The sequence below is a fragment of the Lissotriton vulgaris genome, chromosome 5, assembly GCF_964263255.1.
Source record: "Lissotriton vulgaris chromosome 5, aLisVul1.2, whole genome shotgun sequence".
NCBI lineage: Eukaryota > Metazoa > Chordata > Amphibia > Caudata > Salamandridae > Lissotriton > Lissotriton vulgaris.
The window spans coordinates 1,812,401,151-1,812,545,329 of record NC_141693.1 but is presented as its reverse complement, the minus strand read 5'-3'; the positions used below and the strand labels follow the sequence as shown (position 1 = coordinate 1,812,545,329).

The following is a 144,179-nucleotide window of genomic DNA, read 5'->3' as shown; positions in this document are numbered from 1 at the left end:
GTTGTTGCTGTTGCTTACCCTGTTTCTGTTTTTTAGGCCAATTTTGTTTTTTATTGGAATTGGGTTGAACCGCCGCTGCCGAAGTCTGTCCCTGGGGCTGCTTTTTCTCTTTATCAGAAAAAGGCTTAAGACCCTTTGCATTGCGGCCAACCGTTTTATAAGCCGCCACAATTATCCTTGCTAACTGTCGGGGTTTCTCAGGATCGGGAATCGCCTTTAACGCGTTAGCCACCTGAAAGTTCACTGCATCTCCCTTGACATTTGCAAGGATCAGATCGCAAACCACATCAAAAGTGCCACACAGCCGCATACCCAATTCAACCGCAGACTCCGGTCCGTGATCATCTTGAACACGTTTAAGGACCGTAGACAGATTGGACATAGACGGGGTGCCATACCACCTCGAATAGACCGCTGCAAAAGTCTTACCCCAGGACTCACAGTCAACAAGCTCAGGGGCCAAATCCTTCGGCAAGCTAAGCGTTAGAATCCGGTGTTTTTCACCAGGAGTCGTATTCGGAAATACCGCTTCCAGCTGGTCAAATTTCTCGGCAAGCCAGAAAGGAGAATCATCCTTATCCTGGGGCTTTTTGCCCATTACGGAATTCACCATGACAGGACTGATTTTCAAACCAGCCTGCCCTGCCGGAAGGGCTGCACCTCTAGGGGCTGCCCCATGAACATTACGACTCGTGTAATGCACAAGGGCTCTAATCACGGCAATAGCGACTACATGAAGTCGCCTAAGCTCACCTAAATTACAATTGCCGTGATTAGGGTGAGGAGTAAATCCAGCCAAAGCAGGCCAATTTGCGCCCGGAATGGACAAAGGACCTAATCTCGGAGCGGTCAAAGAGTGGGGTAGGGCGCCACCAAACCAAACTCCATGCTGCCAAACATCAATAGGTACTTCCTGTGCTCTGTACGGAGCATATTCAGCAGGTACAGGTGACGCTGTGTACGAGTGGAACACACCAGAATTTGCGTCCACCGCCGGAAATGTCACCCACGAATAAAACAGTTCGTATGGGTAAGCATGTTCTGCACTCACCACCAGAACCACAGCCAAGCCTTCCACAGGAACATCATAAGCCCGCAAATGATCACGCACCGCAATGTGACTATGCAGCGGGATGTCCACGGCTTGTGTCCTGACTGCACAGGAAAGTGAAAAAACAAAGAGTACTTTGTAGCACAACTGGGTAGTAATTCAAGGAACCCGTTTTAGATAGATTCAAGCTTGAAAAGACCTATTTCAAAAATAGGTAGGTTTTTCCGACACCACCGTTTTCCGGAAACAGGAATGAAGGGGTTAAGGTTTGAATGATATACTACTCGAGTGTCATGATATAAGGCCAACAACGTATGGGCGCCTTGTAGCAGGGATTCCGTTCTCTTACAGAACTGTGCATAGAGATCAGGAACCTCAGTGAATTAGGGTGGCCCAAAACTCACCTCAGTATCCAAAATCCCCTTACCGAGCTAGCTACAGTGTCTCATTGGTCATAACAAACTCCCAATGACTTAGACAAACCAGAACATGAAATTAGGGTACCTCAGGTATCGTGGAACACATGAACACTCTTTCGCTCTATAATCATTTCAAACCAGAACGTGGAGTAGAAGAGGACACGTGCAATTTTGAAATATTTATTATTCAATGCAAGGTTCTCAAACGCAGTATCTTATATAATACAAGAAGACATATTATAAAAATCAGAGTTATCAGCATAGTCACTAATCCATAATAAGCAAACGGTGATAGCATATTATAATGCAAAAATCAATAGAAATTTGTATCACCTATTTTTCGCGCTCCCTATTTAGCATACTATATTATATCTAAGAAGGTCTCATTTGGGTTTTAGCAGGGCGGGCCCATACCTCTAAATGTCAGGAGGAGAGGATCACATCATCAGCTACCAGCTCTCTGCATGCGAAGCACCATCAAGTGTGTTTTTGCATTCTCAGTAACTCCATCTTAAACCCGCTTAGAGCCCAATGTTGGCAGCAACTGTATTTGTGTTATGTCTAGTGGTGCGAGGATCAGAGCTCCCAGCAACCTTGTGTTAGGTTATTCTTAGAGGGTTCAGCACTCACTGTTCAGACAGTGTACCAAGCACGACTGATATCAGAGCAATAACATAATATTCTCAAATAAATCACATCTTTCGTCTAGGTTGAAAGCTACAATAACAATTATGTGTTGTGTGCAAACTGAAGCCAAAGGAAAATATGTTGTTTAAACACTTAATAAACTCATGCTAACTTAACACAGTATATAGAAAAGCAGCATCTATATGACAGTAGGTGGCAGATGAGAACTAGAGCTAGAAAGTGATGTGGTGTATTGAACGTGCATAGCAGGCAAATGGGGGGACAGAGGCGTGAGACAGAGGGGAGGCGAGAAGGGGGTGGGGCAGCAGGCGGCGAGGCGGGGACAGGTAGAGAGTCACTCGGGTTGAAGGAGTGAAGAGGATGGAACAATGGGGGCAGAGAGCCAGGGTGAGGGCGGAGAAGGAGAAAAAGAGAAAACTCCCGCTTGGATATCAGTTAAAAGGAGAGGAATGAGCGGGAGAGAGTGAGCTAAGGGGGCGGAAGAAACGTCTGCAGAGGAACAGAGACAGGAGAGAGATGAACAGAGACAAAGGGGATGAGAGGAAAGGGCGAACGGGAGAGGCAGAATCGGACGTGGAAAGAGAAGCAACAGAGAGCGGGGGACATGGGTGGGACATCGAAAGCAGCAAAGAAGGCGGGTAGCAGGCAAATGGTGGTGCGCGATGTGCAGGCGGGGGAGCGTCAGCCTTTGAAGTCTGATGCCGAGGCACAGACAAATGGTGATGCACGATGTGCACACTGGGGTGGGGGAGCGGCAGTCTTTGAAGTCTGATGCGAGGCACAGACAAATGGTGGTGTGACGTGGCTGGCGATGGCGTGCACGCGCATAGCTCACATGAACTGTGCGTGATCCGCACGTTTGGTAGAGTTTTGAAGTGCTTACTATAATTCTTGCCTATCTATCCCTGCGGGATAGAATAGTCGAGACCTAAAAAACGGAGGATGGGGGTGAGAGTTTAGGATTAAATGAGTTTATGCTGGTTGCCATTTTTAAAAACAGCAGTCCTGGCACCGAGGCCAAAAATTGTATGGGTAGGGGCTTCAAATAACTGATTTAGTCGTAGGCAGAAAGGGTACTGTGGTGCACTGGTATTCAGATGGTTTGTGATTCGTGGTGAGCATGCTGGGCACGGAGGGTGACAGGATTGCAGGTGCACTTCCTGGGGCTGGAGGATGGGTGTTGTGGCGCTTTGTGACGGGCTTGGAGCGTGGTTGGGCATGCTATGTTGGTTCTAGAGGGTAGGTGCCGGCGGGTAGCCGTGAAGTGGTGGGGGCTGCTGCGGGAGCATCAGCTTGGTAGTAATGCATTTGGTGGTTGAATGCAGGAGCGGAGGGGCCCTGTGTTCAAAACTGCCGTCGTTGGAGCGGGGGAATAATGTTTAGATCTTGACGTTGCTCAACAACATCCGGTGATCCTGGGTAGAGTATTATGAGCCACAGTTTAGAAAAAAGTGTGAGCTATTGGTATTGTGAATGAATGAATGAATGAATAAAATTTATAACGCACAAACAATAACCCGAAGGTATCAAGGCGCCTAACAAAACAGATCAAAAATAGGATTCGCTACAGGTACGCTTGCGCAAAAAGATGAGTTTTTAAAGCCCTTTTGAATGTCTGAAAGGTGGGCAGTGATCTTATTTCCAGAGGAAGAGCATTCCACCACTTAGGGGCCAGGGTGAAGAAGGCCCTGCCACCCCATTTCGCTCTTCTGAAACGGGGGGTCGATAACAGGAGTCTGCTCGAGGACCGTAGATTTCTAGTGGGGGAATAGCGAGACAGGATAGATCCTAGACCAGTGGGGCTATTTCTGGCCAGAGCCTTGTATGTCAAGCATACGGTCTTAAAGTGGATCCGCGCCTCGACAGGGAGCCAATGTAGCAGCTTTCTAGCCGCTGTGGCTGAGGTGCGCCTGGGAAGATCCAGGACAAACCTGGCAGCGGCATTCTGGACTACCTGCAAGCGCTGCAGTAGGCTCTTTTTCAAGCCCGCATACAGCGCATTGCAGTAGTCCATTCTAGAGCCGATAAGGGCAACAGCTAGCTGTTTCCTCGCCTGGAGGGAAAGGTAGTTCCTAATCCTTTTCAGGATATGGATAATGCCCCAGCAGGTAGAGATGGTTCGACTGACCTGCTTGCTCATGTCAAGGGCAGGGTCTATCATAACCCCTAGAATTTTTGAGGAGGAAGTAGGGGTGGGACAGGCTCCTAGTGAGTCTGGCCACCAGCTGGAAGACCATATTTCCTCTTTCCCTCCGAACACCATCACCTCTGTCTTCTCTCCATTTAATTTGAGCGAGTTTGTGATCATCCATTTACCGACAGCCTCCATGCAAGATCTAAAGTTAGAGGCAGTCGGGTCGCTGGCGTGGGAGAGAGAGACTAGGATCTGGGTGTCGTCTGCATAGGAAACTATCTCCATCCCATAAGATCTAATAAGCCTGGCAAGTGGGGTCACGTAGATGTTAAATAGGGTCGGACTAAGAGCCGACCCCTGAGGGACCCCACATTGCACAGGGAGGGATGGAGATAGGTACTCCCCCAGCTTCACTCTTTGTACTCGATGGGTGAGAAAAGAAGTGCGAAGATCCAGGGCTACTCCACGCACCCCAATCTCCCTCAGCCGAGTTGTTAATACTGGGGGAGAGAGGGTATCGAATGCCGCAGTCAGATCTAGGAGGATCAGGAGGGTGGTCTGGCCCTCATCAACCCGTGTGCGTATGTTATCCAACACTATGGTGAGGGCTGACTCGGTGCTGTGATCCCTCCTGAAACCATGTTGGGAGAAGTCGAGGCATTCCGAGTTCTCGATGAAAGCGGCAAGGTGCGAGTTAAGGTGTGCCTCTAGCATTTTTGTTGGGGCAGGGAGTAGGGAAATGGGACGGAAATTTTTTAAGACCGACGGATCCAGGGAGGGCTTTTTCAGGAGAGGTTTTACAACCGCTCTTTTCCATTGAATGGGAAAGACCCTATCTCTCATGGCTCTGTTCATGATGTCTACCAAAGGAGGCAGGAGGGTTTCCCTGCATTGTTTAAGAATCCTTAGGGGACATACATCCAGAGGAGAGCCTGATTTGGTTTTGTTGAGTAGGCAGTCAAGCGTGTCCACGGAGAGAGGGGGAAAGGAGTCTAGGGTTCCCAGGAGGGTTAATTCTACCGGGGCGGGGTCCATAGGCCCTAAAGTGGGGGGCCCACTCATGAGCGATTTTTGTAGCTCCAGGGCTGAGTATATATCAGATATTTTTTGTCTGAAAGAAAGAGGCGATGTTGTTGAAGAGCTCTTGGGACGCCACTACAGGATCAGGGGATTGAAGGGTTATGAGAGAATCTACAACCCTAAAGAGCTCTTTAGGAGAAGACTTTGAAGTGGTCAGAGTCGTGAAGTGCTCTTGTTTGGCTTTAGTAATTTCGGCCTTGTATTTTCTAAGCAAGATCTTATGTGCTTCCTTATCTTTTAGGTTCCATCCTGTATGCCAGAGGCGCTCCTGTCTCCTGACCTCCTGTCTCAGGAGTCTCAGGTGTTCCGAGAACCACGGGGCTGAGGGCCTTTTCCTGGTACGTCGGCAGAGTTGTAGGGGGGGCTAATTCATCTAGAGCTTCCGTCATGGTTCTGTTAAACTGCATTGCGGCTATGGGGGCACTTTCTTCCTGAGAGGGGCACCATTTAGATGCCCAGCTGGAGAGGGAACTATTTGAGATGGCTTTATAGTTCCTACGAAGTTCCTGTTTGCTAGGAGCGTTTGGGGGCATAGGTGTACTGAGATAACTGAGAAGGAAAGGGACGGCCATATGGTCAGACCATGACAGATGAATGGATTCCTCAATCGATATCCTCTCATCGTTGGTAAAAATGCCGTCGAGCGTATGCCCAGCTCGGTGAGTGGCCCCTTTAACCAACTGGTTAAAGCCGCAGGCTGACATAGTGTCCAACAGAGAGATGGTATCTTTATTGTCGGACCTATCTAAATGGAAATTAAAGTCTCCTAATATAGTGAAGTCTTTTCGGCCGAAGAAGGGTTCAAGAACTTGGAACAGCTGTTGTCCAAAATTGGTACGAGGGCCTTGGGGGCGGTATACCAAGATACCGTTTAGGAGGGTTCTGTGGCCACTTTTTATGGCAAAGGAAAGGGCCTGAAAACTGTCTTCAGGGTCCGTAATGGCGACCGTGTGACAGTGAAGATGGTCTCTATATAGGATGGCGAGTCCTCCACCCACCCGACCAGGTCTATCATGGCGGGACAGGCAGTAACCTTCTGGAATTGCTTCGGTAAGATCCGGTCCAGAGGATTCCTTGGCCCAAGTTTCGGTAATGAAGACCATAGAGGGCTTTCTGAGAGAGACGAATTCCCTGAATATGACATTATTTTTGATAAGTGAGCGGGCATTCAGAAGGACACCCCTTTCTATTTCAGACGAGTTTGCCGGATTGGTGTTTAATGCTTTGGGTCGGAGCCTAGGTAGAGAAGGGGTGGGGCTTGTAAATGCCAATTTTTTTTAATAGGTGTTGGCTTTGAAAATATATAAATTAATAGCATTGTTATTCACAAAGGCAATAGCTTACACTTTCCTAATGCGAGTCCTATTGGCTATGGCAATGCTAGTTGGTAGCAAGCAAGGACAGTGCTGTTGTGGTGCTGAGTGATGCTGTTGTGGTGCTGAGGGATGCTGTTGTGGTTGGGCTGAGTGATGTGGTGGTGTATTAGAGTGATGTGGTGGTGTCCCAGAGTGATGTGGTGGTGTACCAGAGTGATGTGGTGGTGTTCCTGAGTGATGTGGTGGTGTTTCTGAGTGATGTGTTGGTGTCTGAGTGATGTGGTGGTGTCTGCGAGTGATGTGATGGTGTCCCTGAGTGATGTGGTGGTGCTCCTGAGTGATGCCCCAGAGTTATGTAGAGGTGTTCCGTGAGTGCTGTGGTGGTGTTCCGTGAGTTATGTGGTGGTGTTCCGTGAGTGATGTGGTGGTGTCCCTGAGTTTTGTGGTAGTGCCCCTGAGTGATGGCCCTGAGTGATGTGGTGGTGCCCCTGAGTGATGTGGTGGTGTCCCAGAGTGATGTGGTGGTGTCCCAGAGTGATGTGGTGGTGTCCCAGAGTGATGTGGTGGTGTCCCTGAGTGATGTGGTGGTGCCCCTGAGTGATGTGGTGGTGCCCCTGAGTGATGTGGTGTTGTCCCAGAGTGATGTGGTGGTGTCCCAGAGTGATGTGGTGGTGTCCCAGAGTGATGTGGTGTCCCAGAGTGATGTGGTGGTGTCCCAGAGTGATGTGGTGGTGTCCCAGAGTGATGTGGTAGTGTCCCAGAGTGATGTGTTGGTGTCCCAGAGTGATGTGGTGGTGTCCTAGAGTAATATGGTGGTGTCCTAGAGTGATATGGTGGTGTCCTAGAGTGATATGGTGGTGTCCCTGAGTGATGTGGTGGTGGTGTGAGGCGTGCAGCAGTGTGAGGCATGCAGCAGTGTGAGGCGTGCAGCAGTGTGAGGCATGCAGCGTGCAGCAGTGTGAGGCATGCAGCAGTGTGTGGCGTGCAGCAGTGTGTTTCGTGCAGCAGTGTGAGGCGTGCAGCGGGGTGAGGCGTGCAGTGGTGTGTGGCGTGCAGCGGTGTGTGGCGTGCAGCAGTGTGAGGCGTGCAGCAGTGTGTGGCGTGCAGCAGTGTGAGGTGTGCAGCAGTGTGTGGTGTGCAGCAGTGTGAGGTGTGCAGCAGTGTGTGGCGTGCAGCAGTGTGTGGCGTGCAGCAGTGTTAGGCGTGTAGCAGTGTGAGGCGTGCAGCAGTGTGTGGCGTGCATCAGTGTGAGGCGTGCGTGCAGCAGTGTGGCGTGCGGCAGTGCGAGGTGTGCAGCAGTGTGTGGCGTGCAGCAGTGTGAGGCATGCAGCAGTGCGTGGCGTGCAGCAGTGCGTGGCGTGCAGCAGTGAGAGGCATGAAGCAGTGTGAGGCATGCAGCAGTGTGAGTTGTGCAGCAGTGTGAGGCGTGCAGCAGTGTGTGACGTGCAGCAGTGTGAAGCGTGCAGCAGTGTGAGGCGTGCAGCAGTGTGAGGCGTGCAGCAGTGTGAGGCGTGAAGAATAATGCAGGCTAACAAATGCGGGGAAGCTAGACTAAAACAAAACACAAAACATCGCCTCACGCCGAAAGCAAATCTGTTACAGGGGGGGAGGGGGGGGAGCTGTAGCTGAAACTAAATAAAGGTGACTTCGTACATTATGGGAATGCTTCCATGTTGATTAATGACCAGGCCATGGTTGAAGAAGCAGCACAGACGTGCTACGTTTATAGGAGGAGTGGTTCTGCCTTTTGTTGCCGACACCGTGCAGTGGCCACAGTTAATGTGTAGTACAGAGTGGCAGCACGTCGTGGAGCATCAGAGCAGAGTCAGCTCTCGCAAATAGAAATTCCTCTGTTGTCTCTGTGTGTATTTCGGTTGTAATGCAAGGAAAACCAAGTTTAAGATGGAAGGACTAGTGCATTGTCGCATGTACCTATGTGGGCGCTAATCAGGAAATACGATAAAAAATGGATGTGGTCTAGTGTGAAAGATGAAGTGGGTGGCCGTGAAGAGGCACTGCGCTGATTAAGGGAAAGGAAACACCAACACTTGCATGCAGAGCTTATAATGGGAGAAGTTTGTATGCCACAAGTAATCATGGTGATCAGTGGGGGTGAACAAAAAACAACAAGCTCTTGGCATTGCTGTGGCGGGGGAGCGCATTCCTTTGAAGTCTGATGCGGGGAAGCGGATCATTTGAAGTGTGATGGGGGAGAGGATCCTTTGGAGTCTGATGGAGGCCCAGACAAATGGTGGTGTGACGTGGTGGTGTGACGTGGCTGGTTTGTGCACGCGCATAGCTCACATGAACTGTGCGTGATCCGCCGTTGGTAGACTGTTCTTTTGCCCTCACTATAATCTCCGCCAGCAATGCGCAAGCGCATTGGCAGACCGAGACCTAAAAAAAAGGCACGCTTGTCTCGGATTAGAGTGGTGAGGCTAAGCCCAGGTTTCATGTTGTGTTTATTAACAGGACGCTTCAGGCATTTTTCATACCGTTGGCAATTAAGCTAAATAAAGATTTGTCGGATGTTCAAGTGTCCAAGTAAGTCGGAAGAACATGTATTCAGAACCGTTTCATTTCCAGCATATCCCAGACCCGGTTGAGATACAGACTGTCTTGGTATTTGTTTTTTCTTTCTTTCCTCTCCATTAGAGTCACTTCACTACAACCCAGAATCTTAAATCAGTTTGACCTTTCTGGCGACTGTTTAAATAGGTAAGAGATAGCGATGGCGTCTATATGGTGCAAGTGCAATGATGATCAAACTAGGCAACAGTTAAACTTCTTTTCTTTCTTTTTGTTGTTTCAGTGGTGTTTGGTCCTGATGAGAACCCCATGAACAAGGGTGTTCAAAACGCGTAGACCACGTAGTATTGATGCCAAACAGAATTTTTGCTAATTTGACTTGCTTGTCTTATGTCTAATGATGTAAATGTTGTAAATTTGTGTAAATTGTTGTGAATATTGTATATGGTGCAATTAAAATTTTGTAGGTAGACTTTGTTATAGTTTGGCATTTGAGGGTGAGTTGAGGAGCTATAGGTTGTTGCCTCCCCTCCCCTAGGACTAGCAGTGTATTATGTATGGTGTTTCTGGCGAATAGATGGGTGGGTATGGAAGTGTTTGAATGCAAGTAAAAGTGTTTTCCCTTTTCTTTTGTGTTTTGATTTGGATTTTTGATAATTCATTTAGGCCCATCACATTTACTAGAGTGTCTTCTTTAAGATAAATAAATCGTGAATAATTGCTGTTTTCGGAATAAAAGCTACTAATGAGCTTAAGGGTGTACTGCTTTATGCTTCTTGCACCTTTTTTTGAAATGGTTGAAATTATTAATCAGTATTGGCCTTTCTTGTGTTGTCTATACTTAATGAAGCATGGCAGGGGATTGATTGGGATACGCAGCACAACCACATTAGCTATATTTTAGTGCATATCCAGTCCTATTCTGTGTACCATCTCCAGCCCGAAAATGTTCCATCTGTCAAAAGTCTCCATACATTTGATGTAAAATAGTTATATTGGTATTCTTGTTACTCAGGATAGGGAATATACGTGTGGGGGTGCCTTATGGTGAATGAGTGTTAGATGTATATTTCCAGTTCATTAGTAGACTTGCATAATGAAACACTCTTAATCAGATTGGTATCACATGCTCTTTTCTACTGCTTGGATATCATATTTTAATAGCAATACAAACTAAAATCTGAAACCCCCACTGGGCTCTGAATGCCTTAAGAAAAATATTTTCATAATGTGTATAGAAGAAACTTATCACATATAATTTTAGAGTTTTATGCTCCATCATGGAAAATTTACAGAAAATCTGCAGGAATGACAAGGGAAATAAAGAAATTGGAACACTTTTTTAAATTATTTGTGAAACTTCATAATATTTAGTTTTTTGATTGTGGAAGTCATTTGATCAAATTATTGCATTGGAGAAATATGCTTGTCATTCCTGTGGCTCGTATTAAGTTGTTTTTTTCAAGAGCTAGATCTGCATTGTTAAAAACAATGTTTCCTTCCTAATTTTAACTGCTTACCACATGTTCCATGCAAGTGTTTTTAATCCTCATTTTTAGGTCTCGACTATTCTAACCCGTTAGGAATTGAATAGGTGAGATTATAGTAAGCAGTCCGAAAAGTCTACCTAGCCTGCGGATCGCGTACAGTTCATTTGAGGCAGACGTGCATCCATTTCGCGGGGAAGCCGTGTTTTGTTCGGCCTTCTCTGCACCTTTCACGTTTTTTTTTCTGGACGAAAGTGAAAACCTACCGTGCTTGTTTACAGTAGCCTTGCTCCTCAAATGCTGTTGCTGTGTTGCCATCTCTCTAGGGACACTCAGCTTGAAAACACTCGACTTGCTAGCTGCAATGCTACATACGCTATGCTTTGCCTCTAGACACGTTGATCCCTCGCAGACTGTGCTGACCCTCACACCACCTCACCCTCACACACCCTCACCCACCCTCACACCCTCACCCACCCTCACTGACCCTCACCCTCACAACCCTCTCACCCTCACTCACCCTCTCACCCTCACTCCCCCTCACACCTCCACACACCCTCACCCTCACACCTCCTCACTCACACCCCTCACCCTCACACCCCCTGTTGGACAGGCCTCGTGGCAGGCCCGACCCCTCCCCGCATGGCGGGTCTCGGACTACTACTACCCCTGTTCCCCGGACGAGAACGACACCTGCAGCCCGCCGGATCAACCCCCAGCTCTTCCCCGACGGAACCCAGACTCGTAACCACAACATTCTCGGCTGGCCCGGGTCCCTTCCCGAACCACCGTCCCCGGCCCAGCCGCCATCTTGGACCCTCCACGACCAGGCCTCATGGCCGCGGGTCGACCTCAGCCTCAGGCCCAGCCAGGCCCCGACATCGAGGCACCACCATCCACCCAGGGGGTAACGAGACCACTTGGCGAGTCAATGGGAGAAGGAGTATCGATGGCTCCCCTCCGCCCGGTTTCGATCGCCCCCGGCCTCCCTGGGTGCTGGCTCCACCCCCCTGCTGGGTGTCTGGACTCCCTCATCCTGGACCCCCCGACCTCCAAGTGCGAGGGTCCGGACATCAAAGGGCGCCAGACCTATAACTGGGGTAGCTCCAGAGCAGGAAGGCAGTTGTATCCTGGAGTCGAAAGACACCGAGACGAACTCATCCTTGGAGGCCTGCTGGCGCTGCCGCGGCTCCTCTTCGTGAACCATCTTTGAAGGCCTGCTGGCGCTGCCGCGGCTCATCCTCGTGAACCCTCTTTGAAGGCCTGCTGGCGCTGCCGCGGCCCATCCTCCTGAACCATCTTTGAAGGCCTGCTGGCGCTGCCGCGGCCCATCCTCGTGAACCATCTTTGAAGGCCTGCTGGCGCTGGCGTTGCCGCAGCCCATCCTCGTGAACCATCTTTGAAGGCCTGCTGGCGCTGCCGCAGCCCATCCTCGTGAACGATCTTTGTAGGCCTGCTGGCGCTGCCGCGGCTCCTCTTCGTAAACCATCCTTGGAGGCCTGCTGGCGCTGCCGCGGCCCCTCCTTGCGAACCCTCCAGCTCGAGGATTGAGAGCTATACTCCAGCTACCCCTGTACCGGACCAGTACTGAGACTGTCCCGCTACCCCCTTTTCCCAGAGACTAGAATTGAAGGGATCATCGTATCCTGGTCCTGCTGTAACGTCACGCTTAACCTGCCTAAGAATACCGATAAAAGTGTACAGAACCTATCTTTGTGTGGCGTCCATCTGTGGGGGGTGGTTACTTGTCCGTACGATCTAATAAGAGGGCCCTCGCCGGGAGGCCTCTCCCCCTTGCTCGGCCGACCCTCCGGGTTCCTGTCTAACACCCCCTCATCTTCACCCTCACACACCCTCATCTTCACCCTCACACACCCTCACACAAACACCCTCACCATCACTCACCCTCACCCCCCACACACCCTCACACCTCCTCACTCTCACACCCCCTCACCCTCACACCCCCTCATCTTCACCCTCACATACCCTCATCTTCACCCTCACCCTCACACAAACACCCTCACCCCCCACACACCCTCATACTCACACCCCCTCACCCTCACATCCCTGCACCCACCCTCACCCTCTCACCCTCACTCCCCCTCACACCCCCACACACCCTCACCCTCACACCTCCTCACTCTCACACCCCCTCACCCTCACACCCCCTCATCTTCACCCTCACGCACCCTCATCTTCACCCTCACCCTCACAAACCCTCACACAAACACCCTCACCATCACTCACCCCCCCACACACCCTCGCACTCACACACCCTCACCCTCACATCCCCACACTCTCCCTCACATCCTCACCCTCACCCACCCTTACACACACACTCACTCACCCTCTCAGTCACCCTCACCCACCACCTCAACCTCACATCCCCTCACCCTCCCTCACACCATTTCACCCTCACACACCCTTTCACCCTCACACACCCTCTCACCCTCTCACCCACCCTTACCCTCACACCCCCTCACGCTCACCCACCCTCACCCACCCTCACCCTCACACCCCCTCACCCTCATACCCTCACACACCCCCTCACTCTCACCCCCCCTCACCCTTACCCTCAAACCCCCTCGCCCTCACACCCCCTCACCCTCACAACCCTCTCACCCTCACACACCACCTCACCCTCACACCCCCTCACCCTCACACCCCCTCACCCTCACACTCCCCTCACAACCTCACCCTCATCCTCACCCCCCTCAGCCCCTTACCCTCACACCCCCTCACCCTCACATCCCCTCACCCTCACACACTCCCTCACACACCCTCCCCCCTCACATACCCTCTCACCCTCACACACCCTCACACCCCCTCACACTCACACCCCTCACACACCCTCTCACCCTCACACATCCTCTCACCCTCACACACCCTCTCACCCTCACAACCCCTCACCCCCACCCCCTCACCCTCACACCCCCCTCACAACCTCACCCTCACCCCCTCACCCCCTTACCCTCACACCCCCTCACCCTCACATCCCCTCACCCCCTCACCCTCACACACCCTCACCCCCCTCACACACCCTCTCACCCTCACACCCCCTCACACTCACACCCCTCACACACCCTCTCACCCTCACCCTCACACACCCTCTCCCTCATACCCCTCACCCTCACACACCCTCTCACCCTCACACTCACACCCCCTCCCTCACACCCCCCTCACACACCATCTCACCCTCACACCTCCTCACTGTCACACCCCCTCACCCTCACACACCCTCACCCCTACACACCATCACACAAACACCCTCACCCTCACTCACCCTCACCCCCCCACACACCTTCACCCTCACACCCACTCACCCTCACATCCCCTCACCCTCCTTCACACCCTCACACCCCCTCACTCACCCTCTCAGCCACCCTTACCCACCCTCTCACCTTCACCCACCCCCTCACATCCGCTCACCCTCCCTCACACCCCCACCCACCCTCTCACCCTCACCCACCCGCTCACCCACCCTCAGCCTTCACCCACCCCTCACCCTCACACACCCTCCCCCTCCTCACAACCCCAAACACCCTCACACCCCCAAACACCCTCACACCCCCAGACCCCTCACCCTCACTCTCACCCCCCCTCACGCTTACCCTCACACCCCCTTACACACCCTCACTCTCACACACCCTCTCACCCTCACACACCCTCTCACTCACACACCCTCTCACCCTCACACACCCTCTCACCCCCTCACCCTCACACCCCCTCACCCTCACACACCCTCTCCCTCACACCCCTCACCCTCACATCCCCTCACCCCCTCACCCCCTCTCACCCTCACACACCCTCACACCCCCTCATCCTCACACTCCCTCACCCTCACACCCCCTCACCCTCACACCCCCTCTCTCCCTCACACACCCTCTCACCCTCACACCCCCTCACCCTCACACACTCACACCCCCTCCCTCACACACCCTCTCAGCCTCACACCCCCTCACTGTCACACCCCTCACCCTCACACCCCCTCACCCTCACAACCCCTCACCCTCACACCACCCACACCCTAACCCCCCTCACCCTCACACACCCTCATACACCCCTCACCCTCACACACACCCTCACACACCCATGCTTTTAATGATTACTGTAAGGAGAAATTATTGGTAGTAAATATGGAAAAAACAAAGATCCTGTATTTTGGAAAAAGGCCTAAGAGCTTTTGTTGGTATCTAGATAAAACAAAATTAGAAACGGTAAAAGAATTTAAATACCTAGGTCTATGGTTCAAATCCTCTTTAAAAGGGGATAAACATTTAGAAACCCAAAAGGCAAAAGCATCTTCCTCCATCTATGGCCTAAAACAATTCAATAAAGACTATGGAGATGTCACACAAACCCCTACTAAAGGCGTATGCAGCCATGATTCCCCCCCAAGTACTGTACGGTGCAGAGGTGCTCCTCTTTAGTGGTAAAGGAAGATAGGATCGGGAAGAAGGTAAGGTCTTAAAAATGCTACTGTCCCTGCCAAAGTCAGCAATGATATAGGCAATTAGATTAGAACCAGGAATGATAGGATGGAGTACCAGGCAAAAATGGCTGTGGTGAGATTCTGGAAACGCCAATCCCTAGGGGAAGCCCAAAAGGTCTCACATTGGTGCAGCGAGGAAATCCATCACAGTAACCGTTAGAGGCAAAAAGGAAAATAAAGGAGATAATTTGCAGCCTAAAGGTGGGTGTAAATTCAAACTCCTTAGACGTGGATTTCACAAAGAGTGCACTAAGAGCACAGGGAAGGGAGCACTCCAGAACGCAAGACTTAGGATACCTGAGAAATAAAAAATCAGTCCAAAACATGATAGAAACATGGGAAAATGAGGCAGGATATCCGTATTTAGAAACCCTTCCGAACTACGGATTTAGGTGGGACAGTCTGAAAATCCGAATTGGTACCATCCCTTGGCTATTGGAGGGGAGAGTTAAGGCAGAAATGTTATATCATGATGGTATCTGCAAATGTGGATTGGGGTCCAAGTGTGAAACGCTGCACATATTACTTGATTGTTTGACGTGTGTAGGATTGAGAAAACGGTTCCTACGACCCTTATTTATAAAATATGGCATAAGACTACGCGCCCAAGCAACCAAATTACTGATAGGAATGGAACATTTGGATATAGCAATCGCACTTGGTAACTATCTGAAAGGGGTCAACCAATTGGCTAGGGAAATGCTTAAGAAGATATAGGGAGGAAGCTTGAAGGGTAAAAACCGAGGTGATACAAGCCCAATAGGTCCTAGACTGTACGGCAAATGAACGATGCTAAACGTATAGAACTTGCTTATCTCAAAAGATAATAACTCCCAGTTTTATTATGTATAGTGGGCTTTTATAAGTTTTAAAGATTTTATAATTTAGAATACTCATGAAATGGATTTTAGTAGAAGAAGATATGTGGAGCTGTACAGAAAGTAACTGTTTGATTTTATAAAATTTTTGTATTGTCTTGATATTGATTCGTTTTGTACAATGTTCTGATTTTTACTCGATCTCGATGTTTAAAGACTATGGTCTAAATAAACAGAGCTTCTCTCTCTCTCTCTCTCCCTCACACACCCTCACCTTCACAACCTCACCCTCACCCTCACGCACCCTCACCCTCACTCACCCTCACACCCCTCACCCCCCTCACCCCTCACCCTCACACCCCCTCACCCGCACACCCCCTCACCCTCACACCCTCTCACCATCACACCCCCTCACCCGCGCACACTCTCACCCCCCTCACCCTCACACCCTCACCCTAACTCACACACACTCACCCTCACACACACTCACACACCCTCACCAGCATAGCATAACAAAACATAGCATAACAAAACACAGCATAGCATTGCATAACAAACAAAAGCATAGGATAGCAAAACATAGCATAGCATAACAGAACAAAGCATAGGATAGCAAAACAAAACATAGCATAACAAAACAAAACATAGCATAGCATAACAAAACAAAACATAGCATAGCAAAACACAACAAAGCATAGTATAGCATAACAAAACACAAAACATAGCATAGCATAACAAAATATAGCATAACAACACAAAAATAGCATAACATAACAAAGCATAGCAAAACAAAACATAGCATAGTATAACAAAACATAGCATAGCATAACAAAACGCAACAAAACATAGCATAACAATTAAACATATCATAACATAACATAAAACAAAGCATAGCTTAACAAAACATAGCAAAACACGACAAAACATAGCGTAGCATATCAAAACACAACAAAACATAGCATGCATAACAAAACATAGCATAGCATAACAAAACGCAACATAGCATAGCATAACAAAACAAAGCTTAGCCTAGCATAACAAAACATAGCATAACAAAACATAGCATAGCATAACAAAACACAACAATGCATAGCATAGCATAACAAATCACAACAAAAGATAGCATAGCATAACAAAACAAAGCATAGGATAGCAAAACAAAGCATAGCATAACAAAACATAGCATAACATAACTAAATATATATAGCATAACAAAACACAACAACACATAGCATAACAAAACATAGCAAAACAAAACAAAACATAGCATAGCTTAACAAATCACAACAAAACAGCATAGCAAAACAAAACATATAATAGCATAGCAAAACATAGCATAGCATAACAAAACATAGCATAGCATAATAAAACACAACAAAACATAGCATAGCATAACAAACATAGCATAGCATAACAAATCATAGCATAGCAAAACATAGCGTAGCATAACAAAACATAGCATAGCATAACAAAACACAGCATAGCATAATAATTCAAAGCATAGGATAGCAAAACATAGCATAACAAAACAAAACATAGGATAGCATACAGCATCACTCCGCACCACCACAGCATCACTCAAGGGCACCACAACATCACTATGTGCTGCCACAGCATCACTCGTTCGCCATCACAACATCACTCAGCGCCACCACAGCATCAATCTGTGCAACCATTCAACAACACCTGGTTCAAATATGTTCTCTCAATGTTTCAAGCTTTATTACAAATGCAACACAAAGATGTTAATATTCCACTTCTGTTCTTGGATTTTCGTCACAATAAAATACACAGAACATAATCTTTACAAAAGTTATTTACAAAACTTTAAGCTATTGCCATTATAAATTACAATAACTTTTATTTAAGTATTAAATATTGAAAAAAAAAAAGAAAAGCCATTGTTATTTGTAATATCAATACATGTAAGTCACGTAAATACAACACATATTGCATTACAAATGCTATAGGTGTCACATTTACGAAAGTTATAATTATTGGCATTGTAAATGACAAAGCTATAAATTTCGCTATTTTCAAAAACAAAACATAAATAAAAAATGTATCATTTACAATACCAAAAGCTCAAACTTTCCTAATGCGAGACCTATTGCATTGCAAATGCTTGTTTAATAATTCTTTTAATAGCACATCTAGCGTATCCAATCCAATCCAAAAATTCTTTATTTCGGTCGTATAGACCATAAAAGATACAGTACAAAACACAATAAACATACATTTTAAAAAACATAATTCATACAGTTCTTTGAATTGATTTCCCACCTAGTCAAGACAAGGAGGTTAAAAGCAGATCATAGCAGTGTCCACACATTAGAGGTTTTTTTTCTTCCTAACCAGCCAGACTGCCATTAGAAATTTGGCTATTGCAAACACAATATGGCCAAGAGTGCTGGTTTTCATTACTCTATATGCCTGTGAATAGTTTCTAAACCCCAAATGTCTGCAGAGAGGCGCTATCCAATATTTTCTAGATCTATGGTAGGCAGGGCAGACAAACATAATGTGGAGTTCGTCTTCCTCATGAGTGTTGCAGCATGGACACATTTTGTCACCACCCTTAATCCATTTATGAGTAAATGTTCTGGTGGGCAGTGTACCTAGCCTCCATTGTACAAACAGTTTCCTCGCGAGGATGGGAAAAATAAAATCCATAAAACTTTCAAATACGTAAGAATTTTTGGATTCCAGAAATCGCTCTGTAAGAGTGCCACTGTTTTGTGCATTCAGCAAGAGTAGTAATCTATTATCTTTGTACATTCGGACCAAGCTTTTGCGTGAAACCCTTTGGCAGCCTTGTTCGGGTTCCTCCCTTAGCTCAGATAAATTCATGGAGTGCAGTTCGTTTTTTACAAAAGCGAGCCAAGGGATTTTGTTGCTTCGGTTCAGGCTCATGGCATGGATAAGGTCCTGCCTGTAATGATGCAGTTCATTAGTGGACCATAGCCTGTGCCAGAACCTCACCGGCTTTGACTCTAACTCCTCAGCAATAGAGGGGAGGCCCATATCTAATCTCAGTGGCAGGAGTGGTGTGCCTCGAGGGAGAGCCAGGAGGCGTCTAAGAAAATTATTTTCCACTCTTGCCAGTTCTTGGCCTGCTTTGTGCCCCCATAATTCACTCCCATATGTAGCTGCTGCCTTAGCTTGGGTTTGGTACATTTCAAGTGCCGGACTGATGGGCTTATAGGTTGAAGTATTGGCCACCTTCAGGATTGCACCCGACAGCTGGGACAGTTTGAGCCGTGATCTTACTATCTGGGGGTCCCATAATAGATTTTCCTGCAGTGTTACACCCAGGTACGTAAAGGTGGTTACCCTCTCAAGACTGGCAGTACCCAAGGTGGGATTGGGCCTGGCTTTTTTTGGTGGATTGAATATCATGAATTTGGTCTTTTCTGTGTTTATCTCTAGACCATGTTGTCTGCAGAAAAGACCAAATCCATCCAGAATCCTCTGGATCCCCATCGGGGATTTGGAAAGCAGGAGGGTGTCGTCGGAAAACATGATTGCCGGGACCCGCCTGCCTGCCAGATGTGGGGCGTCATTGTCCTTAACGTTTTCTAGATGGGATATAACGTTGTTGATAAAAAGACAAAACAGGGTCGGTGCCAGGACGCAACCCTGCCTCACCCCTCTACGGACAGGGAACCTTGATGACAGGCTACCATCCCTCCCACACCTAACCTGCGCATAGTTGTTCTCGTGTAGCCTAATTATGATGCTAAGTATCTGAGCGGGTACCCCTAACTTTTTCAAGACCTCCCAGAGTTTCTTACGCGGGACTAGGTCAAAGGCTGACTTCAGGTCCACGAACACCATGTACAGCCTTCCCCCCTCTAACCTTACCGTCTTCCAGTAAAGCAGGACAAGGCGGAAAATCTGATCCATGGTGGACGTATTTTTCCTGAAGCCAGCCTGAAGGGGACTCAGGTTATCATTGGCCTCCACCCAGTCTAACAGATGGTTCAGGATGAGGCGCGCGAATAGCTTTTGGGGGACATCTATTAGGCTGATCGGCCTGTAATTGGCCGGGAGCAGAGGAGAACCCTTCTTGTATATGGGCACAATCTCTGCCCCCAGCCAAGAACAGGGGATCGCCATACCTCCTAAGATGGCATTAAAAAGAATAAGGAGGTACGGGCCCCAGATTTCAGGATGGTGTCTGAAGAGATCCCCCGGTAATCTATCTAAACCAGGGGCCTTTCCCATCGCTAATCGCTCCATTGCGATCACCACCTCACCTAGGGTGAATTCCAGGGCCGTTTCCGAGGAAACAGAGACCTCAAGCGCTGCACCATCGGACAATAAGATGGTATCTTGGTAGAGTGTCCCAAAGTGGGCCTCCCAGACAGAGGAGGCAATATTAGGCTCCACTGCTGATTTGAGTTCCCCTGTCCCAGTATTCACCAGGGCCCAGAATTTCCTAGAGTCTTTAGCGTTTAAGGCGTCAGATAAATCATGCCAACGGTCCCAGTCCCACTCAGCCCTTGCATTATTCATTGCCGCTTTGTACTCCCTCCTGAGTTCTGCAACCTTACCCTTATTTGAGCCATCTTTTATGGTAGCAATTAACTCAGACTTAATCTTCCTACAGGAAGAGTTGTACCAGGTCGGGGTTCGTGTCTTTTTCCTACGTAACGGTACCACTGGATAGAAAACCTCAGCGAAACCCCTCACTAGTTCCTCATGAATTTGAGCTAGTTTCTTATTGTAGTCAATGGGTCTCGGTTGATTTATAAGATCATCCACTTCTTTGAACCTGGGGAGTGCTATTCCATATAGCTTATTTATGCCATCTTCTGTATTTAGCAACTTCCCCCATTTTACGCGACGCCTATTTGTGGTGAGAACCAAGTTCCCAGGGTCGTCGCCGGTAGAAGACCCGTCTACAGGTGCGGGGTGTTGTATCTCCAGTTGGAGGGCATTGTGGTCGCTATCTATTCTGGGTACCACCCTGAAATCCTGGACTTTGGGCCACATGCTAATGTCTATGAATATATAGTCTAGCCTTGACTCATGGTCTTTTCTGTTAAAAGTGCACAGTGAGGGGGTATCGGACGGGGTACGCCCATTGCGGGCCCTTATTGCGAAATTCAAAGTGAGGGACATGAGCTGTACTGCCAGCGGGGACCAGGTTTTGGGGTGGGGGGATGAAGATGGTGGAACTCCCCAGTAGTCGTCCTTAGTGGTGAGAGCGCCCTCCTTTAATCCTTCTAGGGGTTCGAAGTGGCAATTGAAATCCCCACCCATCACTATCTTGTAGTCACCTGGCAGTTGTCCCAAAAAGGATGATAAGTCATCTAGAGTGGATGATTCCTTGGGCACAGTGACTGGGCGCGAGTAAACGTTGATAATTGCCCATGTTGTTATGCCAGGCCATCTGAGCAGCACACACTGGATGTCCTGCGAAAACGTAGCCATATTTTCCGCCTGACACCCAATATGACTTGCTACCCAGATCGCCAAGCCACCCGAGGGCCTCCCCTTGCCATTCCACTTAGCCGGAATTTCAAAGATTTCATACCCCGTTCTGCTCTGGGGTTCCCTCGCCCATGTCTCCTGAAAAAGGCAGACATCACTGCCATTTATCAGGAGATCCCAGTCTGCTGTGTCCACCTTATTTGTAATCTCCGCTATATTCCAAGAAAGGACCCTCAAACCTAGACTGCGTGGTGGTCCTACCCCGTCAGGTGTAGTTGATGCAGTGACTATGGAAGGGTCAGGATTTTCCGGGACAATTAGGGCAACTGGTGTGGGAGGCGGGACACACACAGCTACCGATGTCAAATTGATGCCCGTCAAAGTTTTAGATGGATTCTGTACTTGACCCCTGGTACTTCCAGGTGATACCCTTCTCCCCTTGGGGGAATCCTGCACCCTGGTATTAGTCTTGCAAGCAGCTCTCACCACCCCCCTGCCTGCATCCCCATTGACAGTTCTTTCCGGGACCTGTTGGGTAGCACCCTTTTGTGGTCAGTCTACCTGGTCAATGCAGGAAAATCTATTCGGGTGGAAGAAATTACCATGAATGGGGAATGCATTGTGCTTAGGCCTATATCGTGAGCCATCCACTGCAAAGCCGACTCTAGTCCAGCCCTCTTCCCTCCTCATAGCTGGGTTACATGCATTTGGGTAAAAATATGAAAGAGACACCAATTCAATAGAGGTATTACCAGCCCTGCCAAGCCAGTTGCAAATATATGGGGCAACCTGCGGACTTTTAAAACTAACGATTATACAGTCCCCCACTCTATTCTTAGGGGTAGACCCAATCCATGGGACCCTTCTAACCATCAGAACGTCTCCTTTTAAATTGGGTGGGAGTGGCCTATGGATATTTAGCCAACTGATTACCTTGTTGCGCAAGGAGTCCTGCAGTTCCATTGCGCCGCCGGTAAGCTCTGGTACACCCACCATGATCGCAGTATAGGCTACTGCCTCAGGGGGCAAATTAACCATTGTGCGCCTGGTGTTAGGGCTGGTAGGACGGCCAGTTTGCCCATTAACTGGTCTCTCCTGTCTCGATTGTTGAGACGGGGCAGGTTGTTTTGACCTTCTGGGAGCAGGTACCGGGGGCCTCATCATTTGGGATGTCGATGGGACCGGTTGGGGGACAGATGCAATGTTGTTGCTAGAAGCTTCCCCCGACTGATCCTAGCACTATCCCTGGGGGCCCTCTGTGCATTTACGCCCAACCCCGGGTCAAGACCATTGTTCGTGTAGATGTTTTCTATGGTCATAAATCTAGCCTCTATAGAGTCCAATATAACAGACAGAGGATTCAGAAGATTTCTAAAAATGTCAGTGAGTGAGCTAATGAGCAAATCTGTGGTGTTAGAAGGGGCCCCACCGAAAATAAATGGTCCAGTACACACCGGTAGGGATAAGGCTAGTGGGGGGCTGGGAAGTTCCGTCCTATTCCCCGGGGATGTAGCCCCAGGCGAGGCCACAATATCTATGTTATCATCCTGAGTGGGCATTATTAAATCAACTTTAGCCCTTTTGGCGCCTTTTGGCTTCCTTGACCTCTTCCTTTTGGATGGATGATCCCCTCTACTGCTTGCGTGTTCAGTTGGAGCTACATCCTGTCCCACCTCCTGCGTCTCTATTTCTACACGATCCGCGTTGGGGGAGGGTTCTACAACCCCAGAGAAGCGTAATGAGTCTCTATCCCTCTGGGAAGTTGAAGGTGTCCTCAGTTGTTGTAGGACTGACTCAATAGTCTGATCAATGCTGTCCATAAGCGACAGGTGGGTGGCATCAAGCAATAACGGTGTGCTGGCATTAATTGAAGAACCCGGAGAGTCCAGCGACAAGTTATCTATACCCTCCTCAGATTGACTTTCTAGCACGGTTAGTCCTTTATTAACCACAGCGTTAGCCCTGGTGAGAAATTTCTCCATAGTGCCAGTAATCTGTTGGGCAGCCTTGCTTCTGGATACTCTGGTGTCCATGTTATATGGGGCGACTAGAAACGAAAACCACAACCCAGAGGAGATGAGTGGTGAGAGAGGCAGGGCGTCAGAGGGATGGCCCGGTCCGGTCTCTTCCGGCCTAAAATGGCCCGCCCTTTGCCCGGGCTTAGCCCGGCGCCCGCCCGCGCGCGTCCCGCGATGCGCGTCTGTGGGCGTGATAATATAGATGGTCAGGGTACGGGGGCGTGGCCTGGCGGGAAGAGTCTCCAGGTGCGGCGTCTCAGGCAGCCGCTTGGAAACCTGGGACTCGCAGTTCGCTGGTCCGCTGCTGACACAGTCTCTGCCTTCAAGCCCCTCCGCAGCCTTCCTTCTTCAAGGGACACACAATCCTGGTTCCTGCTGTCTCGAGCAGTATCCCTCAAGTGGTTTTTACTTTTTACTATAAGAATAAAATAGTAGACAGCACTCAGCACAAATCACAGAGTTTCAGATACTAAATATTATGAAATCAAAATGTGTGTTTTTTTAAAGCTTTATTTATGAAAATAACATACATAAAATCTGCTGAGTTATGACAAATGACCAATGCAGTATGTTGGCCTAAAAATGTGCTACCTAGAATCACTAAATCAAAAAAGAAAGTGATAATGTTTAGAAATAATAGATGAGAACACTGATACTTAATTGTAAAATGGATATCTTGAAAGACCTGCAAAAAAAGAGGACTAAAGACAACATCAAATTGAATAAAATACATCTAACATGCACAAAATTGCAGTAAGGAAACTGTGAGAGTGTTTGGGCTACGCCCAATACATCATGCCATAGAGTAGGACATTATTTTCTGTACAATCTGCTGTAGCTAGAAAACATCAATTTCTCAACAAGAAAGTATACAATAATAAAACATTTTAAAATTCAAATAACGTAGACAAAGTTATCACTAAAACAATGACCATTATCGCAGTACAAAAAGCTTAGTGTATAGGAAACACAGACCATGTGCCTTTTAAGTGCTCTTGTTTTCAATACAATAACTTCAAACTGAACAACTGTGGGAAGCAGGGGAGGTTTACATCAGTGATAATGGAGGGCGAATAATGAAGGAAATCCAGAGACTTAGAACAGGGAAGGACTGGCAAGGCCTCACTGTGGAGAGACTGACTGTTAACATCTTTCAACTGCAAAACTGCTGTTGTTGTTTTTGTAAACAAAGCACAGCCCAGAAAGAGCTGATCCTTCAGCTGCATTTGAGACCCTTCTTATCTGTCTTCAGATGCTTGCCCAGCTTCCAATAGATGACATAAGAGAATATACCTTAATTTACGCCTGAAATGCGTATCGATCTCGGAGAACATAGGGCGTATTTGCAAGCCTCTTCTCCTGCCAGAGCGTCACTTTTAATATGGGAAAAAGTGACACACTGGTGGCGCGAGTGGCTTGTAACTAAGCCCCGTAGAGTACAAGGGAAACACTGCACCTGTGAGAGTCACAGATAAATATCCAGTCTGATTCGGAAAGTGCTGCTATCCTGTGGTAAAAGACTATTCAGGGTAGAGGGTCAAGGATGCAAGGGTGAAGAGTCTTTAGAGTCGGCAGGCGAGTGCTAGATAAAGGCACTTTAGACAGCTGCCTTACAGTGCCTCCACATGAAGGCAAAACTGCATTACAACAAATGGCCTAAAAATGACCTCGTTGTTAGAGGAGTGGTAGTATCAAATAAGCAAAATACAATGGGGCATATTATCAAGGGAGTTATCTCCGCGTTTTTGGCTTTAAAAGCCAAGAAAGCGGTGATAAAATTATCTCCCTATCAGCAACAGGGTGCTAACACGCAAATTTGCATGTTAGCACCTTTTTTCTCTACGCTTCCCCTTGCATCTCTAATGAGATGTAAAGGGGGCATTCCAGAGAAAAATAATAGGAGAAATGTTGTTAAGCGACATTTCTCCTATTATCAAGGATTTTGCTAACCCTGTTAGTGATAAAAAAAGCAGCGCTAACCGCGGTTAGCACTGCTTTTTTTACACCTGATATTTTCCTGACTTAGCCATGATATCCTATGGAAGGTGGATATCATGGCTAAATTTGTGAGCCCCTATCATCAAGCTAACGCCAAACTTTGAGAGATTATCGTTGGTTTTCCAGCGATAATCTCTCAATTGCCAGTTAGCGTGAGGGTTTTTTATCACTTCTGAGATAAACCTTGCTAATAGCAAGTTATCTCTGCGATAATTTCTGGCGATGTTTAGCGTTAAAAAATTTGTTGCCAAGCATCGTTAGCGAGAAATATCGTTTAACGTTGGTAATATGCCCCTATGTTTGCTTGTGCTTCGAAAATCCTTCAGCAAAGCAGGGGGACAGTGTCTGACAGAAATACTGTGTTTGTAGCTTTCCTCCCCTTTCAGCATATCTCGCCAACGACTCCCCACGTTAACTAATTTAATTTATTTTGTAGTATTCAAGACAGGAGACTAACCAGTGCATAATTCTTACCAAGTAGCAGACTCTTCCCACTGCACACATGTAGACCTCTTTTAATGAAACCCTCTCTTCTGGGCCCTTGTTTATTTAAAGTGCATTTCAGGAAGCAAGGAGTTGTGACAATTGCACCTTTTGGAGGAATGTAACACGGAGACCATCCTATTGCCCACAAGAAGTGATTTGTGGTTCCTGGTGCAAAGGACTACAAAGACTTGGAAGTGATGTGAGTGGAGAGCAAAACCCAGTCAAGTTTTAACAACTTCCACAAAGAATATGGCAGAGGAACATGTACGTATAATGAATTTTAGTGTACACTGTTTCGTGTTTGTTGGTCACTCTGAAACACCAGCAGGAAGTTACCATCATTGGTTAATTGAAAAAACCTCTAGTGACAAAATCATGACCTTGCAGTGGGTGCATTGTGGCTCTGGAGAGTCTTGAAGTCCCACTTGGAACGGTCCTTAAAGTTAAAGTTTGTAGATTTATATAGCGCAGCTTATCACCCATGAAGGTATCCAGGCGCTGTCCGTGGGCACCTCAGGGTCCTCCATGATCAGTCAATGAGTCTCACTGAGGGTGCAGGGCGTGCTTTGGCGGTCCCTGTCTGAGGCATCCTACATCTCAGTCAGGCAGGTTTCTATCACGCATGGAGCTGCGCCCAGGTATGAAAGAGGGCCTGCCCCTTTCAAGCGTCCTCGCATCCTTGGATACTGAGCTGCCGGCAGCTCAATGTTCAGCACTGTCTTTTCAGCAGAGTTAGAGCAGCTGGTCAATGCACCATGTCTTGCTTGCTCATGGGCTTTGTAGCAGGCTGCCCAGCAGCCCAATTATTGGAGAAACTGGCTGCACGATGTCGTACTCAGCAAAGAGATGGCAGGTATTCTCCTTGGAATCGGTCTGGCTCTTCGCCACAAATCCGAAGATCCTAAAAAGTCAAATAAAAAGAGTCAAATGTCTGAGCCTGGACCATGTTCTCCACAAAAGCAAAACTATATGTGGGAAAACAATACTTACTGAATATTGAATTACATGTTATGCAAACGGTAGCCTGCACAGTGTCTCTTTGGAATGGCTATCAACTTTCTAAGAGTATCATGAACCTTGGGTACTAGAGCCTTAGTGAAGAGACTTACCACAATGTTGAATGCTGACCTACATTCCTCTTGTGCTTAACCATATCTGACCACCGCCACCATCAGATCTCCTCTCGACACCCTCTCTAACCTACTGATCCTCGATCTCTCTTAATGCCTCTTGCTGCTTAATTTTTTCTTGAACCTCTCTTCTGAGTGCCTTGATACCCATCTTCCTGCCTGCTTGCCCAGCCCCTTCTGTGAATACTTATTCTTGGATATGTCAACCCTCTTTCATTGCACACTAGCTGCTCTTTTCGATTAACGTATCATCAGCCCAGCCAAAATAGATGTTAATGTACTTGCGGTTTCGAGTAAGGCTGCCTTTATCTTCTAATTAACCATTCAATTATGTACTAGTATTTAAAAAGTATACTCACTAAATTTTGCGATAAAGAAACATTATTCTTGCACTTTACCATAAATATATTAACACTAAGCAACGGCTGGCATTGTGTACAGTAAAATCTCTTCACACATTTCATAACTTTGATAAGTTTGAATTTAACAATGTACTTTATAAAAAATAAATTAAATGCTTAACTTAGTATACAAAGTCTGAACTTTATTACAATTATTTTTTCCAATGAATTAAACACATTCAAGTGTGTAGCAAATTAACTCAAAATTTAAAAATTAGTTAGGGTGAGTGTTGCTATAAAAGTGTGGTTCAATAAATAATATCTAAAAAAATAATATATTTAAACTAATCTACAATTTAACTAAGTTCACTTTAGCAGGCAGTGTATTGTATGTTTTCATTAATAATCTTTACTTAATATGTGTTTAAAATTAATTTACATTTTTACATTAAATTAATGTTATTTATTGTAAGAGAAACAACTTTAATACATTTTCCAATTTTTACCTATATTTTCCTAAAGGTAGATAGAGATATCCAAAAACAGGTGGAAAGTTACCAATTGCATATCTACTATGGTAAATTCAGTTATAAAACTCTCCACCCTTTCAACTAAGGGCCCGATTTCGGACGGAAGGACTCCGAACGACGGTCGGAGCCCTTCTGCCCACATCGGAACGTGCAGGCCAGATTCCTTTCCGACTGACACATTGTGACTCGGATTTCCGGATGGCTTACGACGGGCTCGGAGAGCCCGTCCGCCGTCCGGGAATCCCGCAGTCACCTCTTTACGACCGAGGGAGTACGATGGCAGGTTTCCATTGCCTTTTTGTGCTGGTGTTTCCGGCACGAAAAGGCAGTTGGAAACTGTCTTTGGGGCCCCCAGTAGGGTCCCCATGGCTGCGAGGCTGCCATTGGCCTGGGGGCCCAATGGTGCCCCTCTGTTGATCCCTGCACTCAGAAGCGGGCACCTTGGGGTGCCGTCCACAGGGTGCATGGATGAACTGCACCCCTCCATTTCACAATATGGGCATGCAATCCGCTCTGAATACATAGTCCCATTTTGAAACATAGGAGTGCGACCGAACAGAGTTCGGTCGAATCGTACTTGCAGGGCCGTAACCAACGACAGTATGTCGGTCGGTTACTATTCCTGACCTGTGTTGGACGGACTCAGGTCCGTCCGACATAGGAATCGGCCCCTTAGTCCTCTTCTAGGTGTAAATCTCCGCCCACAAATCATGAATAGCAAAAAAGTGAGGATTTAAACCTGGTGCACATGCATCTACACATGCAAACTTATTTTTGTAAATTGGGCCTTTTATTGGAAAGTTTGCAATCATTTTATAATGAGGGGATATGTGTGCATGGTGCTGCAGCTCTGGTAGCTTACCTGGAAGATCGGCACTGCTTTTGCCATCTGAAAAAGAGACAAAAAAATATTTTTAGGGACATGCATTGTATTAGGAAGCATCTCGCAATGGTGGATGGAAACTTAAACTAGGGCCTCATTGAAGGAAGAAGTACATTTCCAGTGCAAATCAATGCTCAAAATAACATTTATGTTTAAGTAATAATGTAAGTTTAACAATAACAAAGATAAAACAGTAAATGGCAGAGTGGAGTCCTCCTTCTGAAATAATCCTTGTGTAATTCTGAAGGATTTATTACTGAAGAATGCCAATCCCAAACATGTTGAATTGAATTTTGAGAACATTTTAACATGACACACTGAAGTAGTGACTTCATATACAATTATAGATGGGCTAGTGAATAATGGGGATGTTTTTCACCAAGGGGTTTGGAGTGAAATCAGATAGATAAAAAGAGAAAACCTCGATTTGTCTAGGATGTCACCCAGAACCCTGAAATGAAAAACTTTCAGAGTATTCCTTTTAAGCTATCTGTAATTTCAAATCACTAATGCAGTGAATAACCAGACTAAGAATCTGGTATTCACCCTCAGGGACAGCCATACATACCATTTACATTTGTGTACTTTTATAGAGTTTTTTTCTTGTTCTTTGTCCTGCTAAATATGTGATTTTTCATGTTGATGCACCAGAAGGGCCTTGATCATTATTACCTTCACATCCGTTTTAATTTTAATATTGAATAAATAGACTGATGTCAATGTTACTTAACATGTGTACTCCATTGGCTGATTTGTATTGGGGTAAATGAGACGTCTTCATTTGAACCCACTTTAAGATTTGCAGCTGCACGAGTGACAAGACATAAATTAAAGAAAGCTGTGTTACTAAGATCAAGAGTGAACAGAGCAATCCTGATGTTCCGCCTAATAGCACAATACACTTTTACGCGTTTGTTGGAATATGGAGAGTGTCCCAGATAACCAGGTTCCTTGCTATGGCTTCGGAATATCATCTCCAAAATATCATTTCACATTAATATTTTGGTAAAAATACCATGACTACTAAAATCTCGAGGGCAAAAATATTGAGGTTAAGTATATTGCTTTTCATTTGTCAACAATAATATCGATGTTTCAAATATTGCTTTATATATTTTGGTAGTTATTCTAATTTTATTTATATGTATTGTATTTTGTTTATATTTTTGTTACAACTTATTGGGATATATAACTTAAATTATTGTTCTATTATAATATTAAATGGTATGTATCAGTTATATATGTTATTTTTTCAGGTTCTGGCATTTATTGTGGTAATAGATGGGCGGTGTTTCATTAAATAGCTGTATTAAATAATATTCAACGATTTTTTAAATGGATGGTAATTGCTTTAGTTGTTAATATTTTATGTGTATGTTTCGGGATTTGTACATATTTATTCAGGTTTTGGAGTTTCTTGGTGGTTTGGGAGGGTAGTGTTTCATTCATGTTTAATAATTTTTTGCATATATTTTTGGTTTGAGAGTTTTTGGTTATTTGGGTGGGTAGTGTTTCATTCACTTAAAATATGTAGTGATTACTATTAATATTTACAAATATATTCTTATTTGAAATATTTTTTCATTATTGGGTTTTGTTAATTTGCAATTTATTTTTTATTAGTTGCACAATTATTCAGGAGAATAGTGGTTTATTAAAAGGAATATTGGCTTTCTAAATGTTAAATAAAAGAAATCGCATTAACTATTTAAACACATGTGCATTTTTATCAATAAAATTAAACTATTATATTGGGGTTCAGAGTAGTTTAATTGTATTTGTTAGTCAATCTGACCCATCCAATTAATTACCCATACCCAAGTTTTATATACAGTTGGAGTTAGAAAAGTAAATCTGCCCCAAATTCCTTTCCCCCTGCCCGCCTAGGAAAAGGTATGCATTTTCCCCAGTGTTTGTGGGACTGGATTTACAATAGTAAATATGAACCCTCAAACAAGCACAAATATTACTCACAAAAACATTGTACTTTCCCCAATGTTTGTTGGACTGGAGTTTGAACAATACATTTCCCAATTTTTTGTGGGTATGGGGTTAAAATATTAAATCTTCCCTACCCTCAAATGTATGGACTTTCCTGAATCTTTCTGTAATGAGAGTTAGAATAAAAAATCTACCTACCACCGCCACCTCCATTCCTCAAACATTATTCGTACGTTTATGGGATTAGAGTTAGCAAAGTAAATCTCACCTCACCATATATATGCTCTTCCCCCATCCACAATTAAATACACTCTCTCCAATGTTTGCGCAACTAGAATTAGAATATTTAATCTGGCCCACCCCAAACATATGTACTTTCCTTCATGTGTGTAAGACTGGAGTGAGAATAGTAAATCTGACTCCCTCAATATAGGCACTTTTCCCAATGCTTATGGGACCAAAATTAGAATAACTAATATTACCCATGCCCAGAAATATATGCAGTTTCACCAATATTTGTGGGACTGGAGTTAGAATAGTAACCCCCCTCCTCAACCCTCAAATATATATTCACTTTTCCCAATTTTCGTGTAACTGAAATTGGTCGTTATGACTCCCACAAATAAAAACACTTTTAACTATGATGTGGGATTGGAACTAGAATAGTAATTTTGTACCTCTGAAAATGTATAAGTTCCTCATTTTGTTGATATGTAGCAAATATCACTTCTGTAGGAAGGTGGATATCTGACTATGGTTACCCCCAAACTTTTTGCCTGGTGTTTTAGCTGGTTTTTGACATAGTTGGCCTGGGATCCTGCTATTCAGGGCCCCAGGCTAATTGCTCTCTCCTTAAAATGGACTCCATGTACCTTAGGTGCATACACAATTGGAACTGGTTCACCTTGTAGGCCCCTGTAACAGTGTACCATAGGTACCCAGGGCATAGGTGTAGCCAAGGCCTACCAGGGGCTGCAGCATGTATTGTGCCACCCCTGGCCTGGCCTCCATATTTGACACAACTGGATGATCACTCAGCTGGGGTAAGTTGGTGTAATCACCTCTTACTTAGATATAGTATCCCTATATCTAACCTTAACTGGACACATATGTTCCTATCAGCCACTCCTATGGAAGGCCTCCTCAATCCTGGAGGCAGAGTGCTTGGAAATATGTGAGATGGTGCTCTAGCATGAGCTGAGCCTGTCTGCAGCTGTCGGGAACCACTCCCTTAGCTGTTCCGGGATATTGCCATACCATATACTCTTAAGTGCATTATAATCCTCGCGGTTATATGCTAACTTTGGTTTGGCTTTATCAAAACATGTCGAGTAAGGTGTCATACGATTTGGAATACTATCCCCTCGACAGTTCTGTCAACGGGGATAGCATTCCACCCTTCTAGAGGGACCCGACATGTGTGTAGCCTTAACCCCGGTTAAAGTTAACCAGAGCCTCAGCATCACAAAATGGATGCTGCCACCACAGACACAAGTCTGACCTCCTGCTGCTGGGAGTCCTTCCAGCGAGGGAGGCTTGGACAAAGGGTTTCCTGCCTTGGGAGGTGCGAGCACCACCCCAGACAGGATTTTGTGTATTGGGTAGGACAGGGCTGAGTAGATTGAGACATGCCCGGGGCACACAAGGTGTCCCCGTGCATAAGCCAGTCCAAACCGGTCCTGGGACTTTCCAGACCCAGGGCTGGCGAGGAGCTGGACAAAGGAAAGGGGGTGTAACCGCCCCCCTTCCTGGTCCCACCCAGAGGAGGGACCTAGCAGGTGATCCACCCCTCAGATTGGGAATAAGAGTGGGAGCAGTGCCAGAGCACCTCAGATCATCCTGAATCAACTTTAAACGAAGAAGACGACTGGACTTCAACATTCTGCTGCACAGAAGACTGAAGAGCATCTCCCTTGTGGCCTAGGAGTGGCCACCCTGTGAACACAGGCACCAACCAGCAACTCGACGTCTGCTTTGCCGCCGCCTCCCGCCGGAGCCGGAGCCCAGAGCCTGACAAGACCCAGACTCCCAAACTTCTCACAGCCCGATCCACAGTCCCTGCAAAGAAGGGACCCGTGGAGGCACCGAGAGACGTGGGACCGGACCTCTTGGAAGACACCCAAAAAGCTGACTGCGCAGCATCAGAGGCATCCTCGAGGTTGTGCTTTGGGGACTGAGAACCCCCCCCCCCCCACTGAGCAGCCCTTGCAACGAAGATCAGCCCCTCAGCATCTCCACAATCTGCGTGGGGCCCTTTTGCACTGTGCCACTCGACGCGCCATTCCGGCCACTAGCCACGTGGTCAGCGGCCATCTTGGTGACGAAACCGACGAACTACACTGCGGGTCTGGTTGCTCCAGACTTGCCCTAGCTCCTGTAAAAAGGAGCGCCCGCTCTGACCTTGCTGGTCCGAGTAACAAGCCTTTTTCGACTCCTGCGTGGCTTGCATTAGCCAAGGCCTGTTTGCTTCAATCAAGTTGCCGACACCGCCAACAGCGAGAAGCCTGCGTGGGACAGCTCATGACCGACTCCTGGACGTCCTCGACCCCCGGTGTCCACGTGGCTGCAGAGAGAAGCTACACCTCAACGCCTGTTTGCACCCTACATCGCCTGGTTCCAATCTGGTTCCACGGTAGTCACTGGCTAGTGACTTTGAACATTGTCCCCTCTGCTTTCAGGTCTTCACATCTTCAGATCCACCCTTGGATCCACCGGAACTCTTCACATCGAGCCGCCTGCAGCATCTTCAGCTCCAAGCACCATCGACCAGTGTGACGAAACCCGACACTACTTCGACCCTATGCACCCGCTTCCTGTGGGTGAGGTAAATCGGCAACGCCGGTGTTCCTACACTGGTACACACCTCTAGGGCCTGTGTCTCAAGTTTCAGCTTTGTAGGTCACTCTGAAGGTTCCGAACTAACTAACCTTATAACTTTTACGCACCATAGACATTGCATTGGTGAGTGTGTGCACTTTAAACACTGCACCCGAGTCCCGCGGGCCTTTTCCGACTTAGTCATTGCTAGTCCCGATCAGCTCCAGCGATTCCCAAGGCCCTAGGCCTGTTTCCTTTTAGATTGGTATCTCTTATACCACTTTCTTAGTATATGGTTTAGGTGGCCCCTAGGGCTCATCCATATTGTGCAGCTTTTGTGTATTTTAAACTGTGTTTTGTTTAACGCTTGTGCTTCTGTGCTCATAAAGAGTTCAGGGGATATTTGTAGTTAATAAATATATATATATTTTCAATATATATCTGTGTGGTGTCCTTTCATTTGGTATTCAAGGGGGTTGTGTATGGTAATACAGCTGGCTTCACATGCCTTTCAGAGTTTAGCCTAAGACTGCTTTGTCCACGTTACCACTAGGATAACTGGTCTATAAGGTTGACTTACAACCGATCATCATAAGGGTTGCTTGGCATGGTACAAAGTGATCACTAGAACTAGTGAGCATTATATACCAGGCCAACTTCTCACAACTTCCATATCCCATAAAATACTTTTTTAATGGTTGTGGTATTGTAATTATTAATTTATACTTTAGAAAATGTTTTAACTTTTTTTTTGCGTTTGCCTTTAATAGTTGTTTTTAATGTGTATTGTATTCATAAAACAATCTAATACAATCTTTGATATTTAGTATTTCTAATTTTAGTTGTTAAACAGTGCTAAAGTAATCTTGAGGATATGCTTTTAGATCTATGAATTTATTATTAAATATTGTATTTATTAACATATTATTGGTGAACATAACTTGATTACATGTATTTTTGTTAATTTTAATGTAGTATACATTATTCTAAAAATAATACATTATTTATATTTTTAAATCAAATAAACTTGTTACAAAAAATTGAAACATTAGTATTACTTTTTTGCTATTAATGTAAATATACTTTTTACGTTGATAGAAATTTCATTTAAAATATTTGACATATATATAAAATATTTGACATATATATACTTTTGTGAGTTTTGTTAAGTCTATTACTATAATGTAGTCAATATTTTTGCAGCATATATTTTTAAACTTACTATATATTTTACTGTAGATATTTTTGCAGTATGCACTTCTGTCACTTACATTTAGGTACAGAAAAATGTATATTTAGCTATATATATTAATCTCAATATTTTGGTGGCTATTTTTGTTTTAGATATTAGGACTACAACTGGCTCCTTGGCAGCCCCTCAACTGCTACCCTCACAAAAATTACATTCAGATGCGCTGCAATGGGGGCCAATTGCAGGTTGTTTCATTTGCTGTGATTGACCTTTGATCCACGCAGTAATGCTTGTTGTTAACAGTGACACTCTTTTGGACCCTCTGCTGTGATCATGCCAATTAGTCTAGTGAGGCCTAATAACTAGTGTTTAGACAGGCTCTTTGCTCAAAAACCCTACCGTAGACCCAAGAGATATAGACATTAGGCAGTCCTAGGCCTCATTTATTAGAAAAGATGTGGGGAGTTTGTTATGTAATCCCAGTGTTCCATTTCTGAAACATACTTTCTAAAATTTCTAATACACAGTTTTTACAGTTTTAGCTACATTTGTGAAACACTATGCCTCTAAGCTGTTTAGCTTTATTATGCAGCTCCATGCCACATTCTAAACCAACAAAGGCCTCAATGAGATGCAAAGGTTAAAAACTCAAGCATGGGCACCAATGATAAAACAACAGCCCCCTAAAGTGTGGGAGACATCAGGGTTGATCATTCTTCAGGTCCAACTTTGAAGGTTGAAGTGCAAGGTTCTAAGGAGATTTTAATGTATTTATTTTGATCTTGGTGTCATTGCTGAAAGCCTTTAAAATGCATATCCTACGTTCCTAGGCGATATAATGCACTTGACTAATGCGCAGCCCTTGTTACAGTAAACACAACCTTTACAGACCCAAAATTGTGCCTTTTTTTCCCATCTGTTGGGAAAATAGTGGATTACAGCGCAGACATCCCCATGGGAATGGAAACAAATGAAATGGAGAGTCCTAGACCTCAAAGAGAACTTTGCCTTTAAAAGAAGGCTTGATCTGAGCATAGTAACATCAGCACAGCACTCACTGTCTGTTCTGTGGATCCAGGCAGCAGAAGCTTATTGTAGCCAGGGGATAGTGTCGGCGGAAAAAGACCCTGTGGGAAATAAACAAGGAAACGTGAGTTAGACACAAATATATGCACACCATCTCTATAAGAATCTGCACCACTGAGGGATCTGCCAGATATGTTTTTATCAATACCCTAAAGAATAGAGGAACTGAGGAACAAATGTCTACAGCGTTAAGCCTCCGTTTATGGATTCAGCAGTGCAGCTCCGGGCCCACCACACCACCAAACCCGTGGTGAGGCCTCCCGCCAGATTAGGAGTTTCCTACTGTCTGGCTTTGTTTGGGGGTTCCAAAAGAGGTGCCTCTAAAAACGGGCACCGCAGATGCCAAAAACAGTTCCTGTACAGCATGGACTGTAAAGTCCATGCCATGCAGTAACAGGTGTGCATGCACACAGAGGGGCACATGGTGTGCCCCCCTGTGTGCATCCAAAGGGTGCAGAGGTACCAGGGGACCCTGTAGGGCCCCCTTTGTTTGCTCTCCGCCAGGGTTTCCATGGAAGGTGAACCACCCTGGCAGAGAGGAAACTCCCAATATGCATGGCGGGACCTCCGCCTATGGATGCCTTTACATTCCCGCAACACTGCCAGGGAATGGAGGTTCCCTGGCTGCTGTGGGGGGGCTGTGGCAGTCCCACCATCCATCTCATTATTGGGCAGTGGGGAGACAGCCATGGCCGTATGACAGGATTAACTCAAAGGCACAGAATTATGTCTAAGGTCCTCTGGGGCTAGGTGGAATGGGGAAGGACTGCAATGGGACTACCTGCCAGCTAGTTCCATGGTCACGGTGAGGAAATATAAATTTTATGGTCAAGATTGTGTTCCCTAGCGTGTACCCCACCGACTCCATGTACCAGCTTAAAGTGCATGTAACTTCCCTCCTGTGCCAGCTACGAAGACGCAAATACATTTGCGTCCAACGTTAACATGTCCTCTTTCAGACCCACCCTGAATGGGTTGAATAGTCCGTTCCTAAGTATGCTATGCCAACGTCTTTTTGTAGTGTACCTTACACGTTTTTCAGCTCTGGCAAAGTAGGCCCTGAATTTCTGCCATCGAGCCATTTTTCTGGCTTCTGACTCTGAAAACCTCAGCCCAGGCTGCCTCTGTACCCGTGAACTCTGACTTACTTCCAGCGCGGCCCACCGTGCTCAGCTCAGCCTGCTGCCTGCCAAGACTGACTATAACCTTCGAGTTATCTGTTCCGCTCCTCGAAAATACATTCCTGCCTACTAGCTTCAGTAAACATCTCCCTCATCTGTAGAGCAAAGGGCCAACCTGTCTCCGTGCAAGTAATTCATAGCCTCTGTTACCATGCTCCCATGGAAGGCCCATGCCCCCACGCTTCTCATGCAGACACTCAGGCGCTTATACACGCACTCACAGTCAGTATAGATTAGCTTCTGCCCCAGAGACCTTTCCCTCCAGATAGTATGGTTCCCAAACATCAGATATCAGATATGATAGAAGTACAAGTTGATCTGACATGCCAGACTTCTGTCTCTTTCCGTCAGTGTAAATGTCAAGTTTCCTGCACCCTCCAGTCTCACGTCAATCACACGTCATGCAGCTGCGCGCGCATCCAAGTTTCCGATTTCTGCTGACATTGCAACATTTCTGTTAGTGCCACCCCTTCTGTGACACCTATTTGGTGACGTTTCTAGCACACACCTCTAGTTCACGCCTAGTTCACGCCTTCTGATTACGTATTGCTAACACGTGGATACTGTTATCTTGTCTTCTCTCAGCTGTTACGCCTACCACATGTTTTTCTATGACAATGAATTAAGTATATAAGCTATGTACTGTCAATAAAATGTGTGCGCACTCTTCTATCCCTTCCTGAACCCTGTGTGGTTGCGGGAACATGATAGCTAAGCCATGACCATTCCTTTTTAAGGAATAAAACCCCTAAGAACTCTAACACCACGGACTCTGCCTCCTTCTTTCCGATTGAGTTATTATTGATTAAGTACTTACCTGCATAGAAATTATGATAGTAAATTAAATATTTACCACATTTTGGCGCCCGAATAGGGACCCCTCCCCCACCTCACGCGCCGGTTGGTGCATTGCAAGCTCTGTACCCTGCCATCAGCTTGACGGAAACTACGCGTACCGGCAGGATTTCCTGCATCTCCCTCTGGCCCACGGAGGTGACGAAGACTGCGATCAGTACCCAGACGAGGCGGTGAGGAGTGCGGAGGATCCCGACCAGAGCCTAGCCGAAGGAAGCAAGGTCCGAGGTGTCAAGAGGCCCACCAGTTTCCCGAAGTTTTCCGAAGTTTTCCGAAGTTGAGCCGAGTCCAGTCCAGTCGAGTTTTCCGAGGCCTTCAGATTTCCGTGCTTCCCGGTGAGTACCATTGCTGGGTCGTATCAAGACGGGTTTGGGTACACAAGTCCGGTCTGCACTGTTTTTAGACAGTGTATCTGTGCTGTTTAGCAGTACATCCGTTATTTCAAGTTTCTGCACTGTTTTTAGACAGTGTATCTGTGCTGTTTAGCAGTACATCCGTATAAAGGGGTAGTGATATATGTTTTAAATGTTTTTTTATGTGATTAATGTCGTGGTGTGAGTGTGACTGTTTTTAATGTGCATTATTGTGCGTTCTTGTATAAATAGCTGAATTCAGTATTAAGTAGGTAAGATCGAGCTTTCAGTACTAAGTAGAAACAAGATGCCGTTTTTCAACAAGCTAAAGCAGATAGGAACTAGGAAAGGGATACTGGAGGAAGAAATCCCTATTCCCCCCAGGGACACTCCAGGTAATTTCATGTACCACAAGCATGGCTTAGATGCCATATTGTATCTAGATTTATGGGCCGATTACACAAAACATCTAGACGAGAGACACAGATGGCCAGTTACTGGAACATGGGATGCTGAGTGCATCATGAAGGTAGAGGAAGCACTATGGAAAAAGAAAGCCAGACAATCTCAGAAAGACGCCATAGAGTTTTGGCGTAAGGAATCACATAAGCGTGCTGAAAAAGCACTACGTAGAGAAGACAGACTTAGAGTATCAGATAAAGCTCAAGAAAACGAATTAGTTACTGAAGGGATCCGAGTAAAAACAGAGCAAGTAGACCGTGCACGAAATAACCTCGTAAACGGTATGTATCTCGCGGCCGAGGGTTCGCCTGAGGCCATTTCAGAAATACCGAAAAATCTGCCGCCCCCATTAGTGCCAACTAAAGTAAATCACAGGACCACTAAAGACATATTCCTGAATTCCTACCTAGAAGATGTAGCACCCGCTTACACCAATCTGCCTGTCCGCACCCTGCCTAACGACAGGGATGGGGGTGGTAACCCGCCCCAAGATCATATTCCGCCAGTACCACAACAGATTCCTCCACCTCCACCACTTCCCGCAGTTAAAATAGATCTACCGAAACCACGTCTACCTGACGTTACCAAAGGACAAATTCAAGTTCAGATACAGACTCCTCAGAGAGATAATGCCCAAGCTTCCGCTTCAGGAGGTGCGACAGGGGGTTTTCACACCCCACCATTGACACACAGAGTAAACCTTAGGGATATGCAGAGTCCTCTCACGTTCAAGTCACCACGTCTTGACATACTCAAAGAAAAACTTTCAGTTTGCAGATATGATCCAGTACCCGGCAAAAACGACAGAATGATGATGGCCTCACTACGGTTAAGATCTGCTACTGATTTCCTGCTGTTATTTGCAGGGATGAAGGAGCGCCTAGACAGAATATATCAGGTCATTCAGACTGGTAAAGACCCTGACAGTGTTAAGGATGCCATGGAGCGTCAGAAAGTTGACATTCAAGCACAGATACTACGTTTTTTCATAAATTGCCTAATAAGAGAAAGAGATAGGCCTGGGACAGATCAGAGCGAGTTAGATGCACTAAACAAGTGGGGTCAAAATATATCTGAAGGAAAACATGATAAGGGGGCTTGCATAGCCAGTATGTACAAGAAAATAAGAAAAGCAGTGATAGAAATGCACGAAAAAGAGAATGAAAGGGCCTCCTCCGAGGAGGAGGAAGAACTCGAAGAATCAGAAAAGACTACAGATACTATAGCGTATGTAGGTAAGGGAACTTACCTTAGGAAAGGTATCCGTCCAGAAAGCAAGAAAGTTTTTCTCTCTGCCTTAACTAACCCGAATTCTTCTGAACACCAGTTCCAGGAGACTGATAAAAGACTCCGAGACCGAGTAGGGTACCACATACTGAATTCAATGGATGAACAGGAACTAGCCCGGTCAGCCATATTATGGGCTGAAAATCCGGATATGTATAATGATGACACCGTAGCACAGACATTCCTGAACCTCTCCCCAGACGAGCAGAAATTAGCAGGTGTATACATGATGCAGCACCTCCTCACGAAATACAGAAATAAACATTCCGATCCAGGACCCTTACACGAAACTCTAGAAGCACTACTCATGGACAGATGGAGAGGTCTAAGTACCAAGTTAATACAAATAATTCTAGAACAACGACATAGATATGACACTTTTGCAAGCTCTGAATACGCTCCCGCTCCACCCCCAGAAAGAAAAATGTATCGTATGGAATGCCTGAGTGGCATTGAAAGTCAGAACCCCTTACGAGAAGTACACCCAGTTATGGGTGCGGATCATCTCTTGAAACGCGTGTATGTACACACGCCACTGACTAAGTTAGAACTGTTAGAAATGAAGAAACTAGTACCGAGCCATGATAAAGACCCTGCAGGTTTCCACAGAGAGCTTAAAGACATGTTACTGATGGGAGATTACACATATGAAGATATCATGAAAATGTTAAAGGTACTGCTGCCTACGGGCATATACGAGAAACTCAAGGAAAAGGAATGGGAGGTGGGAGACAAAAAGATTGCATGGGCAGAAATAGAAGACGAAGAAAGCAAGCGTGTCCCAGGGGTAGGCCTCGGGGACAAAACTAAAGCATTACCAGGTTTAATAGTACAGGTTCTGCCAAGATTACTAGCAACTCGAAAAGAAGACTGGGATGCAATCTCAGCATGTAAACAGAAACCCGATGAAGATACTAGTGATTTTTATTCAAGATTCGAGAAATGTTTCATTATTAATAGTGGTCTTAAACCAAGTAGCGAATCGTACCCGCATCTTTTTGTATCAAAGCTAGTCGAGAATTCCCTGTTAGCAGTTAAAAACCGTGTATACAAGGTTGAGAGTACATGGCAAGCAAATACGCCATCACAGATGTTACAAATGTTACAATACCATCAGAATAGAATTAGAGAAGAACAAGATCAGGAACAGAAACGTATGAAAGACACAAAAATGAAAATGTTAGTAGCCCAGTCGGTACATACCGACGGAAATAGGAAAGGTACGAATCAGACAAATCATTCCGCAGGTCCTGTTAAAGGGACGTGCAATTATTGCAAGCAGCCAGGTCACTACGTACATGAATGTCCAGTTCTGAAACACAATATAGCAACAGGTAAAACTAAAGAGAGACCGCATCCACCAAGACAAGATCAGGTTCAGCAACAGACCCCACAGAATGTACAGACCTCACAGAACACACAGCCTATGCATGCTTCATCCCATACAGCACAGACAGTAGCGGTATCTCAGCCACAGCCTCTTGCCGCGACTCAGCAAGTTTCCCAACAAATGTACCAGTATGCCCAGTCTGCTTACCCCGATTATCAGCGATACACATGAAACAGCCTAGAGAGGGAATTGGGCTTGCCTCTTATTGAAATTCCTGTAGATCAAGAAGGTCCTTATGTACACAGTCAAGTATTGGGAAAGGATAGAAAGTTTTTAATTGACACAGGGGCAAGCCGCACCACAATCAGCCATGACGAAGTCCCAGGGGCACCCCTCTCAGGCTCACAGAATGTTTCCCTTGGTTTTTCAGGACAGCCCATTATAAATGAAGTATCAGAACCAGTTCCCCTGGCTGTGGGTCCATTATCACGTATTACAGACTTGTTACTTACGAAATCATGTCCAGAAAATCTGTTAGGAATTAAAACATTGAAGGCTCTAGGAGCTATAATATGCTGTTCCCCGGAGGGAGTTAGACTCTTTCTGCGGGATTTCAAGGGTCATTATGTTTTGCGAGAATTCGATGTCAGATTGAAAAATGTACCAGATCACCTGTGGGCAACAGGCCCAACTGATGTAGGTTGTATGCATATCACACCATACCGTGTTACACTCAAGACAGGAGTAGTTCTACCACGAATCAGACAATACAAGTTACCACCCGATGCTGTAGTGGCTTTACTGAAAATCATTGAAGAGCTCATTGCCCAAGGAGTGGTCGTAGAGACCGACTCCAATATCTGTAATTCACCCATCATTCCAATTCTTAAACGTACTGATCCCAATGCACCGCCAGTATATCGGCTGGTGATTGATCTTCGAGAGCTGAATAAATGTATTGTACCACAATACCCTGTGGTCCCCGATATCTCTTCTCTATTGACTGCTATTGATTCAGAGGCAACGTTCTTTACTGTAATTGACCTCAAGAACGCCTTCTTTAGTGTACCGATTGATCCAGAGAGCCAATATCTCTTCGGATTCAGTTTAAATGGACGAAGTTTCAAATTTTCCCGCGCACCTCAAGGATTCACAGAAAGCCCCAGCATCTATAGTCAAGCACTGAAAAGACAACTAGATTGTATTCAAATGCCAGTTAACACTGCTTTACTGCAATACGTCGATGATCTGCTGATCACCGCACGAAGTGAGCCCGAATGTGAACAAGCATCACTGACAGTTTTACATTTTTTGGCCGACAAGGGACACAAGGTGTCTCCTTCGAAGCTACAATTCTGTGGTCAGCAAGTTGTGTACTTGGGTCACTTGCTGTCCAAAGTGGGGAGACAGCTCACTCCTGATCGCATTCAGTTAATTGTAAATATGCCACGACCCCAGACACAAAAGGAAGTGCGGGCCTTCATAGGCCTCACCTCGTACTGCAGACAATGGATTCCTCAATATGCATTTCTAGCTAAACCACTCATCCAGTTAACGACACAGGAGGCAGCGACTTCGATTGTCCTCCCTTGGACTCAGGAACATACACAAGCCTTTGAGGAACTAAAGAAAGCATTATGTCGAGCACCAGTTTTAGCAACACCATGTTACAGCAAGCCGTTTACACTTTTTGTTACAGAACGTGATGGTACAGCATTGTCTGTCCTCACCCAAGATCAAGCAGGTTCATATAAGCCTTGCGCTTATTTTTCAAGTACATTGGATTCAGTAGCCCAGGCACTCCCTGCGTGCTTAAAGTCTGTAGCAGCAACAGCACTAGCAATCAGACAGAGCGACTCAATTGTTCTAGGGCATCAGTTAACAGTACAAGTTCCACATTCTGTAGAGGTTCTTTTAAACAGAACCCAGACTCAACACTTGACTATAGCACGACTGACAGGTTATGAATTGACGCTATTCCAGCCTCACATAGAAATCCGACGTTGCAGCATTCTGAACCCCGCAACACTGTTACCTACAATTATGACAGATCCAGCTCCGCATGATTGTATAGAAATCATTAATGCAGTAACAAAGCCCCGACGAGAATTAACAGATGTTCCACTGACAAATCCAGACCTGACACTTTATGTGGATGGTTCATGTATGAGAACAAGTACAGGAGAATTAGTGGCCGCCTATGCAGTGACCACTGAAACCGAAGTAAAAGAAACACATCGTATTGACACACTGTCCGCTCAAGCAGCAGAGCTTATTGCTCTGACCCGAGCCTGTATTCTAGCCAAAAACAGAAATGTCAACATATACACTGATTCCCGTTATGCGTTCGGAGTTGTACACGACTTCGGTATGTTATGGCAAGAACGAGGTTTTCTGACCTCTCATGGTACCAAGATCCAACATGGTCCCCTCATTCAAGCACTGTTAGAAGCAATACATCTGCCTTCAGGCATATCCGTCATGAAGTGTAAAGCACATACTAAAGTTACAGATTCTGTTTCCCAGGGTAACGACCTGGCAGACCAGACAGCAAAACATACAGCACTGACTCACACTCAGACAACTGACATGACAAAGACAATAGGACCGACAAATTGTATGACAGTCAGGGATCCCACACTAGATGTAATAGATATTCAGGCACATGCTACTCCAGATGAAATAAAGAAATGGACTGAACTAGGAGGGATTCAAACAGAACAAGGTTGGATGACGAAGGGAAAATCTACATGGTTTCTCCCTGACTCTATGGTTCAAGTCATGGTTAATACAGCACATAGTCCAGCACACCTAGGAGTAAAAGCAATGCTAGACAGTTTACAAAATCTTTGGAGTAATAAACACTTACGAGCAGCAGCAAAACAGAAAGTGCGTACTTGCATGATCTGTTGTCAGTTCAATCCAGGTAAAAGCGTCCCTGTAGAGCAAGGTGGATTTCATCCTCCCGATCACCCTTTTGAAGTCCTCCAGATGGATTATATCCAGATGGACCGTTGTCGAGGATTCAAATATGTCCTCGTAATTGTTTGTGCACTGTCCCGTTGGACCGAAGCATACCCCGTCCCAGATTATACTGCTCCGACCACTGCCAGGCAGCTGGTTCGTGAATTTTTCCCACGGTACGGCTTGCCTCGTGTCGTGTACTCAGATAACGGTCAGCCATTCTCATCTGAATTAATGAAGCAGGTTTCCCTATTGCTAGGATACCAGTGGAGATTCCATTGTGTCCGACATCCCGAAGCCGCAGGCCTTGTAGAGAGGCATAACCAGACATTAAAGACACGCCTTGCAAAAATATGTAAAGAGAAAGGGGTCGACTGGATAGTCGCCCTGCCCGTGGCACTATTCTACATGAGGATGGTTGCCCATTCGAGATCAGGACTATCCCCGTACGAAGTGGTCTTTGGTAGACCACCGAATATGTGGGGGACGCCCATTCCGAAAAAGATCACTGATGTAGATTGTAATATGTTGACAGATTATCTTGCCTCCTTGATGTCTGCACTCCAATCATGTCGTTCACAGGTTGCCGCAGCTTTCCCCGACAACACTGATGTAAAGCCGCATGATGTCCGTCCTGGTGACACAGTTTTAGTACGGAACTTCGACAGAAAGAGTCCGCTGGAGCCCCGCTGGAAGGAGCCAAAGACCGTCCTTCTTACAACGAGGACCGCAGTGAAACTGGAAGGCAGAAAGGGGTGGGTCCACACGAGCCATATCAAAAAATATAACGAACTGAAACCAGATCCAGGCTCGTCCACCCCCACCAAAGACTGTATCAAAACTAGTGACTTTAAAACTTCCGAACGAGAGAAAACTCCCCAAGAGGAGTACCGTATGAAGCTCCGATCTAGCAAGTCAGACAGTTTAATTGTTTAAGTCCTCCCCTAGGTGAATCGGTTAAATAGTTTCTGACATGTATCCCCTAGATCGAGATAGAGAGAGAGAAAGACAATTAAAGAAACGTACATATTGCAAATCACTACGTAGTCACTGTATGGTGACATTATTAATTATGTTTTTTCTAAGTGTTCTGATAATTATTGCGAGTATCCTGCTCCCCATCTATTACCCTATTTTCAAGCGTGAACAATCTGCTTATAATGTTTCTGCTGAACATTCTTTTAGTAAGCTACCTCCACATGAACTTTCTTACAGACTTGCGCTGCGCAACAACACATTCATTAGTATGTTACATCATTCCCATCAGACTAACAATGCTACAAATTGCTGGATATGTGGCCGACTCCCTCCCTACCAGAAATACAAGGGAGCTCTGCCCCTCTTTCCGTACCCGTTTACTCACAATGGCTCCTGCGGTGCCTGGTTTAGAATAATAAATTCCGTAGATCCTGATATTGCTGTTTTCAAAGGGAGCTGGGTTTGGGGAAACTTGAACTTAGTTCTGCTTAATGCCTGTTATCCTGACAAGAAGGGACTCCCCATTAGAATAGGGACTGATCTAGAAAACGAAGTTTATGGACTAGGTAATTACACAATTAACCTTATGATCCTTACAGTTGAATCCGAACCTGCTCCAGTCCTGCCCGCTATGTCAGTACTACCAGTCACTGGTGAATTATGTGTCAGCAAGAAAGGTTCAGTACACTTAGGCCATAGTAAATGTACTATTGTGGTCGAATTCAGTGATCAAGGCAAGTCTTCTTTTAGAGCTACCCGTCATTCCTATTTTGTTTGTGGTCATACCGCATACATACGCTTACCTCCAGATTGGGATGGTACCTGTTACATTGCATTCCTTCTGCCACCTGTTTTTCTAGCTCCTCCTGACTATCACAGAAATACAAATCTAGCAAAGAACAGACTCAGAAGAGATATCTCACTTGTCGACTATACAGAAACAGCATGGGAACAATACACCGATTTTAATAAAGGATTCTTTTTCTTTTTAGGTCCCGTCCAAAATAGTAAACTGATACGCAGATTAACTAGAACCCTTGAAGCAGTAGTGAATGAAACTGCCTCCGCCTTAGGTAACTTAACAGAAGAGCAGTCCGCCATGCGGGTTGTTGTTCTTCAGAATCGTCTTGTTATTGACGTCATCTTGGCAGATAGAGGTGGAGCCTGTAAGGTCATCGGGTCAAGTTGCTGTATTTTCATTCCCCAAAACGCACCATCTGTATATCAAGCTATTACACGTCTTCATAAAATTGCAAATCTGATACATCAGAATCCAGGCACCTGGACTTGGTCCGGTTGGTTCTGGACAACGTTGACAGCTTGGGGATGGAAGATCCTATCCTTCCTAGGCATTGGCCTAGTCCTAGTATTCAGTTGCTGCCTGTGCCTACAGTGTGGGCCAGCGATTTGTGGACTGTGTGCCACATCATGCATTGAACATTCCAGTTTCCTCTCAAAACGTGAAAGAAAGAAAGAAGAACAAATGATGTTACAAGAACAAACTGATCGATTCATGAGGATCGATATATCATGAAGGGTCCGTAGGGAACAAGGAGGGAATGAGGAAATATAAATTTTATGGTCAAGATTGTGTTCCCTAGCGTGTACCCCACCGACTCCATGTACCAGCTTAAAGTGCATGTAACTTCCCTCCTGTGCCAGCTACGAAGACGCAAATACATTTGCGTCCAACGTTAACATGTCCTCTTTCAGACCCACCCTGAATGGGTTGAATAGTCCGTTCCTAAGTATGCTATGCCAACGTCTTTTTGTAGTGTACCTTACACGTTTTTCAGCTCTGGCAAAGTAGGCCCTGAATTTCTGCCATCGAGCCATTTTTCTGGCTTCTGACTCTGAAAACCTCAGCCCAGGCTGCCTCTGTACCCGTGAACTCTGACTTACTTCCAGCGCGGCCCACCGTGCTCAGCTCAGCCTGCTGCCTGCCAAGACTGACTATAACCTTCGAGTTATCTGTTCCGCTCCTCGAAAATACATTCCTGCCTACTAGCTTCAGTAAACATCTCCCTCATCTGTAGAGCAAAGGGCCAACCTGTCTCCGTGCAAGTAATTCATAGCCTCTGTTACCATGCTCCCATGGAAGGCCCATGCCCCCACGCTTCTCATGCAGACACTCAGGCGCTTATACACGCACTCACAGTCAGTATAGATTAGCTTCTGCCCCAGAGACCTTTCCCTCCAGATAGTATGGTTCCCAAACATCAGATATCAGATATGATAGAAGTACAAGTTGATCTGACATGCCAGACTTCTGTCTCTTTCCGTCAGTGTAAATGTCAAGTTTCCTGCACCCTCCAGTCTCACGTCAATCACACGTCATGCAGCTGCGCGCGCATCCAAGTTTCCGATTTCTGCTGACATTGCAACATTTCTGTTAGTGCCACCCCTTCTGTGACACCTATTTGGTGACGTTTCTAGCACACACCTCTAGTTCACGCCTAGTTCACGCCTTCTGATTACGTATTGCTAACACGTGGATACTGTTATCTTGTCTTCTCTCAGCTGTTACGCCTACCACATGTTTTTCTATGACAATGAATTAAGTATATAAGCTATGTACTGTCAATAAAATGTGTGCGCACTCTTCTATCCCTTCCTGAACCCTGTGTGGTTGCGGGAACATGATAGCTAAGCCATGACCATTCCTTTTTAAGGAATAAAACCCCTAAGAACTCTAACACCACGGACTCTGCCTCCTTCTTTCCGATTGAGTTATTATTGATTAAGTACTTACCTGCATAGAAATTATGATAGTAAATTAAATATTTACCACAACGGCTCTTCCAGACTTAGATTTTTATCCACCAGAACTTTACATGCTTTGATTTTTAGTTCATACTTGCAATGTTGACAAGTAAACTAAAGTTCCAAAATGCAACATGCTGATCAATAACCAGTCCGGACTTTCAGAATGCCTGACACACAGCATGGAGTTTGGAAAAGCCAGTACATTGATGGATGCATTCAGCTAGTGAAGCTTTGAGATTAGCTTGCCTCTGAGATGGCCACATTGTCTCCAATGACCCTTTAGAAATAGCCACTGCACAGGTAATGAAGTGCAGACATTATTTTGACATTTGCAGATGTGTTGCAGTACCAGTGACTCTCCATGTGTGCTCCTTGACATGCTCCAACTGTTGGCTGAGCTAGACTTGGGCCTATTTTGTCTGATGTACTACTGCAGTAGATTTAGGTGTGACTTTTATGAATAACAAGTGTCCTTCTCTCTCACAACTGTATTTCATATTAGCATGTGCCTCCCTAAAACACTCATTACATTTTCCCAAACCTCACCTACATACGGGTCGATTACGATTCAGGAAAGAAAATGTCCGTACAATTTGTATCCGGAGCCCTCTCCGTACGAATCGTACCCGTCCGTCCGAATCGCGAAGTACGATCCGTATTCCGCGAATCCGTCCGAATCGTCGCGATCGGTACGTATTGCAAGGCTGAAACCGTGAACCGTACGACTCGTACACATACCGTACGACTCGTACACATGCCGTACGACCTGACGAGTACAATCTGGACCGGGGTATGAGGACGCGATTCGTACGGCCCACGTCAGGTATGGGCGAGTCGTACGGAAAAGCACACAAACACATACACACCGCACACCCCATGATCGCAGGGGTACGCACCGTACCCCAGCGATCATGGGGTGTACGAGCCGTACCCCCATTGTACGATCGGTCTACGAGCCGTACCCCCATTGTACGATCAGTGTACGAGCCATACCCCCATCGTACATGGGGTACGGCTCGTACACCGATCGTACAATGGGGGTACGGCTCGTACAGCGATCGTACAATGGGGGTACGGCTCGTACACCGATCGTACAATGGGGGTACGGCTCGTACACCGATCGTACAATGGGGGTACGGCTCGTACACCCCATGATCGCAGGGGTACGGTGCGTACCCCTGCGATCATGGGGGGTATGCACCGTACCCGGGGGGGGCGTTCCGTACCTGTTTCGGCGCGAACTCTGCTTTTACGGTTGTTTTCAGCTCCCATAGAAAAAGGGTTGTACTGTGCGTACCCGACACGTATCGTACTTGCTGGGTCGTAAAAACCAGCAAAGAACCGTACAGATGTTGCGTACAGCGGGTTCCGAGGGAGAATCGTACGGAGATTAGAGTCGTACTGTGTCTTGTACGACTCGTACAGAGTACGGCTCCTGGAACGAATCGTACTTCGTCGTACATACGGGGGACGTTGCAGGGTACGATTCGTACGAGAAAAACGCTCCGAAGGTCTATTCAGAGCGTTTTTTCCCGAATCGGAATTGACCCCAAAGTATTAATGGTTTCCGATTTTCCAACCACTCTCCCTTGTCCTTGTCACATTTATCACAAAAATGTGAACCTCATTGCGTGGAAATCTCCGCATTCGTTTCAGAGGTCGGTGCCTATGACTGATAGGACAGGCATAGACAAAGATCTCTTGCTGAAGATTTATGAGTAGGGTTGCTACCAGACTGTTTATTTTCACTGAGCTGGTCTGCATTTTTAAGTCCTGGCTGGTAACATTTTGGAGAAAAGTAGTGAAACACTATTATTTTCTCTTTGGAAGCTTTAACCTAAAACAGCAAGCACATAAATAAGTCAGTTAAAATGTACTTGACAGCTCTACTACTACTCTTAGAGGAGAATAGACCCCCTTAGGACCTGTTTAAGAGTGGGTTTGTTAATTACGACCCGTGCATAAACCCGTGTTTACATATGGGTCAGACTTACGAGTTTGAAGATATTGAACGCATCCGATAATTGTCGGTTTTATTAAATAACTCAACCTTTGTTGCATTTCCGCAGGTCAAACCTATTGAAATTTAACGGGGAAAAGCATATGGTATTTGCCATATCATGCAGACTTTTGTGCGTTAAACATGAAAAAAACTCGAAATCAACCATATTACCAGATTTCACTCATTTGTAAACAAAAAAATACACACATAGAAACACCCAAACTGAGAATCTGGATTTTTTCATTTAACCTGCCATATCTAACAGATATTCATTGGCTTTGAGCTTATAGGGATCCCCATGATGGTTTGGGAGCCTGTGAAGCATTATCCCCTCCCTTCACCGCAGGAGCTGCAGGGGCTGCATTACACCCTGAGTAGGGCTCCAGTCTGCTCCATCAATACCCTATTGCAGTCGCTGCTCGCACATGTTAAAGCGATGAGGCTGGGTGGGGCAGAGGTGGTGGAAGTCGAGTAACATTGGGATAAGTAATATGAAATAAATACAACCACTTACTTTGCGCTCGCCGCATATCCGACTCAGCGATGTGGCAAGCGTAAGGTAAGTGGTTATTATATTACACATAGCATCGTTTGTCAACTTCCACATACCCCGCCTCGTCTCACCGGTCTTGCGGGTGGGGCAGGGGCAGGGTTGGGGAAAGTTGACAGGTGACCGGGTAAGTAATATTAAATAAATAAAACCACACCTTGCGCTCTCCGCAGCGCTGAGTCTGCACCTTGGCGATGCAGCGAGCGCACCAAAAGTGGTTTTATTTATCTAATATTACTTATCTTGTCATCTGTCGACTTCCACCAATCCCGCCTCGCCGCACCTCACTTACCTGTGCGAGCCGCTACTGCCCTATTGGTATGCTCGAGTCCAGCAGCCACCATTCAGTGCCAGCGAACCCCATCATGAGGGAGTTCCCTCCCGTGAAATGGTGGCAGTATTAGCTCTTGATTTCCAGGCTACATTAAGGAAGGAAAAAACTATTTCAGTTATGAATAGTAAAATGGGGGAGATGCCATTATTTCAAGAATTTAGAATTTTTGAGTCCTTTCATTATGGAACTTGATATTTTGTGCCTGCTCGTGCACATTTTAGAAGATTCTGAACTCACCATTGTTAAATTCATATTTCTGTTAGATGATGCTTTAGTTTAAGTTTTATAAAATATGGCTCAAAAATGACAAAGCAAACCCATACGTAAATAAATAAAAACATAAAAACTTTAAAGACAAAAGTGTGCATGCTGTGGAGTGAAAAGTGTGCACGAGACTAGGAGTAAAGCTGGAAAAGGACAGGTGCTGTAAGGACTGAGTAAGATTGATGGTCTACTCTAAACGTATTCCTTGCTGCCTATTCCAGATACTTCTAAATTTTGTTTCTCCGTCTTTGTTACCGTGTGGTTGTTTTGTTGCAGCCTCCTGTGCTACAACAGGCATTTGTGCCCCTACTTGACAAGGCAGTCACTTTTATCTTTACTTATAACATTAATTTTGTCAACCAGTGCCCACTTACTTCCTCTGTACGTCGGTCAGCGTTATCCCTTGATCTGTTGCTTTGAAGTGGACGATGGTCGGAATGGGCAGCGGCTCCATCTTTAAGGTGGTAGAGACGGCTTTCTGTATGGCCAGGCTGCCCGTCAGGGTCTCCATGCAGACAGAGGTCAGGTATAAAACATTGCAGGCTGCCAGAAATCAATGAAAAGAAACCCATCAAACTTCTAAGTCTTCCTTTAGTCCACTAGCGGCAGAGGGGTACTCTGCTTGTCTACCCCTGAAGCATTCAGAAGATTAGTCAAGATGGGGTGAGATCAGTCAACACGAGAAATGCAACTGATCCTGCGCAGTCCTAGCCAGCCAGCCTTTCACGGACACCAACCAAAGGCAAGCCCACTAACTTCAATCTTTTTTATGGGAGTAAATGACCTGATCCTAAGGTCTAATTGGTGCATGTGTCATAAACACTAGAGGAAGACATAGACCTATTGTTAACACTCAATCAATCAGGATTTATAAAGCACGGCTAATCACCCGATAGGGCAACCAGGCACTTGCAGGTCCCAGAGGCTAATTCAATCAGCCAGGTCTTGAGGGCTATTCGGAATTCCGAGAGTGAGGTGATGGTCCGAAGGTGTGGGGGAGCACCCTCCACTTCTTCTTCGGTAGATGCTGGGAGTATGGGCAAGTGAAAGACTATTGGTGGAGGTTCAGCACTGGGTATGCTACCCCTGGCATCTTTTGCTATTTTCTTTCTTTATTAGGGCTCTCACTGAGTGCTGCTGGATGCAGCACATCCTCTACCCCACTCAGCTTCTTCTGCAGCCCCTGCCACGCCCCGCCATCCCCGCCCTAGAGATGGTTGGATCTGGACCCTCTACTCACCTGCGGTTCTTTTCAGCTCATGCAGTGCGGATTCAGGGGAGGATTCAGGGCTGCTGTCACCTTCACAAAAGTCTGTGTAGACAACACGTAAAAAAGACAACTGGATTAGGCTATTTCTGGAGAGACTGGGTCAGAGATAGAGCTTCTATTACTAGGGCGTGGGAACTTACCCTTTGTGGGGATGGACAGTTTGCAGGGCAAGGATAGCGGCATGATGGCATGCTGGTACACCAATGCAGACAGGCTCCCTAGGACAAGGAAGGGCATGTTACACTTCGGCAGTCAGTGGCGTTACACTGTGTTATGGTAGCGCATGAGGCTTGCAAGCTCAAGATGTATACATTACTGCTTCCATTCTGCTCACGGCTGGATACTTATAGCGCAACAACATTTATTCTATCAATTTTCCCGCCAGCGGTAACACTTGACAATGTATCAAGTCACTAGCTCTATTTTCATCGACTTCTCTACAATTCTCCACTTGTCTCTTCCCCTGGCTTTGTTGGTTCGTTCCTTGTTCTCGAAGCATACATGAGCGGGAATTAAATAACCTTTTTTGGAGAGACTTCTTTTTATCATCCGAGCACCACCTTCCCTGTCCTGAGATTTCAAATCATTAGCCGGTATCTTTGTTCAGGTGGTTCAAGTGAAGTGAACAAAAACTACAATTCCCAGAATGCACTGATATGTAATCTGGCAACCCTCTAGTCAACCCAGAGAGGGGGTGGGTGCTGTCCAGTAAAGGAGAACTGGTAGAGATCTCCTCAGGCATTACAAGCAGAAGTGAACTGAAGCAGTGGGAGTGGCCAGTGGTATGGGAACAAGCCAGGCATCCCATATGGTTAAGCATTCAACACTTCACACTTGTTGAGAATTCAATCACAAAATATTTTGCAAGCACGTTTTTGCACTTAAATCTGGGTTGTAAGAATTCTCATCCACAGATGAAGTTCTGATAAGTTTACAAAACTTTGCTAACTTCATGTCGTCCGTAGATTGTAAACTTTGCAAAAATAGGGGAAATAGTTTTTTGCCCTGGCATAGGTTGTCTTTTTGGTGGTTTAAAAGGACTGCAATACAACATGCGAAATGTGGAGAAACCCCTTGGCCAGTGCACCCTATTAAGAAGATATATTGGTAAACATATTAGGAATCCCCAAAAATTTATTTGGCGAATCTACATCGGTACCTGATGCAAATACATGAGATCGTGGCCTGGGTCTAGTACAAGCCTCTAAGTAATTTCACCTACATAAGCTAGGTCTACTATGAACCTCTAAGTAATTTCACCTGCATGGCCTGCAAACCTCTAAGTAATGTAATCTACCTGACTGGGTCCAGGGTGAGCCTTTAAGAAAATGTACCTACCTGCCTGGGTCTAGGACAAACTCCTAAGTACTTTTTCCTACTTGCCTGGATCTAGGAAACGCCATTAAGTAATTTAACCAACCTGCTTGGATCTAGGACAAGCCTCTAAGTAAGTTCATCTACCTGCCTGGGTCTAGGACACGCCTCTAAGTAATTTAACCTAACTAACTGTCTGGGTCTAGGGCAAACCTCAAAGTAATTTAACCAACCTGCCTGGGTCTAGGACACGCCTCTAAGTAATTTAACCTAACTAACTGCCTGGGTCTAGGGCAAACCTCAAAGTAATTTAACCTACCTGCCTGGGTCTAGGACAAGCATCCAAGTAATGTAACCAACCTGCCTAGGTCTAGGACAAGCCTCTAAGTAATTTAACCTACCTTCTATTCCTTACACTAAGCTATGTCTATTGCATATTAACAGTGTTCTGGGACCCCTTCCCTTTGTACTGACAAGCACCCAGGTCCCAGCGACACGTATTGAGTTTACCCTTCTTTTGTAATGTGTGTCTAGGGCAAGCCTCTTAGTAATTTAACCTACCTGCCTGGGTCTAGGACAAGCCTCTAAGTAAGTTAATCTACCTGCCTGCGTCTAGGACAAGCCTCTCAGTAATGTAACCTATCTGCCTGGGTCTAGGACAAGCCTCTAAGTAAGTTCATCTACCTGCCTGCGTCTAGGGCAAGCCGCTAAGTAATTTTACCTACCTGCCTGGCTCTTGGGCAAGCCTTTAAGTAATGTAACCTGCCTTCCTGGTTCTAGGGCAAGCCTCTAAGTAAGTTCATCTACCTGCCTGGGTCTAGGGCAAGCCTCTAAGTACTTTCACCAAACTCAGGGCTCTATTTACAAATCGAAACGCCTAACTCAACTGTACCAAAGAAGCTGGTCTCGACAAATTGAGGATCAATGGTCGACTTGAGCATTTGATAAAAGCCTTATGATTGATGAGGCTTCACCATGTGCATTAACTATGAGTGGTACAGATATCGCTTTCCCATGCATGCACTATCCTCTCACCGAAATAGGGCTCTTCGGAGGCGCCTTTCAGGTGAACACCTTTTGGCGAGGACTCAATCAGAAAATGCCGTATGTGATCACTGGACTCTTCGCCTTAAGAAACAAAATAATAATGTCAGATAAATTAGTTTGGTGATAACATGACATTTGTGCAGAACGTCGTCATACAGCCCTACTACTTACAGACACTAGAAAGAGAACATAATTAATAGAAACAAACTTTTAATGGAGCAAGGAACTGAACACAGATAGTTTTCAACTATTGCTCCATGCGAACACTATTTTACCCAAAAAGCAAGAATAAACTTAAGGGATATTATTTCATCACCGAACAGAATTCAAATGTGAATTTTGCGTTGCGTGTCAAAACAATAATTCATATTATCGTTTGTATGCATTGCAGTGAGAATCGTATACAAGTTAAAATAGTATGTTTGTGTCAAATAGGATGTTTGGAAAATTTTAAAGCTGGGAATTGCCTAGAAGTGAGCCCTATAGAAAGGAACCACGTGAATAAATAACATTTTGAGCATTGTTAACCTGACCGAAAGTATAAACAAGCAGTGTACAGCCACTGATACGCAGTCATAAAATTATCACAATGTCTTAACTAAAAGTCTGAAATTGTGAAATAACATAGCGAGTCCAAACATTCGAATTAGATTTAAAATGTAGAGATGCTCCAAGCACCTCGTCCCCCAATTGCTTGGTTAAAGTGAAATTCGGGTAATAACTATCAGGAGGACCAAACACAGACTCTAGGAAGCTAGTCTCACCTGAGGAACAGGTTGAGGGTGGCACAGCTTACCAAAACAACCCTCTAAATGCGCCAGAGCTCTAGCCTTCATCATCGCAAATCTTACTGTAAAAGGATAGAGCGCAGATGGAGGTCGTCAAAAACTAGTACAGATAAACACATATTGAAATGTGCACTATGTGCGTACCACAGTAAAATAAGGATAGCACGCAGGCAACAAATTGACAACAAAATAGATCAGGCAGGCACCTCCTTGAAGGAATTATTCAGAATTCTAAACACCTTTGTCAAACCAATGCATGTTCCTTTGTTATTCCTGCCTCCAAGACTCTTTGTGACACCTTGGCCAGCCACTTTCAAATTAAAATTGATAATATCTACTGCAGTTTTCATCCCACATTTAATTCTTCAATTGATCCCGGCACAGTTGATCTACCATGAAATACTGATTTGGCAGTACTCGATAGGCTTGAGCCTTTGTGTCTAGCTAAAGCAAAATATGGCTCCCCTTCCAATCTCTGTCTGTCTCAGACCATTGTAACTCTTTCTCCTCTTCTTGCACCTGTTACTAAAGCATTGTGTAACCAGTCCCTGACTTAAGCTACTGTTCCACCGCTCTGAAAAGCAGCTCATGTTACACCTACCCTGAAAAAACCTAATGCATACCTCAAGGATCCAACCAGTTATCGTCCTTTTCCCTCCTCCCTCTGTTAAGGAAGTTTTTGGAGGTTTAGGTAAACAAACAGCTCTCCTCCTATTTGGAGAGCAATAGTTTGTTGGACATCTCTCAATTGTACATCAAACATTCACACAGTAAAGAGGCTGCTTTGCTTGCAGTAGTAGACACTATTAGGTTATCCCTGGATACCGGAAACCCTGCCATGTTGGTCTTGCTTGACTTATTGGTGGCGTTCAATACCATCTACCTTTCCATTTTGGTGCAGGGTCTTCATCAGAAAGGCACCTGGGGAGCCGACTACAACTGGCTGAAGGATTTTGTAATAATCAGGACAAAGCTGGTGTGATGAAGCCAATGTAGGTTTATTTCAGTAGCAGATAAACATGTATAAATCCTCACCAAACAGGTATATCATCAGTCCTATGTATCCATCAACAGTCCCACCGGGAGCAGCCTGCTAGCTGCTCAGCCCCATCCACCCAACTGCCATTCAGCTCCAGTCATCCAAGCATTCCACTCACGGCCCACACTCCAACATTCCTCTCAGAACACTCACACAAGCTGAGCAGCTAGGGACAAGTTAACATAAGATATAGGTAGTAATAGGAGAATACTACATATCTCTTTCCTTATAAATGAAGGACGAAACAAAACATCTTGAAACTATAGACCTAAAAATACAAGATCAGATAAATAATAAAAATGTCTAAAACTACAAGCATAAATGTACGAGCTAAAAGATAAGCAACATAGTCAGTAACCCAGGGATGACAGGAAAGACATCATGAGAGGGGTAGCGACTAAGAAAGATAAAGAGAGAAGAGAAAAGGTACATAATATAAAATATGAAATGCCCATCTCCCTCTCTTAATAAAGACAATAAATTGAATAGGAAAATGTATAATCCCTTGAAGGGTAAGCACCATGTAAAAGTGTGGAAAGAGGGACTAGGACCCAAACTCCTGCCGCCACCCTAAACAGGGGACAACGTATATGAAAATGTGGACAAGAGGGACAAGAACCCAATGTCCTGCACCAATAGTAACTAAGGGACAACCAGTTACATAAAATGTGAAAGTTCTCCAATGTGAGAAGGCCAGAAAACTTGTGCGGCGCAAGGCATCTTAAGCACGCAGGGACCCACCCCTGCAACCATTCAAAAAGACCACCCTCAAGTAAGGGTACAATGTAAAAAATGTAAAAATTCCCAAACTTACCCTACTGTAGGGCCAACCCTTATGTAAGGTACACTCACCCCGTGTAGGGGCACCTGTAAGAAAATGTAACAAACCCAATGGACATCCAGGTACAATGTAATAAAGCGTAAAAATCCCAAAACCTACCCCACTGTAGGGCCAACCCTCATGTAAGGGTACACTCACCCCTTGTAGGGGCACCTGTAAGAAAATGTAACAAACCCAATGGACATCCCTCGCGTAAGGGATTATGTAAAACAGCTAACGATTCAAAAAGAAACATTCCCAATGTAAGCGAAACTCAGTGTGCGAAGTATGGAAGCCGTATTACAGTAACACTGTACTTGACATAAGACATTAAATATTGGTGATGTACATACTGCAAAGTGAAATTTTGACTTAAACACAGCAAACAGATATGGAAATAAAGTATCCAAAAGCAAATGTGAAAAATAGCCAATAGATGGCAGCAAAGTACAGCGCAGTGAATGCTGAAGAAACGCATGAAAACTAGAATACACTATTCAACAATGCTACATTGCACTCGAGAAGAGAAAAACTCCGATGAGCCTTCAAAGAATGTTCTTGCCGTTGTGATAAAGAAATGACTTGATGTTGTAATGAAGTTTAATGTCATCTACAATGGTGTACATACGCTCCAATGTACACAGAATTTCAACAACGTTAAGTACCTGAAATAATTTGGATTATCTACCATGCACCGGATGATGTGAAGAACAATTTCCAACAATGGCATACCTGTCAACATCTTAAAACTCGATTGCACAACAAACGGTGCCAAAACGATCTAAGCCGAGCTGTGACAGGTTTTCAACCGTTCTTCTTTACTGGAACAAGCAAGAAGTGACGTGGTTGGCAACGTGGGAGTCCAGTACTTGAAATCGAAGAGAAGAATTGCCAGCCTTTAAGATGGCGGCACGTTTTCTGGCGCGGAGCCGGATGGCTCAAAGCAACAGCGTGCGCCAAAACACCAGAGGGCAATGTTGCAGCTGAAGCGTCACAATGGAGATCATCGAGATGAAGGAGAAATCACCAGAGACTGCGCGCGACCTTAGGACTGCACCAAAGTGGATGTATGACGTTACAACGCAGGCTATTACAACGGCTGCCTTTACAACGCGTTTTTTACATCGCATACCTTTACAACGCATAGCGCTTAGAGGTGCTGGATAGTGAAAAGTTTAATTTTCTATTCCAACTCCAGTCCCCGTGGACACTAGGGAAGGTGTTGGATGGAAAATTAAACTTATTCCCTATCCTAGAGCGCCCCCCAGCACAATGCGTTGTAATGGTTTGCGTTGTAATGACCGCGTTGTAATGGTAGTGCGTTGTAAAAGTTTCGATGTAAAGGCTGTTTACCCACCAAAGTGAGCGGCAATCGAAGTCTCAACAAGCATTGAAAAGTCAAAACATGCTCCACCTAACTCGTGAATAATGACTCTGTTCCAGATGCTGCTGTCTTTTCACACTTGCTAAATATGTTTGTGTGGTTTGAGAAGATCTGTGTAAAATACAAATCATGTCCTACCATGCCTTAAACAAAAGTAGAAGGCTCAGCTTGACTACTGCCAGACTTGGTTTGGTTTGTACACCGCTTGTGTGAGTATCCCACTGCCAAAGAATAATCCAGGTTTATTTGCGCAAAGTCCATCTGAGCATACACTGCCCATAGGCCAAAGCTGTGTGCCACCAAATCCATCTTGTGACCTGTCATCGCTCTACCAGGCACAACCACAGGTGAGATGAGTAAAACTTCACACTTTGCAAGATCTGATGTGAGCCCAAATGTGTAGGGGCAGGTGATCCAGTGCCTTCATGCTTCAGGCACACACAAACAGAATCAGACAGACTTTCCCTTGTCAGAATACATATGCGAGTCACACTGCGCAGTACCCTTGATTTTACAGAAAAGGCTTACTGTGTATGAAAGCTCTCTCTGCACAGCATCCATGGAGCTTCTTGTTGAAGTTAACTCTAGAGGTAGAGTACAGCATGATTGTCTGGGGGCTGTCCGGTGTGATAGACACCGGTGGGACTGCACAGCGCGCTGTCATTGTGTTTGATCCTTTTGTTTCATTTGAAGCTTAATATCTTTAGAGGAAGGTACCTGTAAGGTCTCATGAATGTTTTTTTCATGACATCTTGTTCCATTTGGTTTGTTCAGTCGTCCGTTACTTGTAGTATCTTTACTCCAGCGTATTGTAGAAATCATGATGAGGTTTCTCGGGCCACTTGTACCCTCTGTTTTTGCGTAGGAACGTCTTTACCTCGTCGCCAGAAATAGATGTAATAATCAGGACAAAGCCGGTGTAACGAAGCCAATGTAGGTTTATTTCAGGAGCAGATAAACATGTACAAATCCTCACCAACAGGTATATCAGCAGTCCTATGTATCCATCAACAGTCCCACCGGGAGCAGCCTGCTAGCTGCTCATCCCCATCCACCCAACTATCATTCAGCTCCAGTCATCCAAGCATTCCACTCACGGCCCACACACCTACATTCCACTCAGAACACTCACACAGGCTGAGCAGCTAGGGACAAGTTACCATAAGAGATAGGTAGTAATAGGAGAATACTACAGATTTCCTTATGGATAGGGTCCATACACATTTTCCATGGGTATTTTCCACTCCAAGACGACTATTGCCTTGGATAAGATGGTTCTTCAGGGTCCCTCCTTGAGACCTACGCTTTTCAACATCTACGTAGCCCCCTAGCCCAAGTAGTGAAGTCCTATGGGTTTGAAACTTTTTCCTATGCACAGAACTGGACTGGCTACTGGGCGTTTTGATGTGCTGACAAGCAGGGGGCTGATTTCATTGCGGTGGGGGCTGATTTCGTTGATGGGGACCTGCATGTGCTTCTAAGTAAACAAAGCAAAACAAATGGTTTTAAGCACAGGTACCCATCAACGAAATCAGCCCCCAGCTTGGCAGCACACCAAAACGCCCAGTAGCCAGTCCGGCCCTGCTTATGCAGAAAACACTCCGTTGGTCATCTCATTTGAGAACGACACTGAGAATATCAAACAGTGATTTGTTACCTGCTTGAGAAAAATTGCCATCTGGATGTCCCTCAGTTGTCTCCAAACGAATAATAGCAAAACAGAGATTCCTCAGTTTGGCAAAGCCCAGCTCAGTTGGGTGGAGGATTGGCGGCCAGCGGAACTTGGTCCCGCCCCATTGCCCAGTGGAACTGCTAGGAACCTGGGTATACTTTTAGACGAAAATCTTTTGGCGGTTTCCTCTGAGCTGCAGGAAGACACTCGCTCAGGCATTATTTATCAGCCATAATCCACAGGGATCACTTCACCTGTCGAACCAAAGACTGTGCGATTCAGGATTCAGAGAGCTGCCTCTTCACGATTCAGTATTCCCCGACTAACTCCCTGTCAGGCCTCCTGGTGTATCGGCCGCCCGGCCACTCTGGCCCCTTTACGGCCGCCCTTTTGGAAACTGTTTCCTCCTCGGCACACCTGACACCCAACTTCCTTATTACAGGCGACCTCAACATTCATTTCGAGGATCCTCTGGACGTAGGAGCAGCCGACCTAATGGGCGAACTAGCGGCCTTTGGTCTTCTTCTGGCCAACTCTGGCCCAACACATACGAAAGGGCACCTTCTCGACCCGGTGTTTTCCAATATCCCCTCCCTCCTTTTCATTAATTCTCTACCGCTCCCGTGGACGGACCATTTTCTGGTCACAACCCACCTCCCTGGAGCATCTAAGAAGCCCCAAAAAACCCCTACCTTCACTAGAGACAGAGCGTGGGCCAGTCTCTCGGTGGAGGCCTGGTCCACAGCCCTGGACGCTTCAACCCCAAGTCTCACGGAGGACTCCTCCACCGCCGACTCCCAAGTTAGCGATTGGATATCCTCCTCCCTCGACAGTATTATCCCCATAAAAAATCGGGAGATTAAAAACAGGATAAAAGGCCAGGCTCCCTGGTACACCCCTGACCAGGACCTTCGTGACCTCCGCAAAGAGTGCAAAAAGGCTGAGAGACAGTGGAGAAAGGACTGGCTCCACAGTAACAAAGACATCTACAATAGCAAGGTAAGACGCTACAAATCGGCTCTCAAACTAGCCAAGGCAGGATTCTACGACAATAGAATACATAACGCCACTAATTCCGCAAAGGAATCTTACTCGATCCTCAAGGAACTCCTCACCATTCCCGTGGCACCCACTGTTGCCCATGCCCCTCCGGACAGAAGCAACGACCTTGCCTCCTTCTTCAACTCAAAAATCGCGCAAATACTGGACTCTCTCCCTCCCACCACCCCCCTTAATTATGCTGATACAGAGGTCTGTACTAACAGCCCGCGGCTGTCCTCCTTTAGAGCAGTTTCCCTTAGTGAGGTCACCTCCACGTTAGCCAAAATGAAAAGTGGCTCCCCCCTTGATCCGGCCCCGGCCAGACTTTTAAAATCTGTGTCTCCCAGCATTGCCCCTACCATCATGGATCTTATTAACATCTCCCTTCTCCAAGGCATAGTGCCTCCCAACTGGAAAAACGCGGTCGTCAAGGCCCTGCTCAAAAAGCCCCATTTGAACCCGGACGATATGTCCAACTACAGACCCATATCACTCCTTCCCTGTATCAGCAAAATGGCTGAGAAACTAGTTAACTCACAACTCTCCCTATTTCTTGAGACCAACAAAATCCTGCGCACATCCCAAACCGGCTTTCGGCCCGGCCAGGGCCCGGACACAGCCCTCCTCTCTGTCATCGAGGAGTCAAGGTGCATTCTGGACTCAGGAGGATCAGTGGCAGTGATCCTCCTGGACCTCAGTGCCGCCTTTGATACGGTGGATCACGATGTCCTTTTACATCGCCTGGCCAGGGCAGGAATTGTGGGTACAGCTCACGCTTGGATTAACTCCTTCCTTTCAGGTCGTTCATTCCAGGTGTGGGACGGCAACTCTCGCTCAGACCCCCTACCACTCACCTGTGGAGTCCCTCAGGGGTCCTCGCTTAGTCCCACCCTGTTTAATGTTTATATGGCCCCCCTGGAAGACGTCGTGACCCCTTACGGGATAAAAATAGTAAACTATGCTGACGACACCCAACTTGTCGTCTCTCTCTCCCAGCTGGACAAACACCCAGACAGCCTGCGGAACTGTCTCCAGGACATTCACACCTGGATGTGCAAATCCTCCCTGAAGCTTAACGGTGCAAAAACCGAAATTATGCTTCTGGGCAACAAATGGTCTGCCATCCCCCCCGCGGTTTGGCCGGACGCCTTTGGTGAGATACCCACACCAAAGACAGAAATTAAAACGCTAGGTGTCTGGCTGGAACCGAACCTCACCATGAAGACCCAGGCCACCAAGACCACTGGAACATGTTTTGGCCTCCTGCGGTCAATCCGCAAAATTCTCCCTCTCCTCCCCCCCCTGTCCAGGAAACTTCTGGTTCAAGGGCTCATCTTAGCCCGGCTGGACTACAGTAACGCCGTCTACCTCGGCGCTCCGGAATTCACCTTGGCCAAACTCCAACGGGCACAAAACGCCGCGGCAAGGCTCATTATGAACCTCCCTCCCAGAGCCTCTGCCAAACCGGCCCTCAAGGCCCTGCACTGGCTCCCTGTCCGCCAGCGAGTAGAGTTTAAAGCCATGTGCACCAGCCACAAACTCATCAATGGTGCCGGCCCGGCCGCCCTGAAAGACCTGGTCGCCCCCTACAAAGCCCCAAGAACACTTCGATCTGACGACGAACCTCTGGCCATCGTCCCAAAATTTAAGAAGGCTCGCACCGGTGGCCGTCGCTTTTCGGTCAAAGCCTCTGCAGGATGGAACGCACTTCCCCGCAATTTGCGCCTGGAACCTTGCCACGCCCTCTTCCGGAAAAAACTAAAAACCTTTTTATTCCCTAAATAGTCTTCCGGTCCTTTCCTCTCCTGGTTTTTTTTACAACTCTATAGCGCGGGGATGCCTACGGGTCACCAGGCGCTCTATAAAATTTATAAATAAATAAATAAAATCAGTCGCCTGGATTATGACAACACCCTGATCCTCTTTCTAATTAATCCCTTCTATCAAAATTGAAGGTTGTCTAAAACACTGCTGCCCACATGGTAAACAACCTGCCTCCAAGAACACCGTCAGCCCTACACTTGCTCCCCATTCGAAAGAGAGCATTATTTAAACTGCTATGTCTGACCTACAAATCTTTGACAGGCTCCGGCTAAAAGTACCTTCAGGTCAGACTCACTCTGTACCTCCCGAACAAGAATCTAAGATCTAGTAACCAATTTATTTATGTCCCCGGCATATCCACACAGTTAATCAAGGTGGCCGAGCCTTTTCCTACCTCGACCTGTACCACTGGAACAAGCTTCTCTGGTACATCCGTGCTTCAGAAAATACCTTAAAACCTGGTTGTTTTAATCCTGCCTCTATCTCATCTAACCTGCTAGTTACAGTGCAGAGATAACCCTTAGGGATGAGTCCTGCACTATACCAAGACCCAAATAACATAACATAACATAACATAGCAATAGCAGCATGGTACCTGATTTGCTGTTGGTCACTGTGGGCGAGAATGGAACCCTCATGGCCAGTCCAAAGGATCCCCGGTAGGATGTGCTGTCACGGATAATGAAGGCACCTGGTTCCTTGCGTGTCAAGAGCTCCACAACTGCAAAGCAAGAGCAATCGGTTTCATGAATAAACAGGTCCTTCAAAAGGGGGCAAAGCTGAGGATCCTTGCCCTATGCTCCACATATGTTGGGGGCTGGCTCTGCTGTTATTACGTTTTAAAATAATAAAACTGAAGGCCGGGCTACTTCTCAATTTAGTTAATGCAGCAAAACCACTAGGTGGCGCCAGGTAATGGGTTTCACTTTCCCTAGTGTACAAATATTACTAATGCCAGCTGCTTCTTGGATCACACACTGAAGAAAGGCCGCACACATGTTTTAGCCCAGGCATCACCAAAGATTCATCCCTGTAAATAAAACACAGACTACTAGCTCAGATGAGCTGACTGCATGCAAGGAATTCCAGGGTCATCAAGCTAGTTGTGTGCACACGTCTTTCCATTTGTCAGCAATGGTGACTTAACTTAGTATTCAGCTCTCAGCTAGGGTGATCAGTTTTAGGAAATAAAAACCAGGTCATTTCACAAGCACAGATGCATCACTACAATTTTTCATCCACTGAGGGGCACAGAGCCGCTCAGTAACATAGAAAACACAGACAGTGAGAAACCAAGTGCTTTCTGCCAGACCCTGTTAACTTATTATGCACTGGAAGACAAGACAACTTCCTTCCCTTTGTGTTCAATCAAACATCTATCAAGATCGGGACATATGATCAATTTATTGAGTTTTGCAGGGATCAAATGTTCGAAAACCAGGACTGTCCAGGCGAATCTGAGATGCATGATAATCCCACCTGTTAGCTTTTCCACTAGAAACATTTCACTGTGATGGACACAGAATGTTGTGCCCCAATCTATGAGTGATCCTGCAGTATGAAAGCACCTTCCATATATTTTCGGCAAAATAGAGTACTAGAGTGACATGGGAATACCAAGACAGAGAAGCTTAGGAGGAAGATGATTTTCTGATAAGACAAGCCGCAAGTCACACCATTCTTTACCTTGATCACGGTTCAGGTGGGGCTTGAACCAATATTTTGAGGTGTCGGTCACAAACTTCATGGTTGGCTCGCCATTTGAGTGAGGATCTGTAACAATCAGAAGAGCTGTTAGATTTTTCTTCTTTAAGCAAACCAACAAGATGCACAGTGAGGGCATGCAGTGGGCCTCTAAGTAGGGGCTGAGCAATGTGGCTTTAACGATGATGAAACAATAAGATGTCTCTTATGGAGACAAATCCTCTACATCCGGTTTTCCATCTTCTAGTGATAATAGCAATAAACTTATTTTAACATATTCTAGCTTTTTTAAGTCAACAATAAATCTCAAAGTGTTTGTTTTTTACTTGGGTACTCATCAGCCAATGGTCAGCCTCTTTACAAAAGATACAGGAGTAGGAAATAGAGGACACCAGTAAGATACAAGAAAAAAATGTTGCACTTAGCCCGTCAAACTTAAGCAGAGAGCCCTTTACCTAGAGACAGGGACAGACTCCCTCATTGCAGTGCTGATCATTCATTGTATATCCATCGTGCCTCAAATAAACAGAAAAACCTTTGAGGGATTACACCAAGCCACATTATACTAGCAAGCGCTAGAAAAATGACTTTCTCTGGATGACACCACGTGTCAGTTGTTCCTTCTGAAACATGATGAACGTTCACCAGCGCGATTTTGAGTCGCAAGGGGTGTATGCAATTATAGGACTTTGCATCTATAAATTGTGGAATCCCCTTTAAAACTCTGGAAATCTCTAGGGGTGGGCAGAATTTCCGCAAAACGGTAAAAATCATAGCGAACACGCAGAAATTTCGCAAACACGCGGAATTGCTTGTTCGCAATACTTTTTTACTGTTCGCAATCGCTGTTTGCATGCTCGGGGGGAATATCTCGTGAACACGCATTTCAGAACGCGAACAAGCAAAACATTTTACGAAGTCACGGAACTCAGAATTTTGGGCAATTTTGCATTCTCCGGGGAATGCGAAATTACCCAAATTCCGTGAGCGGAACGGAATTTGCTGCCCAGGCCTAGAAATCCCACAAAATATCCGAACTCAAAACTCCACAAAATCAGGGAATTCGTATTAAGATTAAAGTAAAATAAGAACACACCATAGTATGCAGAAAAAAATACTAGCAGTATATTAAACTTGCAAAATTGTTACTGAGAAAAAAAATCATGCTAAATCTATTTCACCACCAGTTCTGTCTGCAAAAAAACTTGGTGTGACATTCTTCATGTACATTTTTTACAGTAAAAGAATTCCACAGTTAAAGTAACAGAAGGTAAACTTTACAATGTCACCATAAGTGATATTAGAAAAATAATTGCCACAATCATAGCAGACACAAACAACAAGGAAAAATTGAATATTTGTTTCTTAAACTTTAAAAAAAAAAAAATCTTACTGTCTGCGGAGAATAGCAATGAGTCTGAAGAGGTCTTGCTTATGCGCCCCATTCCTGAGCTGGAGCTGGAAGAGACTCTTCTTTTGATTGTACCGTGGCTGCTCCTCGATGAGGTAGGGTTACCATTGCCGTGCTCCGAACAACCGTTGACCAGCAGAATGGGAATGTCCACAGTGGAGTTGGCGATTGATGGTGGGCAGCTGCTAGCATGGCCCTTCTTGGAGAACAGGAGGTTTGTTTTGGGAGGGCAGTGTGGGAGCTGCTGTGCTGAGCCGTGTACTCCATTTGCCTGGTCACCGAAGAAGGACTTCTGCATCATCGGAGAGGACACATATGGACTGTTCAGGTTGGAAAAGGTTCCCCCAGCTCCAAAAGGACTTTCTGCAGACCTGCTGGGAGGCTGATCGGGGCTATTGCTGAGCAGCGAATGGGTGCTGTGAAATAAATTGGGGGAAAAAGATATCAATAAAAGAACCATTGAAACCTTGCTGGACTAAAGTTATTGCTGCAGCAGTGCTTTCTCCAGACTCCACGATTCAAGGTGTGTTTTGTTTCTATGATATATCACTCCCAAACTCGAGAAGGCAACTGGAGTTGAATTGTAGGCAAACTGAACACCAAGGAGAACAGGTAGTGAAACAGCAAACATAAAGAAGCCATTCAAAAGAAAGATGTATTGAGGCAGTGGGGTGGAAGGGAAATATGACTCCTCTCTGCATATATCTAAAATTCTGTCATCACATTATTTCTCAAAACCCAACCAGACTTCATCAAAGGACAATTCTGCAGGGGCGGCTCCTCCAATAGGGCGTTGGTGCGTTGTCCCACTGTTTTCTTGCAGTGCGAGAAGCAGAAACATAAAATGGTAATAACTTTCATTTATGACTATTTTATGTTTGGTTGGAGGCGGGCGGGTGGGCGGGGCTGCTCTGCGAGCAGGGTAGGGGAGGAGTGGTGTGTCCACTCCTGAGTGCGCAAAGACTGTTTGTTCTGGCCCTCTGGGGCTGCCCAAACCAGTCATGCGCACTTTGCTCTTCTCCATGCAGGCTGCAATGGCTCCCCATAAGCCCCTGGCTGGGCAGCGTCCTGACCAGCCACGGTCCGTGGAGGGAGTTCCGGTGGGGCAGGCAGGCGGGGCGGGGGAGGGGCAGGGTGGGGGGTGATAAAACCCAGAATATGGATGATTGCAGGTAAGTAACCAATTAAATTAATAAAACGAATGTCGTTCTGTGCCCTGCATCGCATTGCGATGCAGGGCACAGAACGAAATTCCTCAACCAAGAGGTGATTTGAGTTTGAAGAACTCCCACTAGGCGCGCACGGTGATTCACTAGTAAAGAATATTTTTCCAACAGGAAGGTATAAAAGGTGTAGTAAACATGCCGGTTAAGTTGCACCTTACGTTTTTTGGGGCCACAGTAAACTCCACTGCTACATTGGTCTAATATTCTCTACAGAGAGAACTGAGATACTCTACCAAGGACACCTCTAAACCCAAGCCACAGAGTATGGAAAGAGTATGGAAAGAGAAAGATGTGAGATAATAAGCAGTGGCGACTGGTAGGGAATGGAGGTGAAGCGGGAGCGGGGGATTGAAAAATATCAAATAAAAGACCATTTACCTTTTCCACCGCCTCTCCTCAATCTCCGGAAGAAGCTGCAGGAAGCACCTGGTCACAAAGACACCCTTGACCCAATCACAACGCTGCAATGCAGCATTGTGATTGGTCTGATCATCGTGGTTCGGCGTTCAGATGGGGACAGGGAGCCTGTGCATATTCCCCACCAGGTTGTGCTTTACAGCCTGGTGGGGAATATGCAAACTGCGCATGACTGTTTGGCCTGTACACAAACCATTCATCCTCCCTGTGCCACCAGCCCCGCCCCACCCTAAACCTAATTTTATTTTTCCCTTTTTCACTACTCTAAGAGCAATGAGGTGACGCTCCTCCACCTTAGCGGTGAAGCCGCCACTGGTAATAAGACCATATCAGTGATGCTAGGAAGCCACTTCATTTGCTCCCAATAGGAGAAAGATGAATGAATGAATAAATGAGGAGTTTTATAGAGCACACAGCTGCTCCTAGGAGTGTGCCGGTGCTAAAAACTAAAAGTCCTAGGGCTACAATCACTACAAAGCAAATAACCAAATCTACAGGTTTGTTGAGATTGACATTTTCACCTAGGTATATAGAGTGTAAAGTCTTGTAGTATGGTGCCAAAGTGACATTGAGTTAATTGGATAGACTACGGAATTGCCAGGCGTTGTAAACAATGGGGCTCCTAGGATTTGAAATTAACGGGGATGCCAGGCTCTGTAAACAACAGGGCTGTCAGGCTTTTTAACCCCTCCCACGCTCATGACGAGCTCAGCCCTTCATGAGCCACGGTTCTCGTGTGCTCATGACTGGCTGAGCTTGTCATGACTGTTCGAACGCTCGCACGCTGGGAAAATTCCCCTGCTGTGCGAGCATTCTAATGAAACGGGTGTGGTCATGACGAGTTCAGCTCGTCATGAGCACACGAGAACTGTGGCTCATGACGAGCTCGTCATGAGCACCGGGGAGCTGTGCCCTCCCCCAGCACGGCAGGAGAATGACTCCAGCAGCCAAGGGGTTAAACAGTGGGGCTATCAGGCTCTGTAAACAACGGGGCAGCCAGGCTCTGTAAACAACAGGGCTGCCAGGCTCTGTAAACAATAGGGTTGTCAGGCTCTGTAAACTACGGGGCTGCAAGGCTCTGTAAACAACAGGGTTGTCAGGCTCTGTAAACAACGGGGCTACTAGGCTCTGTAAAGATATCCCCATGGCAGTGCCACATTCTTGTCTGTACAGATCATTATTAAAAAGAAACACATTGTTCGTTAGACACAGTTCTATCATTTTTAGAAGCATTGATGTATGTTCCATTTCTTTGATGCCTCGCTGTTGTAAAAAATGTTTGCACGCCTTCAAACCTACTTCGTGTCTTATTGATGTATAGAGTGACACAACATCAATTGTCACTAGAAGATAGCCTGGATTCCATGAGATATCCATTAGGATCCTCAGAAAGTCTCCCGTGTCCTTCAGATAAGATGGCATACTCTGAGCAATTGGAGCGAGGAAAGTATCAACGTACCTAGAGATAGTATATAATGAAAAGCAAAAAAGGACTTGCTGACCGTGAGAAAAGCCGTGAGGCTGAAACGCGTCGGTGGAGTGTTTGTGAAGTGCTAATAAAGGCTTCTGAATAAGTATCCGGTTGTGCCGCCCTCCTTGTGTTCTAAAAATATATATATATATATATATATATATATATATATACACATATATATATACACATATATATATATATATATATATATATATATATATACACATATATATATATACACATACATATATATATATATATATACATATATACGTGTGTGTGTATATATATATATATATATATATATATATATATATATATATATATATATATATATATATATATATATATATATATATATTCCTATGCAAGACATTATTGGAGGACCATTCAAACAAACAAGGTCAATTTTACAAGAGGAATGGAATCTGCAGGGATTTGGGGAGGGGTAGTATTAGAACGCCACACTTCAGGTTACTGTGACTTGACCACTTTTCCTTATAGTTCAATGTTCATGGCTGAAGCGTGCTGAATCATGCACCCAAAGGGCTCTGTTAGTAGTGATTATGTGTGTTTTATGGTATTGACAGGGTGATAACATGAGGTTTGGACTTACCTGCCAAGCATGTAACTGGTGTCGGACCCTGGACTGTTAGACAATATGGATACACCACTGAATCTGTCATGGTTTCCGGGGATGTGGAGAGGCACTGACACCCCCTTGTGCCTCAGAGAGAAGAGCAAGGGCTGGGGCTGATGCTCCTGTTGATTGGTAGACGTGCTCTGTGTTGACGGTTGGCATGTAGAGGAAGTGCTATTGGAGGAGGAGGTGTGGCGAGTGCTTTGTCGTCCAGTGCTGACTTCATGGTTGCCATGACTGTTACTGTCAGAGAAGATGACGCTGCCATTGGCCGCACAGTTCCCGCCTGCAGTTCCTCGCGAGACAAGGATACACTCGTTTCTGGATGTGATGAACTGTGGGACAGCGGCTGGACTGGCGGGGCGCCTATTGGCGGCCACACACCAAACACGGGATGACTTCTCAACATCATCGTTCACACCTAGAAACGGAACACAATTAAATAAAAATAAAAACAACAGCCTGCTTAAAAGAAAATACAAATTAGCCTGTTATCCACAAGTTTGTTAATCAGGAATTTTCAATGAAAAATAATTTTTAAATACTCAATAATTTAGAGAAATGTACTCATCTAAAAATTGTTGTGCAGCATTGTATTGTGTTACATCATTCACCTTTTTTTTATTTCAAAGTATTTTATTCGTTTTTTATACAAACAAATACAATGGCATTCTGTCACGGGTTAGCCAAAAGTAGTCTGTATGCAATGGTTACATGTACTTTACGCTAAGCTATCTGTTTTAGCTAATCCCCTCTTACATTGACTTGCCGGGAAATTAGGCAGAGGCTGATAGAAAGAGAGAAACAGAAAAGAAAGAGGTGAGAGGGAGGTATGAGAGAGGTTCTGTAGCCCTGAGTCTGATAGGGGTTTTAGTCATGTGGCAAATCTGACACCCCACTAGTTGTCCTGTAGCGGGAGAGGTGGTTAGAAACAAGCGGTCCAACAAGCCCCCTCATTGTCCCTTAGGCCCTTGATGTTTGTGAGAAGTTGGCCTGATATGCAGTGCTCACTATTCTAGTGATCACTATGTATCAGTCCAAACAACCCTTATTGATGATTGCTTGTAAGTCAACCGTTGACCAGCTATTCTAGTAGCATGGACAAGAGCAGTCTTTAGGCTAAACTCTAGAGGGCGTGTTAAGCCAGCCGTTATACCATCACATATACCCCTTGAACACCAAGTGAAAGGACACCACACAAGTTCTTATAAAAATAAAAGGATATTTATTTAGAACACAACAACCCTGGACTCTTTATGAGGACAGGGTGCTAAGCACAATACAAAGCTCTTAGGAAAATACTCAAATCGCACAATTTACACAAATGCCCGAGGGGCACGAAAAACCATATACTACAAAAGTGGAATGCGAAATTACTAGCAGGTAAGTACTACTCTCATAGGGTTTGGAATCGCTAGGACTGGACTACTGAACCTTCAGATTACTAGCAGGAGGCCTAGGGGACTCGGGTGCAGAGTGTGCACTCTCACGCGGGATGCGGGACAAAGTCTATGGATACTAGTAAATGCAAAGTTAGTGTTATCGGACGAATCCGACTAGGTAGAGCTGAAACGAAAAAGGATCTGGACCCTTGGATAGTGAGGCTATGCTGGGGCACCGAAATGCCGAAGTTACCTAGCCCAGGGGCTGCGGCTGCATAGGTCTGGAAAGACGTCGGGAATCCTCGTTGCAGTCTATGGAGTCTGAAAGAAGTTGTTGCTGGCAGGCGACCAGTGTTGGAGTTCGGAGTGATCCAAGCCTGGATCGAAGATGGAAGACACCTGTAAGCAGAGGGGACCAAGTTCTGAATCACTAGCCAGTGATTAGATGGGTACCAGGATGGCACCGGATGGAGTCACCTCGACCAGGTGAGTGGGCGACGCTGGGCTCTGCAGTCTCACGGACCAGGAGGCGTTGTCGGCGACCAGGATGGAGGTGCGAGCTGTCCCACGATGGTATCTGCTGTCGACGTCGCTGGACCCAGGATTGGGGCAACAAGTCTTGGCAAATGCAAGCCCACGCGGTGGACTCAAAATGGCGTCTGGAGTGGACCAGGAGGGTCCGGGGTGCTCCTCTTTTGGAGGGGAGCAAGGGCCAGTCTGGAGCAACCAGACCAGCGGTGTTGATGTCGTCGTTCGTCGTCGGGAAGGCCACAAGCCAGCGGGCTAGTAGCCAGACAACGCGGTGAGCAGCAAAAAGCAGAAGGGCCCCACGCAGATCTGGTGGATGCTGGGGGGCTGGACTTCGGTGCTGGAGCTGCTCAGGGTTGGGGCTTCTCGGACCCCAAAGCACTCACTCGAGGATCCCTCGGCGATCGTGCTGGGCAGGAGTCATGCAGTCTTGAAGATGGCCGGTGCCTCGTGGTCTCGTCGCACCCACGGATCTCAGCTGAGCTGACGATGTGGGTAGAGGTCCGAGGTGCCAGGGAAGCCGGGTCTCGTTGTGCTTGTCAGTCGGATTCCGGAGGAAGGACGTGCAGCAAACCGCAGTGTTCTTGGATGGTGCCTGCGGGTGCAGGGTGACTACTCCTTAGTCACAAGGGAGAAATCTTGAGAAGAAGTCGAGAGTTCCTTTCGTAGAAAGTAGTTTCAGTATTCAAAGATGATCTAATTTGGAAGGGGGCCCGCTCCTATCTTTATACTAAAAAAAGGGGCTGGCACGCGACTAGGTCCTGCCCATGGGTGGGACCAGGAAGGGGGGTGGTTACACCCCTCTCCCATGCCGGACTTTCCCCAGCTCAGGGGCTGGTGTGCCCCTGGAACTGGTTCTAGCCGGCAGATGCATAGTGAGCACCGGGGTGCCACTTGCAGTCACCTTCCTCTAAAGCCCTGCCTACCCAGGATACACAAAACCCTGTCTGGGATGGTGCTAGCACCGCCCCTGACAGGAAACCCTTTGTCCAAGCCTCCCTCGCTGGAAGGACTCCCAGCAGCAGGAGGTCAGACTTGTGTCTGTGGTGGCAGCATCCATTTTGTGATGCTGAGGCTTGAGTTAACTTTAACCGGGGTTCACAGTTACATACATGTCGTGTCCCTCTAGAAGGGTGGAATGCTAATTGTGTCGCCAGAATTGGTGAGGGGTTAGTATTCCAATTCGTATGACACCTTACTCGACATGTTTTGATAAAGCGATACCAGAGTTGGCATTTAACCGCGAGGATTATAATGCACTCAAGAGTATATGGTATACGTTATCATGGAATAGCTATTAGGACTTGGTTCCGCAAGCTGCAAACGGGCTCAGCTCATGCCAGAGCACCATCTCACACGATTCCAAGCACTCTGCCTTCAGGATTGTCAAGGCCTGCCATAGGAGTGACTGATAGGAATACGGGTGTCCATTTTAGGGTTAGATATAGGTATACGATATCTAAAGCAAAGGGTGATTACACCACCTTGCCCCAGCTGTCGTGCAGCCAGTTGTGTCAGATTTAGATGGCCAGCCAGGGGTGGCATAATACATGCTGCAGCCCCTGGTAGGCCCTGGGTACACCTATGCCCTGAGTTACTGGGTCTGATAAGGTGGCCCAGTACCAATTGGTTAGGTACCTAAGGTACATGGAATCCATTTTAGAGAGAGAGCAGTAGGCCTGGGGCCCTGAATAGCAGGGTCCCAGGTCAACGAAGTCGAAAAACCAGCAAAACACCAGGCAAAAAGTTGGGGGTAACCATAGTCAGGTATCCACCTTCCTACACAACCCCCCCCAAACGAAAGGAGATAAGGCGATCCTTGACCAGGTAAGCCTATATTGCCTGAGTGGCCATATGAGGTGGTACATGCACTGGCATGGTTACCCCCTGTATCATGGTCCACTAAGCAATCCCTCACCCTAAGGGTATCTGAGGGTCTCCACCATAGGGAATCACTACCTGTGGTGTGTTTTGGCAAAGTAAAAGGCTGGTGCTGGGATGGAGTACTGAAGTGAGGCTCCACTACTTTTGGGCTCAACTTCCTCCAATCACTACTCACCAAATCTGCCTTTCTTTCCATGACTGAGTTGCTGTGAGCTCTCAGGGTCAACCTCTGGCTACCTAAAGCTGGAGGCTGAGTCCCTCTGTTTGGCTTACTGGAGGGACAGGTCAGGTTTGGGGTTTTTAGGCCCCATGTTTGGCTGTGCCCAACAGTGTCCAGCTGTGGGAGGTCCCTTACTACTTTTAAGGGGGATCCCTTAGGAGTCTGTTTTATTTTCACTTGGCTAGGTCTACTAGCTTCAGTGATCCTAATCTGTTGATTGGGAAGTTCTTTTGGACAGGGGGCCCTTTGGGGTCCACCACTGGCCTCCCTGACCTCTTCAGCCCTTGGCTGACTGAGGCAGGGTAGAGAGGGGCAGGCTACCCACTAAATTTCTCTCTATCACCTCTTCTGAATCTTTGAGGAGAAATTGGAAAAGACTAAATCTTGATGATCTTAACAGCGCATTGAACAAAGACCTCCCATGTCTTGATGGAGACATGGAAAGCATAGCTGAGGCTACACATGCATGGCTAAGTGATGCAGTGAATGCCTGCTTGCCCCTATCCCGCTGTAAGGGAAAAGTACATCGTCCCCCGGCCCCCTGGTTTACAGAGGCCCTCAAGAAGGAAAAATCTACTTGTAAGAACTTGGAGAGACAGTGGCGTAAGAACTATGAGGCTCACCAAAAAGAGATCTACCGCAGGGCCAGAAACAGCTATCACTCGGCATGCATGAAAGCTAAAGCATGCTACGTAACCACGACAATTAATTCAGCGGTTAATAAATCCCAAACTCTTTTTAACACGGTGAAGGAATTGGCTGGAGAAAACACTAGAGCGGAGGCCCCCCCTCTTAGTACTCAGCAATGTCAAGACTTGGCGTCCTTTTTTACTGAAAAGATCGAAAAAATCGTCTCTAACATTAATAACAACAGTTCTATCTCTCATAATCATGAGGATACTTTCCAAAGTTTCAAAGGAAACTGTCATCTTGAAGTCTGGCCCCCCTTAACATCGGATAAAACGAGGAAACTTCTTAAAGCTATCAAATCGGGCTCTCCTCGTGATCCTATACCCATCAGTATTATCAGCCAACTGGAGGAGTCTACCCTGACGCCCATTACGGACATACTCAATGCGTCCTTGGAACAGGCCTCAGTTCCTGCTATGTGGAAACACGCCATAGTCAGCCCTTTGCTGAAAAAGCCAGCCGCCGATCCTACGGTATTGGCCAATTATCGACCAATATCGTTACTTCCTGCCTTTTCCAAAATGCTGGAAAAGCACATTCATGAAGCTCTCTCTACATATGTGGAAAATAATGAACTACTCCACCCTTCTCAGTCCGGATTCAGGAGTGGGTACTCCACTGAAACTGCCCTGCTCGGAATCACGGAAAAAATTAAAGAGCTCAGGGATGATGGCCAAACGGTGGCACTGGTCCTATTGGACCTAAGCGCAGCCTTCGACACCATCTCTCACTCCAGACTGCTTTGCAGGCTGGGGGAGAGTGGTGTCGAGGGCAAGGCGCTAGAATGGATCAAATCCTATTTATCCTCCCGGACCTTTCAGATCACCTCTTCTGAGGCCTGTTCGGATGTTTTCTACTCCCCGCACGGTGTACCACAGGGATCCATTCTGAGTCCCCTTTTGTTTAATTTGTACCTTCGCCCATTAGCCACCCTTGCAGAGAACTTTGGTCTTGTTTTGATGACCTATGCAGACGACTCTCAGATTCTATTTTCATTATCTAAATCCGATTCGTCTGATTCGTCTGCACTTAAAACAGGCCTCCACGAAATTTTCTGCTGGATGTCGGCCAACCAACTCAAGTTAAATGGGGAGAAAACAGAGATCCTCCTCTTAGGAAACAGCAAAAATCTCTGGAGCGATTCCCATTGGCCGACCTCACTGGGCAAGCTCCCGATCCCTGCCACCCAAGTCAGAAATCTTGGAGTCATCATTGATGACAGCTTATCTATGGTTCAGCAAGCTAATAAAGTGGCTGGTATCTGTTTTACTATTCTCAGATGGCTTCGTAAAATCGTCTGGATGTTACCATCAACCACCCAGAAGACCGTAGTCAATGCCTTAGTGACATCTCGGCTTGACTACGGCAACATCCTGTATCTGGGTGCAAACAAAGCAGTCATAAGACGCCTACAGTTGGTACAAAATGCTGCGGCCAGACTGCTTTGTAGAATCCCCAGATATGCCAGAATAACTAAATATCTCAGAGATTTACACTGGCTTAGGGTCGAAAATCGGATCCGCTTCAAAGCCCTGAGCTATTTGTTCCAAATTAAAGCCGGGACTGCCCCCAAATATCTTCAAGACCTTGCCAAGCCTTACCTTCCAAACCGCAATCTTCGCTCAACGACATCTGCGAAGTTTGCGGTGCCAAGGTACAAACGGGCTAGACTGGGCGGAAGATCTTTTTCATTTCTGGGACCAACCCTTTGGAACACACTGCCTACTCAGATACGCAAAGAAGAAAACTACAGGAGTTTCAGAAAAAGTGTGAAAACCTGGTTGTTTGATCAATAATCTTTGCTTTTAGATCTGCTCTCTCTGTAGTTGTGCCCTGTGTTTTTTGCTGATTTTCGGCGCCGGGAAACCCTTTGTGGGTAGCTGTTGCGCCTTATAAATGCTATAAAATAAATAAATAAATAAATAAATACCTGCTCCAGACTGGGTCCCACCTGGGAAGGGTCCACTGCCATCAGGGGCTCTGTCAGGCTAGGCCTGACTACCTCTGGGGTAGTTCCTTCACCAGGGGTAGAGTCAGTTCCCTGAGGAGGCTGGCTCTCACCTAATGTCTGGGAGGGGGAAGACTTTTCTTCCTCCTCAATGCTCTCAGTTTGGGTGGAGTGGTCCATTGTTTCAGGCTTCACAACCCCACTATCTGTTTGAGTAGAGGCTGAGACCATTACAGCCTTACCAACCTTTTCAGGAAGGCACTCACTTTGTGTTTGGGCTGTGACTGTCACAGCCCTCCTATCCTGTTCAGGAAAGTCTGTCTGAGCCTGGGCAGTGGCTGCCACTGCTATTCCAACCTTTTCAGGGAGGACTGGTGCTTGGACTGGGGCTGTAGCTATTACTGCCCCACTAACCTTTCTGGGTAGGCCTATCATCCTGGAGTGGGTTTCTTGCTCCACCTCAGCCCAGGCTGAGAGTTCAAGGTCATTCCCCAGTAAGCAATCTACAGGTAGGGTGTCTGTCACTGCCACTCTCATGGGCCCTGTGACATTACCCCAACTGAGCTCGACTACTGCCATGGGATGCCTTCTTTTCACTCCATGAACGTCTGTCACCTGATAAATGAAACCAGTGGTCAGTTGAGCAGAGGGGACCAGATGGTCAATCACCATGGTGATGCTGGCCCCTGTGTCTCTGTATGCCTCAACTGTCTGACCATTGATAAAGGGCTCCTGTCTATACTTCCCCAAAATTTGGGTACCAGTAGTGAAGTTGGCAAACCCCATGCCAGTCTCACAGACAAGAGTTGTGTCAGGGGATCTGGCTTGGCCATAGTCCACCTGGTTTTCCAAAGTAATGCCCACCACATTCTTGGGGGCACTCCCACCACCTGGGGGATTACCACTAGTGGTAATAGGAGGTCTGGGAGTATTACCTGGGGGTATGTTCTCCTTATTGTTGTTGGCCTTTGGGCAACTGCTGTCACTTTTATAATGGCCTACCTGTTTGCAGGTATGACAATAAGGTTTCTTTTGGGTTTTGGGAGAAGTTTGGGACCCACCCTTTTCAGAGGAATTTTGGGGCCCTGTGGTTTGATCAGAAGATGTATTCCCACCCTTCTCTTGAGGCTTGGTTGATTCCTTCTTTTGGTCACCACCCTGGTTCTTAGGCCTGACCCTGGTTCTGACCCATTTGTCTGCCCTCTTACCCAATTCTTGTGGAGAGGTCAGATCAGAGTCTACCAGGTGCTGGTGTAATAACTGGTTCTGACAATTACTTAAGATTTGCTCTCTCATAATTAGATTGTACAATCCTTTGAAATCAGTAACTTTACTTCCCAGTAGCCAGCCTTCAAAAGCCTTAGTGGCACAATCAACAAAGTCAGCCCAATCCTGAGACTGAGTTTTCTGGGTGTCTCTGAACATCAACCTGTACTGTTCAGTTGTTAAGCCAAACCCATCAACCAGTGTATTCTTCAGGACTTGGTAATTGTTAGCATCCTCAGCTCTAGTAGTGAGGAGCTTATCTCTACCTTTGTCTTCAAAGGAGAGACACAAGATAGCTGCCCACTGACTCTGGGGGACACACTTTACAGTGCAGGCCCTCTCCAAAGCAGTCATCCATTTGTGGATGTCATCCCCTTGTTTAAAGGGGGGCACTATCTTACTCAGGTGTCTAGTGTCTAAACTCCTGTCTTTTTCTCTTGCGAGAATGCTGCCACCAGTGGGGTCTGCCCCACACAATTTCTGCTCTCTAGCAAAGGCAAGTCTCTCTTTGGCCAGGGCAAGTTCTTCCCTTTCAATCCTCAGATTGACTTCCCTCATCTTACCTTCATGCTCCCTTCTCTTAGGGGATGACATCCCTCTATGAGAAGAGGTCTGAGAGCCATTGGTTCGAATGGATCTGTTAGAGCCTCTGGATAGAGACCTAACTCGTCCATTCCCAATGTTAAGTCCGCCTGAGAGTGGTCCTGGGGGTCCCCCAAATCCATTCTCATGCCTACTTAAGTTGGTCCTGGTCAGTCTACTGACTTCTCCCTGACCTTTGTCTGCCTCATCCTCTGATAACTCTTCCTCCTCCTCCTCTGCATCATCTGCTGCCTGGAGGTGGCGGTCAGGGTCACCAGTGGTTCCCTCTAAGGGGGGCATATTCCCATCTGGATTAGAAGAATCTGGGTTAGCAGTTCTCCTGGCATCATAAGTCTCTAAGAGACCAATCAGAAAGGGAATGGTAGGGTTAGAATCCTGTTTTAGTTTCCTGGAGGTACACAATTGTCTCATCTCCTGGAAGCTAAGAGCTGCATATCAGGACATGACCTGTGGAGGGTCAACTGACACAAGGGGAGACTCAGAGTTTCCTCCTTTGTCTGACATGCTTTTCTAGTGTGGTGTAAGTGATGCACCTACCTACACTATTTGTTTGCCTACTGATCCCTTGCTAAGAGTTGTAGTCAGGGTGTGCTAGGCCCTGTTGAACTACTACAGCTGGTTCAGTAGAACTCAGAGTATTCTAAGCTAAGTTATATGTACCTTAATACTTATGTGATCTTTCACAATGATATTCTTAGGATACGTGTGGTAAAACAACAGCAAGCTCAAATCCCACCGCTGCCACCAATGTGAGAAGTTGGCCTGATATGCAGTGCTCACTATTCTAGTGATCACTATGTATCAGTCCAAACAACCCTTATTGATGATTGGTTGTAAGTCAACCGTAGACCAGCTATCCTAGTAGCATGGACAAGAGCAGTCTTTAGGCTAAACTCTAGAGGGCGTGTTAAGCCAGCCGTTATACCATCACATATACCCCTTGAACACCAAGTGAAAGGACACCACACAAGTTGTTATAAAAATAAAAGGATATTTATTTAGAACACAACAACCCTGGACTCTTTATGAGGACAGGGTGCTAAGCACAATACAAAGCTCTTAGGAAAATACTCAAATCGCACAATTTACACAAATGCCTGAGGGGCACGAAAAACCATATACTACAAAAGTGGAATGCGAAATTACTAGCAGGTAAGTACTACTCTCATAGGGTTTGGAATCGCTAGGACTGGACTACTGAACCTTCAGATTACTAGCAGGAGGCCTAGGGGACTCGGGTGCAGAGTGTGCACTCTCACGCGGGATGCGGGACAAAGTCTATGGATACTAGTAAATGCAAAGTTAGTGTTATCGGACGAATCCGACTAGGTAGAGCTGAAACGAAAAAGGATCTGGACCCTTGGATAGTGAGGCTATGCTGGGGCACCGAAATGCCGAAGTTACCTAGCCCAGGGTCTGCGGCTGCATAGGTCTGGAAAGACGTCGGGAATCCTCGTTGCAGTCTATGGAGCCTGAAAGAAGAAGTTGCTGGCAGGCGACCAGTGTTGGAGTTCGGAGTGATCCAAGCCTGGATCGAAGATGGAAGACACCTGTAAGCAGAGGGGACCAAGTTCTGAATCACTAGCCAGTGATTAGATGGGTACCAGGATGGCACTGGATGGAGTCACCTCGACCAGGTGAGTGGGCGACGCTGGGCTCTGCAGTCTCACGGACCAGGAGGCGTTGTCGGCGACCAGGATGGAAGTGCGAGCTGTCCCACGATGGTATCTGCTGTCGACGTCGCTGGACCCAGGATTGGTGCAACAAGTCTTGGCAAATGCAAGCCCACGCAGTGGACTCAAAATGGCGTCTGGAGTGGACCAGGAGGGTCCGGGGTGCTCCTCTTTTGGAGGGGAGCAAGGTCCAGTCTGGAGCAACCAGACCAGCGGTGTTGATGTCGTCGTCGGGAAGGCCACAAGCCAGCGGGCTAGTAGCCAGACAACGCGGTGAGCAGCAAAAAGCAGAAGGGCCCCACGCAGATCTGGTGGATGCTGGGGGGCTGGACTTCGGTGCTGGAGCTGCTCAGGGTTGGGGCTTCTCGGACCCCAAAGCACTCACTCGAGGATCCCTCGGCGGTCGTGCTGGGCAAGAGTCGTGCAGTCTTGAAGATGGCCGGTCCCTCGAGGTCTCGTCGCACCCACGGATCTCAGCTGAGCTGACGATGTGGGTAGAGGTCAGAGGTGCCAGGGAAGCCGGGTCTCGTCGTGCTGGTCAGTCGGATTCCGGAGGAAGGACGTGCAGCAAACCGCAGTGTTCTTGGATGGTGCCTGCGGGTGCAGGGTGACTACTCCTTAGTCACAAGGGAGAAATTTTGAGAAGAAGTCGAGAGTTCCTTTCGTAGAAAGTAGTTTCAGGATTCAAAGATGATCTAATTTGGAAGGGGGCCCGCTCCTATCTTTACACTAAAAAAAGGGGCTGGCACGCGACTAGGTCCTGCCCATGGGTGGGACCAGGAAGGGGGGTGGTTACACCCCTCTCCCATGCCGGAATTTCCCCAGCTCAGGGGCTGGTGTGCCCCTGGAACTGGTTCTAGCCGGCAGATGCATAGTGAGCACCGGGGTGCCACTTGCAGTCACCTTCCTCTAAAGCCCTGCCTACCCAGGATACACAAAACCCTGTCTGGGATGGTGCTAGCACCGCCCCTGACAGGAAACCCTTTGTCCAAGCCTCCCTCGCTGGAAGGACTCCCAGCAGCAGGAGGTCAGACTTGTGTCTGTGGTGGCAGCATCCATTTTGTGATGCTGAGGCTTGAGTTAACTTTAACCGGGGTTCACAGTTACATACATGTCGTGTCCCTCTAGAAGGGTGGAATGCTAATCGTGTCGCCAGAATTGGCGAGGGGTTAGTATTCCAATTCGTATGACACCTTACTCGACATGTTTTGATAAAGCGATACCAGAGTTGGCATTTAACCGCGAGGATTATAATGCACTTAAGAGTATATGGTATGCGTTATCATGGAACAGCTATTAGGACTTGGTTCCGCAAGCTGCAAACGGGCTCAGCTCATGCCAGAGCACCATCTCACACGATTCCAAACACTCTGCCTTCAGGATTGTCAAGGCCTGCCATAGGAGTGACTGATAGGAATACGGGTGTCCATTTTAGGGTTAGATATAGGTATACTATATCTAAAGCAAATGGTGATTACACCACCTTGCCCCAGCTGTCGTGCAGCCAGTTGTGTCCGATTTAGATGGCCAGCCAGGGGTGGCATAATACATGCTGCAGCCCCTGGTAGGCCCTGGGTACACCTATGCCCTGAGTTACAGGGTCTGATAAGGTGGCCCAGTACCAATTGGTTAGGTACCTAAGGTACATGGAATCCATTTTAGAGAGAGAGCAGTAGGCCTGGGGCCCTGAATAGCAGGGTCCCAGGTCAACTAAGTCGAAAAACCAGCAAAACACCAGGCAAAAAGTTGGGGGTAACCATAGTCAGGTATCCACCTTCCTACAGTGTTAACCTCCTATTCCCTCCGTTCCCCATAGGGGAGGGGAGGAGGGAGCCAGAGTGGCATCAAGGGGGTGCGTAAGAGTCTAGGTCTGCATCTATTGACTTCCACATCCCCCTGGTTGCTGGTCTCCAGGGGGAGTTCTGCAGCACAATGTTATCCGCGCCTCTGAGGTACGTCGCCCAGTTGAACCAGCCCTTGTATGAGGTCTCAGTCGAGTCCTTCCAATTGGTGAGGACCTTTTTCACTGCCGCAATGAGAAGCAGGTCCAGTAGGTCTTCATCATGCTCTGATCGTAGTGCTGTGGTCATGATTGCAGTGGCGAGGGAGGAGAATTCAGTCATTAGTGTGCAGCCCAGCACGTTGTTTATGAACCCAAAGGTTTTCTCCCAGAACTTTTTGAGTGATGGGCAGTAGTAGATAAGATGTGCTAGGTCCCCCTTTTCCTTGCTACAATTCCAGCACAGGTCATCTTCTCTGAGTCGTAATGAGAATAATCGGGCGGGGTCCAGAAGGCTTTGTGGAGTAGCCAGAATTTAGTTTGTGCTAGTACTGGGGTGATTTTATTACTTGAGGCAGAGGACCATAATGTCGCCTGTTCTTGCTCATTCAGTGGGGTATTGCCTTGTTTTATCCAGTAGTTAGTTGTCTTGTCATTCATTTTGGTGGTGTTTGGACGTAGTAGTTTGTAGAGATGTGATACCTGATGACCTAGTCTGTTAATCCTTGCTAAATACTGTGAGATTGATGTTTCGGTTTGTGATAGTTTGGCTTTGGATAGGGCTGTTTTGATTTTCAGGAAGTTGTAGCACTCGATGTCTGAAAGGTCATGTTTAGATTTCAGTATGGCAAATGTGGTAGGGTACCCCCCTTCCTCTAGCTGGTCTGGGTGGGAGATGCCGCTCTCTAACCATGTTTCGAGGACGTGGGATTTCCCCTTGTATCTGATCTTACTATTGGCCCAGAGTGACTCCATCTTCGAGCTCTTTATGCTGTGTTCCATTGTCTTGTCTATTTTTAGAAGGGCAATTTTGTGTGCTTAAAAATAGAGCTGGAGGCATGAGGGTGTTTGTTAGCTGTTAACAGCACCAATCGGTTTAGATTGCTCAGTTTGGCTCTCTAGACTTGCATCCATACCAGTGTTTAGCCTTGAGGAGGTGCTATCCAGTATTCCACTTGTTTTGCCAGAAATGCAGTTTGAAAGGTTCTGAAGTCTGCTAGGTTTACTCCTCCCTGTTGTTTCGCCAGTCTTAGTTTTGTTATGCTTATCCGCGCCTTCTTACCCCACCAAAGGAATCTAGTAATCATGGTGTCTACTTTACGGTGGAAGTCATCTGTGAACAGGAGTGGGAACATGTTGATCATTGGGGTGATCATCATTTTGATAGTTTCGATTATACCCCAAAAAGTTATAAATTTCAGGGACCATGCCTACAGGAGTTTCTTAATTTTTTCAAGCTGTGGCATCTCATTGTGGGCTAGTGTGCTCATGTGTTCGTTGCCAAAGTGTATGGCTAGATATTTGATAAATCCTGTTTGCCAGGTCAGGCCTGACCCCCCTAGGGTGTCCCTAGTGCAGTGGATGGTCAGGGGTTTGCATTCTGATTTGCCCCTGTTGAGCTTGTACCCTGAGTGGCCTAAGTATATCTCTATTGTGTCTATCAGGGCCTCAATTGAGGTCTTTGGTTGCTCCATAACTATTACGATGTCGTCTGCATATGCTGCCAGTTTTATTTCAACATCATTGATGTTAATCCCTTTTATCCACAATCGACCAGATGCATATATGAAGGCTGCATCATGGCACATGCTCATAGATCCACTGGACTGTCAAAACTTTGTTAATACAACAAAAGCAAAATTCTTAGAATGACCAAAGAGCGCTAATAAAAGTGTTCCCTAAACTTGAATATCTTTGGGGCCAGTCTAAAGTGAGCATGTTTTCTAATGCTACGCATGTCACTTGTAAGGAGTCCAGCTCCGACGGCCAATGAATGAGCTTCGTGTTAGAGTCTTCTTCAGCCTGGGTATGTGGGTGGATCAGGTCAAAGTTCAGACTTTCCGCAGTCTAAACTTTAGTCTTATCCTCGGCCTTATGCTCTCAATGACTCGAATAGCCACTTTGAAGTCCTTAAACTTCATGCTTGCTTAAGGTGACCAGGCGTCCCGGATTTCCCGGGACAGTATTAGTTTTCCACCAGCTTTCCCAGCAGATTTCAGGAAATTTAGCCCATGTCCCGGTTTTTAGAGAGGGTCGACTGAAAAGAGAGGCGTGTCTTTTTATGTTTTCCAAAGCAGGGATAGTTAGCAGCTGTTATAAGAAAGCAATTTAATTAACACTCAAAATACTGGTTTAAAAAATGCCATTGTATTTATGTTATTACTGTCTCTTCAGTAATTCTCTGGTGAACAGCGCTGTCATTCTGTGCCCTAAGTTAAAGTAAAATTGTAGTCTTTCTTCTATTGCCCTGGTTTTTGGCTTTAAAATTCTGGTCACCCTAAGCTTCGGCAGCAAGCAACCAATGAAGGTGATGGTCTCAAGTCTCAAACTGCAAACCTCTCGAACGGCTGATTCTGCACAAACTGCAGGTGGGCAACGGTCAAATCTGAGCACCTGATTGAAAGGGAATTGCAGCGATCAATCCTCAAATGTTCCCTCCCTTTTCCGCTTCCCCTTCTCTCCATACCCTTGCATCCCTCCCACCCTCCCTTTGTTCTGTGACTGCATCCACACTTATGGAACTCTGCTCTTTGACTTATTGTAATAACTCTAATCAATGGTATTTGCTTTAGACCTTGCACCATATACCTTGCCTATGTGACTCTTTAGTATATCCAGTCTTATCCCCTCCCTATGTATATAGAGATAACTCTAATCACTAGTGTATGCAGTAGACCTTTGTACTCTCTACCATTCCTATGTGTCCATTAGAGTATATCCGGTCTTATCCCTTCCTATGTATATAGAGATAACTCTAATGACTAGTCTCCTATGTGGCTTTTAGAGTATATCCATGTGTATCCCTTTCCTATGTATATAGAGATAACTCTAATCACTAGGACATGCAGTAGTCCGCTTTGCTCTCTTCCATTCCTATGTGACTTTTAGAGTATATCCAGTCTTACCCCTTCCCTATGTATATAGAGATAACTCTAATCACTAGTTTATGCAGGAGTCCGCTGTGCTCTCTACCATTCCTCTGTGACTCTTAGAGTATATCCATGTGTATCCCCTCCCTAAGTAGATAGAAATATCACTAGTATATGCCTAGAGTTTATCCATTTGTATCTCCTCCTTGTGTGACTCTATCTCTTGTACATTTGCAATTTTTTCTGTTTGTACCTTTTTTTGTAACGCATGTAATCCTAAGTCCTATGTTTTCAACTGGTTCTTATGTAAGTCAAACATTTGCAAATCTGTTTTTCCGATTGTAACCATCAGTCCTTATGGTTGAAACTGGGTCCTATGTAAAGCGCTCTGACACCTTCGGGTAAAGTTCGCGCTATATAAAATCGCATAAATAAATAAAATAAATAAATAAATAGTGAAGTCCAAAAGGTGGAGTATCCAAAAAACAGGAGATTCTGGCCAGCTGCTGATAAAAACTGCAAGCCCTGAAAACTTCCCTCTGCTAAGCTTCTGAGGGCTTCCTTATGAGTGTCATTGTATGGAATCATTATTTTTTTAATCTGCTAAATAAAAACACAGTGGGGGGTCTTTTTTATCGGATGTCAACAATTCCACCAATTGGGAGTTTCATTCATGAAAATATAGTTCAATATGCGAATTTTAGATCTTACTGCATCAAAATCTGCATATCCGGGTATTTTTCAGGACTTGTTCCCCCCGTCATACCTACCAATAATTAACTTTGGGAAAACTGTGTTGCTGTTGTATTTGCCACCAAATTACTATCGGCGATATGTGCAGCAACAGAGAGTCTTTGCATCATTCAAGGGGGTTGTGCAGTGTCTCATACGGCCTTGTATGTTCCCAGACAGTCTGTGACTCTGCCTTCCATCTCAGTCCCTACCTGTATCACTAGCTGGACACATCTGAAAATGCAAGTTTAATTTGTTTTTGATTAACTTAGTCTGCTGCTGCATATACATGTTAAACAGCTGAGGGAAGAAGGTTAATCCAAGAGGCAATCCAGAATTAAAGTGAAATGCAAGCCAGGGTGGAAACCAGTTTTCTGTTCTCCAAGAAAGTACCCAAACAAGCTGTTGCCATTATGGTGAAATGAATAAAATCAATTCCTTCCAAATGCTCTGGTAACAGGGGATAGTCTACAAGGCCAAAGGCAGCTGACACCTCCATTGAAATCAACAGTGCTGACGGACAGTGGACTATAAGTGCCGGCCTTTGATAACTACAAGGTCCAACTCTGCCCGTACTACCCCTTCGGAAGCCATTCTAACAGTCTAGTATCCAGTTAATTTTAGGGTGGCTTGTAGTTGCTCACATACAATAACATCCATGATCTTGCTAATAAGAGGAAGGTTAGAAATAGTCTCAGGACTATACGAGTCAAAATGGGAAAATGGGCCATTTTTGGGTTGAGGGAAGGGCACAATAGTTAATTCATGGATGTTGGGACATCACAAATAATTGATTGATAATAAGTGCCATGGTCAGGGCCAGCCTGCAAAAAGGAGCTTCAGAACGTCTTCTAGGCACAACGCCCTATTCAAGGGAGAGCATGAGGTCCAATTTAAAGAGCAGGCATGTCCCTTGCTCCTCAGTCACTTATATTGTTACATTAAATGCAATGCTATGCTTAGCACTACCCCACGGCTCCTATGGTGAGTTCCTCATCGGCTACTTAGGAAATCCAAAATCGTTCATGAACTGGCAGGTCTTCATGGCTTTGCTAAACTACAGGTACACTTCAATCCACTGCATCGAAGTGGTATGAAGTTCCAGAAGGGGGCGACAGAGGAGACCATCATGCCACTTTGATTCATTGGGGGAAAATAAGCCTAATAGTTCAGTATTTTGGGGTTTCTGCTCCGGCTTCTCATATTTCTTTTTGGGCAAGTCAGAGTATAATACCACTACGTGTGTTAGTGAACTTCATGTAAATAAGTTTACAAGAGTTATGTGCACATTTTCTTCCTTCTATAGATGACTTGCACAGGTCTAGTTGCACTGCCCTCAGGCTACAGAGTAGTGTTAAAAGAGGCAAAAAGACCATTTGCATAACCAAACACAGACAGATAAATTGTCTTGGATGACAAGAGCACTGTCTGTTGAATCATCTAGAAAAGAGAGCATGTGTTGTTCTTTGGAGCTAGAAAATACAACTTTTCACTACAGGTGTTATCTGATGGTGGTGATCCAGGTGAGTGTAGTGTAGATGTCTTGTTTTAGGTCCTGAAGCATCGCCATGTGGTCCCTATTTGACATATTTCGGCCAGAAACATGTTGACCTATATAGACCAATGTATTCACTAGGCTAACTAGGACCAATATATCTTAAGTGAGCACCAACATTTTTTTAACTAGGCTACTGAGCTCATTCATTAAATGAATTGATTGTAAGTATCACAATACCTATTTGAACCCACGTTTCACCACCACTCTGCACATGCTTCTTGAGCCCACTCACCCTTACTTCACCAGACAGCTAAAAAAAGATCTCCGGCAAAGAGCACCCTAGCCTGACGCAAAGCTAGCCCAATGATGAAGCATGACACCCATTTGGTGTATGAGGGCTTGCGCTGTTATTGGAGCACATTACGTCTTCTGCAACTTTAGACTTCAATTTTTTTTGCGGGGAACAGCACCCCCTTAACATTTTCTACCCAATGAGGGCTAGCTGCATTTGTCGGATGCACTGGTAAATCTTCAGGACTTCACCCAAATAAAAAAATATACTGCTGGACCATTCACAGATTGACTCTTCATTTTTTGAGAAAGTGTTATACTTAATGTCCATAATTTTTTCATGGAAAAAGGTATCTGGGCGCTAGGCACCTGGACTGGGGGCTGAAGGTACATTATTTCACAAACGCTGCTAGTTAACAGCATCTCTCAAAAGGCTTAACTATTACCGACCTTCTCAAAATTCTTGGAATAAAAGCTTTTTTTCACACTTGAAAGGTTATTTACAAAACCCCCATGCAGGCATCCCTATCTGACCATCTTTATCCAGCTTCTTTCTACCCATTCTTACTACATTCTTCCGTGAACTGTTACTTGCCTCAGCAGGTGTTTCCCTTCCACATTCTTTCTGGGGAGCGAATGCATTCTTTTTGGGAGCACACCAACTCTGGGTAGAAGTTTTGTTATTTCTTCACAGAAATTAGGCGAAATGCCCAGACCGAACAAGACATTATGCTTTATTACGCAAAATACTGTTTGGGCATTTTGCACTCATTTTTAGTACAAAATGCATCCATGCCAGAAATTATGCGAAATTACACTATCATAAATAAAATTTCACTTGGGTTTAGCCTAGAGCTACCCAAAGACCCTGGCTCTGGTTTTGTTAGCACCAAGCCTCCACACAATGAAAAATCTTTTTCAATATAAAAAAGACAGTGTACCAAGCAGTATGCTTTTATCTGTAGCAGAGAATGCCTTCTTATTTAATCAAATGCATATGAAAATACAGCATTTTTTCTGTTTTGTGTCGATGTTTCTTTAATACACAAAAGTCTTGAGTTGGGAAGGGGGCAGTGTCTTCAATACGCAAAGATCTCAGCGGTGGCTCGCGAATTATGGACGGCGTTTCCAGAGGAGCCGCCCACTGCTGCCACTCTTCAGGCTCTTGTGACGTTGGCGGGGGCCGTAGGCTAGGATCTCACATTTACAGGGCTCAAAGTAGGGATCCTGCTATATACCCGCTCCCCGATCAGGCCAAATGGGATCCGGTATTGGAGGAACCTCTAACGGAGTCGGAATGGTAAAGGGTACATGAAGGGGTAAAGCAAATCAGCTTCAACACCAGATTTAAACTTAATTAATTCAATATTGTTCATCAAACTTATCTGACTCCAAATGTACTTCATAAAATATACCCAGACCACCCTGCTCGCTGTCCTAAGTGCGGTCATAACGAAGCACAGTTCCTGCATATGATTTTGGAACGCCCGGAGCTGCAACTCTTCTGGGGTCGATATTGGAGTGACTGCGACAGATAACGGGGTGGACCCTGCCCCAATATATCTGGGTGGTATTGTTGGGTCTTATCCCCAGACCAAAAGGGAAAAAGCTCACACGTAGGTTCCTCCAGCTGGGACTGGTGTTGGCCAAAAGAAAAATTGCAATTAGTTGGTGGGCTAAAGAACGGTGATGGATTAAAGCCAGATCTGTTGACTGGGTGTGAGTGTTTGATTGGTTCAGATGCTCCGTCCATCACCACCCCCTTTTGTACCGCTTTGTTCGCCATAAGGTGGCAGAGTATGCTCAGACGTGAGTCCCTTGCTCACTTTGCCACTGGATTCAAGCAAGCCTGGCGTAAGACGGCTGACATGCCAGAAACTGGTCCTAGGAAGCTTGTTTCCAGTCCAGGGAAGGCATGACTTGGCAGTTCAGGCTGGACTGTTCCCATGAGGCACAGGGTCAGACTGATTTGCATATGGCCATGTCTGAACTGGGGTGGCAGAGTGGGCTAAAGAACGGTGATGGATTAAACACAGATCTGTTGACTGGGTGTGAGTGTTTGATTGGTTCAGATGCTCCGTCCATCACCACCACCTTTTGTACCGCTTTGTTCGCCATAAGTTGGCAGGGTATGCTCAGACTTGAGTCCCTTGCTCACTTTGCCACTGGATTCAAGCAAGCCTGGCTGAAGACGGCTGAAATGCTAGAAACCGGTCCTAGGAAGCTTGTTTCTGGTCCAGGGAAGGCACGGCTAGGCAGTTCGGGCTGGACTGTCCCCATGAGGCACAGGGTCAAACTGATTTGCATATGGCCATGTCTGAACTGGGGTGGCAGAGTGGGCTAAAGAACGGTGATGGATTAAAGCCAGATCTGTTGACTGGGTGTGAGTGTTTGATTGGTTCAGATGCTCCGTCCATCATCACCTCCTTTTGTACCGCTTTGTTCGCCATAAGTTGGCAGGGTATGCTCAGACGTGAGTCCCTATCTCACTTTGCCACTGGATTCAAGCAAGCCTGGCTGAAGACGGCTGAAATGCCAGAAACTGGTCCTAGGAAGCTTGTTTCCGGTCCAGGGAAGGCATGGCTTGGCAGTTCGGGCTGGACTGTTCCCATGAGGCACAGGGTCAATCAATCAATCAATCAATACATTTATAAAGCGCGCTACTCACCTGCGAGGGTCTCAAGGTGCTGAAGGGAGAGGGGGGGGCTACTGCTCGAATAGCCAGGTCTTGAGGTGTTTCCTGAAGGCGAGATGGTCCTGGGTCAGTCGTAGGTGTGCGGGGAGGGAGTTCCATATCTTGGCGGCCAGGTAGGAGAACGATCTTCTTCCGGTGGTGGCTCTGCGAATCCGTGGGATGGTTGTGAGGGCGAGGTTGGCGGAGCTAGCTGGCGGGTAGGAGTGTAGGATGAGAGGCAGTTGTTGAGGTATTCGGGGCCCATCTCGTGGAGCGCTTTGTGTGCGTGGGTGAGGAGCCTGAACGTGATCCTCTTGCTGATGGGGAGCCAGTGCAGGTTTCTCAGGTGGGCAGATATGTGGCTGTGGCGAGGGATGTCGAGGATGAGTCGTGCGGAGGCGTTTTGTATGCGCTGAAGTCGTTTCTGAAGTTTGGCTGTGGTTCCTGCGTAAAGAGCGTTCCTGTAGTCCAGTCGGCTGGTAACGAGAGCCTGAGTGACCGTCTTTCTGGTTTCTGTGTGGATCCACGGGAAGATCTTTCGGAGCATGCGCAGGGTGTTGAAGCATGAGGATGGCATTGACTTGTTTGGTCATCGTGAGGGAGGTGTCCAGGATGAATCCCAGGTTGCGTGCGTGGTCCGTGGGTGTCGGTGTGGGGCCCAGCGCTGTGGGCCACCAGAAGTCGTCCCAGGCGGTTCGGGATTGTCCGAGGATGAGGACCTCCGTCTTGTCTGAGTTCAGTTTCCGCCGACTGAGCTTCATCCATTCCGGGACGTCTTTCATTCCCTCCTGGAGGTTGGTTTTGGCGGTGTTTGGGTCTTTGGTGAGGGAGAGTATCAGCTGGGTGTCGTCGGCGTAGGAGATGATGTTGAGGTTGTGTTTGTGTGCGATGGCGGCGAGGGGGCTCATGTAGATATTGAAGAGGGTTGGGCTGAGCGAGGAGCCTTGGGGTACGCCGCAGATGATCTTGGTGGCCGTGGAGAGGAACGGTGGGAGGCGGACTCTCTGGGTTCTGTTGGAGAGGAACGAGGTGATCCAGTCCAGTGCTTTTCTTTGGATCCCAGTGTTGTAGAGGCGGGTTATTAGGGTGCGGTGGCAGACGGTATCATAGGCGGCTGAGAGGTCTAGGAGGATGAGGGCGTTTGTCTCCCCGTTGTCCATCAGGGTCCTGATGTCGTCGGAGGCTGCGATGACGGCTGTCTCGGTGCTGTGGTTGGCTCGAAATCCGGATTGGGATGGGTTGAGCGAGTTGTTTGCCTCAAGGAATGCAGTCAGCTGTTTATTGACGGTCTTCTTGATGACTTTAGCCGGGAAGGGGATGAAGAGAGATAGGGCGGAAGTTCTTGAGGTCTTTAGGGTCAGCTGTGGGTTTTTTCAGAAGGGCGTTGATCTGCGTGCTTCCAGCTCTCTGGGAAGGTGGCTGATGCGAAGGAGTTGTTTATGACATTCCGGAGTTGGGGTGCGATGATGGTGTCGGCATTGTTGTAGATGTGATGGGGGCATGGGTCAGAGGGAGAGCCAGAGTGGATGGTGTTCATGACGTGGGTGGTGTCTTCTATGCTGATGGGGGTCCAGTCGCTTAGGGTGGTGGTGGGGGTCGTTGGTTTGGTGACTGGAGGCGGAGTCTGGGTGTCAAAGGTGTTGTGTATATCTGTGATCTTGCGGTAGAAGAACGTGGCGAGGGAGTTGCAGAGGTCTTGCGACGGTGTGATGTCGTTGTTGCTGGCGCTGGGGTTGGAGAGCTCTTTTACGATGCTGAAGAGTTCCTTGCTGTTGTGGGTGTTGTTGTCCAGCCGCTCTTTGAACGATGTCCTTTTGGTGGTGGTCAGACTGATTTGCATATGGCCATGTCTGAACTGGGGTGGCAGAGTGGGCTAAAGAACGGTGATGGATTAAACCCAGATCTGTTGACTGGGTGTGAGTGTTTGATTGGTTCAGATGCTCCGTCCATCACCACCCCCTTTTGTACCGCTTAGTTCGCCATAAGTTTGAGGGGTATGCTCATACATGAGTCCCTTGCTCACTTTGCCACTGGATGCAAGCAAGCCTGGCTGAAGGCGGCTGAAATGCCAAAAACCGGTCCTAGGAAGCTTGTTTCCGGTCCAGGGAAGGCATGGCTTGGCAGTTCGGGATGGACTGTTCCCATGAGGCACAGGGTCAGACTGATTTGCATATGGCCATGTCTGAACTGGGGTGGCAGAGTGGGCTAAAGAACGGTGATGGATTAAACCCAGATCTGGTGACTGGGTGTGGTGTTCAGATGCTCCGTCCATCACCACCCCCTTTTGTACCGCTTTGTTCGCCATAAGTTGGCAGGGTATGCTCAGACGTGAGTCCCTTGCTCACTTTGCCACTGGATTCAAGCAAGCCTGGCTGAAGACGGCTGAAATGCCAGAAACCGGTCCTAGGAAGCTTGTTTCTGGTCCAGGGAAGGCATGGTTTGGCAGTTCAGGCTGGACTGTTCCCATGAGGCGCAGGGTCAGACTGATTTGCATATGGCCATGTCTGAACTGGGGTGGCAGAGTGGGCTAAAGAACGGTGATGGATTAAACCCAGATCTGTTGACTGGGTGTGAGTGTTTGATTGGTTCAGATGCTCCGTCCATCACCACCCCCTTTTGTACCGCTTTGATTAAGTGAAAGCCATTTGCTTTGCTAATGCTAATATATAGCAAAGCAAATGGCTTTAACTTAATAAAAGGCAAGACCTATTGCCTTTTCAATGCTTGTTCACTTTTACTACTGCATGCTGATAAGTGCAGGACTTGTGTACCTTGACCCTTCTTTCTGCTTGACAATTAGTATTTAACAAATGAGATTTTGCATCGGGGTTGTGCCAAAAAAGTAACACAACCCCAACACACAATGTATGCCTCAATGTATACATTTATTTTTTTAAACCCTGCCTGGAAGAAATTGGTAACAAGCAGAAACATGGCAGCAAACCTGTTCTGCTTAATTGGTGGCAAAGTCTTCATTTTAAAGAATGTTACAGGGCTAAACATGTCACGTGGGGTAGTCAGGGGTCACAGCTGTTACCTCTAGCTTGCTCCTTCTGGCACTTCCTTTGCGACCCCTTGTCCCAGAGGAGGCCAGGGGTCGCACAGGAAGTGCCAGGAATAGCAGGGAGCAAACTAAAGGTCGCAGCTACGACCCCTGACAACCCCAAATGAGTCCATGGGATTAAGGCACCTGCTTCAGAAATCTTTGTGTGGGGATGAAATCTCAGGAAATAATAATAATGGTAAAATAACTCTGGAAGTTAATATATTTGCTGGAGAGATCTGTGTTTTGTCTAGGCTCAGTATTGAATCAAAGTAGTACAGAGGGTTAATATATCTCCTGCAAAGCACATTAGGTGACAAGCAGATGACAGATTTATATTTTATGTAAATGGGTCACTGCTTTTAACATGAGATCCTTTTGTTACTTGCAGTTCATGAATTCCCAACATGCACTTTTCTGCTGGCAAGGAAAAGCAGACAACGTGCAGGCACTGCTGAATGTGCCCAGCTGCCTGAAAACGACATGTTTACGGTATTTCTGTAGGGCTCAACCTCTTGGCAGGGTAGACCTTGATGCAAAGTAGCTTAAAGAAGGGCATAGCCCAACATCGCGTTACCTTGGGAAACATTCCAACACAACTCCTGGTTTGCGTTGAATAGTAATCTGGGCCAAAATCTCTTTGGTGCCAGAGCAAGAACCAGTAACTACAGCAGCCCGGTCCTCAAGGTGTGTGCCTTGTGTACCTATGCTAGCAATGAGCGATATTGTGAGGTGCACGCGAGGCTTACAGCCATAAAGAACCCAAGTGAGACATCCCCAGAATGCAGCTGAGTGCTGTGTGGAACCTGGTCAGGAATCAGCAACACAGACCCACAATCCTCACAATTCAGACAGAGACGAAAGGCGTATTGGTGCGATGAAGAGAATTGATGCAGATCTAAACGAGCAGCTCCCGCCATTGGCTGCCCGCCTGTTCAACCATGAACCCTACTCAACTGGTACATCCAGAAGGGGCAGCTCTCTTGAATCATTCACCCAACACATGTGGGACGTCACATCACCTAGCAGCCTTAAGAACCTAGAGAGCATTTCTTAAATACCCCCAAAGATCGAATGGTTTCCATTACTTGTGAGTATACGCTACTTCGATTCTAAACCTAAACACTTAAATTACTGTATTTGGCCTATGCATTATTCCTCCAATGTAATTCATATTCACCGCATCTAGTGAATAAAATGGGCAGCGACGGTCTTTCTGGTTACCTTGACATTTTCAATTCGAAAGGCGGACTACCCACACTTCTTAGAAGCGGTGCAGGATTTGTAATGGGGATTGTATGTCTAAATATTGAGGAGGAACATAGTGGGGCCAAAATATCAGGGACTAAATACCGAAACCAAAACACTGAAGTTTTGTACACATAGGTAAGTACAGATGTACGACTCCTAATGCCGCACCTATTAACATTGACAATACTTAGGGGCTTATTAGGATGACGGGCGGACTTTGTCTGCCCGACATCCTGTTGTAATTCGGGACCGCCCGCCATTAGGGCGGGGGTCCCTTGGGGGGTATTAGGATGTGCCCGCCACAGTGGCGGACACATCCTGCATTTATAGCATTGTGGCGGGTGGTGCTCTCTGCACCGCCCGCCACAATGCTATAAATGCATTAAAGCATTTGCATAAACAAAGCGGCAGGCACCGCGCGGTGCCTGCTGCTTTGTTTATGCAAATGAAGGGGGGTACCACAGGTACCCCCCGTGTGCACCCCCCACCTCTCCTTCACTCTGGGGGCACGCAGGGGGCCCCCAGAGTGAAGACCGCATGCCTTTCCGTTGCGGCATTGCCGCCGCGGAGAGGCATCACCAGAAGCCCATTGTAATATGGCTGGCGGTGTCTGAAAGACACCACCACCATATTAATCCTTTTCCACCCTGGCCGCAAGGCGACCGGGGCGGAAAAGCGGCGGACGGTCTTTCCGTCCGCCACGGTCCCCCCGCCATTCTAATATGGCGGGGGTAATTCAGGAGTGGATGTCGGGCGGATTGCCTCCGCCAGGCCTGCAGTGGCTACCGCCAGCCTGGCGGGGGCAATCCGCCCGACATCCTAATAGGCCCCTTTGATCGTCAAGTTATATAACTGTAGAGTTAGATATGGTATGCTTACCTACACAATATTTTTGTTCTTGATATTTAGGCTTCGATATTTTGGCACCACAATATGTTGTCCTCGATATTATGATAATTTGGAAGACATATGCAGCACACCCTTAAATTTATAGTAACGGTCAATGTCAAGACCTTAGATCTATGAAGCTAGTTTTTCATCTATACATCTCACGTCACATAAGTTATCTTTTCAGTATTCAAGTAAGTTGAGACAGAAAAGCGGAGTCCACGTCAATAAGTATCTTCAAGTGGTGTTCTTTTACTTTTATTATTTTCGTTTCTTTTCTTTTTTTGGTATTCAATCCAGACAAAAATTCCAATTCAGACAAAAATGTTGTCCTCGATATTCTGGTGGAAAACCTTTAACTGGTGGAGGAACGGCAATTCTCAGGAGCAAATCAGTGCCCTGGAATAGTCCATTCATGCCCATTTATATTTCCATTTCAAGCCCCTGCCTCCCGCAATATGCCTCCCATGGTGCACTGTCCCTTACTTAGGGGCCCATTAGGATGACGGGCGGACTTTGCCCGCCCGTCATCCCATCGTAAATCGGGACCGCCCGCCATAAGGGCGGGGGTCCCGGGGGTGCCATTAGGATGTGCCCGCCACAGTGGCGGGCACATCCTGTATTTTCAGCATTGTGGCGGGCGGTGCTCTCTGCACCGCCCGCCACAATGCTGAAAATTGAATTTAATATTGTCATTTGCAAAGCGGTAGGCACCACGCGGTGCCTGCCGCTTTGCAAATGACAATGAAGGGGGGTACCACAGGTACCCCCCACGTGCACCCCCCCACCTGTACTTCACTCTGGGGGCCCCCAGAGGGAAGACCGCATGCCTTTCCGTGGCGGCATCGCCGCCGCGGAAAGGCACTGAACACCACGCATCATAATATGGCTGGCGGTGTCTATTAGACACCGCCAGCATATTATTCCTTTTCCGCCCCGGCCGCAAGGCGACCGGGGCGGAAAAGTGGCGGGCGGTGTTTCCCTCCGCAGCGGCCCCCCCCCGCCATTGTAATGTGGCGGGGGGAAAAGGGTGGCGGGCGGGCATTTCTGTCGGGCGGATCGCCACCGCCACCATGGCGGTGGCGATCCGCCCGACATCGTAATGGAGCCCTATATGTCTTCTAACATTGATCCATTTCCTCTTCTCTCCACATGTATTTATTCCTCCAGCATGTAGCCTTCTTATGTCCTTATTTATGCTTTATCTATCATGTTTTGTTTTGTTTGTAGGAGCCACAAACGTTGGTTCAGTTCAGATATGGGCTGTGATGCAAACATAAAACAAACACAAAAGTAGAACAGACACTTCCAGCAGGCGAAGAAAAGTCAAAGATGTATTGAGAGGAAGAGAAAGAGAGCAAGTGGATGGAAAACGATTGATCTGGTCTGGTCCTTACATCAGGTAATTGACACCTCTAGATGTTTCAGCGGTAACCTGCAAACTGATGGCAGATGGGCCCTGAGCAGTGTCAGGGAAGATTCTTGAGGCTGTGTCCGAGGGCTCGATGGGCGCAGAAAAATGCATCTTCTGCAGAGAGCAGTCGGCCTGGAGCAGCTCTTCATGTGGAACATGCTAGCACAAAGGATGCAGCACTGGAATCTAAGGACGTTTCAAGCTGAGAGTGGAAAGGATTAACACTGTCCTGCTTTGAAACTCTACATCGGTTTAGCTTTTCCTGCACTTTGTTGCTGGCCTCTATGCTGGAGTTACATTTTCAGGTCTGACATCACCAGAGACCTTATGATAAATGTATTCTTGCGAAATACTTACTAATAGAGGCTTTCAGTAAGCGGTTTCTATCCATTGATCCGTTTTTGTGACATTCACATTTGTCTTCTGCTTACCACCACAGCACATAGCCTTGGGCAGTGGGTCAGACCAGCTTAGCCACTGAGTAAGTGTCTGCCCCTATGAACGGAGCACATCTGTAGACGGCGTGCACCCTGTGGAAAGAGTTCTCAGACGCCGTCTACCCGGGTGTACCCTCGACTTGCGCCCTACCTGCCGTAACATCATTAGTTTAGAACCATTTGAGAATAGTTTACTTTCTGTTTCCAAACATGTTTTGTTTTGTAAGCCTCGCCGGTTACCACAGCCTTAACTGCAGGGTTTTCATTTTAAAGGCATGTCGACCGTGTCAGACGGTGTCCTCTTATCGACAACCAAGGAAGCTCAGAGTAGGCATTTAGTAAATGAACAGAAGGGCAGGATGAATTTGGGTGGTCTACTCCATTAAGCTGAATAAAAAAATTTAAAAAAGCTAAATGGCGGGAAAGGAGGTAAACGATAAAGCCAATTATTTAACACAGAGAAATCAAGAAAATGGTAAGTTAAACAAAAAGCTGCCCAATAATATATTAAATAAAGGCGTGGCAGCGAGTACCCGTCGCCCTAGATTGTGGGAAAGTAGGAGGAAAGACGGAGATAGACCTGTGTTCCCAAAAAACGTTCTATTACATAATCACGCCTAAACCCCGTGAGAAAAAAACTGCATGCCCAGGTGTCAAGCCTTGTTTTGCACAAGTGTTTCACCCCGTGTGGTGGTAACCGTAAACAGTAAAGAACACGTGTATGTAACCTTCGGGCTTTGACGAAGCAGCGTGTGGACGCGATGCTCGCGCTGGGACTGTTGGCGCCCGTGGCACGGGCGGGCTGGCTCCCCTTCTTCAAGCCCCTGCCTGCCCGACCAAGCCCAAATATTTCAACAGCCCCGAGTGACGCGAGGGTGCGAGGCTTGGACGAGCGAGGGAAACACAGAGGTGCGATTCCCGCCAAAACTTGAGAAATGCTACTGCTGCCTGTCTCGATTCCTGCCCAAGTGAAGAACAACGGACGTGACGATGCAGCCCCACACTGAGGAGAATTTCAAAGCGACTAAATGAAGGCTCCCGTCCAGTATCTGACATGATTTCGGGCCCACCGTTTGGATATTTGGAATTCCAATGCACAGTGGGCCGCACAGTCGCAGTAAGAAAACCGAGCAGGTCGCTTTGCCCCTCCTGCTTCTGTACCAATCACAAACGATAGGCGCTCTACATCGTTGCTTTGTCCAATGACGTTTGCTGGGGCTTTGGGATGTACTGTGACATTATGAACCCTTTACCTCTTTTACTTCATGAGAATCACACAGATACACAACTCTTCAAGCTGGGATGGCTAATGAATGAATGACAGTTGTTGTCTGCCTTAGTCCATCCCTTCTGCCTAGAAAGCTTCAGCACCTCAAAGCATGCTGCTCGTGAGGATGAAGGCTGCAGCAATTGGGAGGATGAAATGAGGAATTAGCCCAACCTTGCCACTAAAGGAACGATTCACAATTGCACTGATGTCTAACAAGGGTTAGCGACAGACGCCTTGAATACACCTGGGTCCCAGATCAGTCATGCCAGGCATACACTGCTGACTATACTATACTTCCACGTGGCATAGACGATAGAGATCGCAGATGGTGGAAACTAACAGGAACCGAGTCCCATTGCTGGTATATTTACAGCCAAATCGTTTCATTTTTGCATTTAACGTGTGCCCATCGATAGTTACATTGGAATTTAACACTCTTTGAAGCGACTGGTTCTACTTGTGTGCCCAATGATGACGCAGGCAGCACCCAAACTAGAATCTGTCTTGTCTGGGCCACCCCCCTGCCAGCAGCCTCCTATGCCCTTCCTCTGACCTGCCTGCCACAGTCCCACTGCTTGTATTACACCTTTAACTAGGTCGGTGGCTCCATCTCTATCTGAAGACAACATGTCTGTGTCCTCACCCTGCTGAGACCCCGACTACACCTTTCTTGAAGCACCTCATCCTCTCTACTGAGAAAAGGCGTGTAGCCTCCAGCTACAAAACAGGCAACTCCACCCTGTTAAGTTCCTCCTCCATCCTGCTGAAGCCCCAGCTTCAGTGTATTAGCCCGCCTCCACTAATACTCCCCATAACTCCACTGCCCCCCAGAACACCACTGTGATGATCCGCCTGCACTCTCGTTTTCCAGCTCCACTCTGATGTTCCAGTCACACTCCCTTGCTCCCTCCTTCAGTTCTTAGTCCCACCTCCACCCTCATACCCTATCTCACTCTGATGGGACACTTCTTTCCCACCCCATCTCTGATGCGCCTCACTTCCACATTGAATTCCCAGCTCCAAGCTTATACGTCAACTCCACTCAGATGCCCAGCTCTGCTCTCATGTCTACTCGGGTGGTCCACCTCTGCTCGGATGCTCCACCTCCACCGTGATGCCCCACCTCAAACCTACTGACCCTAGATCCCCACCATCCCGAGCATCTACCTACACCATGTCAGGATCCAGCCACCACCCTCAATAAAGCAGCACTTCCTGCTTCACATGGTCACGTGTCCACCCTACCAAGCATCTGCATCCACCCTGCTAGACTCCCCAATCAGCGTTCTGCTCCCAACTTTAACTTAGACCAAGATGCACTGCTATCATGCAAGGACTCAACCAATCAAAGAGGAACCACTTATCATGCCAGCTAATTTCACACACTGACCTCAGCCAAACACCATCCTACAACTGACTAAACCTCGCCACCACCAGCCAAACAATTGCCCCATCCAAAGCCAAGCCTCACGGCCACCCTCAATGGAGCTAGTTTCTAACCTATAGATTTCGCCACCACCCTCAGTCAAGCTTGGCCCCACCTGAAGCCTCCACCCTACTATGCTTTAACCCGCCCTGTTATTTTATCCCTCACACCCGCCCAGTTCGTTAAACATGTGGAAATGAATAAACACAGCCTTAGCCAACAGTGGCAGCAGCTTTTAACAGGGCGAACAAAGGGGCTTTGAAGACATCAGCTCCCAGGAGGAGGGCAGGTCCTAGCATGACTCAAGCATTTCAGGGCCTTGTGCTAGGCTTGGAGTTGGAGCTGCACATCACATGACAACAAACCCTGAGAACTTCTGGTAATTATAGAGGCCCGTTGAATGGTAGGGCTCCTTAAAAAAGGTATGCATGCTCACTAACACGCTTCCATCCCTCGCCTCCTTTGCCTTGTCAGAATAGAATTATTTTCCTATCTTTTGTGCTTTCAGTGTTCAAATTTCCACTGCACCGTGTTGCTCGGTTGGATATAACCATCTGTAACTATACGGCTGGAGAGGGCCAAATTATATGGCAGGATTGACTAACTTATACTTCAGGAAAAGGCAAATTATGCGGCCAAATGCAGTACATTTTGTGTTAGTATTACCTCATTATTTTGCCATTTTTACACACAATAGCACTAGCTGGACAAATGTTTCGCCTCATTAGTACCACTTTGACATCCATTTACAGAAATAAGCCACAGAAAGTTTACCCTTTGCAAAGATTCTTCCAATGTGTGGCAATACATGTTTCAGTGCTGTTAGTAACTGTTGATCTGTTTGAACTAGAAACTATTTTTAATTTGTTGAAATCTGCAGATTATGCAGCAGATGATGGACTGTGTGGCAAATCCATAACTATGTGGAAAACATTGCAGCTGCAAAATCGCATAAATCCCGTGGCCCTCAATATAATCTTGGAGTGTGCCTAGCTCACCTTGTTCTAGGTCCAATCTAGGGAAAATTTAGTGCTAAATTTGAGCCCGTGGTTTCCGTTGCTCGGCACTGGCACTTAATCATCAATACTGGCGCGTTTAGTGCAAACTCGACCCAAAAGTACTGGAGCGCTTTTCATAAGCACCAGTTAAGGAAACATTCATTTTTGGTAGGCACAGGGAGATTAAGAGGCACATGCACCCAGGTAATCGTTTGCGATTACCAAATAGTGAATGTTAAGGATTCGCTATTTGGTAATTGCAAATGCCTATGCATGAAGGATTCGCAATGAATCTTGCGAAACCTTAACATTCCCTAATAGCGATTTGCAAATTGCTAGTAAGGGATGCATTCTCATTAATTCCTATGGGCCTGCAGCCCACAGGAATGAATGGGAATATATTCGCAAATTGGGATTACTAAATTGGTAATCGCCAATTGTGAATGCAATTCCAAAAGAATGGGCAAATTATCATCAACTTGAAGTTGATGGTAATTAGCGTTTCCTAAATGCACAGTTTGCATTCAGGAAAGGCTGGTTGCATCGCCTTTAGGGAATAGCAAATTGCTATTCCCTAAATGCATTGGCAATTTAGGTAATCGCAAAAGATTCAGATGACCTAATTTGCAGATGAAAATGGGTTCATGCATCAGAAAAGGCCCTTTTCCAATCGCAAATGGGCAGATTCTGCGAATCAGCCTGTTTGCGACTGGAAAAAGGTTGTTGCATGTGACCCTAAGTGATTTGCCCAGAATCTAAGGATGTTGAGCCAACACAGACACTCGAACCTGGTTCCCCAGCTCCAAAGTCGGTAGCTCTGGCCATTACACCACATCCCTCCCGACTTGTATGGTTTCATGGTTAGTAGTTGTTTCTGTTATAGGCGGCTCTAATAGGAGCAATGGACTTGTGCATGCTGCCTTCTGACGTGAGCCCCAGCACTTATTTTTCCACAAATTAACTACTGGGGAATTGTAATGTACAAGGGCATGCCCACCATTCCAGGAGCTGATCCTGCCAATGCTTAGCTTCTCAGCTGAATTAGCAACTGTACCATACGTTCTTTAGTGAAGAGAATGAGACCTAGACCAAGATAGCACAGTTCAAACCATTTACTGATATCAACATCATGCAGAAATTGGCTTCACTTTCCACTGATTGAATCTGAACCGTAGCTTCAGTGGTGGACAACTTCATCCCTCTGCTCCCAGGGACTTGTCCATCAAAAACTACCCTTTTTAATGTCTCACATGATTGCTACACAGATTGTGGTTTTTACTGTCTTTTCTACAGGGCTCACTCTATGATAATGTGAAACAAGTCAGAAGCCTGGTGCCACCTTTTAGAGCTGTCAAATGTCTACAGACCCTCTGCTCCAGAGAGAGAGAGGCTCCATCTCAAGGAGGTGGAACGGCAAGCCAGAGGGAGCAAACTCGGTGAATGAACCAAAAACAACAGGTTCAGATGTGAATTGGATGCCCACTTGCTTTAATGTTCATAACGTTTTACCTTTGTGTTTTAACTGTACATTTTATATCCAATCCAAGAATTTTATTTTTGTATCAAATTGTTCTTTTAAAATGTATATCTTGGATTTGTTGTATACTTTGTTTGTTTCAAGTAAACAACCGAATAAAGTTATTCATTCATTCATTCATTCAACAGGTCCTCACAAAGGAGACGTTGCACTTAAGATAGTGGAGGTAGCAAAATCCAAGATTTAATGGTGGCAAAATCCCATCTTCATGACGTGTTTCGGCCTTACAGCCTTGATGATATAACCACAGTGCTCCTTACACAAACGTGTTAAATACTACCATACAGCACTAAAGATAGACAAAGCCCAAGAGACATCATGAATATAGTAACTGTGGGTGCCATCTTGGAAGTGCCTCATCAGGTAAGTAGCTGGTTTTCCAGGAAGAAAATGAATAAATAATGACATTTACATGTGTACATTCTAACATACCAAACCTTAAGAATATCTTTTTAAAATATAAAGAGAGAATCTAGCCCTAGTGGACCTATATTAACCAACATCTCATCCCAAGAAAGGCGAATAGAAAGTGTTCTGAACCTCGCATAGATGAAAGAGGTACTAACACGCTGCCCCTACTATCCTGAAAAGGGGAGAGCATAATGATTTAATGTTCAGAAAAAAAAACCAAGGCAAACATATCTTGCCACCCACAGAGACAATCATAGCTCATTAAGGGGCTGATTACGATGTGCCGGACCGCCCGCCAGACAAGCGTCAGTCTCACCACTGCTTTAAGGATTCGCCCGCCATACTGGCGGCCGCATCCATGGCTTTTAACATTGCAGGCGGTGCTGTAGGCTGCAGCACCATACGAAAAGTTGAAACTGCTTGCACTGTATTTCCCTGCACTACTTGACAGGCACCACGTGGTGCCTGCCACTTGCTGCATGCAAATGCAGGGAGGTGCCGTTGGTACCCCCCAGTGCAGCGACCCCTCCCCCGCAACGGGCCCTAGACCCAATCCTGCCAGCCTTTCCTTGGTGGCATCGCTGCCATGGAAAGGCCTTTCTAACCCCACATCCTGATTTGATGGACGGTGCCTGCTAGGCACCGCCACCATTTCAGGGGCCCGAACCGTCCGCCAGGCAATCGGTGCGATTGCCTTTGGCGGTGAAGGGGCAGACAGACTTTGCGTCCCCTGCGGTACACACCACCATCCTAATTTGGCGGTGGGTGATAGGCTTGGTGAGGGCAGAAGGAACGCCACTGCTGACCCAGCTGTGGCGGTCCTTCCGCCATCATAATGACCCCCATAATTCTCAAGGTAATCAAGAGGTCTCTTATCTTATCTGTGTATATATGTGTATATATATATACTGCATACATCATGGCGTAATGGATCAGTACTTTAGCCATTGGCTCTCTTGACCTGTGAGTGACACCTTTAACCTGATAACATATGTGCACATCCACATATGAAGTAGTGCACTTCAATGCTGAGGTAAGTGGGCTGATCTCCTTTCATCTCTTATTTTGTATGTTCTATTTTTATAACTTTTAAACGTTTAATTTCTATTGTATACACTTGCAAAAATAGATAAATAAGAACACGCTGCATGCTTGCCTATGCCACACCTATTGGCATTGCCATAGCTTGTTTAGTGTATGCATTCCTTTCCAGCAGTGACATTTCTTTTCTGCCTAGAGTGCCGTTCCTGCCTGTCCGTATGGCTAGGCCAGCACAGAGGTTTAGAGTATTGGGGAAATACACAGGAAACAGACTAAAGCGGGAAATGGCAGAGCAAAATTTAAGACGCAGGAGGCGGCGCATTAATCCCAAAGCCTGCTCTCGGCCCCTGTCTGCTGGCGACTGTCTGCGGCTAGTCCCAGCCTGTTCCATCTAAAACTGCAAATACCTTCACAGTGCACGCATGTCTAATGCTCACCACCAAGGAGCGGCGTTTTGGGCGTACCTGGTACCTAGGCATCCCTTCCAGGCACACTCCCTTGTGCCAGGTTGTGAGTCAAGGCTACCGCACCTTCAGGACAATAGGCATGACACATACATTCTCGGCTACATGAGTAGTTCACCCATAGCTGCTATCAAGGCAGCCCTAAAAGCTTTCTAGGTCTTTCAAATCTGGCACTTTGCTCTTCTAGCGAATCTCGGATGTCAGATGTTTCGTGGGTGGGAAGGAACGGACCAAAAATTACTCATTTGCCTTATTTATTCCATTTGGAGTTTTTTCATATCAATCACTAAGTCATTCAAGTATATTTAAAAAGCACAAAGATCACCTAAACTGGTTCCTTGGTGCGTATATCCTACGTGTGACCTTTTGGTTACTTCAGATCGCAGAATGTGGTGTAAACACTGTACAATCTGAATTAAAGGTGATGCTGCTGATGAACCCACCTGATTAGATAGGGTCGGTCCCCATGGCTGATGTTCGCTGCTAGCAGCCTTTAGTGCAAGGATGATATAAAGAGACAGTCTTAATAACTCAATTTTCAGGAATTTCTTGAAGTGAGTACAATTGAAAGGGACCAAGGTAGAAAAAGCGGACTTGTTCATTTTACAGCATAACCAGAGGCTAGCATTATGCACAACTCTTTGTTCTGACACACCCCAGCAGCACCTAAGAGCAGAGCTAAGACTTAATTAGAACATTGAAATGTTGAGCGCTCCTTCGAAAAAAATGAGTGCTCCGGGCTTCTAATGGCTAGTAGAAGCCTGGAGCTCCAATATTCCAATGTTTGTCCACAGCTGTTGCTGTGAACAAAGGCCTCTAACAGCAGATGGTATTTCAAACCCCTCGGGCTCCGTGAGGACTTTGTTTTACAAATTAGAACATTCTGCCTTCTAGACGTGAAATGTTCTAATAGCCTTAGAGCTCTCCATTGCTGGCCCTACCGGCCATTAAAGGCCCGCTCCCTGTTAAAGGCATTCGCATACGGCTCAGGCCTTTAACGCTGGAGCGGGCCTTTAATGCTACTGCGGGCTCTAAGGCTATTATAAACTTCCAATTCTAGAATGTTCCTTCTGTCTAGACCCCCTTCCTTCCAAATTGTCTTCCTCTGTGAAAGCTGCTCCTCACTTAGTCTGACTAGGATTGTTTAAAGTGATGTGTAGTTTTTGTCGAGCACTGAAGAGTTTTATGTTTGCCCGGATTGGTAGTACCTTAGTTTGGAGTGCAATTTAAGCCTAACTGCCAGGTGCATGGAGAATCCTACCAGGTATGTAATTACAGCAGCTCAATCCCTATTATGGATATTCCTCTTTTATGTCAGGAGCCAGCTGCTACTGTCACACATAGTGTGAGTCAGCATGATAGTCTTTTCTCTTAGCTACCTCTGACTGTGCACTTTTATCCACATCCTGAAGATTATAAGGCAGCAGTTTAACAACTCCCAGCTTCCAATCACTACCGTAGGATTTCAGTAGATCAAGAAAACTGCAATGAACTTTGAAATCATGCACACTGTCTTAGGTATTTATTGTTAGATGTATTAACAATAGTAGGTATTTTATAAAGCCTGCGCCCGAAAGTGTTGGGGTTGGCCCATGAGTACGGGCCCCACAGGGACTGTGGTTATTTTGAGTAGTTGTGGCTGAAACTGTAAGCGTTTCTTGATGGGTATCTTTACACTGATTGAAATATTGAATATGGATCATTAACCTGGCCGCTCACCTCAAACAAAACAGCTGTTTGGCAATTTAACAGGAGGGGCCTGATTCACAAATGCCAATTGAAATCACTTAGGAAATCTTTCCAATCTGATTCCTTCCACATTTGAAGCCATTTTATGACTTTTTTGGACTTATGCATCATTTATGAGGTTTTCCTCTATATCTACACAGAAACAGAATTTCCAACAGATGGGAATTTCTGCATATGCAAATTTGAAACAACCGTGCATTAACATATTCATTATTTCAGCTACTTTTTAAATGAATTTGTAACAAGCGCGCCAAAGACCATGCTCCTCTCCAAGGGCCATACCATACCTAGCTGCAATGGAGTACAATGGACAACACAGAACTGGCAGCATTAGAAGAAATTACATCATTGTAGTGTTTTCCGAAAAGAACAATTTTCTCCTAGGTGGATTGTGAGACTTCTATTTCACAGATGAGGGCTCAACATAGAAAAGCAAGGTCTTTCCTTACACTTTGGTCTGGAGTCCTACAAAAGAGACTGGTCTGACCACCGGGAATGGCTGGGACAGTGTTAGGTGATGCTGCGGGCATGATCTCTGTGATATAGGATCATCATCTTGACCACCCTTGCTTTAACCGACATCCTGTACACAGCCTGTCTCAATGGAGGACTATGCAACACTTTAAAGGTCAAAGACATTTCGAACCCCAGGAAGTGATGTTAATAGATATTTACTTATCTGGGAAAGTTATGTATGGTGTGTCTTCTTTTGAATACTTCAGAGCACTGAAGGTGAGTAACAGTATTGGGGTGGCCTGGTCAGAAGTTCTTCAATCTCTTTTCACTATTTATGAACAGATCAGGCAAACGTGATATGGGTCATTTCACCGTATTGTGCTCATCCCCAGGCTAGTGAATAGTTTAAGAGAACAATGTACAGAAGATAGAAGAAAAGAAACGGAATAAAAAGAAAAAAATATTGGCTGCCCTGCTAGTATCAACTTTCATCAGACAGCCGACCTCAGCTGATCAAAAATGGCATCAAAAGGAGATTGTGGCATTACTGAAGAATTTGTTACTGCATTAAAAGAAACCAGTAATGGCAAAACCAATATGTCTCCCTTTTGGCTGCCAATGCAGGCCTATGGGCTTTGCGAATGCTTTTTCCAGATGCTGTGCACCCCTATAAAAAGAGTGTGATGACATCTCAACACATGTGAGTGTACAAGCGTCAAGAGTCTAAGGACCAGCGTGATGACCTACTCACACAGAAATGTTGTTTCTTTTTTTACTTACCATTACAAGAGGGTGGACGTCAATCAATTTAAAACTAGTTTAAATATGTGCAAAAGTGTATTTTGTAAAGAAATGCGGGAGAAAATTGCATCTGCAAATCTACACATTCATTTTTCAAAAACAATTTTGAAAAATGACTACGACAGGGGGGACGAAGGAGTAATGGGGGGGGGGGAGTAATGAAGGAGTTAGCAGTGGAGGGAGAAGTCAATATGATGTTGAGCAATGGGAAGAAGGGGTGGCGGAAAGCAATAGAGGAGATTGAGACTGGGGGAATAAAAAAAAAGCAAAAGGTGGGCAAAGCAACAAATAGCTGGAGGACACGTGAGAGCAACCCGTAGCATGCAGGAGGGTGTGTATTTGAAGGGAAAAGCAGCACAAGGGAGTGAGCAAGAAAGCACATGCACTGCCATGGATTGCTGAAAGAAAAATGAAAAAGTAGTTCCCTTAATGTGAATAGTGGAAGCATACAAATCATCCATCCAGAATGGAAATGCAGTTATGTTCTAGAGGACTGACAAACACAAGAAGAGAAAGGAATGCTATTGAATGACAAGCAAGCGAACCAAATCAAAAAGAAAGCCAACTAGAGGTAAGCACTGCACTGTCCCGGAGCTCACCTACTGCATTGGTATTCTCCACAATAGGTGTTTGTGGGTGAGGCCAAAAAATAGGGTGATTCTTAGCCTACTAGGTCACTTAGAGTCACTACATCTGACTACCTGTCTCTTGTGATTAAAATGCCTCTGGAAGCACATCACAGATGTAGTGGAACCTGATAATTACATGCCCAGTGGTATTCTGGGAGCTGATATGCTGTTCCTTGGCAGTGCAGAAATCAGACATATGAAAAAGAGACTTCAATATGAAGGGTGATTTAATGTTTTCAATCACTGGCATTTGTAGAAACTGTTTAAAGGTGGAAATATTTTCCTGTGGGAGTTTTGGTATCTGGTGGACAACTGGGATACCTTTCCAGTTACTACTGCTGATTGGTAAGAATGCTTTCACCCAAGATTCAATTTTCACAGTCCTATACATTGTGGTCCTAGGAAGTCACTGCCAGGTTTACTCATGCAAATACATCAAATGTTGTTTTAGAGTGAAATAGTTGAAATGTAATGTTTGTGCTTCTTTGTGATGTCTTCATTCATGTTGAGACAGACACCACTATGAGCAGCTTAACAGCCAACATGTGAGGGTGAAAGTGAGAAGTGCCTTTTTACCACACCACATTCATGCACAGTGGAATGACATAGGTTATGTAAATGTGGCCCTCTTCTGGTTTGTGCTGAAGATACAAAGTGAATCTCTTTGTTAAAAGAAAACCCATTTAGTCTCCTGATTGCTGTTTTTTAAAAGATACAGGGGCATATCATCAAGGGGGTTTATCTCCGCTTGTTTGGCTTTAAGGCCAAGAAAGCGGAGATAAAATTATCTCCCTATTACCTAGCTGTCGCTAACACCAATTAGCGACAGCTAGTAGGAGATACCGACCATCTTGGGCCCCACTTTGCATGTCAGTGATATTTATCACTAATGACATGCAAAGTGGGCGTGCCAAGATGTTAGCGACTGGAAACAGTCGCTAACATCGCTATCTCCTATTACCAACTTTTGGAGATATTCGAGCTAAGCGCGAATATCTCCAAAAGCTAACACCTGCCCTGAGCAGTTCTTAGCCATGTTATCCAATGGGAGGTGGATAACATGGCTAAGAGCATTAGCTCGGTAATGCATGAATATCGCTGACTTTTCAGCGATATTCATGCATTGCGGCCGATTTTTATCGCATTTGCGATAAACCTTGGTAATACCAAGGTTTATCTGCGATAAAAATCGCCGCAGCTCAGCGGTAAATTTTTGTCTCTAACCAAGAAATAGCGATAATTATCGATATTGCTTGGTAATGTGCCCCACAGTTTAGGTTGTACTTACGTCCACAAGCAGGCACAAGCGGCTATGGATAGGGTGGCTATCAGCAGAATAGTCTAAGGCACTCACCGGCCTCTGTTTGGTCTATAGTGTGTTCTTAACATAGCAAACCTGGTGCATCGGCTAGGGAGTGAGTCTAGGGTATTCCCTAGTTCTGGGAATCAGTTGATGGATCTAGTAAGAATCGTCCCACATCTAGGGCTTTTTTCTTTTAACTTTAGCCACTTTGTACAACATCGCATATGCTGTGCAGCATGGCTACAAACCATTGACAAAGTGAGACCGATTGGCTTTGCCAATGCTTGGTGCAACTAGTCTTTTCGTACATTGGACATTTTTCCCCTGTGTGTCCACTATGTGATACGCCTCATCCTGGTTGCCCGTTCTATAATGCTCTGCATGTCATCCTTTGTCTTTGTGTACGTTGTGTTAGAGCTCCTTGAAGAGACGGCTGAGCTTCTAGAGGGGCAGCATCAGTACCTTACAACATATTAAATAAGCTACCAAAGTGAGCACCAGAGTCTGTGCCTCTTTACATACACACATGCTTATTTAAACATGTGTGTTGAACTTTCCTGCACAAATAGCTTTGTAAAAAGAGCCCTAAAAACTGTGCCAGAAAGCTTTTTGTTGCTAATTTTATTATAACTAGGGCCTCCGGTTTTATGGAAATATTTTTTGACATTTCCATCTGTAGTTATCCATGTTTGTTTTTTGATAATTTTCTCTGGATTCGTCCATATTTATTTTGGGTTTTGTGAAAATGTAAGCTGAAACTAGTATATTTGCATATTTATTTAACCAATAAATGTACACTCATACTTGAACTCGTGGAGGTTTTAAAGATATGTATACACATAAATAATACATTGATACACTGGTATATCAATTGATATTTTAGTATCAATCTTGTACACATCTACTGCTGTTTAAGCATCATTAATAAACATTCTCTCTTTTTTTACCTCCCATATCTTGCATTCCACACAGTTATTGGCCTTCCAGTCGAAACAAACAGCCTTTAAAATCACTCAAAAAACAAACACAAACGAATTTCCGTTTTTATCCTTGTTTAAAAGTAAATAGACAGAAAAATAGATGTTTTTTCTGTCTGTATCTATCTGTAAAAATCAGTAAAAACTGAAAATGCGAGCCTTATTTATTACCCATGGAAAGGGGAAAACCTGATCAAGTCTGTGACTAGAGGTCACCAGGCTATCTAAGCAGGCATGAGCTCTACTTCCAGTCAATCTGCTATACAACATACACATTACCAATACCAAAAAATAATGATTCCAAAATGGAATTCAATTTGCTCAAAGACTAAAACAACAAACAAAAAATGATACATTGACATTTTGCCATTTTATCATCATACACATTGCAAACTTTTTTTTAAATCCTAAATGGAATGTTTTTATTAATAATAATTTTCTCAAACCTAAAACAACAAACAAAAAATGATGCATTGATATTTTGCCTCACCTGTTACATCGTGAGTGTGTCTGCCTGGCTCGGCTGTCCAGCCGGGAGAATTTGCCTGGGGTGTCTTGACAGGTAATGGTTGAAAAGTGGGGTCCAGTTCTCGAATCAGCTGATTCAAATAATCAATGGATATATCCAGTGTAGGAGATGTGGCGTGTGTGCTCTCATCGGCTTCAGGCTCCGGATTTTTCATTTTCATTGGCTGACTGGACAGCCTGGTCTTCTCCATTGTCAAGTATGGGTGCCCACTCTCTTGGACATGGGGCAGATTGCCAGTTTCTTGGAAAACCAAATTGGGACTGGGTGGGAGTTGCGTTGTACTTGAGCTGTGCAGTCCTGCCTGGGCTGTGACATGGCCGGTTCCATAGGACTGCTGCTTCAACGGCTGCTCAACCCACCTCTCTGTCGTAAAGTATGTGCATTTTGGAGATCTCGAAAGGTTGTTTGGGCTTCCAGATGGGTGCAAGCCACCATGTTCATCTTGAGATGTTATGCGGACTGACTGCCCAACGTGAAGTACATGACTTGGTATCACTCTGGACATTGTTTATGTGGCTTGTTGGAATAGTCTGTTGTATTTGCGGTGTATTGTATTTTTTCCCGTTGACTATGTGGAGACTTCCAGGTAGCCAATTCAACCACAGACTGCTGCCAACCACCGATTCCTGAAGGATGCACTGCAAAGGACGAGATCAGAAGAAATTGAGTTAAAAGTGATGTTTTGCATATTAAGGTCCAGGTTTACAATGACTGTGCACTGTGACAAAGTCACAAAAAGCTACACTAAGTCTTGCAAGGGTATTTACTTTCCAGAGCAGAAAGTATTTGTGCTGAATAAGTTCCTTTTTTTCAGTGCAACTAGTGTGCTGTGCTTCTTTGTGCCACTTTTCATCAAGGGTGGATGATTGGGGTGTGACTTTTTGTACAGATCTGCACAAGCACCCATAGTTTTAGATGCAAAGTCTGCTCTAAAAAGATAGTCACGCCAGTTTGAAGCAGGCACCAACAAGGAGCAATGTTTTCATTTCTCGAAACATTCCCCAATCCCCACATTGCACGCACACTGCAGTGTTTCAGAATTTGTCTAGGCATAGGATTTTGTACTGGAAGGGTATGCCCTTTCCTACCCAGCATGCACACACCTCTGTCCTATGGCACAAAGATTAGGCCTGGCCAGAAGAGCTGATGACATTTTTTAATAAATATGTCTCTACACTAATATATTCCTCTTGCACAGTACTGCCCGAACTGTGTTGAGGGGAAAAAAATTAATCTGTTCCTAAGTTAGTGAGCGGTGCCAAAGACTCAGCTTGACCTCTTGTGAAAAACTCAGCTGCTGCTCCTCCATGGGACACTGCTGGGCAGAAAGCGTCAAAAATTAAACAGTAATAAAATAATGTTATCACCAATTTATATTTGGCATTTTCTGTTAGCAAAAGGAGAGCTAGGGCAGGGCGGAGCCAGAGCGTCACTGCTGCCAATGATGGCCACTTAAGTTTGCCTTGCGCATGTTGTTTTGGCCGGCTACCTTGCTACGGCCAAACCAACATGCACAATTCAACCCTCTCAAACCCTGTCTTGGATATCTGGGTTGGACAGCAGGCACAGGCCTACGGTGTCTTTTGGAACGTGGAGCCAGCCCACTCCAGCCAATCAAGACATTTTAGAACAGCATCTTGATTGGATAAGAGAGTTGGCTTTAGGCTTCGCCCTGGAGGACGTGCTGCAAAACAATCAGGACGTACTGCAGAACATCTAGCTGCAGTGTAAGGTAAGTTATTTTTTTATACAAATATTTATGTTAATGTGTATATTATTGTGTATTGGTTATCTGTATTATGTGTTATATGTATTTGTATATGTGTATGTGTATATGTTATGTGTATTTTTTTGACCCACCCGCAATGGGATTTGCCACCAACCACCACTTGAAAACTGCTAATATTTCTCTAGAAGAACTTATCTCCTAAACTCTAGGCAGCCCTGAATCAGCAGTGATGAGTACACAACCTTTGAGCCTTTGCTTTCAGGGAAATTGACATCCTGTTCGGAGGAAGAACCACAGAGTACACACTTCCATTCCACATGCAGAGACCCAGATTCAAAGCAACGCAGGAAATGAATGCAACTGAGACCGGAAGAGAGTGCTCATTGGCTGCGCTTGCACGACAGTGCTATGTATGTACTTAAGAGAAAACACAACTACACGGTCAACAACGACAGTATCGAAATGAGGTTCAGGGCCCCTAACATATGTAGCAGAGCCTGTGAGTCCTCCCTTCTTGCGCCTAAACCTACGTTAGCACTTTTGAAAAATATACCATTGGTGTGCTTTTAGCGGCCATCTTAAGTGTTCCTTAACACTGTAAAAATCCTTAAATAGAACTCAAACAATTTCTTTTCACACCTTATTTGTCACCTAAGTAAAAGGTGAGGAAGAAACGGTATAAGATTTGACCCACTGTGTCTAATGTTTCTTGTGGGCTTTACACAGTTTTTTTTGTTTAGAGTCTTATATAGCGTGAACTGGACTCGAGAAATCGTGTATCAGAGAGCTTGACATGAGCACCAGTTTCGTTACAGATGGACACATTCATTTTTGTTAGGCACAGGGAAATTAAGTGATTTCCCCAGAATCACAGGATGTTGAGCGTCGTTGCCGAGACTCAAACCTGGTTCCCCAGCTTCAAAGTCAACCGCTCTAGCCGTAAGGCTACATCCTGGTTATTTTAATCCTCTGAATTCATTCATTGGATGATGTTATTTCTAAGGGAAAGAAGCATTGGCTCATTGTGTGTAAGGGCGGTTGATTTACAATAAGCACCAATGCTGAGTCAGCTTGCCAGGATTTTTAATATGAGAGTAGCGGTACTTCGCATTGACAAAGAGGTACTCTAAAATACGGAGTACTTGCACTTTTATAATTCCATTTCGAGCAGTGACTCTCACACAGAGCGGCAGACCCTGATGCAGAGGTCTGGCCCAGGACCAGGGTTCAATTCCCCGCCTCGGCGGGTCTTGGGCTCAAAATTCCACGGACCTGATAATTCTCGCCTCAGTGCCTATTCCAATCATGGAGTCCCACTCTCCAACTCTGGGCAATAGCTTGCTTAACCGCATGCGCGCTAGCGGAATTCCGCTCGCACGCTGGGTTTTTTAAAAACGCACTTTGCGTGACGAGCTGGGCTCGTCATCAGCGTGCGAGGAGGCTACGCGATGACGAGCCCAGCTCGTCATCAGCGTCGAAGGGGTTAATCTCCACAACGGCCCCCACAACGCTAAGGATGCCTGGCCTCCACCTTGGGGGTGCCCAGGAGTGGACGCCTCACAGGGAAAGCCAGGATGGGTTCCACAGCGGTATTCGTACAAGCGCCTTGAGACCCTTGCGGGTGAGTGCGCTATACAAGTATCAATTTACGTTTACATTTACAAACCAAAATTGCGAGGTGGGATCTGTTGCATAAACTATCGATCTTAGATTGAAGTGACACGGGTCCTAATCCCCACTCGACCGCACTGAGTGATCCTGTATAGAATACTATGGCCCTCACTTATGGGGATTTGGCCTAGGACAGCGCAGCAAGTCAGCCAAAGTGAAAGGACAGGAATGTACTGTATTTATGCAATATGGTGCATTCCTGTCCTTTCCCCCTACGCTGGTGCCATTTTGGCAGCCTTGCGGCAACGTAGTCATCCTTGCACCATGGTGCTGGAAGAATTGTTCTTATGCAGGGAGGGGCACATTTCAGCACAGAAACAATCCTAAGAGGCGTTTTCCTATTTCTATGTGGGCTGCAGCCTGCAACACACATAGAAAGATGAAAAAACGAGGAGAAATAAAGTAATTTCTCCTGAATACGCCTCACCTCGGAGGCGTAAGGTTTTGGCACTTCCCCAAGTTACATGCTCGTTCTTGTAAATCTGGGGAAGTGTCGAAATCCATGGGTGTTGAGTGGGAAAACCCACTGCAATGCCCATGGAATGCCTCCCAAGTGCAGATTGAGGCAACACGATTTGCGCTGCCTTGCCTCACTCCATGTCTATGAGGCTATTCACAGCTATGCATAGTAGCTTTGCGTGGCCTCATAGATAAGATTCTGTGATTTTAACAAAAAGATACGTTCCGGTGGCGCAAGGGGCTCCTAAATATGCCCCTATATCTGTCTAGTTTCCCTCTTCCAGCAATGGACAGTGCTTAGAAACAGGCGAATGCACATAGGAAGCGCTCGAGAAATAGCTGCTGTATGAATAGAAGGTTGCCATTCTAACAAGAGCATTGTGCACAACCTAACAAGCCGAGTGGAGAAAGGGAGAGAGAGTGATATGCTGGGGTGGGGCTGGTTAATGAAATCATGTCTAGAAATGACTAACTCACACACCTGTGGGCTGGGTACTGACAGGTGTGGCTCTCTGGGAGCTAGAGGCGACAGCTGCAGAAGAGGCGAAGCGCTGCCCTTAAGGGCGCAGGAACATAGCTCGCTACTCACTGCACCTACAGACTCGGTGTTGCAGAAATTGCTGCAACACTGAATACACTGATTGGTCTCCTGCTCTGCATTTGTTCTCATGCCACAGTTACTCAAGGCTACTGAGTGTGTCATTTAATTATTTCTCTCGCGAGACCTCTAATGGTTAAGCTCTTAGCCCTTGCGGTGAGATGACCTCAAGTGTAGCCCTAATCTAGGTTGTGTAACAAACGAGGCTGCAACTTCTCATCCAAGGGTCCCAAGTTCTGGAACTTCTGCCCAGCTCTGCAAATCATGGCCTAAGCCCGTATCTGTAATGACGTCTCTGATAACCAACATCTGAGAAGAAGGCCTGGCCATCGTGGGGTCACGGTCCAGAAGCATCGAACACAGTTATTGTAGATGTCAAGCAGGAAGTGCGGAAGTAGGGGCAGAAGCTGGTGCATGCATTAAGACAGTACTTCACACAAGAATAGCAAGAGGGCGGCCTATTATTCTCAAGTAGATAGTGGGGTGGGACTATGGGTTTATAAGGTCACCTTAGTTTATAGGAGGTGGTTCTTGAGCTCTTTAGAAGATGTGCATGAAGGTGACCTCTGAGATCCAGAAGAGGGTGTGTGAGTGGGCATGAGCCAGGAGACAGAACTCCATAACCAGGACTTTCCCAGTGGTTTTGTTTTAGGGAAGGTCGCTTTGGGGTCCAGCGCACAGGTGGTAGGTGCAATGGGAGGAGGTTTGTGAAAGGTATGATAAGGAAAGGTGATTATTGGATTTATAAATAAGGATGGGGAACCTGTAGCCAGACATCCTGGGTTCAGTATGAGCTTGTGAGAGTGGTCTTGGGAGTCTGAAGATGCTGCTGAAGGCACAGGTTAAGACCTTTTTGGATCTACCTGAATATCCTGGGAACTCGATGAGTAGGCTGACACAGTACTGAGGTCTGCAGAGTAATAGCGTGCTGATGTGTGTCCTGTGGTGTGAGTGGAAGTGGATCAGCCACATTCTAAAGGCAACTGAAGACAGACTCCTGTGAGGCGAGGCAAGAGTGGATCTTCTGAATTCTAACAACAATAGAAGACATACTCCTTTTAATGTGAGGCAAGAGTGAATCTGCTGGATTATAATGGCGAATGAAGACTTCAAAATTGAGCGAAGAGTGGATAATCCACATTCTAAAGACAACTGAAGACATACACCTTCTAAGTGGAGTCAACAGTAGAGCCTCCTGGTTCTAAAGATTACTTAAGTCGTGCCCCTTCTAATGTGAGTTAAGAATGGGTCTTCCTGAGTTTAAAGACAACTGAAGACATACTCCTAAATTGTTAACAGAGCATATTGTCCAACTTCTAAAAACAGCTGAAGAAATACTCCTATGAAGTTGTTGCAAGAGTGGGTCTTCCGGATTCCGAAAACAACTGGTCTCATACTCTTTTTCAGTCAGCTACATGGAACCTACCAACCACCAAACAGTGCCCAAAGGCAGTTTGTTTGGCTTTGAAGCACTATATAAATATGGACGAATAATCTACTCATATTATTATCAATATTATAATTTGTATTGCGCGACAGCTACCCAAAAAGGGTTTCCCGGCGCAGATAGAAGCCTAGACAGGGTGGAGCATGGGCATCTTATTTGTCAAACAGCCAGGTTTTAAGCAACTTGCGGAAGCTGGAGTAGTTTGTTTCATTTCTAAGTGAGATTGGGAGGGAATTCCAGTACGATGGCCCTAGATATGTGAAGGATTTCCCTCCAATTCGCTCTAATTTGTATTTAGGGACCACAAAACAGCCATGTGAGGCTGATCTTAGATTTCTAGATGGAATGTATGGTTTGACCAAAGTGAAGAAGTAGTTGGGGGCTGTATTGGCTTTAATTTTGTGCATGTAGGTGAGTGTTTTGAACTTCACTCGATTTTCAATGTTTAGCCAATGTAATTTAAGTCGGAATGCGGAGATTGATTCTCTTTTTGGAACTTTACATAGGAGTCTAAATGCCGCATTTTGGGCCATCTGTAGTCTGTGGAGAACCGGTTTGATTGAGCCCACATAGAGGACATTTCCATAGTCAAGCCAGGAAGTAATTAAGGCATTGACTACAGTTTTTTTTGTTGTATCTGGTAGCATCCAGCATATTTTCCTCAGCCATTTAATGACGGAGAAACAAGTGGCTGCGACTTTTACTGATTGAGCATGCACACTTAAAGTGTCATCTAGGAGTACGCCTAGGTTTCGCACTTGTGATACAGGGGTAGGAAGGGTGCCCATTTTATCTGGCCAATGTTGTAGGCTCCAGAGATTTTTCTGCTTTCCCAGTTTTATTACCTCTGTTTTTCCTCCGTTCAATTTTAAGAAATTAGATTGCATCAAGGTTGCTATGTTAGTCAGCCCTGTCTTAAGTGTGGAGGTATCATTGGGGTTGTGCGCAGATAGTGAAAACATAATTTGGGAATCATCTGCGTAGGAGTAAATTGAGGGTCCGGATTGTTCTGCCAGCTCCGCTAAAGGTTTTACGTAAAGATTAAAAAGTAGCGGGCTCAAGATGGAGTCTTGTGGTACACCATGTGCGAAGGAGTAAGTTTTGTAGCAGGCATTCTGGGAAAAAACTTGAAAAGTTCTGCTTGAGAGGAATGCCTGGATCCATTTGGACTCCTATGCGGCTACATCGTCATCATCTTTATGATGTCTCCCTAAAGTTACACAGATACATAAATGAATTAAACTATGATGAACACAGGCGAGAGAAACTCCAAGAACAGAACATCCTCCGCACCTAAGTAAATGCTTCCAGGGGTACCAGGCATGGTGCAAGCTAACACAACAAACTGTTGTCATGATTACCTTAATACAAAACACCCAAAGCAAGACACAGCATGGATAAAAAAAGAACAAGTCATTAAAAAGTACAGAACAGACATCTGCAGCTAAACTGAATGGAATGAGGGTGGAGACCTGGGAGAAAAAAAGTGAGAGTGCTGCAGCTGTACTTGAAGTCTACGACCTATAAAACCAGTAACAGTGCAAGGATCTCTGGTCCAATGGGAGCGTAGTTCATTCTCGGAATTACAGAGAGTGTTTGAGATGGCATCTACGGAGACCTTCCACTATTTGCAAGTTCAACACACTCTTCGGGCAGTGATCCATCACGGGGAGGTCCTTCCGGAGTCATCGCCATTAGAGGATAGATTGTTATGCGGCAGCATGAGCCGCAAAGCGATCTCCCTCACTTAAAAAAAGTTGTTTAATAATTCCCCAGTTCCGCTCCTTCTCTTGTGAGCCCATTGGAATACAGATCTGGCTGATGAGACTGGCCTGTGGCTTTAGCCTCCCCCAGAGAGTTGGCAGTTAGAGCACGGTTTGGACTCGGCCAGCTTATAATACTGCACAGGACTTATTTATCTTGCAATGCCTTAGGTAAGATGGGCAGAGTGCCTGATCCAACTTTTCGTAGGCAGTGTGGGCAAGAAGGATCCTTTTCCATATTATCTGGGAGTGTCCCGCAATCTAGGCTGACTGGGGATCTGTGGTAGCGTGTATGAGTAGTGTTTGTGGTGTCTTCTTAACCCCTTGCATACGGCCGCGATTCTGCGCCTGTGCGGCAAAATCGCAAGTGGGCAGATTTATGACGGCCCCCAGCAGTCATCAGCACACGAGCGCAGAAGTGCATGACGGATGGGGGCCGTCATCAGCATGCAACGGGTTAATGTTTGGGACACCACAGACTTAAGTCGTATGGAGCAAATATGGGTAGCCTTGAGCATGGTGATCGCTAAACGTAATTTAGCCCATCTATGGGGGGCGGAAACCGCACCACGCCTCAGAGACTGGAAAAGAGACATGCACTGGTGTATGGTGGCGGTGAGGGTGGTTTATAAAAGCGAGGGCTGCCCCAAAAAGTGGTAAAGGATCTGGGGAAATGGTATGTCTACCGGGGAAGTCTGTGTGCCACCCCCATAGTGATGTCTCGGGCCCGAGAATACCGCTATACGGCCTTTGACTTACACCAGGATGAGACCATATTATAAAATTGGAGGGTAGCCTGTCCGGGGATGGATTACACCTTATGCATTTACTATACAGATGCATAATTCTTGTGACGTACCTGCTTGCTTTTGTTTCATTGTGTGCCTAATAAAAAGATTTTATAAACAAATAAGATTAAAATAAGTGAGCTGTTAACTGCACTTTCTTACCTGCTGTGTCGCTCTCCCACCCCATGCCATATAAAATATGTATCGCACTACAAAACACCTCAGGTTACTACCTGTTAAAACTTAAATCATGGTCAAAACGTTCTTTGTGTCACGCTAGTAGTGACCCCTTGTACACGAAAGAACCGTAAAAAACCCCACCCACGACAACTTTCTTTAGCATTTTTGTTTGTGTTTTTGTAACATTGTTAGGTTTTGTTGGCTCCGCTGGCAACCACACGTTCCACCACCCTCCCCCAAGGATCCCTGGCTGTCATTCCATCACAGTGAGGACTGTTCGTAGCCTGACGTCACCAGGAAGCACAGAGAGAGCTCACGTGGGAGCAGAAGTGACGTCAGACTGGGTTGCTGCACTCATCGCAGCGACATCACAATGATGGGGCTACTTTTATTACCGCGACTTAACAATGGGGAGAGGCCCTTACAACGTGGTCACCCAGACATTTGGCACCGCATATGTAGAACTGCCCTCGTGACATCACACCGAGGGAACTGTGCGCACATGTGTCGTCAGACGAGATCAGCAGCACACACAGGGGCGCTGTGTGTGCTACTCTGATAGCACCACAGGGACAGGGGGTTGTATTTGTGATACCATTGCTACACCAGCGCAGCTGTCGTGCCGCAGTGACAACCGTCATTCAACGGCAGTAAGCACTACATTTAAACCCGGGAGGCCGCGACTGGCACGGAGACCTGGGATGGAGATCCACGCGCAACTGTGACGTCAAAACGGGGGAGGTGAGCTTCCACGATAAGTTCAGCAGACAAATATATCACACTCCAGAAGCATTCCTCGCATACCCCTGTGGGTAAAATACGGATGTGGGAGATGCTATGAAAAACTATTTACGCTAACTTTCAAAATATTAGTCGAGGCATGTCAAACAGGGCTCCAGTGCTCGGCACTAAACCTTCTGCTTCCCTTGTCTGGCTGAGAGAGAAGATGGGGCCCCCCTGCGTCCCAGACCCCAGCCGCAGGGCGGATTACCCAGTCTGCGTGTGCAATGCGCGCGCGTCTCCTCCATAAAAAGCAGCTGCAGTGTCGAGTGTGGTTAGGTCATGGTCGTCTGCAGAGTGCGTGACAGAACATGCCCACCGGGTGTTGCTTTGAGTAAAAAAAGTAGAAGCGACACGTTATTTGTAGTGCTTAGAAACGGCAGGCGCGCAGTATGAAGTACTATGGAGAAAAAATGTTATTTTATATTTGTAGTAGTTGACCATCAAATACCATGGCATGAAATGTTAGGTACAGAAAATGTGCCAAGGTTTGCTAATAAGCAACTGGGTTATAAAATGCCCGCATGGCACTCGACCAGCATAAGTCTGTTAATCAGACATTGTCCCATGAAATTCCCATGAAATGCACAGAAGCATGAAATCACCTTTTGCCCCTGTGCCAAGATAGTCATGAGACGACATGCTCATGAGACGATGGCGTTCCCATCATATACATAATAATTAATAGCCATTCCCATCAGATATACAGCCTTGGAATAGTCTAGGAAACGCCCATCTTGGACTGTGGGCTTGTATTTGGGAAAACAGGTGGGAGACACCGGTACAGACAGGCAGGCAGACTTCTGTGAGGCAACACACCCTCGAAAAGAGATCTGTTCGTGCCTCCTCTTCGGGCCGTGGTCAGGGTCGGATTGGGATCACAATTTGGCCCGGGCACTGACGAAAAAAGTGGCCCACATTCAAGAGGCGTGGCCCATATTTAAGGGGCGTGGCCCACATTCAAGCGGCGTGCCCTTTCATGAAACACCATTTGCACAGACAAGGAATGAAAGTGGGAGATACTGTTCTTGCACACGACACAGGGCCAAGGTGACAATGGCCTACATGCTGAGCAACTAAAAAAAATAGCAAGGCTCCTTTTTGTCACAAAATTATTCCAGCCCTCCAGCACAGGAGCACCTGAATAGCAGCAAAGCCCCTGCTATTACTAACCTACTCAGCCCTCCCCAGACCTTCAGCTTAGGAGCACATGAACAGAGGTAAGGCCCCTGCAATTAGTAAATTAATCAACCCTCCAGGCCTTGGGAAAATGTCCTGGCAGGGGAGCACAAAACACAGCTTTCTGGGTCATCCAAGGTAGCCAGGTAGCCAGGGGGGAGGCTGAGGTGAAGCTGGTGCATGGGAAGTGCCTTCCCGGTGTGTTCTGGCAGTTTGAGTATTTACCATTTACTGTAGTATTACTCTTGTACCTGTGTATGGTACCCTTTTGTAACTTGCACAAGTCACTTTTCTCTTGTAACACACTGTTTGCTACCTCTCACTTTTTGTTTGCTTTAGATGCTTGTACAAGTGCCACTATTGCCTACGTAACGTTTGTTCTTGTGCTGGAGTGTCTGCCATTAATTGCAGTATTATACCTCTACTTGTATTTTGTACGCTTTTTTAACCTGCACACATCTCTCGTTTTCCTCCTATAATGTATCGTTTGCTCCTCTTGTATTTTGGTTGCTTACTATTGTCACTTTTGATTCATGTAACTTAACGTTTGCTTTTGTAATTTGTCCACTTATAATTTTCTCCTCATGTATTATTGCTGTTCCTAGTGTGAAGCGCTCTGACACCTTCGGGTAAAGTCCGCGCTATATAAAATCGCATAAATAAATAAATAAAACAAAAAAATTCCAAACATCACCAGGCCCCCACAGCAAGACCCATTCTTCCTCGTCCACTGTGCCCTGAATGTGAAGGGCTGTGGGCGAGGTGTTAAGACTAACACCGTTTCCGGGCTGCATGGGCGCCAGGGGCCGAGGTGCAAATGGCTCAAAGGCCTGAGAAACACCTGGCCCCCAGGGAGGCCGATTATTGCAAACAATCACCCCTCCCCAGCCCAGCCTCAGCTTGATTGCTTGGCAGGGTAGGGGTGAAGGAGAACCCACAGCTGACAATCGCTGTCTGGCCACACAGCGAGGCTGCTTTCATTTTCTCAGTCTCTGTCTCCGTGCACTCTGTGGGCCGGTTTTTTTCTCCCCTTTCCTAGTCCACTCTCTGTGGACTGGGACAGGGGAGAAAAAAAACGGCCCACAGAGGGCACTGAGGCACCGGCCCTTCGGCCCATTCCCGAATGCCCGCCTTGCCAATCCGCCCCTGGCCGTGGTCCAGGTGCATTGTGCAAGGAGTAAACATGCCAAGGGGCACTGCGCACCGAGGTGCGCAAACTTTTGGGTAACATTTACAACCGCTGTCAAGCAAAATGTAACTGTACTCATAGGCGAATGTATGACGTTACAACGCATACATTTACAACGCATGCCTTTACAGCGCAGTTTTTACATCGCAACATCCTTTACAACGCATTCCATTACATCGCATACCATTACATTGCATTTAAGGTAAGTATTGGATAGTATAGGGGTAAAAAATACTATTCTAACTCCAGGGGGTGCAGCAGTAGGGTAAGTGTTGTATAGTGTAGGGGTACTATGCATTGTAATGGTATGCGTTGTAATGGTATGTGTTGCAGTGACGTGCGTTGTAATTGTATGTGTTGTAATGCCTGCTTTGTAGTGACATGCATTGTAAAGGATGTTGCAATGAAATTACTGCGTTGTATGTGTAGTGCAATGTAATGACTACGTTGTAAAGGTTGTTTTCCCCCATAGGCACTGCACAGTGCAATGCCACTTCAGGAACACCAGCGGGGCCGAGGTAAGGGACGAGTTAAATAGATGGGACAGAGAGAGTAACTTTATGAAGGGGAGAAAGAGCAAAACTAAGAATCTGCAGAGGGTAACACAGTGCAGGGGAGGATAAGGCAACACTGAGGAAAGAAAATACAGTAACACTGAGCAAGGCAGGTAGGGTAACATTGAGGTGGACAAAGAGAGTAACAATGAGATGGAGCAGACAGAGTCACACTGAGGTGGACAGAGAGAGTAACAATGAGATGGAGCAGACAGAGTCACATTGAGGTGGACAAAGAGAGTAACAAAGAGATGGAGCAGACAGAGTCACATTGAGGTGGACAAAGAGAGTAACAATGAGATGGAGCAGACAGAGTCACATTGAGGTGGACAAAGAGAGTAACAATGAGATGGAGCAGACAGAGTCACATTGAGGTGGGCAGAGAGAGTAGCATAGAGAAGGGACAAATAGAGTAACAATGAAAAGGGGCAGATAGAGTTACACTAATAATTTGCAGAGAGGGTAACACCCTGTAGTGTGGACAGGACAACAGTGAAGAGAGAAAATATAGTCACACTGAGAAAGGGGGCTAGAGTAATAATGGGAGAAGTAGATAGAGTAACACTGAGAAGAAGCAGAAAGAATAGCATAAAGAAGGGACACAGAGAGTGACAAAGAAGGGGCAGATAGAGCAACAAAGAGAATGGGCAGATAGAGTAACAAAGGGAATGGGTAGATAGAGTAACGCTAATAATTGGCAGATGGAGTACCAACTTGGGGTGAATAGGGTAACACTGAGGATAGAGCCCAGAGTAACACTGGAAAAAGGCAGATATAATAACACTGTGGAGAGGCAGGCACTGGAACAACGTGCCGAGGCGGATATGACGCAGTGAGTAGGGCAGAAATGGTAACAATGAGTAGGGGAAGATATCAATCAACCAAGAAGTTGTGGAGCGCACTAAATGTTGTAAGAGTGAGCAGGGGCAGTTATTGCAACAGTGTGATGGGCAGATATGGTGACACATGGGACGGGCAGGCAGCGTAGCAATGAGCAGGGCAGGTATGGTAAAACAGAGCAGGACAGGTATGGTAAAACGGAGCAGGGCAGGTATGGCAAAACAGAGCAGGGCAGGTATGGTAAAACAGAGCAGGGCAGGTATGGTAAAACAGAGCAGGACAGGTATGGTAAAACGGAGCAGGGCAGGTATGGTTACAGTGATCAGGAACTGACAAGATAACCATGATTCATCGACAGTGAGAAGCAAATAGAGTAACACTGAAAAGGGGCAAATAGAGTAACACTGAAAAGGGTAGATAGAGTGACTTTGAGAAGGGCAAATAGAGTGACTTTGAGAAGGGGCAGATAGAGTAACACAGAGATTGAGCACCAGGAGTAACACTGAGATGGGCAGATAATATCACTGAACTGTAGCCTATGCACATTTCTGGTTGTCGCATATACTTAGAATACAACCTCTGGATGTGCTTTAATGTTTTCAAACACACACTTACCTCGCACCAAAGTACATATGACACAGATCTACACTTTCACAAATACACGTACGAAATACACGGTAAACTACTACATGGTGTGCACGTGCGTACATCTATATACTTTGCACCAGTGTTCCAACGATCAAGCTGAACATGCCCAGTGTTGAATAAAGCAGTTACAGCTGCAAAAACATACACACAAGCACTAAAGAGAACGGAAGATAAACTCACCCCTTCTCACCTCTGATTGCTGTCCTTCTAGCTGACTGGGTTTCAGGCTGCCTGCAGCTGTCTTTGGAACCTTCAGTGTGCATGGGAAGGCTAAAACAGGCGCAAGCAAGGTGAGCTGGGACGTTTAGGCCACGCCCCTACGAATGGAGCTCCGCCCTCCGCCCTAGAGCCTCGCCCCCTCTCTTCCCACGCGCCAGTGACGTGAGGCACGCATCGGACCCACCAGTCACGGAGATCCCAGACAAGCCCCTTCCTCTGCCCTCAGGGCTGGGTTTCCCGGCCATGGGGGGCGTGTCTTGGATACAGGTGGTGGGAGTAGGTTGGAAACGGAAGTTATCTGACAACATTTAAAAGTGGCAACATTTGCCGCCTGGCAACGTGCAGGAAACACCTCGTGTAAAAGTGAGGTCTAGACCCGCCTTGCTGTGCCAAAACTCGACTGAACTCTCGTCTAGGTACGGCTGTCACTTTTTGGATGTTGTGAAAAACATATATTTGTTTACGTTTCCCTGTTCCGAAGCAAATTGGAGCTGGTAGATGAAAAGCAATTCATGTAAAATTATCAGAATTTTATTTGTAAGAAGCAATTATCCCTGTTTGGTATGCACCTGTTTCAACGCATTTTTTACAACGCACTACTGTTACAACGCATCTATTACAACGCAGATACTGTTACAACTCATGTTTTTACAACGCATTTTTTTACAAAGCAGGTACCTTTACAACGCATACCATTACAACGTAAGTATTGGTAAGTATATATTTATATTTTAAATGTTATATGTTTGGGGTAAAGGGGTATTTTTAGGGTTTAGGGTCAGTTTTTAGTTTTTGGGTAAAGGGGTATTTTTAGGGTTCAGGGTCAGTTTTTAGTTTTTGGGTAAAGGGGTATTTTTAGGGTTCAGGGTCAGTTTTCAGTTTTTGGGTAAAGGGGTATTTTTAGGGTTCAGGGTCAGTTTTTAGTTTTTGGGTAAAGGGGTATTTTTAGGGTTCAGGGTCAGTTTTCAGTTTTTGGGTAAAGGGGTATTTTTAGGGTTCAGGGTCAGTTTTCAGTTTTTGGGTAAAGGGGTATTTTTAGGGTTCAGAGTCAGTTTTTAGTTTTTGGGTAAAGGGGTATTTTTAGGGTTGAGGGTCAGTTTTCAGTTTTTGGGTAAAGGGGTATTTTTAGGGTTCAGGGTCAGTTTTTAGTTTTTGGGTAAAGGGGTATTTTTAGGGTTCAGGGTCAGTTTTTAGTTTTTGGGTAAAGGGGTATTTTTAGGGTTCAGGGTCAGTTTTCAGTTTTTGGGTAAAGGGGTATTTTTAGGGTTCAGGGTCAGTTTTTAGTTTTTGGGTAAAGGGGTATTTTTAGGGTTCAGGGTCAGTTTTTAGTTTTTGGGGTACAGTGTAAAAATAAATTAAAATTAATTTTAAATTAAATTATTTAATTGAAAATAAATTAAATTAAATTACATTACATTATTTTTGGGGTTGAGGGTCAGTTTTGAGTTTTTGGGGTACAGGGGTACAGGGTAAAAATAAAGTAAAATTAATTTTAAATTAAATTAATTAATTGAAATTAAATTAAATTAAATTACTTGAATTTATTTTTGGGGTTGAGGGTCAGTTTTGAGTTTCTGGGGTACAGGGGTACAGGGTAAAAATAAAGTAAAATTAATTTTAAATTAAATTAATTAATTTAAATTAAATTAAATAAAATTACATTAAATTATATTATTTAAAATTAATTTACGATTATAATATTAATATTAATATATACTTACCAATACTTACGTTGTAATGGTATGCGTTGTAAAGGTACCTGCGTTGTAAAAAAATGCGTTGTAAATACATGAGTTGTAACAGTATCCGCGTTGTAAAAGATGCGTAGTAACGGTATGCGTTGTTACAGTCCGCATTGTAACATCATATATCCTCCCTGTTTACTCTAATAATCATTCATAGCGCCGGGAAACCTCCGGGTAGCTGTGCGCTTAATAAATGTAATAATAAATAAAATAAATAAATAAATAAATAAATTCTGAAACGAGTTAGGGAGCTTTCTTATACTTTTTAAATTATATCTTAAGTGTTTTTTAAGGTTTAAGTTTCAGAAGGGAAAAATACTAGATTTCACTGCTTTTCAATATTTTTATCAGCCTGGACTCAAAAATACTGGCATGGCTGGTACAAATAGGCAAGTGGCAATGGCAATTTTTGTGCTAGGTTAGGTAAGGGTGACCAACCGTTTGCAAATTTTACAGACCGTCCGTTATTTTAGTTTATTTATGTATACAATTTTATATAGCGCTGAATACCCAAAGGTGTCAGAGCGCTTTACAATAGAACCGAGTACGTTACATGAGGAGATTTACGAACATACATGTTACTGATACAAACATGTGTTAAAAATAATCCTAAAATGTGACCACAAACCCCTAACTAAGGTACTAACTGTAAAAGGATTATACAATGCATCACCACGTTTGGCACGCCTATCCATCAGACTACTGGATTACAACTATGAAGTTCAGTACCTACCAGGTGTAAAGAACGTAGTAGCGGATTTCCTGAGTAGACTGCCGTTGCAAAATTAGGGAAGTGAGGCTCAGGAGGAGGAACTATGCGTGGCAAGTATCAACAAAGAATTCCCAACCATACAGAAGGACGAATGGATTAAGAAATATTCGAAAGACGAACAATTACAAACAATAAAAAAATACATCATAAAAGGATGGCCAAAGAAAAAACAGGTGGAAAATGAGTTGCGCATGTTTTGGGAACTTAGAAATGAACTATCAATTGAAGACAATCTGATTTTGAGACAAGGCAAAGTGGTGCCACCAAAAGAACTCAGAGAAAGAATAATACAAATATGCCACGAAGGTCATTTGGGAATGAGCAAAACAAAAAACCGAATAAAATGCTGGTATTGGTGTCTTGGGTCTGACATACAGATTGAGAGAGGCATAAGAAACTGCATGGAGTGCGAGAACTCGGATAAAACACAAATTACCCTACGCCCACCGCTCCAACCATTAAAATGCCTAAAAATGCCATGGGAAAGAGGCGGAATTGATGTAATGGGACCAATGAAGTGGCAGGGAAAACCTGTATACGTAATCGTAATGGTGGATCATTTCTCAAAGTGGCCAGAAATAAAAGTATGCGAGAAAGTAGACACTAAGGATATACTAAAATTCATGGAAGAATGAAGCTCACCTTAGCACCTATCTGGGGCAAAATCATAAACAGCTCCCTACAAAGTGGAGTGGTCCCCGACTGTCTAAAAACGGGACAAGTCACCCCTTTGCTGAAAAAACCAGGTCTTGACTCTACTGACTTGAACAATTTCAGACCGATTTCTAACCTCCCTCTACTTGCCAAAACACTGGAACGATGCGTTCTCCTTCAATTGACTCATCATCTGGATAACATCAATCTCCTAGACCCCCTCCAATCCGGCTTCAGACAAGGCCGCAGCACAGAAACCGCGATGCTGAACATCATAGACGATATTCACGGTTCCCTTGACGCTGACAAATGCTGCCTCCTCATACTCCTTGATTTATCCGCAGCTTTCGACACGGTGGACCATAGGCTCCTCATCAAGACTCTGCAAGTAAGAGCTGGCCTCGGCGAGGTAGTTCTCGATTGGTTTTCCTCCTTTCTACACAACCGCTCGCAAATAATAAAAATGAAGAACTTCACCTCCGAATCCCAGCAAGTCAACAGGGGTGTCCCACAAGGATCAGTACTTTCTCCTCAGCTCTTCAACATCTATATGGAACCGCTCGCCAAACTACTCAGGAATGCCAATATCCACTTCCACCTCTACGCGGATGACACACAGATCTACCTGGAAACCTCTTCTATTAACGACATCCACCGAGTTAATGCCGTCTTAAATGATGTTCAAGATTGGCTGACAAAGAATCACCTGAAACTCAATCCCGACAAGACCGAAACTCTTCTCATCTCAAACAAAGAAGACAACCCTCAAATCATCGAGTGGCTGAAGTCGATCGATGCTCTTAAAGGTTCTCTCACGCTAGCTGATTCCGTAAAATCTCTGGGCTTCACCTTAGACCCCAAACTAACCTTGACAAACCACATTAAGAACTCGGCAAAAAGCGCATTCTTTAACCTCAGACTGCTGAACAAAATCAAACCTTTCATTCCCAACAAGGACCTCAAACTAGCCACGCAATCACTAGTTTTATCTAGACTGGACTATGGGAACTCAATCCTAACAGGCATCCCCAAATCACACCTGGCCCCATTAAAAACAACATTGCATGCGGCAGCAAGAATGATCACAGGATGCAAAAAATCCGACCACATCTCCCCTGCACTCAAAGAACTTGAATGGCTCCCGGTGGATATGCGTAGCACCTTCAGAACGGCCTGTCTAACCCACAAGGCCCTCCACACCGGAAAACCAGAATACCTGGCAAACAAACTCACAAAAGCTGGCCAAAGTAGAATCTTGAGAAGCTCTAACTCCCTGCTGCTCATCCTACCAAAAACCAGAAAGAAGAAAACAGCGGATTGCTCCTTCTCAGGAAATGCCCCCAAAATATGGAACTCTATCCCTCCGCATATCAGAACCATACCGTCCTATGCGGAATTCAAGAGCCAACTCAAATCCTTGTTCCTCATCCGTTCCCTAGGTCCTCGGTAACTAGGATCAACATCCATCCCCAGAACTATGTGAGAACTCTGTATCCTATTGCCAAGAAGTCCTACTGTACGAACTGTCATTTGATGATCACCTTTATTTGTTACTTGTCTTTTTGTCCACCTTCTCATGCCTTTACTGTAAAGCGCTCTGCCACCTTCGGGTCTTGTTAGCGCTATAGAAAACTTCTAAATAAAATAAATAAATAAATAAAAAAGTATTCATAAGGGAAGGAATTCCTAAGACTATGGTCAGTGACAACGGATGCCAGTTCACCTCGGGTGCATTCAAGGAGTTTGTGAGTAGAAATGGAATAAATCATAAAACAACCTCTGTGTACCACCCGGCTAGAAACGGAGCTTTGGAAAGGTTTAATAGAGTAATAAAGGGTGCCATCCAACTGGCAAACACAAATGGAAAATGTTGGAGGAAGGAGGTAAACAATATGGTATGGGGGTACAGAATTACTCCTGGTGAGAAAACATTGGTGAGCCCCTTTGAGATTATGAGAGGCAGAACCCCAATCTCCAAGGACAACATTGGATGGATAAAGTCAGCAAAGTAAAAAGAGTGGTCAATTGATACCATTAGAGAAAGGATAAAAAAGCACAGGATGTGTACAAAGAAAAATATGACAAAAGTAAGAATTGTAAAGAGTTCAACATCCAAGTTGGGGACAGAGTAAGAGTGAAAAAAAAGTGGACACATTACCAAAGGTGAAAACAGGTTTACAGCACTGTTAGTGGTAAAATAAGTCTTCTGTAATTCAGCACTACTCAGTGACGGAAGAGTGTGGCACGCATCAGCAATCTCAGTCTGTCACAGTAGGAAAACTTACCCACAGGAAGAGAGTGAAACCACTCCCATGGAGGAGAGAGAAGAGGAAAAGAGAACACAATGGGAACATGAAGATTCAGAGTCTGAGTGCTACAGCGACGGAGAAGTACAGGGAACCAATGAAAATCTAAATGTGGAATCCATTGGTGAAATGAAGGACATCAGTAGTGATGCTTCAACGAGTCTCCTGGACACGGGGGATGTCTATGAATCAGACGAGGAACAAGAGGAACCTGTGTGCCACAAAGAGAATTCAAACAACTACGACAAAGAGACTGAAAAAGCACTACCATGTGAAGAAGAACACGTGGAAGTTCCCACGGAGGCACCCAAAAGAGATACTGGCGGAGCAACAGCCAGCACCAGTAGTTTTGGTCGTGTTTTAAGCAAACCCAACAAATATGAAGACTTTGTTTGTGATTAGAACTGCGTAAGGTGCACAGTGTTATGGCTGAGCGTTCTAATACTTTCATTTTTTAGGGATAGAGATGTGTTGTATTGTGCCCTTCTTCTCTTTCCCTTACCCTTGCTCGCGCTTGCTATGCCCGCGCGTAATTGGTTGGAATCAGCTGGAATGTTGACAGCTGACAGTTCTATTTGACAGTTATCATCAGTAGCAGTTGATGTTGTGAATTGCCATGACCACAGGCCTGGGTGTGTTGTCTACCTAATAAAGGTCATAAACTATCTCCGGTTTCCCGCATCATTATCTTTACAACAGGATAGTTGAAAAAGTAAATTAAAATAAGAAGTGGCAGTCACAGCAACAAAACAAAACAAAAACACATTAGTGTTAGGTTAGTACAGGCATAGGAAACATATTTACAGCATTGTGAGAACTTAGAACATCGGGAAAATGCCAAGCGCCCTTGAGGGACATGAAAAGGGATGTATTAATTCTGGACGTGTCTTTGAAAGAGAAGAGATTTGAGGTCTGTTTTGAAAGTTCGGGTAGACGTGGTGGTACGGAGAAATGGAGGAAGCGAGTTCCAGATTCTAACTACGTTGCCTGAGAAGGATTGAGCCATTGATCTTTCTCTTTTGAACATAGGGGGCTCAAGCAGTAAGTGTTCAGCATTACGTGAATGTTTAGAGGCTCCAGAGATTTTAAGTTTATTCACCAGTTATCAAGGGGAGGAAGTGTGTAAAGCTTTGCGGGTGATACATACAGTCTTGTAGATTGACCTTGCTTCAATGGAAAGCCATTGAAGAGAAAACAACAGTAGGGGTGTGATGTGATAATTGTTTTGCAAAAAGAACATTTGATAGACAGAATGCAGAACAATGTCATACATTCTCTCCAGTACAGAGATCTGGGCCCAAATACATCGTTTCTTTGCTCACCATGCCATTCCAGTTTGGACTCAGCCATATGCAAAGCAGTCTAGACCCTGCGCCCAATGGGAACAGTCCAGTCCGAACTGCCAGGCCAGGTCCTCCCTGGACTGCAAACAAGCATCCTAGGACCGGTTTCAGGCTTTCAGCCATCATCAACAAGGATTGCTTGGTTCCAGTGGCATGGAGAGCACAGGACCCACGTCTGGGCATACGCGTCCCACTCGCTGTGACAAATGCAAAAAGAACAATTGATGGACAGAATGTAGAACAATGTCATATATTCACCCCAGTACAAAGATCTGGGCCTAAATCCATCTTTTTTTTGCTCACCATGCCATTCCAGTTTGGACCCAGCCATGTGCAAATCAGTATTGACCCTGCGCCCAATGGGAACATTAAAGCCCGAACTGCCAGGCCAGGTCCTCCCTGGACTGGAAACAAACATCCTAGGACCGGTTTCAGACTTTCAGCCCTCATCAGTCAGGGTAGCTTGATTCCAGTGGTATGGAGAGCACGGGACCCATGTCTGGGCATACCTGTCCCAATCGGGGTGACAAATGCAAAAAGAACAATTGATGGACAGAATACAGAACAATGTCATACATTCACCCAAGTACAGAGATCTGGGCCTAAATCCATTGTTATTTTGCTCACCATGACATTCCAGTTTGGACCCAGCCATATGCAAATCAGTATTGACCCAGCGGACAATGGGAACAGTCAAGCCCGAACTGACAGGCCAGGTCCTCCCTGGACTGGAAACAAGCATCCTAGGACCAGTTTCGGGCTTTCAGCCATCATCAGCTAGGATAGCTTGAATCCAGTGGCATGGAGAGCACAGGACCCACGTCTGGGCATACCCGTCCCACTCGAGATGACAAATGCAAAAAAAACAATTGATGGACAGAATGCAGAACAATGTCATACATTCACCCTAGTACAGAGATCTGGGTCTAAATCCATGGTTTTTTGGATCACCATGCCATTCCAGTTTGGACCCAGCCATATGCAAATCAGTCTTGATCCTGCGCTCATTGGGAACTTTCCCGTCCGAACTGCCGGGCCAGGTCCTCCCTGGACTGGAAATAAGCATCCTAGGACCGGTTTCGGGCTTTCAACCCTCATCAGCCAGGATAGCTTGAAACCAGTGGCATGGAGAGCACAGGACCCACGTCAGGCCCAAAAAAAATACGAGCCGCTGAATGGAGTACGGATTTTAGAGTGGAGAGGTGGGATTTGGGGAGGCCAGCAAGGAGAGAATTGCAATAGTCAAATCTAGAGAGAACCAGATTGGACCAAGGTCTTTCTCCGTAAAGAAACATCAAATCCCCGAGAGAAGGTGCAGTTGGTAACCTGCATTCTTTGCAATGGAATTGATGTGGGAGTGTAGACTGAGCCTTTTGTCTACTATGACACCAAGAGATTTAGCGATGTCGACAACAATAGGTTTGTTGTTGAGTAAATTCAGCTTATCCATCCAAGACTGAACAGGTGGAGAAGAACGTGAGGTAGGGAGAAGGAGGAATTCAGTTTTTGAAGGATTCAGAATGAGTTGATGATTTGACATCCAGTTTTGGATAGCTGTGAGAGTAGTGTTGAGGATTGAGATGTCGTATGCGGAAGACACCTTAAGGTAGATTTGGGTGTCATCAGCATAGAGGTGGTAAAGGATCCCAGATTTACTAAGGACATTTCCCAAAGGTTCAAAATAAAGATTGAACAAAATGGGGGCAAGGATAGATCCTTGAGGGACGCCTTGACCTACAGTTATTGAAGGTGAAAGGCTGTTAGCTATTTTAATCACTTGAGATCTATCCGAGAGGAATGAAGCAAACCATTTAAGCACTGTGCCTTCCAAGCCCATTTTCTGTTTTAAGGTGTTCAGCAGAGTGTTGTGATTAACAGTGTCAGAGACTGCAGAAAGGTCTAGAATAATCAGAAGACAAGCTTCCCTGAGTCAAGAACACGCAGGGCGTTTTCGATCTCTTGCACTGTTTCAGTCCTGCTGTCTTGCATGAAGCCAGATTAGAATTCGAAAAGGGAGGTTTGTGATGGGGCGGAAGTTGTTGAGGTCATTCACATCAGTGGAGGGTTTTTTATGAAGTGGGGTAACCTGACCTGTTTTAAGGGAAACAGGAAGGGAACCTTGGCTGATGAAGAGGTTAATCAGACTGGTCCAATAGATAAGAGTGTGGGTGTAGAAGTAAATGGCAATGTCACTAGGGATGGGGTCGAAGGATTTTGTTTTAAAAATGCTTTTAACGAGGCCATCTTCAGAGATGATGTCAAAAGTCTGCCAAATGACTAAGGGTTTGCGCCTCTCTAGGGAGGTAGGGTGAACAACCTGATCCACCAGTAATTTCACTTTTTCATCAAAGAATATAGCAAATTCTGCTGCTTTCTTTGCAGGATCGTCAGGCTTGATGGTTGAGAGAGAGAAATTTGTATTTTTGATGTGGTCAAAAAGTGTTTTTGGCTGAGTCAAGGAGAGTTCAGAAGTGTGGCGCTTTTTCACTAAAGATGTGTCTCTGGCATTTTGATCTTGCTGAACGTAGATTAGAGAGATTAGTGGTGGATGGAGATTATCTCTGTTGTTTCTCCAGGCATCTCAAGTTCTTCCTTTCTTCATAAAGGGATTTAATGAACCATGGTGCAGAAGAAATAGGCCTTTTCCTTTTGCTTTGAAGTGGAGCAACATTATCAATTTCGACTGCAAGACCGGAGAGTTATTGGGTGGTAAGATTGTTGACATCAGAATTAGAGTCTAACATTGGATGAGATAGAATAGCAGAATTGCACAGAGTGTCAAGGTCAATGTTTTTTTGTTACAGAACCAGGTAGTTGTCCTTTTATGTTGGCCAAGAGTTACAGAGTAAGACAGGTGCAGAGAGAAGGGGATGAGGAAGTGGTCAAACCAGTCTACTTGAATAGGGTCAGCAATTGTTAGCATATCTGCTTTGGATATAACAAGGTCAAGATTTGAGCCCTGAGTGTGTTGGTTCCGTGCAGTGTTAGATAAGATCATTTAATGAGAGAAAAGTGGCAAGCCTATTGGCAGCTAAGACTTCAAAAGAGCCCCAGTGAACATTATAGTCTACCAGAAAAATCTGCCAGTCACTTTGAGAGTACTGGTCTCTGGCGAAGTCAGTGATTTCCTCCAAAAAGGAGGAGCAGTCACCAGGTGGGTGATAAATGACATGACATCTGAAAGGGGAGCAGCGTTACACTTGAAACTCCAGAGAAAGGCATTCGAATGTACGGATGGAGCTGTTTGGAAAAACCTTGAATTGTAGGGAGTTTCAGAAAATGACTGCAACACCTCCCCCAACTTTATCTGTTCTGTCATTTCTAAAGATGGAATAGTCGGTGGGTAGCAGAAGATCAAAAATAGTATGAGAGGTGATGTTGAACCAGGTCTCAGTGAGGAAAAGAATGTCAAGATTGTGAAGATTAATGGTGTCTGAAATTTCCAGTTTGTGTTTGATTGCCGATCTGCAGTTGTGGAGCAAACAGCACAACTCTGACAAGACTGTTTTAGTGAAGGGTGCGTTTGGGCTTTTAGGGGTGATAGGGATAAAGTTCCTGAATGAGGGTGTCAGGGTAGAATATGGCTGATGTTTAGTTTGGGCAGAGGAGATTGTCAGAATAGTGCAAATATTAGACTTAACTGTAGAGGAGAGGGGGATGGTGTTAGGAGTCTTGTAACTACCCAATAAATTAGAGATGTCTGAAGGTGACAGATTGTGTGAGGCTATTTTGGGGTGCGAGAGCAAGGTACCCCTCTAGAGTTTGGGGAAGAGAATACCTGACAGGGGGATTGGGTTGTAGGGAAAGGTGGATATCTTAGTACTTAGGACTGAGATGGTAGCTCCAAGCTGGGAGATAGAGGAGATGAGAAATCCTAGTTTGTTTTCTAAGGAGAGAAGGGCTGAACACGGAATGTTAGGTGGCTCGATAGGTTCCGAAGGGAGTGCAATTGGCAAGGGAGGGTAAGGAGAGGTGGGAGTGAGGAAGGAGTAATGGGGTGCAGGAGTAAAAGGTGGAGGTAGATGGTGGTTGGTAGAAGTTATCGGTGCATCTGAGGTGGAAAGAAAATTACGTGGGCAGATGTTGAACATAGGAGAAGAATTGAGTTCAAATTTAGGAGGAGACGGGCGTGGGGTGTAATGTGAGGGCGGAATGTGGGGAAGGGAAAGAGGGGAGTCATAGAAGGGCAGGAGGTTAGGGGAGAAGAGAGGAGTAGGGGCTGGACAGGTCACGTGGGCCTGGAGTGGTGAGTGTATGAGGACTGGCAACAGGCAGAGTGGGGACGATTGACCTAGAGGCTAGTTTAATTGAGAGTATTGATCTACTAGTCCAGGGGGAGGGAGAAGGAATAGAATACCATGTGAGTTAAATTTCAATTGGGGTTTGTGTGCACACTGACTGGCACTCACCGCAACTGTGCCTATTCCCTAAGGAATTAAATTCAATATGAACAACCGCAAAGGGGCACCACAAAATTTTGCAAAAAACAATATTTTATATACAATAAATCGCGAAAGATGGCGTTTTCTTGTCTTTCAAAGTTCTTTATTTCAAAGATAAGCACCACACAGCCGACGCGGTTCGTCCTAATTGGGGCTTCTTCAGGGCTGTTAATATAAACATATAAACAATAGAAATATAAAAAAATGTCTCAACAACAATTGACATAACATATACACACAATAAATTAAACAATACGAGTATACTACATAAACATCTTTAAAATAGGCCTCTATATAAAAAACAGGTAATACAGACAAAGAGAAGGCTTTGCATAGGCAATGGAGGCCTAAAACACATTCAGTTAAACACTACTCAACAGACAGCTACAGTCAGAAGAGCTTTGTTGTCCACACTGTATCCCTATTTCTATTGCCCCTACCATCAGGGTTCACATGTAGAATGTTAGTGTGAATCCTATGGATTATACTTTCAATTTGTAGGGTATTCTATGGAACAAAGAGAGGGAAAACACAAGCAACTAGTGGTAGAATAGACATAAGTCAGGACTTTGGTCTCATCTCTATACCAAACTAGAGTTTGATGACCCACAAGAATGAAAAAAAGAATCTGGAGCAAAAGTGACAGAGAAAGAGAAAGGTCACAAAAATAACATTAAGTACCTTGTAATTGGAAGAAAATGCTTCCAAGTAAGTCATCAAAGGAAATTCCATACGGCTCCTTACACCAAATGTTTACACATAAGAGGTGAGGGCATGAACTTGGTGTTCTAAGACGACTCTGAAGGAATCCAGAACAGAAAAAAGAAAAACAGAGGGGCTAATTTAATAAAACAATCCATAATGCCTGAAGGCGTGAGAACCTCCTAAGGAGAATCGGGGAGAAGAAGGGAAAAAACATAAGGAGAGGAACTTACAAACTAAGTCAAGTCTAGATGAGTTCCAAGAGTAAAATAGAACTCCTGGAATGGCATAAAACCTCAGATGAGAGTCCTGCCACGAAGTAAAAGGTAAGTTATAGTGGATCAAGGTAATCTGCAAAAATACATAAATAGAAAAATATATAAGCACAATTTACATCCAAAAGTGCCACGTAACATGGGGTACAAAGCTAATGTCTCTGCAATTGCATCATAACTGGGGTGTCATAGCTCAATGATAGAAGTTAGAGAGCCATGTTTGTGGAAGGCACCACAAAATGAACGTAACCAAGATGATAGCAGCATTCGTTAACTATATGCTGAAAATGGGAGGAAGGTTGCGCGGGGCAGTCTGTGCAGATCATAAAGAGGGGAATGCTTAATCCCAGAATGAATCAATACCTATTGTAGTCTTGATTTGAAAAAAATCGTACCTGTTTCTGCTTATATTGTCCTCTATGTCTCCAAAATCTTTGCACTATCTGGGCAGGAATGGAGAGATAGGTAGCCTGACAGGTCTAGCAGAATAAAAACATGAGCCAAGTGAGGGGGACAGAACCTCAAAGCCAAATCAGCGAGATGTTAATAGACTCTAACAGTAAGGCAGGCTATAGCACAAATAAGTCTGCAATAATTAATGCTTTATGGGGCAAATGGCAATATTGGCTCCCCCCTAACCAGGTGGCCTAGTGGCTCATGCAATGAAGGGTCCTCCGATTGCTAGCGGGACCTAAGGAGACCGATCTAAAAGGTCATATGTGACCCGCAAATATGACCTCCCCATCCAATTGTCCAAAAAGGGGCAGTGGGCCCCAGGCAGCCCTGCCTCCCCGACCCGAAAAACCAGAGGGCAAGGACAACTAAGAGGTCAGAGCAAGCAGCTCTGTATTCTCGGTCCAAAATCCAAAGTAGTAAACTAAAGGAAAGTAGACTTCCTCGCCCTCTTACCGGTCGTGATACACCATCCTGTGGCAAAATCTCCAGGAAGCCCCTGTCTCGACCGCTTTCCGTACTCCGGTGAGCCTAGACATGGAGACAGGACGCCGCTGTATTTGTAGGGAACTTGATTAAGGGCAATTGCGAACACCTGTGTTGACGCGCAAATGCGAGCGGGGGAAGCCTCACGCTCGCGTGATAACCCGCTGAATATGCTGCGGCCATCTTGTAGTGTGTTTATCCAGGTGCAACCCGGAGTGACAAAAGTAATAATCGTGCCGACAAAATACATCACATGTGATCCCCGAGTGTATGAGAAAGGAAAAACTCAGCACAAGGTTATAAGTGGCACATAATATGAATTAAAAGCTTCCATAATCGCCGAGATAATGTCCACGTATAGAACTTCACACATGCCTATAAAAGCATAACGAACTTATATAAACAAAAAAATACCATGTTAAGGGCCCGAAAGAGTTACTTGTTTTCAGATAAAAAGAGCCCAAGATCAGAGAAGAATCTACCTCCAAGTCAGCGGCCATCTTGTAGTCTGTAAAAGCTCATGGCCCCAACTCCTGGTCAATGCTGTCAATGGGCTCCAAACAAACGCCTGTAGCGCATACTCCAAGGAAGAGAAACCACACTATATACAGTGGGCACGGGTGAGTAAACGGTGGCCCATTTCAGTAATCGCAAATCCCCTGCCCCATGGTCTAACATCAGGATTGTGTAGGGTAAAAAGGAGCCAATGAGCGCTAAGACGAGATGGGCATGTCAGCCAACCCGATTTGTTAAGGCCGTTTAGGCAGCAAGAGTAAAAGGTGAAGAGAAGGGTAAAAGATAAATAGAGAGATGAGGGCATCCAGAATAGCCCAAGCCACCTGGTTACAGAGCATTATATTGCGTTGTTAATTCGTAAAGATATGTGTAAGCAGTCTCACAAAACACATAATCCAAAAAACATTCTAATTTGACAATCAGAACCAAAGGTACCAAGCTGATCATTTCCATAGTTTCATTAGGCATGTCTTAACACATTTAATAGGAGAGATGGTACATAGTTCACAGTGACATTAATCAGCATTATACTCGACCTTCAACAGGGCAGTCTTTATAATTTTTACATTACATAAATGAGCATATGTGCTATTAGTGATGGAACGTGGTCCCTAAATAGGAATTCTGATAGCAAGTTATGCCTGTTTATTTATATGTTCTTGGTAATGTCTATAGCGGAGAAACGGGGAGAGTCAAGTGTCAACTATTCGAGGAAGAAATGCAGTTCATCCTCTGTATTATGGCCGAGTTCAATGCAGCCTAATCTGCATATCCAGCCCGCCTCTCTCTGTCTCAAGGCAAGTTCCCTGTTGCCTCCTCTTGGATGAACTGGCTCGTGGTCAATAACAATAAACCACATATTATCCGTGTCTTTATGAAATTCACGCATGTGGAAGGTCATCGGGTGTCTCAGATCCCCATTACGTTTTGCACGAACATGTTCCTTTATGCGGGTTTTTAGGGCTCTTTTGGTGCTGCCTACATAGATTTTATTGCAATCACACCCCAGGATGTATGTAACATACTTAGTGTTACAGTTAATCAGGTGATCTATTTTGTACTTTTTTGTGGTGTTAAAACAAAACTCCTTGGTTCTGTTTCTCCCCAGCCTGCACATATTGCAGTCATTGCATGTGCAGAAACCCTTGGCCGTTGGTGTCAGCCAATTTGTCTGCCTACAGGACTCAATGTAGCTCGGGCACAAGATGTTACGAAGGTTTTTACCCCTTCTATAACATATTTTGGGTTTCGTGGCCACTGTGCCCTGTAGGCTTGGTATTTCTGCGAGGAGGTGACAATGCTTCCTCAAGATGTTATATATTTTGCTGCTTCAGTCAGTAAACTGCGTACTGAAAGCCAAAGGGCTAATGCTGTTCGTTTTTACCGGTACAGGTGCTAAGGTGGTTTTTCTCGTTGTTTTCATCACCCTATGGTTGGCCTTTCTAAGAGTATTCTTGGGGTATCCCTTATCCTGGAAACGTTTTTCTGTTTCCTTAATATTGTGCTGCAGTTGCGGCGCATTCGGATCATTTCCCCATAGGGGTTATTATCAATCACATGTTGTGGATAGGAACTGTCATGATGCAATGTACTATTGCAGGTAGTTGACTTGCGAGGTGTGCGGCTGTGAATGTTGTTATTTTCCACAAAAAAACGTCACGTCTAGAAAGTCGATAGATTGTCGATTGTGTGCCATTGTAAATCGAACATTGAATGGGTTGTCATTAAGAAACCCAAAATATTCCATCAAATCAGGGGCAGGCCTATCCCAGATCATGATCACATCATCGATGTACCTGCCCCAGAATATTATGTTATCCATCCATTTGGCCGCATGGCATCTCCAGGCATGCTCCCGCTCAAACCAGCCCATGAAAAGGCCGGCGTAAGCGGGAGCAAACCTGGAACCCATTGCTGTTCCCTGCGTCTGGTGAGACCATTCGGAGTCGTATAAGAAAAAGTTTTTTGACAAAATAATTTCCGTCATTTCAAGTAGGACACCATTATGTAATCAATGGTCTGCTGTCCTTTTATCCAAAAAGGATTCTAGTGCCCTTATCCCGAAGTCTTTTTTAATGCAGGTATAAAGGCCGACGACGTCAAGGGTGACAAAGATAAGGGTGTCTGACCAAGTGAAGCCCTCAAATTTTCCTAGGATATCCTTTGTATCTCTCAGGTATGCCAGGAGGTTTTGTACCATTGGTTGAATGAATGTATCTACGTATTCTGAGAGTTTTTCTTTAGGTGAATTCACCCCCGAGATGATCGGGCGGCCTGGTGGGAAAGGGCCCCCCTTATGGATTTTTGGTAGTATGTAGATACAGGGAAAAGAGGGGGTCACTCCTGTGAGGTACCTGCATTCTTCCTCACTGAGTAAACCCGTCTCCCGTCATTCTACTAATCTCATGTTGATATGGGTGGTCAAGAACTCTGTTGGATTATTCTTAAGTCTAGTGTAACAGGTGGTATCAGATAACTGGCGATCAATTTCACCCATATAATCATCCCTGTTCATGATCACCACTTTTCCACCTTTGTCCGCCTCCCGGATGACAATGGTGGAATCTGACTGGAGGTTTTTTAGGACTTCAGCCTCTATACGTGTGAGATTATATTTACGGGGGCCAGCTCGTGGTGGGCTCTCCAAGATTTGATAAAAGCCCTGGGTAACCTTTTCACAGAAAATGTCTATGTTCGAGTGTGTGCCAGATGGAATAAATTTAGACCTAGGTTTAAGGCCACTTTCAATTGTCACATTTTCCACAATATTAAGTTCACTTTTGACAGCTTCAATATCAACAGACGTATCAAGCTCCACAGTCATCATTGCTTGAATAGTTTTTTTTCATTTACAGTATATTCTGTAGCACAATTAACATTGCTTGAAAAATCATGATAAGAGGGATTACGTGAAAAATGATCCTTAAGTTTCAACAATCTGGTAAATTTCAATAAATCCACAAACAGATCTACATCCCCTCCGACTTGATTTGGACAGAAACCTAGTCCCTTACTAAGGACTGAGATATCCTCCTGCTGAAGTTCTCTTCTAGACAAATTGACAACTATCGACGTTTCTGGCCTCTCCCCTTCTATCCTTGCTATTGTTGCTGGTTCCCTGTCTTTTTGGATCTCGTTAGTCTCCCTACTGGTTCTAGGTTTGGCTTTTTGTAGTTTCTGTTTACGTTCCTGCCAGCTCCTCCCTCCCCTTCTTGTCTTGGATGTTCTTTGTGTGAGGGTCGCGCCCCAAGCCTCAACCTCTCCATCTCCAATAAAAAATTATTGGGTCTTGTTTCTGTTTCTGATGTGCCTAAGGGTTCGACTGAGGAGATGAAGCTTGCTGCCGATGATATTGAAGTTATGCTACTGGCAGTGCTCAGTTCTAGGGTGTCAACTCTTTGTCTTTTGCCCTCTCCAGGGACTTTCACTTTATCATACTTGTGGGCAAATGTGTACACCCTCCCATCTTTATAGTCCTTATCGTCCCTTTTGATTTTCTTCAACTTTTTATCCCTCAGGTAAATTTGGTGTTTTTCCAAGACCCCATCCAGTATAGCATAGTTTTTCTTGACTACGTCTTTCAAGTCAGATAGAGCTATCTCTTTTTCTAGCTCTTCTATTTCCTCTTGGAATTTTGCTCCCTTCTTTTCTGCGTTTTTATTAGGATACACATCATTGTAAAAGATGCATTCCGCAGATTATTTTCCCAATCTTCCAATTGTTCTTTATCTAGATCTTCAAACGTGGGGAAAATCAGTATCCTAAGCCCACGTGGAATTTTCTGATTGTCTATATATTTCCCAAGGGTGGTTCCATCCCACCATCGGGACATTTCATTTTTCTTTAATTTTTCCAATTTCTGAAATGTAGCTTTTAGGCCTTCTGCTTTAGGAGCTACTATACCAGTTGGTTTAGCACCAGGTGTAAATAAGTCCTAAGCAAGTTCTTGCCGTCTGTCTTTGAAACTAAGCATCTATGGACACCCTAATTACAGGGTTCTCACTTAGGCAATTATTAAAAAAGATTTGATTATAGGGTGTGTCAGTGCTAGTGAAGGTGATATAAAGTTAAAACAACAGAAGCCTAACGATGGACCCTTCTTGCTGGCAGCACCTAACCAACTATCACCCCAAGTATTTATCTTCCCCCAGGATTTCAATTGGTGTTTGTGTGCACACTGACTGGTACCCACCGCAACTGTGCCTATTCCCTAAGGAATTAAATTCAATATGAACAACCGCAAAGGTGCACCACAAAAGTTTGCAAAAAAAAATATTTTATATACAATAAATTGCGAAAGATGGCGATTTCTTGTCTTTCAAAGTTCTTTATTTCAAAGATAAGCACCACACAGCCGACGCGTTTCGTCCCAATTGGGACTTCTTCAGGACTGTTAATATAAACATATAAACAATAGAAATATAAAACAATGTCTCAAAGACAATTGACATAACATATACACACAATAACGTAAACAATACGAGTATCCTACATAAACATCTTTAAAATAGGCCTCTATATAACAAACAGCTAATACAGACAAAGAGAAGGCTTTGCATAGGCAATGGAGGCCTAAAACACATTCAGTTAAACACTAATCAACAGACAGCTACAGGCAGAAGAGCTTTGTTGTCCACACTGTATCCCTATTTCTATTGCCCCCACCATCAGGGTTCACATGTAGAATGTTAGTGTGAATCCCATGGATTATACTTTCAATGTGTAGGGTATTCTAGGGTACAAAGAGAGGGAAATCACAAGCAACTAGTAGTAGAATTCTCTTTGTCAGATGTAGAGAGCACAAACCAGTATTAGCAGTGGGCGCTAAATAAGGCACTGAAGCTGGGTGCCAGCAGCTGCAAATTGAGTATGGAAGGAACAGGCCACAATCTGAGGCAACATATAGGGCTGCAACCAAGCGCAGAAGATTAGGGATGGTCGCCACCCCGCCAGAAGTGCAGGTCGGAGTCTGATTCATACGGACTGCAGGTAGTGGTGCACTACAGCATCAACTCCTCTCCAGGATGAGTGCAGCAGACGAAGGAATAGAGATCCCAACAACTCGGGAGCCGCAATTCCTCAACCAGAAGAAAGTGGGATCAGGGCCTGAAGTGTCAGCAGCCAGGTGCCCGGCAGACTGTGTGCATGGGGGCGGGAGTACGGAATTAGAAGTGGAATAGATGGGATGAAAAGTACAATTTGGAGTTTGCCAGGAGTAATAAAGCTCATAGGTGGAACCCCTGACCAAGTCACTCCACACCAACTCACCCACTGGTGGGCTGGAGCCTCTTGCCTCAAATCAGAAGTGCTACGCTGCTCCTCCCCTC

At 45.6% G+C, this 144,179-nt stretch overlaps 1 protein-coding gene across 1 annotated transcript; it reads right to left on the bottom strand.

Annotated features, from left to right (window-relative positions):
* Positions 1-23,923: 23,923 nt before the first annotated feature.
* Positions 23,924-125,226, bottom strand: TNS4 (tensin 4). Its single transcript, XM_086924225.1, has 13 exons — positions 125,130-125,226; positions 111,076-111,752; positions 70,209-70,653; positions 66,458-66,891; positions 65,047-65,133; positions 63,956-64,081; positions 54,781-54,873; positions 52,572-52,649; positions 52,402-52,473; positions 51,536-51,704; positions 35,808-35,876; positions 28,779-28,805; positions 23,924-26,816 (listed from the first exon to the last, which is right to left on the bottom strand). The coding sequence occupies exons 2-13, from the start codon at positions 111,617-111,619 to the stop codon at positions 26,684-26,686; spliced, it is 2,277 nt and encodes a 758-aa protein (XP_086780351.1). The 5' UTR covers positions 111,620-111,752; positions 125,130-125,226; the 3' UTR covers positions 23,924-26,683.
* Between the last annotated feature and the right edge of the window lie 18,953 nt (positions 125,227-144,179).

Coding starts and splice junctions, on each gene's coding strand:
- TNS4 (XM_086924225.1), bottom strand. CDS start 111,619: ATGTCCAGAGTGATACCAAGTCATGTACTTCACGTTGGGCAGTCAGTC. Junction 64,082..65,046: donor CCACCTGAACCGTGATCAAG/GTAAAGAATGGT, acceptor CTTGCTTTGCAG/TTGTGGAGCTCTTGACACGC. Junction 26,817..28,778: donor AAGCAGTGCCGATCTTCCAG/GTAAGCTACCAG, acceptor TTGACTTTTTAG/GATCTTCGGATTTGTGGCGA.